At 43.4% G+C, this 105,666-nt stretch overlaps 3 protein-coding genes across 6 annotated transcripts; 2 read left to right on the top strand and 1 right to left on the bottom strand.

Moving 5' to 3' along the window:
* Window positions 1–1,574: 1,574 nt before the first annotated feature.
* ACSL4 (acyl-CoA synthetase long chain family member 4) lies at window positions 1,575–53,782 on the top strand. 4 transcript variants are annotated; one of them, XM_063141574.1, is made up of 16 exons: window positions 1,575–1,636; window positions 29,190–29,264; window positions 33,476–33,715; window positions 34,690–34,867; window positions 36,347–36,456; window positions 37,083–37,221; window positions 38,606–38,756; window positions 41,135–41,258; window positions 41,991–42,062; window positions 43,271–43,410; window positions 45,422–45,594; window positions 45,774–45,848; window positions 47,134–47,325; window positions 48,097–48,211; window positions 48,893–49,050; window positions 51,669–53,782. In XM_063141574.1, the coding sequence occupies exons 3-16, from the start codon at window positions 33,488–33,490 to the stop codon at window positions 51,824–51,826; spliced, it is 2,013 nt and encodes a 670-aa protein (XP_062997644.1). In that variant the 5' UTR covers window positions 1,575–1,636; window positions 29,190–29,264; window positions 33,476–33,487; the 3' UTR covers window positions 51,827–53,782. The 4 variants fall into 4 exon arrangements, with proteins under 4 accessions (XP_062997644.1, XP_062997643.1, XP_062997645.1 ...); XM_063141573.1 differs by lacking the exon at window positions 1,575–1,636 and adding an exon at window positions 7,762–7,947; XM_063141575.1 differs by lacking the exon at window positions 1,575–1,636 and adding an exon at window positions 24,554–24,568.
* A 6,128-nt stretch (window positions 53,783–59,910) lies between these two features.
* Window positions 59,911–60,294, top strand: KCNE5 (potassium voltage-gated channel subfamily E regulatory subunit 5). Its single transcript, XM_063142052.1, has one exon. The coding sequence runs from the start codon at window positions 59,911–59,913 to the stop codon at window positions 60,292–60,294; it is 384 nt and encodes a 127-aa protein (XP_062998122.1).
* A 7,529-nt stretch (window positions 60,295–67,823) lies between these two features.
* On the bottom strand, window positions 67,824–71,609 carry NXT2 (nuclear transport factor 2 like export factor 2). Its single transcript, XM_063141653.1, has 4 exons — window positions 71,494–71,609; window positions 70,219–70,305; window positions 69,127–69,271; window positions 67,824–68,408 (listed from the first exon to the last, which is right to left on the bottom strand). The coding sequence occupies exons 1-4, from the start codon at window positions 71,506–71,508 to the stop codon at window positions 68,230–68,232; spliced, it is 426 nt and encodes a 141-aa protein (XP_062997723.1). The 5' UTR covers window positions 71,509–71,609; the 3' UTR covers window positions 67,824–68,229.
* Between the last annotated feature and the right edge of the window lie 34,057 nt (window positions 71,610–105,666).

Consider the following 105,666-nt stretch of genomic DNA (forward strand, 5'->3'; position numbering starts at 1 on the left):
CTTACTTATCATAGTTCTGAGTTTATTAAAATCAGCTTTGCTAAAATGCAGAGTACGTGTATGGCTACACTCAACTTTTGTCTCCTTCATAATCAAGAATTCAAGTATGATGTGGTCACTTTCCCCCAGAGTTCCCGTAACTGCCACTTTATCCACTAAGTCATCCCTATTGGTCAATATCAAGTCAAGGATTGCCGATCCTCTAGTTCCTTCCTCCACTTTCTGTAGGAGAAAGTTATCACCCACACATGTCAGGAATTTCTTGGAAGGGCCACTTTTGGCAGTATTGGTCTCCCAACAGATATCAGGGTAATCCATATTAAGAAGGAAAGATGCAAAGTTTCCTGTTGATGCTGTGGTTAATAAACCATCCACAGCCCTAAAACAGCCCAAAGGTTGTGGATGGCTTGTTAATCACACCAATAACTCAACCTCACAGAGTTCAGACAACATGACAAGCCATGATGACTGCCCAACAGGGCTTGATTATTCAAAATAGCCGCCAGCAGATTATGAATAAATTATTGTTGTTGTTAATAACGGTGTTATAGAAATGTAAGCTCTTCTCTGGTAATAGCAGCGATATAGAAATTTAACAAATGAATTCATGATAATGGATTTGTTTTCAAATGAGAAGTGCTATATAAATATTGTGAATAAATTATCATAGTTTGAATAGCTGCAGTATAGAAACTTAAGAAATGAATTCATAATAATGGATTTGTTTTCAAATGAGAAGCGGTATATAAATATTGTGAATAAATTATCATAGTTTGAATAGCTGCAGTATAGAAACTTAAGAAATGAATTCATAATAATGGATTTGTTTCCAAATGAGAAACAGTATATAAATATTGTGAATAAATTATTATCATTGTTGGAATAGCTGCGGTATAGCAAGTTAATAAATGAATTCATAATAATGGATTAGTTTTCAAATGAGAAGCGGTATATAAATATTGTGAATATATTATTATTATTATTATTATTGTTAATAATATTAAAATAATATTATTGCTAATATTATGGCTAATAAGTACTGTTGTTAATATTATTGTTAATTAATTACTGTTACTTAATTAATTAATTACTGTTGTTAATATTATTGTTGATTTACCTTAATTGGGGGGGGGGTAGTTTTTATTTTATGGGCTTGGAGCAAGTAGTCCACACCTGTGAGATGTCGGGGCCCCCACCCCACCCCTACATAGGTGCCTGTGGCGACCACAGGTGCGTCCCTGGCAGGCCTGCCTCCCATTCGACCACGTCACCTCTGGCCACGGGGCCGCGTCTTCTCCGCCTCCTCCCTCACCTGCTCCGGCCGCCTCAGCATCGCCCTCCTCGTCGTCGCCCTCCACATCCACCACCGTCCCCCCCTCCGCTCTCCCCCCTCCGCTTACTACTCCGCGTCACGAACGCTCCTTCCTCCAAGGCTGCTTTTCACGTCAATCAGCAGCGCGCCCTGAGGATTGGCCGCGGCGCTTGGGCGCCCCTCCCCGTCGCTCGGCCCCTCAGCGGCGTCCCTCTCACTCCGCCTCCGGCTCAGCCATTTTAAACAGCGTGAGGCGGGCGCCGGAGCCGGCAAAGCAGCGCGTTCAGTTGCAGTCGTCTGGAGGAAGCGCTTCGTCCCCGTACGGTGAGCTTAGTCGGAGCCCTTTCATGAGAGGGGGAAGAGCCTCTTTTTTTTGGCGGGGGGAGCTCTAACCCTCCCCCCATCTTTGTGGGGGGAGAGCGGGGATAATAGGAAAGGGAAGCTGGACCCATTTCCCCGCATTGGGGGTGGGCACAGTCGCTGGGAAGGATAGATCCGCCTCCTCTCCCGGTGCACTTACCGAGCGTTTAGACGTAGGAAACTATAAGAAGAGCCACACAGGACCAGCTAGTCCAGCATCCTGTTCACACAGTGGCCAAACAGCCGTCGACCAGCAAAGCAGGACACCCCGCCCATGTTCCCCAGCAACACAGGCTCACTGCCTCGGATACTGGAAGTAGCACATAGCCACCAAGGCTAGTAGCCCTTGGTAGCCTTCTCCTCCGGGAATTTATCCAACCCCCTTTTAAAGCCGCCCAAATTGGTAGCCATCGCTACATCTGGTGGTAGTGAGTTCCATAGTTTAATTATGCATTGTGGGAGGAAGGACTTGCCTTTATTTGTACTGAATCTCCCATCAGTCAGGTTCTAGTATTTCGAGAGAGGGAGAAAAAATGCCTCCCTACCCACGTTCTCCACACCATGCATCATTTTGCACACTTCTTTTGTACACACCTTATCCTCCTTTTCCCCCCCACCAGGACTAGTAGCCCTTGATAGCCTTCTCCTCCGGGAATTTATCCAACCCCCTTTTAAAGCTGCCCAAATTGGTAGCCATTGCTACATCTGGTGGTAGTGAGTTCCATAGTTTAATTAACCCCTTTTATACACACCTTATCCTCCTTCCCCCCCCCCAAAGTATGGGTAAACTGATGTAAGCCCTGCTTAAAATAGACTCATTGAAATGAATTACGTTAGTCTTGACTCACTTAAGTCCCATTCATTACAATGGGGCTACTTTAAGTAGGGCTTATGTTGGATTTTACCCATCGTTTCCTCATTGTTTCCTATCTCCAAACACCTGGAAAATGGAATGTATGGGTAGAAAAGGGTGTCGCCTGCCACATTCTTGATTGACTTAACAATAGGTCTACTCTACGTATGGCTTATGTTGGTTTTTATCACATACTTCTCCTCATCCCTTCTTTCAAACTGTACCTATTGTGCACTTTCTTTCCTGTAGCAAGCCACCTGCGTTACCTGTGTACTTCGTACAGCCTTCTCCATCTCTTGTTATGAAAAAGCCTCCATCCCCATTTCCCCCCCCCCCATTTTTCCTCCTGATCTGGAAAATGAATTGATTAATCAGCTATAGGCTAATGATTAAGTATGCGAGAGCCCTCAAAGAAGTGTTGTATTGGTATTATATTTTATGCAAATTTCATAGATGTATTAAATTGGCTAGAACTCATGCACATAATTAATGTTTCTTTGATGGGGTGCACTTTCTCTGTGTGGAGAGAGAGAGTTGGGCTGCCCCCTCCTCCACCTACAGTGATTAAAGAAACGTTAATCACTAGGCTTTATCCAATCTGATGCCCTCCAGTTGGCTGGAGATGATGGCAGTTATAGTCCAACACATCTGAAAGGTGTCAGGTTGAAGAAAGCTGCCTTAGGGTGCAATCCTATGTATATTTAGACATTAAAAAGTTTTACAGTCCCCAGCATGCCCCAGCCAGCTGGGTGTTGTAGGACTTCTTTCAGTCTAAAAATGCAGGGGATTGCACCCTTACTCAGTTCTATGTCTGTATTTCGGCAGGTGCTCCATGAGATGGCAGCTGGTTTTATTTTATTAGCTTGGAGCAAGTCCAAATCTGTGAAATCCCACTCCCCAAACCCACTCCCCATAAAAGAGAGAGAGAGGGGTCCCCTGCCAGAAATCACTGTACTGCTGGCACTAAGGAGCCAAATGGGAGTATTTTAGGGGCATCTATGGATATGCCGGTTCCTAAGCCCCTTTGTTGTTTTGACATGCCCCCAACCTTGCCCTAGAGCTGGTTGGTTTAGTGGGGGAAAGAACAAGAAACAGTTAGAATAATAGAATAGTAGAGTTGGAAGGGGCCTACAAGGCCATCAAGCCCAACCCCCTGCTCATTGCCCCCACCTCACCTTCAAACCACAGAGTTTTGGATGTGGCAGTAATTCCCCTGTGGAATCTCCCACTCTCCGCTTCAGTGGGATAGCTCTGTAAATCTACAATTGCTTTTTCCTCATATGCAATCATTCACTCTCTCTCTTTTTTTAGATGATTCATTCTCTCTCATTAATACAATGTGGCAAGCATAATCTCGGAAGAAGCATTCTATTGTCCCTTGCACAGGATATAATGCTTCTTTTAAGATAACTTGTGTAAGGGTAGGTAGGTAATCTGTTGCAACAGAACTAACAGGCCTCAGGTATCGTAAAAGACTGCCAGATCAATTATGGCATAAAGCTTTCGTGAACTCTAGTTAGCCCACAAAAGCTTAGTTGAAAATATATATGTTGACATTTATGGTGCCACAAAATTCTCAGTTGTTCTTCTAAACTGCTATTTGCAGTACTTTTATTAAAAGTAATTTTGTTTAAAAAAAATGCCAGGAGCACCTCTTTAGTCATTCAGAACATTTTGTGCAGTACAATCTTGTGCATGTTCACACATAAGAATGTAAGAAAAGCAACGCTGAATCAGACTGAAGGCCTGTCTAGTCCAGCATTTTGTTTCCACATTTGCCAATCAGATACCTATGGGAAGCATGCAAGTGGGACATGAGTGCAACAGCATCCTCTCTCTTGTGTTTCCCAGGGTACACTGCTTCTAATACTAAAGGTAATACAGAGCCATCATGTAAACTACCCATTCATAATATTACTCTCCGTGAATTTGTCTAATCCACTTTTAAAGCCATCCGGGTTGGTGGCCATACATCTGAATTTCATAGAAAAATGTGCTGTGTGAAGAAGCCCTTTCATTTGTCCTGCATCTTTCACAAGTTAAGTTTATTGCATGACCCTGTTTTCTAGTATTGTGTGTGTGAGAGAAAAATGTCTCTGTATCCACATCCTCCACAGTACCCATAATTTTATACACTTCTTTCACATTCTCCCTTTCTCAGCATTTTTCTAAGCTAAAGATCACCAAATGTTGTGACCTTTCCTCAAAGGGCACTTGCTTTAGCCCCTTTGAGGTTCCTCCTTTCTGCACCTTTTCTAACTCTACAATATCCATTTAGAACTGTAGTGACAAAAACTGAACACAGTATTCCAAGTGTGGTCACACCATCGATTTGTATAGGGGCATTATGATATAGGCAGTTTTATTCTCAGTTCCTTTCCTAATGAACTCCTTTGCCAGCAGCTACATTCTCAGGCAACATTTTCATCATTCTATCCACCACAACTCCAAGATCCCTTCCTTGGTCAGTCACTGCCAGCTCAGACCCCATAAATGTATGTAACGATTTATTTATTTTGCCCCAAGCGACTTTATGCTTGCTTACATTGAACCACATTTCTTTTTAATGCCCATTTCCCCAGTTTGGAAGACATCCTTTGGGAACTCTTCGCAATCCCTTTTTGTTTTAACCATCTTCACTAGTTCGGTATCATTCTCAAACCTGGTCTCACTGCTCACCCCAAACTCCAGCTTATTTATTAACATTTTTAAAAGAACATATTTATTACAGATATTTCTTTTCATAGGTTTTAAAATGTATATGTTTTAAGTTTTGTAAGGCCACGTTGAGGCCCAGTATTGGGCAAAAGGTGGGATACAAATTATTATTACGGGACCTCTTGTTCACTCAGAAATAAATCCACTGTGCTCAATAGAGCGTAGTCCCATGTAAGTGTGTTTTGGATTGCAGCCTTAGTTAATGCAGCCAATTGATTGGTTAAACTGAGCAGTTCTCAAATATATATGAAGAGCTTGCATTCCTCAGATGTAGCAGGTAGGCAATGATGCCTTGCCAGAGAAAGGAGCCAAGTACACTGCACCTGAGGGATGGGCTTACCTGTTTTCTTTGTGTTGCATCTGGAAGGGTATGAGTGTCTGTTTGTGCATGTTTGAAGGGTTGTCATGGGTTTTTGTTTTCAACAGTGTATGTATTTCAATAAACAGTGTACAGTACTTAAGAGTCCAAGAGGTAGATATTGTTGTTCCTTTTGTATTTAATTAGCTTTTGTTGTTATATGTCCTATCACCTTAGGCTACATATTGAGTAAGGAGACTAACAGCACTGTCACTTGCACATCTACTATTCCCAGGTAAGTGTATATATGCTGCTATCGTATATATATTTACCCGGGACTAAGTTTCATTGAAAAGAGTAGAACTTGTTTCTATGTAGACAAGCTTTGGCTTTATTTAATAATAATAATAATAATAATAATAATAATAAAATAAAAATTATTTCTTACCCTCCTCTCCATTTGCATCGAGGTGGGCAGCAACAATAAGTATAAAAACATAAAATTCATTAAAAACATAGTACATATTATTAAAATATCCTAAAATTCCCTTGGGTAGGCCTGTGGAAGGTATTTTGTAAAATACCTTCCTGTATAATCCAATCTACGCATGTTTTACTATGGATTTGAAGAGGGAAATCTAATATGGGATATAGCCATAATTGAGCTAGTAAGGTCTAATTCTCCTCCATGTCCTGGTCAGCAAAATGGCTTCCAGCCCATTCAGTAACTTATGTGAGAAATTGTTTCATAATAGGTCTTTTCCATTGGGAAACTACATGTACAGGCTTTCATTTCTTGGAAATTGGCAATCATAATACATTGATCACTATAAAGGTGTACATTTATGGGCTTAGGAAAAAAAAGGTTGAGTAGCAATGTTAGGGAAGAGGGAGGTGCAGAAACAGGACTGGGACAGAATGAAAAGCAAAAACTAAAGATTTGAAAAACTGAATAAGAACAAAAATCAGAAGAGGAAGAGAGGAATGAGAAAGGCAGGACGAGACAACATGGGTATATGGTTCTGAAAGAATACTGCAAGAGTAGAAGCTAGTCGTGTGGGTTTGCATGTAACAGCAATTGGGTTGGGAGGGCTATGGAGGAGCAAGCAAGTGCACTGCTCCCTACTGGCTCACAACTTCTCCCTGCTTGCAGTGCCCTGTTCCTGGGTTGTTTGAGGTGGCGTCCAAACCCAGAACCCTGGATTGGTTGAAGGACAAACAACCCAGAGTTCTGGGTACAGAGCTTTCCTGGATTGGTTGAGAAACCAGATGCAAACTGGAAGCGGCAAATGGGAGACAGTTTGCTCCTGCATGGCCCTGACAACCCATGAGTTGTCATTAGGGGCGAACCGGGCCATTGAAAGGTAGCATAGAACTTGTAGTTGAGAAAAAAAGCATCCATAACCATAACTAATGAAGCTGTGATGGGGATTGCGTTCCACATGTTGAGGAAGTATATACCTGCCCATCTGGATTGGTGGCTCTGATTTCTAGATGTTGCAGGTTGTTTCAAGGTGTTCCAGATATCCTTCTTAGCAGTAGTGGGGTGAATATATGTGGGGGCATGTTAACCAGGAAGAGCTTTCCTGTCAGTGTGAAAGACATTTTCAGAACCATCACAAATACATTCTGTATGTAGTGTGAAGTGGAACTGTAGTACTGTGGGAAATGGATTTTGACTTGGAAAGCATTTGGCATTTTGCCTTCACTTGTGCCTCAGGTACTTGATGAAGGATGCAAAGCAGGTAGCATTAAATTTCCTCACCATTACTATGCCCTGCTTTAATTCTTAGTCTTCCTTATTTCTCTCCCTTCCCTCTTTTGTTTGTTAATTGTAGCAATGTATTGCACTACCAGGTGTTTAGACTTTGTTCTTTTTGAGGCAGGGAGACTATATCTGTTGTCTGTGATGTGCCTTAAATTGTCGTATTTGGGATTACAAGCCCCTCTCTATGATCTGGTTCTGGCCTTTGTCCAGCTGAAGTACCTCCCTCAGTGACTGAATGAGAAGTAAGTGCTTCTTTGTGATTCTTGCCCTGAATCAGTAGCATCTTTCTGGATTCAGGCCAGATGGCTCCCTCTGGAACTTGAGAGTTCAGCAGCACAATCTCCTCCTTCTCACGCCCCCTTCCTAGACGCAGCTTAGGAGGCTGGGCTCCGGATGTGGCCTGATGCTGATGCAACAAGCCGAGAAAAAAAAAGGGGGGGGGAGGGACCAGAAAAATGTGAATCACTGCTTAGCATCATCCAAGGCTGCGTATTTCATCTTCTCCATTATGATAAGAGTGGACCCTGGAGCAAAATGAGCAAGTGTTCTCTTTCTCTTGGGGTAATAGATCATCAGCTTTATTTTACGTTCTCTTGGAAACCGATTGGTGCATGTGGCTTTCCTTGATCTGATAAAAAGTAAGCTTTCTATTTAGTGTACAAATAAATAGATTTATTTATTTAATGTACAAATTTAGTGTACACAGTTTTTACAAGAACTGTGTCTTGCAAAAGTAGTTATTGATATGACAGCAGTTTTCCCAATTGTGTAGATACAGAGCAATTATCTCAGCACTGCCTGGCATTAAATTGTTGTCTGCTTTTTCTTTCTTTTCTTTTCTTGCTTCTTTTCTTTTGGTGTCTGTCTTTGCATTATTGAAGACCATTTTTAAATTATTTTTGTTAACCTGCCACTCTAGTTCTGTTTTGACACGTTGTGTTTTAACGAAGCATTCTCCAAAATGGGCACTTTAGTGTAAGGACAGGCAAATTGGCCATGTCCTACCATACAGGGTTGATTGCAGAAAATAGTTAGCTGACTTTGTTATTTATTAGTGTTATGTACATACTACCTTAATTTGATTTGTTTTAGGCAACAAATATAGGCAGTTCTGCTTTTTCACTTCCTGTCATTTCATATAAAATACTGGAAAGGGGTGGGAGGGGTTAGGGTTAGGAGAAATAGATAAGATTATTAACTCCAGTAAATTCCATTGATTTCATTGGCACTCATTACCAGGTAAATGGATATAGAATTGCAAATTAAAGGGCTTTTTTTCTTGGATTCCAGTAAGTGAATTGAATCTCCTACATTAAATTATCAAGTATTTGCCTCTGGTCAAAGTTTTTGTTTTGGATTAGAAGGGCAAATAAAACAAACTGTTGAGATAAACTTGATTTGGAAACTTGATTTTTCAGATATGCATACTTTGTATATGTATGTACTGGTAAACATAGCAAGTTTTGTATAATCTGTAGAACTTTTGCTTCCTTGCTGAAGTTAGCTAGTGGCCCTGTTCAGGAGACACCTTAAACCACAGCTTTAACCACTGTGAATAAGGCAAAAAGACTTACTTACTTGAAGCTGGGGTTTAAGGTGTCTTCTGAACAGGGCCTAATTTGGGTTATTGACTAGCTGATTTAGGCTGATTGAAAAATTGCTGAGTAAGGTTTGATGATAGCTGTGAAGCTCTTCATTCATGATTGATGGGAACACTTTGATATTAGAAGCTTACACAAAGGGGTATGTTATATTGATCTAAGAAAAATTGCTTAACTAAATGACTGTTTATCACAAAGGTGTGTCCTTAAAATAGCAATCCGGGTAAGATGCTTAATTATGCATGCCTACTCAGAAGGAAGTCCCACTGTGTAGGGTGTACTTCTATGGATGAGTATATAATGTAAATGTATCAGGATATAAATTCTGTTGAATATTTAAATAAAATATTAGTATTTGCTGGATAATGTCTAAATTAGTCTGTTGTTGTTGGGGGGAATACTCAGGATATAAACTTTACTTTTTTAAAGCCCTGCACTGAATAGCTGAAATATTTGTGTGACTTTCCACTGCATATGTAGTTGTTTGTTTAGTCTTGGGATTTTGTTTCTAGTTCGGCTTGCTTTTTATGGAAAAGAAATTTGAGTATAGGAGTCAGTTCCTACAAGGGTACTGGATTAACAATAGTTTCAACATGCTTTTGTATTTAAATGGCTGATTTGCTTCTGGCCTTTTTTTGCCTAACCATGACTGTTTTGTAACAGTACAGGCATTCTGCTTCCTAGAATCTGGGTGACTAAATAGTCCTTCTTCTGCTTTTCTAAAGGGCATGCTGATCCTACTAACATGAAACATGCAAATGCTCCTTGCTCACATTGTTCTCATTTTGTTTTGTAACCTAATCATTCATAGTTTTAGAGACTGAATGTATGAAAGGGCAGAGACTTTGTCAGACTTGTGCTCTGAGCATAACTATTTTAATTAAGGCTGTTAAAGAGCAGGTGGATATTCTGTTGAATGATTGCTCAAGGAAGCGTGGTTGCCTTTTGAGTTCCTGTGTGTAGTGTTTCTGGGAAAGCATTCACAGGTTGACCTGGTTTGCATATCATGGCAGCAATTTCTGAGTTACATAACTCAGAAATTACCAGGGATGGGCAGAGTACACGAGCAATTTCAATTAACAACCCAGGAATGCCCTGTTCTGGGTTGTTTCATGATGTCGAAACTGAGAAACTCTGGATTATTTATGCATTAAACAAACCAGAGCTACTCAAACAGTTGCTCATTGTTTGTTGTTGGGTTAACTTTGGGTTATTTAATCCCTAAATGACCCTGTGTTTCTGGGTTCAGATGTCACGGAACAACCCAGGCATTCCTGGCTTATTAATTGAAATTGGCAATGGCTCGCACACACCAACCCAGGAATTGCCACCATTTTTGTCCCATTAGTATTTGACCTGAAATATTTGATGGGGGAAATGAAAGCACTACTGGAGATAGGCTGCTGCAACACTACGCTGGGATGCTTATTTTGCTAGCCGATCCCTGCCAATATAGTAGCGGTGTATCTTTTCTCCTGGCATGATTGCTGTGCCCATGATGCAGCAGGCTGTATGAAGTTGAGTATCCTGCTTGACCAGTTTCAAAGGAATCCCTCTGTGTGCTTTATATCTTTGCTATCTCTTAAGAACTTTATATCTTTGCATTTATAACTGGTTTTGAATCTACAGAGAACATCTCATTGAGGTTATTTTCCTGTTATGTTGAATTACTGTTTGGCCTCGGGTTTTATGCAGTGGTTGTTCGTTGTTTGTTACTAATTTAATACATATCTTATTAGCAGTACCTTTAAGACTTCTCAAAATTTGGATGTTGATCAGGTGTTTCAGTAGTTGCATCAATTCCACCACATTATTAAGCTATGATAAAAACCAAAAAAACCAAAACATTGACTTTGGATGGAAGATAAAATTCTTGCAGAGTTCTGCTAAATATGATTTTAGATTTGCTTTCTACTCATTTCAAAAGGTGGTATGCTCTTTTAACTTTCAAGAGAATCATTTAGAACATCACCATGAAGGAACAAATGTTTTGTATCACTCAAAGTAACTGAACAGAACAATGAAACTTGGAGGCAACTGATTCAAAAGTAGAGCAGGTTTATTCAGTCCTATTATAGCCATACTTATGGGGCAGAAAAAGGACTGCAAATCCCCCTGCCTGCCCCAATACTTCGCTTATTTGGACACTACAATAAGAGAAGCAAAATGTAATTATGTGTGTAGATTTGTCCATCAAATACAACTAGAGGTTTTTGGTAACATGAACCCGCATAAAATAGGGGCATGTAAGAGGGATACCCCCAGACCTAGCAGGTGGCTAAGGGTCAGGACATTCAGTAAGCAAAAAAGTCTAATAACAAGGCACCAGAAGCAGCTACGGAGTGTCATTGATGGGAGTGGCAGGAAGGAACCAAGACCTTAGGATACGTATAAGATGGTTCTGGGCATGGCTGGACTGCAGGGCTGGAGAATAGAAGAAATGAGTGGGATGGCTAGCAAAGGATATTCTTACAAGACTTTCCTAAAGCAGGCTTAGATGGGCTTGGGGTGGACAGTGTGTAGCCTGTGGGCTGCATGCAACCCATGAAGTCCATTTGTGCAGCCTCCTATGTGTCTCTCCTGCTTCCAAAATCACTGCTAAGGAGATATAAAGTGGCTGCAAGCCTCTTCTCATTCCTCATCCCCCCCAAGGATAACCATGGTTATGCTCCTCTCCTTTTTTCAGAGTGCTTCCTTTCCTCCTTATCTCCCCCCACCCCGCCACCAAACCACCAAAATTGCTCTCTTACCTCCCCCCCCCCCACGTTCCCACAAAACTCCTCTTCTTTCCAGAATCTCCATCCTGTGAGAGATACTCTGTTCTTCACTCTCTATGCTGCAGGAGGTTTTTCTGTCCTGGGACTATAGAGGTGCCTGTTGCTGCTGTTATTGGATAAGTAAAATCATTAAGGGTCAGTAAGGGCGCTGGGGGGTGAGGATGGGGTTGACCAGTGGTCTGTGTGTGCATGCACACAGCACATGTGCACCCCCCCGGCCACCCTCACAACATCTCATGCAACTCTAAGGGCCATATAAGTTCCCCACCTCTGAGTTAAGGTGACGCAACTCCCTTGCGCTGGCAAAGTGCTGTCATTTAATGGGCAGTGTTCATTTTCTGTCCTCTAAGGACAGCGACACTTCAGTTTCTCTTAATGTGCTGTGTTGTCTTACACAGGTTGGCACAAAGATTGCAGGCACACTAAACTAGATGATGGTTAACTCTGAGAGAACCTAATAATGCTGGGTGTTGTTTTTAAAGGAACAAGTGTTTTCATCTTACAGATATACTTGACTCTTTCATCCCATTATTGCTGCTTACGTAGACTGAGAATTTGTTATTTAATTTGGTATTTAACAATCTAGGAGTCATGCTATTTCAATAAATATATTGATATGAAGGCTAGAGGTTTTAAAAGTTGTTTCTTCTCTATTGAATTAGGAGAGGATCATTTTATTAAATGTGCATAGCCTTTTAAATGTGTATAGACTTCTGTATAAGGCAGTAATACTAGCTAATCCAGAAGCCTAGTTTTGAAAGGGAAAAAAGCTTTGGAAACTATTCCTTGTTTCACTTGGTAGTTTGTATAACCTGCAGTGTGAATAGAGGGTAGTTTGCATAACTGAATAAATGCTTTTTTAAAAATGGTATGAATTGGGGACAATGGAAGAAACAACACAAATAATATCTATCCTGTTTCTAGTTCTTTTAAATGGATTTCTGCCAGTAAATGATACTCATATCTCAGTTTTTCAAGTCTGAATGTGTGGAGATATAAGATGCATATGCTTCTGTTGCTTGGCAAGCAGCTTCCGTTGGGATGGTGATGAAAACAATTATATAGATGCTTGAAGACAAGAATAAATTGTTTTATTTTATTATAGTAAGGTAACAGTATTGCAATTTAAAGGTAGCAGTACAGTAATTTAAAATAGAGAAGAGAAACCATTAAAAATCCAGCCCACCATCTTCAACCAAAGGGAGAATGGAATGGAACTAAATGTACTTCCTTTGGAGGGGAGTTCCACAGATATGGTGCCACCACTGTAGAGGCCCTATCTCTTGAGATTGCAAGACTGACATCACACTCTATTAAATTCATAGAATCATAGAATAGTAGAGTTAGAAGGGGCCTATAAGGCCATCTAGTGCAGAAACCCACCCTAAAGCATACCTAACAAATGGTTGTCCAGCTGCATCTTGAATGTCTCTAGTGTGGGAGAGCCCACAACCTCCCTAGGTAACTGATTCCATTGCCGTACTGCTCTAACAGTGAGGGAGTTTTTCCTGCTGTCCAGCCGGAATCTGGCTTCCTTTAATTGAGCCCATTATTCCATGTCCTGCACTCTGGGAGGATCGAGAAGAGATCCTGGCCCTCCTCTGTGTGACAACCTTTCAAGTCTTTGAAGAGTGCTATCATGTCTCCCCTCAATCTTCTCTTCTCCAGGCTAAACATGCCCAGTTCTTTCAGTCTCTCTTCATAGGGCTTTGTTTCCAGACCCCTGATCATCCTGGTTGCCGTACTCTGAACATGCTCCAGCTTGTCTGCATCCTTCTTGAATTGTGGAGCCCAGAACTGGACACAATACTCTAGATGAGGTCTAACAGAGAGGAACCAGTACCTCACGCGATTTGGAAGCTATGCTTCTATTAATGCAGCCCAAAATAGCATTTGCTCTTTTTTTTGCACGAAGAGGCCTCTGACTCATTCATATGAACCAGGCAGGTTTGTATGAATGTGTGCAACCTCTCAAGTATACTGTTCCAAAACTGTTTAAGGCTTTACAATTAATATCCAGGTCCACGACATCCCATTCGTGCCTTCCTAAAACAAACTGTCTTTACCATCCTTCTTAAATATGGCAGCGAATTGACAAGATTAACATTTCTGGGCTGCTTGTTCTAAAAGCCTTGTAACGTTATGGAGATAGGTGTGGTCCCTGTGGCCATCCATCATACTTCCAATGGTGGCAGTCCCCCTTACAGACACGTCTTGGATGATTCTAAATCAAAGGGATGGATATATGTGGAAAGGCTTTCTTTCAGATACGAAGGTCATGTAGGGTTTAAATTAAAGATTAATATCAGCACTTTGAATTCTGCCTGGAAACAAGCTGGCAACCGGTTTAGCTTCTTCAGGACTTGGGGGAAAGTCCCTTGGTAAAACAGTTGTTTCTTAGCAACCTAGTTGCTGCATTCAGATGATGTTAAAAGTCATGATGTCTGCCTGGTCAGAGTTAAACCCTAGCCCTCAAAAACTCGAGTGCTAACCCTCATGCCTTGTTTAAGCGTGATCGCTGCTGAGACCAGGCAGCGCTCCCCAAACTCTCAAGATCGCAAACGCTCCAAGTGCATTCTAGATGAGCAAATAAGATGCAGAGATAAAGACTGTACATCCATGTTTATGTTTTAAGCACAAAAATAAGCCTTATCAACTAACTTACCTAGGAAACCTACACAGCTTTGCCCTTTGTTTGCTTGTTAAAAGGCTTGATTCTACATCTGCTCACATCAGGGCAATTATTTCTTGCCTCCAGGCTAGGAGGGGAGTTGTTGTTTGCATTCCTACCCATGATGCTGAGCAGTCTCAGTGACACTTTCAGAAACCTGCCTAATAGATATAGAACCCAAAACAGCAGTGCCGCTCATGGCCAGAAAACAATATTGCTTTTGTTATAGCTTGGAAAAAATGAGACCAAGGGGAGACATGATAGAGGTGTACAAAATTATGCATGATATGGAGAATGTGGACAGGGAGACATTTTTCTCCCTCTCTCAAAATACTAGAACCCGGGATCATCCCATGAAGCTGATTGGTGGGAGATCCAGGACAAATAAAAGGAAGGGCTTCTTCACACAGCGCAGAGTTAAATTATGGAACTCACTACCACAAGATGTAGTGATGGCCACCAATTTGGATGGCTTTTAAAGGGGGTTGGATAAATTCCTGTAGGTGAAGGCTATCCATGGCTACTAGCCCTGATGGGTTATGTGCTGTCTCCAGTATTCGAGGCAGTAAGCCTGTGTGCACCAGTTGCTGGGGAACATGGGTGGGAGGGTGCTGTTGCACTGTGTCCTGCTTGTTCATCCCTGGCCAATGGCTGGTGCTGGACTAGATGGACCCTTGGTCTGATCCAGCCTCAGGGCACTTCTGATGTTCTTCTTATGTTCTTATATTTCAAATACTTTTGGAAAACAATGGTATTTACCATCTAAATGGAAAGACATTTGTGTGTATAGTTGCAAAAGTAATTCAGGTTTTGAGAGTAAATAAAAATATTTGGCCACTCCTGATAATTATATCTATTATGCTTTTAAGGATACTAATCCTTCCAAAGCAGTTTATAAGTAAAATCAAAATAATTAATAAAATCAGTCTAAAATGAAATTAAAACATAACAGGCCATCAGGTGCCTTTCCACAGGGCAGTTTGCAGCAGTTGGTCCTTGGTAAAGATGGAGGTACAGTCCAAGTAGACAGATTCTGAGATATTCTTAGCCTGCCTCCTTTGCTTATTGCATTTAACATGCATTCAAGTGGACACCCTTCAAAGTTAATGAAGTAGTGAGAGTTTAGTTACAGCCTTTCAAGAACTCATTTCTATTTTTAATAAAATTGGTGTTTTTATCTCTTAAGAAATGTTCTTGTATATCTTTCAAATATTTTAATAGCAGTTTTCTTTTTCAAAACAGGCAATTTATAACTTTTAATGCTGTCTTTGGGTGAAAAGAATAGTAATGCATTTAACAAAACTATCCAGGGAGCAATGGTAATTCCAGTTACAGCTAAACATTACTATGTGGCTGTTTTTCCAAAGGGTAGAACCTAGAAACATTGCTCTATGTTGGGAATTAGAATAGCAATTTGTTTGAGATACTGTTAAAAAGGAGGAACTGGGCTCCAAAAGAAGATTATTGATGCTACTGTAAGGTTTTGGTATATATTTTTTAATCTGTTTTTCTCCTGATAAATATTTATTTCTGCTTTCTTTCCAAATTGTGTATCTTTCAGAGATAACAGTGGGAGGATGTAGGGAAGAGAATTACAGCCCTGTCATGCTTTGATTATATTGAACTGTAAGGTGCTATGTGGGTGAATTATCCCTGGCTGAGCCATCGGCTAGAGTGCTGTTACAGTCATGGACTCCGTTGGGGTACCTTCACACTAGTAGCAGCTGTCCCAGTAGGGAAGGTAGTGTACAGGCAAGGTGTCCCTGGCTGATCCAAGGTGGCTTCATTGTGGGCCAGCATCTCCCAATGGGGGATACTGACACACAATGAAGCAGGGTCCTCAGCAACGCACCAGCCATCTTGCACGTCACTGAGGATTCCAATCACGTCAGGAGCTCTGCCCTCTGACATCGTTCAGCCTGTGGAGGGGTGGGGTGGTGTTCATATGACACACACACTACAATTAGTTTATCATGCCTGATATATTAGGTGGCGGCAACTATTTTTTATGTTGGGGGGAGGATATTTTAGGGTAGGTTTTGTTCCAGTAGTAAAGTTGGGGCAACCCAGAAGCCAGTGAAATTGTCTTATCTAGGTACTCTCTAAGGTGAGAGTTTAGTAAACTGAAGTAAGGACTCTCTGAATGACCCAAAGGTGTCTGTCTGTCTGTCTGTCTGTCTGTCTGTCTGTCTCTCTCTCTCTCTCTCTCTCTCTCTCACACACACACACACACACACACACACACACACACACACACACGTACGTCTTTACATTTTGGGGATAGCAGCCTGGTGGCAATTAGGACCAGAGAGGTGGAGGGGATGTCTTTGGCAAGAACATATTTACATGTAATTTCTAGTTTCTATTAACACTAATGCCACAACCTTTGCCATTATGTTTATTTTTGTGTCATTCCATGGGTTCAAATGCAGTTCTGTGTAAATGGAGATAGTCCTGGTATGTTTATGGCTTCTATACTTATGCTGATCTATAACCTAACAGTATTGTATTGATTACATAGTTGGGTTTCAAAATCCCAACATAGAGAAGATTTCCGTTTCTACTGTCTATCCTTTAAAGAGCATGAGAGGCTTATGGTAGCCCAGTGGTGACTTTAAGAAGAAACAAAAGACAGCTCACTCCTGTGTTCTAAAACCCATAGTTTTGAAACACCCTTCCATTTCAGAACAGTTTGCCATGTGCGTGCTGGGATTACTCCTAGAAAACAATAACCCGAAAGCCCTTTTTGGACTCACAGTACTAATTTTACAATTCTTTGGATCCTGGACACAATTTTTAAAACAAATGTGCATACTTTTCTAGAATTGGGTAAACAGTAATGTTTTTTTGTAGTGTGTTCTTTAGAAGCTTTGTTTAATCAAACTAATGTCAGTAAATTGCCAAGTATATTGTTAGTAGAAGATATTAAGCCTAAAATTAGTGAAAGTTCCTCACTTTGCTGTGGATCTTTTGCTGTGAAAAAGGAGTAATTATATTGAGTGGTGACCTGGTATCTTTCTGTTGATGGAAACTTTCTTTTAACAAATCCCACATAATGTGGTTACTTGGTCATCAGCCATTGTGTAGTGTACAGCTGTGTTTATATGTCCTTAGCAATTTGCTTGCTCACTTCCTTAGTCAGAAAGTTCATTATAGGACATGGCTGATGGTGTGCTTTTTCCTACAGGAAGTACATTAGAAGTAATGTGAATGCTGCTTTCTAATATTTTGTAACCTAAAATTGCTGTAAACTGTAGCATGCCTTTCTGCAAGAAATCTGCGTACTGTGGTATTTTATTTTTTTTTTTTTCCAATGCTAACAATTTTGCAACATTATCATTTCAAATAATATCGTTGATCTACGGCTATGTGTGTTGTCCCCCACGTGCACAACTTATCTTGTTGTGCTTGTGGGGGGACAGAAATAGTTATTTTAAAATATAGAAATGGTTACAAATGTTGTGGTTTGTTTTGAACACAAGTCCTTTAGCACTTTAGCTGACGAGACGATTTCAAGGAGGATGTACTACAGCCAGCCACAGGGTCACTGTTATCTAAGGCCTTAGCTAGACCTAAGGTTTATCCTGGGATTGTCTCGGGGTCATCCCTGTTCATGAAAATGACACACAGGATATTCCAGGAGCAGGCAGGGATGACCCCAGAATGATCCCAGGATAAACCTTAGGTCTAGCTAAGGCCTAAGTTACAGAACTAGAACTGGGGGAGGATATGGAAACAAAGAGTGTTGAAAAATATGTCTGTAAGGATAAAAGAAAATTATTATAAGATAATTTGGAGGTGGTACCTAACTCCAATAAAATTAAACTTAATAAATAAAGAGAACTCGATACTTTGTTGGAGAGGATGTCAGGAGAAAGGAACGTATATACATATGTGGTGGAATTGTGAACATGTACAAAAATTATGGAAAATGGTGTATAAAGAGATAAAGGAAATAACTGGAATGGATTTAGAAGAAACATCAAGTGTAGCATTGTTATCAATGTATGGAAATTTTAAATGTAACCAGACGGAAAAAGAATTAATAACGAACCTGTTAACAGCAACAAGGTTAATGATATCCAGAAATTGGAAGGTTCAAGGAAATTATGACGTAGAAGATTGGTATAGAGAAATGTGGGATATTGCTATAAATGATAGATAAACATGTTAATTTAGAAGGGGAATAATAAAAAACAATGATTTTGAAGAGATATGAAAATTGTTCCTAGAAGATGTATTGTCAAAAGGGAGAGGAAGAACACCTCCAGAAGACTTAATGCAATTTTGGAAAGTAAAATAAGATCCCAAGGGTGGGGGGCACTCATTAATATGAGTTAGTTTAAGAAGTAGAACGTATAGCTAAGAAATGAAAAGAAATGTTATTGTTATGTATGTATATGATTTATTATGTGTTAAATAATTTTTTTAAAAAAAATTTAAAAAGAAAAAAAAGAGTAGATTATAAAACTGGGTCTTGTTCTTAAGCAGCCCAGTAACATAAATGAGAATGTCATATACAGACCATACTTCATTTGTCTAGTACAAGAAATCTATTTTGTGCCAAGAACGTAGAAGATAAGGAAAGGATCAGAACATACTGCCCACCTAGAACATTTTAAGTGAGCTGGAAAAACTTTTTCTTTTGGTTTACACCTTATTAAAGCTGTTGCTGGGGGAGGGTTGAGTAAAAGTAATGGGAATTTAATTAAATTAGATTAAACCTAAGTATATAATTATTGGATGAACTGTGCTATGTCTTTGTATTCATCATCACGTCTATGACACAGCTCCAGCATTTACCACTGCAATCTAGTTAACAGATTCCTACATGCAATCATTGTGGAATTTATTAGTAATTGTTTGTAATTCCAGCTTTATAGAACCCCTAAAAGTAAAAAAGTGAGTATTCTTATCATGAACATAGCCAGGAGGGTTCTAACATGTTTTGACTAAAGTGATTATGCCACATTCTGTTCATATTAATTTATTCAACATTAAAATCTCATAACGGGGGTATGAAGCAGGGACTAGGCCAATTTACTCCAGCAGTTTTTGTATCCTAATTTTCACCTTAAATCGCACTTACAAAACAAATATGGCAGAATAGATTAAAACTTGCTGTTACTAATAGGGACTAGGGGTGTGCAGAGCGGGTTTTCACCACCCTAAAATTTGGAGCAGTGCTCCGACGAGGCAATTCCCCACCCCAATTTTCGGAGGGGGTCCATCTCTCTGCACCACCAGATTACTTTAAGGAAACCACTCTGTTTTCGGAGAACCGCACTATTATTGTCAATGGGAATTTTAAAAAATACATACCACTCTGCTATTTTAAAAGATAAAGAGATGAAAATTGGCACAATGATAGCTCTTAAGTAGTGTTTTAGGCATGCCAACGAGATCTCTTCATCCATTGATTTCGTAATGATTTTTTAAAAATTATTTCCCTCCTCAAACAAATTTCACCCGCATAAACACTCACACACCTCCCTGATTCTGCTTTAATCCACCCATGCACATTTATGGAGGGAGCTCTTAACTGACTATAGCTTACATATAGATTGTTCTGTTTGTGCAGTATATCAATGATCTGTATAAATTCACATCAAAATAACTTTTTTCTCAAAGAAGGTTCACTCCAAGTCTCCATGAGAGCTCTTGACTGCATTTGTACATGTCAGCAAGTGCTGAAGCTAAATATAAAGACTTCTTAATAAAAAAAGTACTGCATGCACTGTATTTAAGCTGTACAAATAATTGTTTTGGCTATTGGCATAATGAAAACTTTTAATTCCGTGTCCTGCACTCCTCCCAGAGTGCAGGACACGGAATAATGGACTCAAGTTAAAGGAAGCCAGATTCCAGCTGGACATCAGGAAAAACTTCCTGACTGTTAGAGCAGTGCGACAATGGAATCAGTTGCCTGGTGAGGTTGTGGCCTCTCCCACACTAGAGGCCTTCAAGAGGCAGCTGGACAACCATCTGTCAGGGATGCTTTAGGGTGGATTCCTGCATTGAGCAGGGGGTTGGACTCGATGGCCTTGTAGGCCCCTTCCAACTCTGCTATTCTATGATTCTATGATTCAATGAACAGAGACTACATGACTTGAATTGTTGTCCTTAGACTCTTCACCTGTGTGCACCAACTAGATGTGATGGCAGCTCACCCACGTTTTTCAAACACAGTTTGCTGCTGAACAGATATAAAGCAAGAGGCTGAGACTTCATGTGAAGAAGGGGTGGGAGGTGGCTGAATTCCCCCCATCGTTCCCATGTTCTCCTTCTCCCACCCTCTCTCCCCATCTGCTTTCCTCCCAGCTAGCTCAGAAATGTGAATTAAGCCCTTACTGAAAAGATGTCACTCGGGGCAAAGGAGTGCAGGAAGGAACTGCCCTTGCTTTATATGTGTTGGGCATTACCTGTTGTAACCTGTGCTAGAATACATGCTTTGTATGCAGAAGGTCCCAGGTTTAATCCCCGGCTTCTCCAGGTAGGGCTAGAAACAATCTTACCTGAAATCCTGGAGAGCTGCAGCAGAGAGTGTCAGCAATACTGGGCTAGGTAGACTGATGGTCTGACATAGTATGAGGCAGAAGCTTCCTATATTCCTAACCTGAGCATACTGCTGCCATATCTAGTAGTTTTCAGTTTAGGATTTCAGCCTTGCCATCCAAATTGGGAATAAGCCCTGATGATCTTGGTGTGGCTTACTTCTGAGTAAACATGCATAGAATCCGGCTACATTGTATATTTATAGTTTTTTGGTATTGTTTTTCCCCACTAGTATGTAAATATATCCGTTTAAATCCGTGTTATGAAGATAACTATCATTTGAAAATTACTAAATCAAACATGACAGCTTAGATTACCCACATCTAATGTGGGTTTTGCACATGAGACATTTTAAAGAACAGCAGTTTTCTTTCAGTCTCTGGAACTTCAACTAAATGTCATATCCTGGAGTATTTCATAGAATAATGAGCTCTATCATCTCTTGCTAGTTTTCAGCTTTTAGACCTTTTACTGGCCCTGTTCAGAAGACACCTTAAACCATGGCTTTAACCACAGTGAATAAGGCAGAAAGCCTTATTCACCATGGTTAAAGCTGTGGTTTAAGGTGTCTTCTGAACAGGGCCACTGTCAACCTGGAAACGTATTTCACTCATGTGAAATAAATAAAACCATGAATCTCAGTGTTTTTGATAAGGTAGTTCTTTGGAGGCTGAGTATATGCTGTTCTTCGTTCTGAAAGCTATCAATACATTGTCAGATATTGACAACAGTCAGTATTCTAGAACATTTCAATGTCTTGTAAATGCCTAACCTGTGAATTATTAGTGAATTCGACAAAGCCCATTATGCTTTTAACTTCAATTATTTCAAGGCACAAATGTATATATCTGGATTTAGTGTTCTATGTAGCCCATGACTGAATGGTCCAGAATAGTTCTTTTTTCTTTTAAGCATATTTCTGGTTCCCATGAAGAAATGTGCATTTTTAAATCTTTTTTTATTTATGACCAAATGGTGTCTGCTGAAGATTTTTCCATTATTCAAAAAAATTCAGTATATTGTAGATTACAGTTGTGAAAATAATACAATTATGAATATAGAATTGTTGATAAAGCGTTTGGGGATATTTGTCAATTGCCCATCACTCCCATTTAGGTAGAAGTGGGCAGCTTGTATCAATGAAGTAAGAAGCTACATTGAACTTATTTTCCTTTACATGGAAAATTAGTTCAAGTAAGAAGCTACATTGAACTTATTTTCCTTTACATAGAGAGGAATGTGTGATGACATTGGCTAGGGTGATCATTTGTCAATATTACAGTTTACACCTCTGTAAAAACTCTTTAAGATGTTGTTAGGCTTGACAGTATAGTTAACCAGTTACTTCTCAAAAATATATTCCTGTCTTGAAAATCTCTAACTCTTTTAACTTTGCTCTGTTTACTTACTGAGATTCTTCTGATCCTTGGAGAACTCATCAAAGGTGTATGGGGTTCCCCCCCCAATAATACTACGATGTATCGGTGTTGGTGTTGTTTTCAACAACTACAGTTGTGCAGGCAGCATTAATGCTATATAATTCTTGCCTAGATCTATTATCTACCTCACTATGTATGCAAGAACCAGTTGTGCTTACGTAAGATATCCTGAAATTGATCTAGTGTCTATGGGAGAGAAGAGAAGTGGAGGGTTTTCTTAAATATTTGACCCTCAGACATGAATAGGACTTTTTAAAGCATGTCAAATTATTTGAGGGTTTTCTTTATTTTTTTGTTGCTGTTCTAAGTGTCATGGATGTCTGTATGCATCACAGCTGGTTTGATCTCCATTCAGAGCTAGCACAGTGGATTGGTGATGTTATGTTGCAGGAGTTTGTATATCCAATACTCTGGATGGGTGTTACATGAGAGCATCACCATAGAGTACTTTCGGCTCTCTGATGATCAGTATCAGCAATGTAGGCCATGCAGAAGGCGGTGTGTGGCAACCTGCCTTACACTGTATCCTTTGATTGTACATATATATATATATATATATATATATATATATATATATATATTAAAAATGGCACGAGGGAAGACAGTGAAGCAGCCTTCATTAAACCCACTCACTTCTTGATGAGCAAGATTTTTTCAGGGAAATAAGATGCATTAAAGCAGCTAGATTAAGTTGCCTTTTGAGGGAGAGTCTGTTCTCTCATTCTGAATGGCACTAGCCCATGTTGCCATGGGAGCTAGTAGTCCTCCTTTCCTGCTTTTGCTCATGAATAATGCAAATGTGGGTCGTACATAGTGAATCCCCCCCTCCGAAATCTGCATGTGGTGTGCTCCCTCCCCTCTTGCTCACCTGAATTGGCCACCTCCATCCCCTTTCCCCTTCCTGCTAGTGGCAACAGCCTAAACTGCACTGCTGTGCCTGGGACCTGCGTTTGTGCCACACGTATTGGCTGAGCAGGGCTGTCCATCATCCTTTTGGCAGGGGGGGCTGCCCTGCCTGTTTGGCACAGAGAAATTAATCGAGATTTGAATTTTTGAAATGTTCAGCGTGTCTACACTGCTCATGCTTCAGTTTAAACCCAAAATGAGCAAAATCAGTCCGATAGATCTTGAGTAATAAGGCTTACACAACCATATTCTTATATAGATCTGCAAGAGAGGGCCAGGCTGCCACTTGCTGGCTGAAAAGGAAAGGCCCACTGCACATGGTCAGAGGCATTTTATTCTATTCTTGCTAGCTAATAGAAATATTTTCGGCTATTAAGGCTGGACATCAGGTGTTGTTCCGGCAGAAAGCAATTAATTTCTCTGTGCTGGAATAATACATTCTCTCCCTCCAGTTCCTTGTGCAACCACAAAGGAAAGAAGCAAGAGTGTTTTCATCATCTAATGTTCCCTGAATTGTGATGGTCAAAGATACAGTAAATAGACTACAAAGACATCTTCCTTTTGTGCAGCAAACTGTGGCTCAGGAACCTTATTTTCTTGAAAATATATATACTGATTTGCTGTTTTCATTTTATTTATAAAAACATTTTACACCACCTTTTGGCCCTAAGAAGGGTCCTCAAAGCAATAGCAGAGAGCACTAAAAGACAGAATAAAAACATCTAAAAATAGGACCATAGCTCACAAGATTAAAATATACTAAAAGCCTGCCAGAATAAAAAAATGTCTTAACTTCCCACCTAAAAGACAACAAACGAAGTTCAGTACACTAATATTTCTCAAATACTTTCCTGATCATACAAAGGACCAGGCCAGGGATCACCCATGCTACATGGCCCCCACCCAATTTAGGCATTTATGAGTGCTTAAAACCTCATGAAAACATTGTCTTAGTGTAGAAAAATCCTTAAGCAGAATGGGCATCCAGAATGCCCATTTTCTGTTAAGACTTAAGTAGTGCAGAGGTTAGCTCACTTTGACCTTCCAGAAACATCAGCAGCATCACCCTGACAACTCTGATGAATCATTTCCCCAGACGTGGTTGTCTTAACACTTTTTTTCTTGAATAAGTAGGCGTGCACTTTTTGCCTTATAAGTTCTCTAACTCGTATAGACTTGCAACACAATTTTGGAAAGCTTCTTTTGGTGAGTAGCTGGTGTTTGTTTGCATATGTTTAATGTGACTTGGTTAATCAGACATCTCTTTACAGTCATGCTTCAATGCCTTTTAAGTCTTCTGAACTTATTCTGTAATTATTTTTTAAAAATTGCTCCCAGATCTGGGTGAAAATACAATAACGTTTATAAATTCCAGATCTTTATCTTTTTAGCCTGTGTTTGGTAACTTTACAAATGTTTTGTATTTTATGTAACTGTTACTTGGAAAACGTTTCACAAACTTGTAAGCTTTAAACAAAAAAAAAAAACTTTTAATGATGTAATGTTCTGTAGTCAAAGTAACTGTCCGTTGGAAAACATTTCAAAATAAACTTGTACAACTTTGAACAAAACACCTTCTAATTACAAAGTGTATATTAAAACCTGATGGGCTAGTATTACTGCCTCTTGTATCATTACAATCAAGTGAATAAAGTACTCCTGTATGAATATTGTAATCTTTGGTACTTTTTCTTCTTTTATCTTAATTTTATCTTTGAGAAGAAGGGTGATTTTGGAAAATGTAATCTTGCCCTCTGCTTATTCCATGTGGGCCATTTAAAAATTAATGATACTGTAACATGAGGACTTTCCCATTGTCTTAGTGTTCATGACCTATTTTAGATTTTATTGCATACTAGATGCGTACTAGAAAAGAGTAGCAATGCATATCAAATTCTCTTTTTTCAAGTCTAACAGAACACCAAAGACTAATTGTGCTGTAAGGAAAAATACTTTTAGCAGCAGAGATGTCCGTGTAGTTTTAACCTATTAAGAAACTCATTAAGTTCTGTACTACTATTTTACATAGTTGTTCAAAAGCAGAAATATTGTTGGCCTTTTGAACACTGAATGAACTCTTATAGTCTAGACAGCTAGCTGGAATTCTGATGAATAAGTTCTTGAGTTGATAAAACAAACTGAATCAGATACAGAAAATCCAGTGGGAAAACTGAAATGGAATTATCGGGCAACAGACATCAGTAGTGGCTCTTTAGTTATTTACAAGTAGAGACCTGTGTACATTCATAGGTAATGCTGTCTTTGTGTCCATTTTCCTCATCAAACTCTCTCACTTTCCCCCATATTCATTCATTCTCTGTCTGTCTGTCCCCCCTCCCTCCCCATCTCTCTCTCTCACATACCATATATATAACAACTTACATTACTCTCAAACAATATTCTTATATACATACATTACTCTCACATACCACTCTCATGCAGGCAAAACATGCATGCGCAGTCTTAACAATGCCTCCATCCTTCTCTTCTGCAGACTTTCTCCTTGACAGCACATCTGTCCCAACCCCATGTACGCCAACAGATGTGTTTCCTTTTGAGCTGTCTGAGCAGCTGGAAAATTCATAAATACTTTGCAGAGCCAGCCCTACCATTAGGCAGAGTGAGGTAGCTGCCACAGTCAGCAGATTTCAGGTGTCATGAAAGGTGTTCTTGTAATTTTACTTCCAGGGTTGGAGAGAGGCATTTGTAGTATTTTTCTGCTTCATGGGCCAAAAGAACTTGCCTGGCTTTTGGTACTATGCATCTTGGCTTGGGTGGATATAGGATGAGGAGGAGCACCAATTGCTGCTCCACCTCAGGCAGCAAAAGGACTTGGGCCATCCCTGACATCACATAACATTTCAGCAGCTCAGCCAGTCACTGGCCAGGGGTCACTTGACCCAACTGAAGCCAAAGTTCTCACAGACAATCAGTAGCTACAAAGATCTTAAAAACGCAGGCTGCTGCATTCTGTCTTACAGCTTTGGTCATACTGGAACAAACGCTTGACTTGATAACCCCATTTGGCGTCTCTTGTAGTGAGTGCCCTAAAATTTTCCAGATCTGTCTTAAGCTTGGCAAATAGAGGTCTAGTTTTTACTTTTAGCAAATTCATTTGTAATAGGTAAATTGCACTATCCTCTCAATCCTAAAATGCACATAAAATTGCTCATTAATTTAGAATAACTAGTCTGTAGTCTATATCCAGACTTGCAGGATCTACTTTGAGGGTATTTTTTAATTAGAACGCCAAGATCCAGTGACTGGAGCCTAGTGCAAAAGGCATACACTTAGAATTAATTAATTCTGTGCCTTGGAATTTGTTGGTAACAGAACAGAACAGAGCTCACAGTTGTTTAAAACCTTAAATTGTTTGGGCCCAGGTTATTTGATGAACCTCCTTCACCTTCACCTATATCCGCCTGCCTGCACTCTAAGGTCAGCAACAGAGGCCCTTCTTACTTGCACTTAGGTTGATGAGTACAAGGGAGAGGGTCTTTGTGGTAGTGGGCCACTGGTATGAGCTTCCATGAAGGGTTTGCCAGGATCTTTTTGTTTAGATCTTTAGGAAAGCTTTTTCCTTTTTCTTCCTTTTTTGCATCTTCTAAGACCCGCTTTGCATGATCAACATGGCTTAAAAGAACCACAGTGGCTTGTTTAAGCTGTGGCGTGTGCTGGGCGTGTTTGCCTAATCACCGCCCAGGTGCAGACTGTTGTGTCATCTGAATCCGGCCAGCATGGCTTGCTTGAGTGGGACACAGCCATCAAATAACCCATGGGCTGTTGTTGGGTTATTTGACGGTTGTTTCCCCCTTGAACCAACCCATACCACCTACGTGGTCATTCGTTTTGTTTTTTGGAGAGCTGTACCATGCTCATCGCATTGCCTGCATATCGGTTGATTCAAATGCTGTGGAATGCTGTGGACGTCATATATCTTGACTTCAGCAAAGCTTTTGACAAAGTACCACATGACATTCTGATTAACAAACTAGATAAAAGTGGGTTAGATGGAACAACTATTAGGTGGATTCACAGTTGGCTACAGAATTGGACTCAGAGTACTTATCAATGGAACCTTCTCAAACTGGGGAGAGGCAACGAGTGGGGTACCGCAGGGCTTGGTCCTGGGCCCAGTGCTCTTCAACATTTTTATTAATGATTTGGACGAGGAGGTGCAGGGAATGCTGATCAAATTTGCAGATGACACAAAATTAGGTGGGATAGCTAATACCCTAGAAGACAGAAACAAACTTCAAAGTGATCTTGATAGGCTGGAGTGCTGAGCTGAAAACAACAGAATGAAATTTAATAGGGATAAATGCCAAGTTCTACATCTAGGAAATAGAAACCAAATGCACAGTTACAAGATGGGGGATACTTGGCTCAGCAATACTACAAATGAGAAGGATCTTGGAATTGTTGTAGATCGCAAGCTGAATATGAGCCAACAGTGCAATATGGCTGCAAGAAAGGCAAATGCTATTTTGGGCTGCATTAATAGAAGTATAGCTTCCAAATCGCATGAGGTACTGGTTCCTCTCTATTCGGCCCTGGTTAGGCCTCATCTAAAGTATTGCATCCAGTTCTGGGCTCCACAATTCAAGAAGGACACAGACAAGCTGGAGCGTGTTCAGAGGAGGGCAACCAGGATGATCAGGGGTCTGGAAACAAAGCCCTATGAAGAGAGACTGAAAGAACTGGGCATGTTTAGCCTGAAGAAGAGAAGATTGAGGGGAGACCTAATAGCACTCTTCAAAAACTTGAAAGGTTGTCACACAGAGGAGGGCCAGGATCTCTTCTCGATCATCCCAGAGTGCAGGACACGGAATAATGGGCTCAAGTTAAAGGAAGCCAGATTCCAGCTGGACATCAGGAAAAACTCCCTCACTGTTAGAGCAGTACGACAATGGAACCAGTTACCTAGGGAGGTTGTGGGCTCTCCCACACTAGAGGCCTTCAAGGGGCAGCTGGACAACCATCTGTCAGGGATGCTTTAGGGTGGATTCCTGCATTGAGCATGGGGTTGGACTCGATGGCCTTGTAGGCCCCTTCCAACTTTGCTGTTCTATGATTCTATGAAATAACTCTGCAAAGAATTGCTGTCTAGATGATTGCAGGGAACCAAAAATGTGACAGCATATTTTAACCTCCTTTCTTTGGCATAATTCAGTACCACAACCCTTGTTCTTGACTAATGGCATGCTTTGGAAGTCGCCTCCGGGGGAGCGCAATTCCAGTTTTGTATCGCCAGATATTTTCTTTACGCATCGTTACTGCTTTTCTTTTCACCATTTACTCTGTTTATATGTAGACAAGTAAATAGCTATAACTTCATATGCCGAAAGAAGTTTTCACTTGTAATTATGGTTTCAATGTGAAGTTGCACGAGCAATTCCCCCCCCCCTTTGCTCTTTCCTCTGTGCCCCTCAAAATGTGTCCACTCTACCTCCCTCTCCTCTGGTACAGTTTTCGGGAGCTGTGGGAAATTATTCTGCCAGTGGTTTCCTTTCTGCTGTTGAATGGCCAGGGTTGTATAACTTGAAAGAGAACTATTCGTCTGTGATGGCAGAATTTACAGGCTGACTAATTTTCGTAAAGGAAATGTATAGCCATTGAGCATTCCTCAGATTTTATAGTACTTCCATTGGTGTGCTTTCCATCCACTTATAACATCTGCACTGCACATATAGGTTTCATTGCAAACATCTGGGGCGGGGGAACACCTTGATTAAATATGTTGAAATTTTGGTACTTACAGATTTGGTCTCAATGTTGGGCAACGTGATCTTCTGTTCTATAAAAGCCTCTTGTGATATTTATTGCTTTGAATTATGTATAATTCTTTTGGCAGACAATCACTCCATGATGTGAAGTAGTTGCACAACAGTAAAAGTTACTTAATTCTGGTTCAAATCTCTTTAAACCTAGAGTCATACACGGTCTGCTCCCCATCTTACTGTCGATTGAATTACTTCTGAAGTTCTCATTTCTTTTGGAAATACTGTAAGTACTTGTGTTTAACTTACCAATACGTATTGTAAATTGCCGTCATCTCATTTTTATATGTGTTACATCAAAGCTTTTTCAGTATATAAAATGCTGTGTAGTTTATTTTAACATGTCTAAACTCCTAATTAGAACTATATCCTAAAAGGCAGCCTTTGTCCTTATAATGTAAATAGCAGTGTGGTTATGTATAGGGTTTGTATTAGCCTTTGCATTGTCTTGCCTACCAGTAGTTCAACTTTTATTTCTACATAGGCATTGACCTGGTTTGCGTGTAATGGGAGTAAATTGTGGGTTAATTAACCCACAATTTCTAGCACACTCCACACTCTTTTTGAATATTCAACCGCCAATTGGGCTGATCAGGGGTTGCGTGACGTCCAAACCTAGACTCAGTGATCTGGTTTGCATATAACGACAAGCCATCTGTTTAAAAACTGATGAATTGTTGTGCATGAGTGGGGAACTCTGTTCTTACTGTAGAACCCACAGTTGACTCCTTCGTAAGTGGTTGAGAGTGATGTCTCATTGTTGGGCTAAACTACTCCACAGTTAACGCATGGTTTGGTCCAGGTTCAGTCATCAATGCTAAACAACCTACGAATAAACCAGTTGTGTCCATAACAGCCCATTGGTTTTTAAACTGATGGGTTGTCAGTATGTGATAACAGACCCATTAGGCTAAGCGTGGTTTCAACAACTCATAGTTAACCTAAAATTAGTAGTTAGGTTAACTGTGGGTTGTTTAAACCACAATTAATCTATAGGCCTGGCTCACATGTAACAATAGCCAAGAGTACAGGTTGAATATGGATTGTTGCTGAATTGTGGGTTCTTGTTACGTACAAACTCTGCAATATGGTTTAACTATGGGTTGTTAATTGTGATCAATACAGAGTTTACAAGCCAGCAACAAACCATGGGTTCTCTTCCTGAGCGGTTTGTGGCTAGCAACCCATAGTTAAACCATACTGCAAAGTTCACAGGTAACGGGTTAAGTGACATCATAGCCACAGTTGGATATAACTTCATCTTTTTCCTTATTATTTTGAGTTTTTGAAATAGGCAGATAATCCTGACATTTGCAAACATTTATTAGATCAAGTGTAAGTGCTTAGAAGTGCACTTTCCTTGATGCCAGTAGTTTGGTTACCTTGAATATGCCCAAATGAATTTCTGTGTTTTATGAAATAGTGAGGAAAAATAATTAGTAGCTTTTCAGTTATCAAGGAGTTGCTTCATGTCCAGTTTTAAATTCTCTGGTTGTAGTTCACCTCCCAAGTTTCTTATTGAATGGTTATTTAAGTAACCCATGATGATGTCGTGTCTTACAAAGGAATAGATGCTATTCAATCTGAATCTAAGTGGCAGCATAGAGCCTGTAGCAAACTGCATATTAGTCTCGTTCTAGCCAGTTCTAATTATCTGAAATGTGTCCTGCATGCAATTGATCGCTGAGGAACTTTACGAGGAGATGATTGGGCCAGGAGAAATGGTGGGTGGGGTGAGGTGCCTAACCTGCCTGCTGCTTCTGCCCTCCACATCTCCATCTTCCATGGGGTTCCAAATGCATGGCTGTGCTTTGGAGCCCAGGTTTGAGCGAGTGGCGGAGAAGTGATGTGCAGCAGCAGCAGCAGCTGGGGACACCCCCTCCCATTTCCCCTGTCTAAATTTCCCCTTTCCAAAGCTGCTTTTTCCAGGGGTGGGTTAGGAAAGAAGAGGGTTCAGATCCGCATCTTTCTGAATCGCTGCGTTATTGCACGCTTTTAACTTCTAACTTTTTGTCTGACTTCAAGCACTACTTTTTCAGATCTGGTTTTATGTTATGTGGCATTAGATCTGTATAATTCACTTGAGCTTTAATTGTAGTATTAACATTCCTGTCCGTGTGTTTTGTCATTTATGTGCAACCCCCTTTTGCTGGAGTGTTAAATTAGCTGCGGGAAACATATCAAAATAGCATTTAAAGAAAAGACGAATACAAAACAGTGCCATTGACTTGCAAGAGCTAAGACTTAGATTTCTAGACTTTTCTCTTTTAACGGTCTCAAAGACTTGTCACAAGTCCTCTTGGGAGCCATTGAAGGATATTTCATTGGAGAGCCATGATGGTGTTAATTTATTTTGGAATGGGGAAAAATATATGAACATGCAGAACTAAATATATTAGGCATAAATTGCAGTTAGCCATGCTCTTCCATCAGAAGAAACCCAAAAGCTACAGTAGTGTAATACACCCACCCACCCCGTTTTTTAGGAACAATTAAAACATCACAAAACGTTTTAATTTAGAAATAGCTAAATTTGCTATTTCTAAAATGACTCAACAGAATGGTAGCACTGCCTTGTCAGATATTAATTTAACAGCCATCATGCTGCACTATATAATTAAATAATATTAATTAGATGCGTAATGCATACTACCAGTCTGTAGCTGTTGGTGTGCCTTAAAGGGAAATTAAATTCTCATTTGATCAAATAATGGGTGCTGCAAATTCTTAATTACTGGCAGGCACACTAGTCAGTCATTTAAAATCTATTTTTAAACCACAGCATGCTTCATCCTGAAGTATTAAAAATATGTCTGCATCACTTTTAATACTAAAGTGGGATGGTGTTTATTCCCAGTTTCTGATAGCTGCTGGGGCGTCCCCTGACCTGCAGTTCCTGTGACTTCTGCTCACATGAATCCATCCAGAATAATTCCTCCCTCAAACATAACGAAGAGGTCTCATTGAAATTTAAATTCTCCTTCCCCCATCTCTCTTCTTGCTCCTTCCTACCAGAATGTTTTGGCTCCAGTCCACTAAATAGTGCTTTGGTTCAATGTCACGATTTTAATTGGATCTTATGGGGGGGAGATTTGAGCAAGCTCCATTGAAATGTGGATGCGTGGTGTACAGTCAGTGCTCATTTTTTCCCTCTTTCCCCCATCCTTCTCCTAACACCGCATGAAAATTTGAGCCCTCTTTCCCATGTGTCAGTACTATATCCTAAGACAGACCCATTGACACTGATCTGATCAGTTCTGGAATTTAAAAAAACAAAGTCTCTAGTAAAGCATTTTCGGATTAGCCACGCTTAGATAAGTCTGAACTACCGAATTGTCATTTGAACAGAAGGACGTCCCTTCAACATAAGAAGCCATTGAGTGTACCTGTTGGGATGTTTTGCTAGCTAATAAAGTTCTGTGAGTTACTAGGCAAGCATTCCAGTATGCTTTATGGTAGGGGTGTTGAACCAAATGTGGCCCCCCAGGGGTCCAAATCCAGATAAACTTTGCTGATATATTGGGTATTTTTGCTCCACCCCTTAGTCCTACCCACCACTGAATTGCAAAACCCAAGCGTCCTCCAAAATCGAATTCGGCCGTCAAGCTGAAAGCAGTCTGATGCTCCCTCTGTAGGAGCTTCCATCAGATTGGTTGCTAGTCCAAGATAAAGTTAAAAGAGAGAACTTGGGAAGAATTTGCAATGTTTACTGCGTCAGTGCAGTGTTTTGCCCTGCCAAGGAATCTGAAGTAAGCATGTCCAGTAAACAATGAATTGATGTAGCTTCGGAAAGTCATAAACAGCACTGCTAAATCTTTCCTAGCTCTAGCACAAATATTTAAAGAAAAAGTTGTGATGCATGCTTCTATTGCTAAATTGGCTTAAAAGCATCATATATCAAGAGCAGAGTACGTCTGAAAATGCCTAAAATATTTGAATTGAGGCAATGAGAGACTCTAAATAAATATTTACTTCCATGTAAAATCATTTGTGGTGTGTACACATGTGTGAGACGAGTTCGTTCAGCCTCCAGTACCTAGCTACGTTTTGAAATGAAACCAATAAAGGACTGAAGCTAACAATCTAATTTTTCCCCCCCGCTCTCTGTTTACCTGTGATCTTCAGCCACCAATAATCTGCTGCTCCTGGCTTCCAAATGTTTCTAACATTTCAGTGATAACTCTAAAACTGAGCCACCTAAACCTTCGTCTTGCTTTGTGTGCTGCTGCTGCTTCCACTTTTGCCTTGAAAAAGCTAAGAAACTTGGAACCCCCAAAGGACAGGAGACAGATAATAGACTTTAAAAGGAAAAGAAAGCTATCCATTATGAATCTTAAGCTAAGTCTACGCATCATTCTCTTGCTCCCTGTGTACCTTTTGATTAATGTGTACAGTGTCCTTGTATTCATACCATGGTATTTTCTTACTAATGCGAAGAAGAAAAAAACGATGGCAAAACGCTTAAAAGCTAAGCCCGTCTTGGACAAACCCGGAAGCCCGTACCGATCCATTTCACATCTTGAGTCATTAGCCACGATAGACTTCCCAGGAGCAGACACTCTGGATAAATTGTTTGACCATGCGGTAGCAAAGTTTGGGAAAAAGGATTGTCTTGGAACAAGAGAGATCCTAAGTGAAGAGAATGAGATGCAGCCCCATGGAAAAGTATTTAAAAAGGTAACGACGTCTATTAATGTTTAAACATTATGAATAAAGGCATTTGGGGAGTATTGGAATTATGGCTCTTAAGTATTTGACTTCCAGTGAGCTAGGAGCAGTAATAAAAACTTGTTGCTATAAGATTTTTTTGGGGGGGAGCGCTCTTTATGTTTCTTTAACAGTGGCAATAATTAAATGGTAATTTCCACTGTTACTTTGTCATCCAAGGAAAGGAAGGAAAGGAACCTCTCGTGCAGGCACTGAGTCATTTCTGACTCTTGGAGGGACGCCAGCTTTCGCTTACGTTCTCTTGGCAGGCCTTATAGTGGGGTGGTTTGCCGTTGCCTTCCCCGGCCGTGATTACCTTTCCCCCAGCTAACTGGGTACTCATTTTACCGACCTCGGGAGGATGGAAGGCTGAGTCGACCCAAGCCGGCTGCCTGAAACCAGCTTCCGCTGGGATCGAACCCAGGCCGTGGGGAGAGTTTCAGCTGCAGAAACTGCTGCTTTTCCACTCTGCGCCACACGAGGCTCTTTTGTCATCCAAACTTAGGAAAAAAGTTAGAACTTATAATCAGAAGTTGCTTTAGGTGTTTGAAATCACTGCTTTTCTCTGAAGAAATGCTCTTTATATGTTAGTTGTCTCTCTGTAGCAGTTCTGTTATGTATATTAGAAATGGGCTGTTATAAAATGGATAGATTTTAAACTGCCCCAGAGGAAATCTTATTTTAATTGAACAAGCTGTGTCTATTAGTAGGGTAGGGAAACCAGTATTTGAAAAGGCTCTATATCAGAGAGGTTTCTTAGACTGCAAATACAATTGGATAATTATAAGTTTCTTGTATTTCCTTTGGACTATCATTCTATTGGTTTTCTTAACGATGGTTACAATGTTCAGATTTTTGGTACTCTTGTTTTGGCTGTACTCCCTTGATGTATATTGATAAAATCATTCAGCAGTATACCAAACGTGTGCTTAATCTTTGACCAGCTTATCCTAGGAAACTATCGATGGCTGAACTATGAAGAAACTAATCAGAAATTGAACCACTTTGGGAGTGGACTAGTTGCACTTGGGCTAAAGCCGAAGACCACGGTTGCTATATTTTGTGAAACTCGAGCCGAATGGATGGTTGCAGCACAAACCTGTTTCCGATACAACTTCCCTCGTGAGTATTGATGTTGTATTTTAACATAGATAAGCAAATTTGTAGAAAAATTAGGCTATGATCCCGGACGTGTTGTGCCTTCACTGCGATGTTGTCACCAAGCTATAAGAACACGTGTGCAACTTCTAAGAATTGGTGCCTGAGATTGCTTATCTGTGACAGTTTTGTGTAAAGCTCAAATGTATACGAGATGAGAAAAGTACAACAATCCAAATTAATGTGAATAATATGGATTGGTCCCCTGGTAGGAGCGCACCAAACCCATCCGCCTCCATGAGTGTACGGGCCACCTGGTAAGGGGGGGGGGACTTTTATCCCACTTCCCTCAACCACAGAGTTGAGGAAACTATATTATGTATACACTCCTCTGCCTTAAGGGAAGAAGTTCCATCTCTCTCCCTTTGGGATTGGCCCAGTTGAGTTAACCCCTTCAGCCATCTCAAGTTCTCTAAAGCTTCAACTTCCCGTTTATCCTTTGAGTAATCTCTAATCCAGATGCCACTGGAGCGTAGCCTTCCCCTCCTCCACTCCCTCTCGATTGACTCCCTTCACGATTACACCATAGTATCTGGACTCTATAGCTGTTGGGGTTAGTTGGGTGCATGCCTTCCCAAGGTTCTTCAGTCAAGAAGGTCAGATGGGGGAAATGGCGGGACTATTCAGTCAGGTGCGCTGCGGGTAGCCGTTTCCCTAGTGGGACTTGTAGCCCTGGGTCTTCTGAGGCAAGCTTAACTGGGTCCTTGCTCCTATAACTTCTGTGTGCCCTGGGGCCTGCTCTGTATGTGCCTGCCACTCACAGGAGGTGGGGAGGACTTGAGTGGGCTTCAGAAGTCTCAGAAGGCTTCTGGGCTCCACCTTACTGCCTCCTCCAGTTTCTCCTTAACTGGCCCATTCTCCTGTCCTTCCCACCTGGCCTCTTTCCCTGCTCAGTCTTGACTTTCCATCTCCCTCCACATCCTCCAGGATCTCCTCCACCCCCTGCCCTTCTGAGAGCCTGCTTTTCTTGACCCGCCTGCTCTCCAATCTCCACCAAGTCCTCACAGCTGTTGCTTGACTTCCTTGTCAAACTGGCTGGTGAGCCGGGCGGGAATGCTCCATGACGACTTTAGAGCTGTGTGCCAAAGCTGCTCCATCCAGGTGACACCATTAATGGGATGGAGGTGGGCAGCACTGGTGAGCTCCAGTGTCTTCTCACAAACAGTCACTGGTCCTATATTTGAGCTTTTCAGAGACATATCCAGCCTACTATATAATCACGGTTCGCACTGTTAGCATTGTCTCTGCAGAATGTGTGAAGCCTAAAACGATCATGGAAGACCTATATTTATTTATTTATTACATTTTTTATTTCATTTATTACATTTATTATACGCTTTTGCTTATAGCCCAGTGCAAAATTGTTGATGAAATCCTATGCAAATTCAAAGGATTTGGATTAGATTTTATTCCTTAAGCTATTTTCTCCTCTCTATTAAACAGTTGTTACGTTATATGCAACCCTTGGAGAAGAAGCAGTAACCTATGGACTGAATGAATCTGCAGCATCCTATCTAATCACTAGCACAGACCTTTTGGAAAGCAAACTTAAGGTAAGTCCTGTCCTGATGCCTTCATTTAGTAAGCATGATAGTTCAGAACATCATGGCTGGGTGGCTTTTAGACCGTGGGATACACCAAGATGGCCCAATTCTCTAGTGATGTCGTGTATGAGGAACCACTCCCAACAGTGGACTGAAATTTTTGAGATTGTGGAAATTTTCGGCTATGTGCATTTTGTAATGGGACTACAGAGGATGGTCGTGACTGAGAAATCAGTGATAAGTTACTTTACTGAAATTAAAATAAGTTACCTTATTAAAATTATTTGAAAATCTTGGAAAATTGACCCAAACAGGTAGCATCTTCTACAACAGCTATCCAGCTTGGATAGTCAAAGAACAACAACAAAAAAGCACTTTTGTCAGCAGCTCTACCTTTTATGGAACTCCCTTTTCCCTCAAGGGTTGCCACAGCCTTAGCATAAACCCATACATAAGACCTTTCCTTTTCGGGTGGGTGTTGGATGGCCAGGGGTAGGGGGAATATATTCTTAAAATACTGTTTCCCAGCTTGAGCCTTCATGATGGGGAGAGATGTATCCAAAGTAATGGGCTGTATGTTGAGAACTTGAGCTCTGGTGTCTGTGGTCAACCCTCAACTGCTTCTTGTTCTTCAGAATGTACTGTCAGAAATTCCCTGCCTCCGACATATCATTTACGTGGATAAGAAAACTATCAATAAGTCAGACTATCCTAAAGGACTGGAGATCCATAGCATGCAAGCTGTAGAAGAACTGGGAGCCAAACCAGAAAACTGTAAGTTAACTGTTTAATTTTCCATATAGTAAACAGGATTGTACAGATATATATTAAACCAGCTCAGTGCTTCATACTTCTGTGGTAAAAATATAAGCTTCTCTTTCAGTGTAGCAGAACACTTGGTTGGTTGTTCTGACTCCAGTTGGCCGAGCTGCTCAGGTTTTTGATGCAGCTCCTGGTAAGAGCCTTGTGTGGCGCAGAGTGGTAAGCAGCAGTTACTGCAGCCGAAAATCTCCCCACGGCCTGAGTTCGATCCCAGCGGAAGCTGGTTCTCAGGCAGCCGGCTCAGGTCGACTCAGCCTTCCATCCTTCCGAGGTCGGTAAAATGAGTACCCAGGTAGCTGACTGCAACTGGGGAAGGCAATGGCAAACCACCCCGCTACAAAGTCTGCCAAGAAAACGTCAGCGAAAGCAGGCATCCCTCTAGGAGTCAGCAATGCCTCAAGTGCTTGCACGAGAGGTTCCTTTCCTTTCCTTTCCTGGTGGTAAAGGAGCTCTCGCCCAGTTTAAATCTTGCCTCATAACTTAGGGGGATGCTAGGGGTGGCGACTGCCGACAGAAAGCTCTGGCGTGGGCTGGTCCATGAAGTCACGAAGAGTCGGAAGCGACTGAACGAATAAACAATAGCATTTATATAGGAATTGGAAGCTTTAATGAAGGAGGGAAAGAAGAAACAGTGGAAGAGCATTGTCCTCCAGCTAACTTGCTGTTGAGAGAGAACTCTCTGTCACCACTAGCCAGAACCACGCTTGAGGCACTGTTCAGTAGGCGCATGCGTGATTGTTGTGGCACCAGTAGGGCATGGTTCCTACTTCTGAGAATTGCCTGAGCCGAAGTGCTCTTATAGGATTCACCTTCGCTCACTTCCTTGGGCTTTGATCCTTCTGATTCAGCATTGACATGGCACATGAATATGTTCGTTTGTTTTTTTAAAAAAACTAACTTCTGTTTTCACAACTTTCTGCTCAATGGGAATTATATTTGCTTGGGAAACAGGTCTTCTATTGCTAGAAGATTCTTTAAGAGAAATTTTAAGGCTTGCCCCTTGGTGTGTATTAGTTTAAGCAAAGAAGCAAAACCATTAGAACTTTCCTTTCCCCCCTCCAATCCTTTCTGTCCCTAAAGAATAATAATTCTACCCCCCCCCCATTATCACATTCACTGAAATAGTTGGGCTGAGCAGAGGAATAGAGATGATTAGGGTATTCCTGCCTTTGTTTGTCAGATGGAAAGACTGCAAACAATCTCACTCATTTGCATTTTTGTTTTATTTTTTTGTGTGGACAAGATCGACTCTGAATATAAAATATTTTTAAACTATTTTATTTCATTTCCCGTTGGGTCCTGATCTGCAAATTTCTGCCTCCACATCTTTTTCTAGCAAACACTCCTCCGTCTCGACCCACTCCCACAGACATGGCCTTAGTAATGTATACTAGTGGCTCCACTGGAAGGCCTAAAGGAGTTATGATGATGCATAAAAACTTGATAGCTGGAATGACAGGACAGTGCGAGCGGATACCTGGATTGGGGTAAGAATTTCCTGTTTGTCAGCGATGCATGTTAAAGCTTTTTAAAAGCAAACAAACAATATTTGCCTTTCTGTAGTGGTTTGTGGTGCAATCCTGCTCTGTCCCAATGGTGGGCAAGGAACAGGGATTCCTTCTTTGCTGGGCACCCAGCAATGTGCCAACCTACAGCATGGCAACCAGAGGACCTCCACCCATTGGCAGATCTTGTAGTCCCTGCCTGGAAAATGCACATCATACCTGCCAAGGCTGCTTAAAGCCTGACAAAAAGGGGCTGGAGGCTGGGAAGGAGAACAGGGATAAGGAGACGGTAGTCCTTCCTCTAACACACCACTCTGCAATGGCAACAATTCATATGGCGATGGAGGCTCTAGCTGTTTACTGCTGTTGTGGAATGGCAAGCAAAGGAGAGGGGGCAGAAAGGTGGAGGCTGGCCCAGCCTAGACACTTTCCCCTGTCCTCATCACTAGCCATTCCTTCCTCACGTACACAACTCACACATCTTGTTCTCTGCCGGGAACAGGATTGTGTTCTGTGGCTGTATAATGAACCTATTCAAATAATTTGAGATGTATACTGCAATCCTATATACATTTACCCTGATTTGATTTGATTTTGATTTATTACATTTATATACCGCCCCATAGCTGAAGCGCTCTGGGCGGTTTACAAAAGTTAAAAACTGTGAACATTAACCATCGAAAACATAAACAGTATAAAAACAACGGTATCTATTTAAAAACAACAGTTCTGGGGGTCTGTTAAAAAACAAACAAACTTAGCGTTGTTAAATGCTGTTAAATGCCTGGGAAAAGAGAAAAGTCTTGACCTGGCGCTGAAAAGATAACAATGTTGGTGCCAGGCGAGCCTCATCGGGGAGATCATTCCATAATTGGGGAGCCACCACTGAAAAGGCCCTCTCCCTTGTTGCCATCCTCGGAGCTTCCCTCGGAGTAGGCACTCCGAGGAGGACCTTAGATGTTGAGCGCAGTGTACGGGTAGGTTCATGTCGGGAGAGGCGTTCCATCAGGTATTGTGGTCCCAAGGCGTGTAGACTGTCATGCATGGGATTGCACTGTTAAAGTCTTTATGCTTAACATGAACTAAAAAGGGCTACACAGAATAGTGTTCAAGGCAAGAGATAAATGGGTCTGTCTCAAGAGAAGTTTGCAAAATTCATTTGCCTTCCTTAGAAAATGTTCTTTATTGGACTGTTTACTTGCTTCTCAACTAAATTTCAGCTTTGTACCATGCACAGGCTGATTCTAGGGTTTTACTACAGTAGCACTAGTGAGAACAGTGGTTAACTCTGCTGCTGTTTCTGCTGCTGCTAAAGTCTCTTCCTATGTTTTGGCAAGTGAGGTAGAGATCAGCAAATCCACTTGCCAAGAGGTGGGGAAAGACCTTCTGAAAACTCCGTCGTAATCTGCCAATTACACAGTCTCTGTGGATTTTGTAATGGCCATTGAGGGTGTTATACCTGGGCCCCATCAAAACTGCGCAAGATGTGTGATGGAAAGGCCAGGCAAAAGAACATCGCTGCTCTTCTGCCAGACCTTGGAATATTATTATTATTATTATTATTATTATTATTTATCATACTTATACCTTGCTCCTCAGCCAACAAAGGCTCTTGAGCGGCTTACAATTAGCTAGCAAAAAAGACAGTCCCTGCCCTCAGGCTTACAGTCTAATAAAGACATGACACACAAGGAAAAGGAGTTCAGGAGGGAAGACAGAAAAGAGAAAGAGAGAGAGAGAGAGAGAGATTAAGTGGACCGGCAACAGGGCTGATGGGATTGTCCTGTTCCCGAAGGAGGGGAGTCCAACTGGGGCAGGCCCCAATGTTTCCTCGGCCTGCTCCTGTCCCCTTGCTCTTTCTTCTCCCCCACAGGGCCAAGATGACCGTTTGCCTTGTGGGGGTGGGGGAAGAGTCCAACAGGAGCAGGAGTACAACCTGGGGCTGACATGGATGCACCAGTTCGAAGGGGGGCGGGGTGGGTGTTCTCCCTTTTTTGACCCACTGGAAAGCTGTTGAGGAAGAAGTGGGGAAACAAAACCAAGATTGAAATGGAAATGGAATTCCTATTAGCTTGAAGTCCGTAAGCTGGAGAGAATATTTTGCTTAGAAAATAATTGACCACAACTGCTCTAGTGAGTTTAAGCAAGCAGGTACAGGATTCTTTCCATTACACCCATGATTTTAAAGTGTTTATTTATTGAAGTTATCAGCCTGATTGTTTGTCGGGGAACATGGATCCACGTTGCCCTCCGTCGTGAGAAAAAGCTTTAGAAAACAAACCGTTCCACTTACTTGTTTAGAACGATGTACCAAGCTATCCTGCTTGCTTTATTTGAAATACACAATATTTGCTTCTTAGACCCAAGGACACATACATTGGCTACTTGCCCCTGGCTCATGTCTTGGAACTGACAGCAGAGATTTCCTGTATTACATATGGCTGCAGGATTGGCTACTCTTCTCCACTCACGTTATCTGACCAGGTAAAAGGACACATTGAGCTGACTTGTTTTTCGTTGGCCAAGGTAGAAGTGCTCTTATATTCCAGGGAGCTGACCTCAAAGACTGGACTGTGTGTTAAGCTGATGAGCAACTCCAGGCTCACCACGCTTGAAATGAGCTCAGCCCAAGAGTAACTTGTGCACAAAAGTATAATCAAGACACTGAAGCGTTTCTCTTTGGGTCTGACTTTTGCCAGATTTCTGGATGACATGATTCCCCCCATAGTCAGCTTTAGGGTTTGCTTTATTAAAAAAAGTATAGCAGGCAAGTTGATCTAGAAGCACAGTAATATGCTGAAATGCAATAAACGTCATGATTTGTCTTTCTCATTAACTGAAATGCTTTCAACTTGCAAAGTGTCATAGTGCTAAGTAAATTTCGCAGCTCCTGTCTCCGGAGAAAAGATCTGTATTTAAAGTAAGATTCTTGGATATATTCTCTGACTTATATCGTATTACATTTTTTATACATAGTTTATGGGGCCACAATGTCGGACTCCTGTAAACTGAGGTATAGGCGGGAACCACGTGCACATGCGCAGTAGCACTGGGGGGTGGTTCCCGCCTAAAATGTTATATTTAGTTATCTGAGGTTCTGGTTCAGGTCTCCACGCGGGCGCAGAGCCCGTATGTGTGAATGCATAGATGACCACTCGAAGAACTACAGTTACAGGTAAGCAACCTGCATTTCTCACCACTTTTTTTCCCTTGCAGTCAAGTAAAATTAAAAAGGGAAGCAAAGGAGACTGTTCTGTTCTGAAACCCACACTGATGGCAGCTGTGCCTGTGAGTATGAGTAGGGGTACTTTGATGCAAAGTAGGGGCACTGTGTCTTCCACGTAATTTACTCCAGCCTCAAATTATTATTATTATTATTATTATTATTATTATTATTATTATTATTATTTCTATAGCACCCCATAGCTGAACCTCTGAGAAGGAAAATGAATCTTTCTGAATGATGACTCTTTTCTTCGGACATTTATTTATTTATTTATTGCGTTTCTATACCGCCCAATAGCCGAAGCTCTCTGGGCGGTTCACAAAAGATTCATTAAAAGATTCAGCATCTTATTTTCCTAAATTAGAGGCCTAGAATGGCACTCTTAGATCTCAGTGATACATCTCTAGAAATAGGTCTCCTTTCATCGGTACTTGAGAATGAGTAACCACAGTTTTTATTGTTCACATCTTTAGTGCAATCAGTTGAAAAACTGCATAGCTGAACTGCTGTTCCATGCAGGGTATTAGTAAGCCTATCTGCCCCACCCCACTATTTACTGTTTTACTATGTACAGCACCATGTACATTGATGGTGCTATATAAATAAATAAATAATAATAATAATAATAATTTTAACCAGTAATTAAACATAATGGAAACTGCTTCAGCCACATCCGACTTGCAAGAAAATCTCCGGAGTATTATTTGGGAAACAGAACGGCGATCTTAAGAATGTATTTCATATAATAGCAGTTTCATGACTATTCTGTACTTCTGACCCATAAAATTAGTAGGCATTAACCTTATCTTTTGAAAATAAAATATATGCTGGCACACTGGGGAAAGAGATCTCGAAGCTTTTTGCCTTCAAATAGTAAATACAACTTGGCTGAAGAAACTGCTATAACTATTTTTTTAAATGATTCAGAACCGTTTTGTTACTCGAAAATCTACTGACTGAAATAGTGTTTCTCAGAGGGGAGGAGGAGGTCGGAGGGGGGAAAGCTCAATTTTTCCATTGCGCATTTCCGCTTGGTGTCTACACAGAATAGCCCCCAGCTGAGATTGACCCCAAATAGATTAACTGGATTGCACATTAAGTGTTACACAACTAAGGAAAAGCCAAGCTGTTTAAAATGAATGAGGTTCCCATTCCCACCACCGCTGAGACTGTGTGAACTGTGCTAGTATAAACCAGATCAGGAATATATTAATGTAGCTCAAAACGCGTAACCTTTTTTTAAAAAAAACAAACACCCTCTTTTTTGTAGGAAATCATGGATCGAATTTATAAGAATGTTATGAGTAAAGTTCAAGAGATGAACTACATCCAGAAAACATTGTTCAAAATAGGTTATGACTATAAATTGGAACAAATCAAAATGGGATATGATGCACCCCTGTGTAACTTGTAAGTATACTTTATATGTGTGCCACTCTGTTTACGTAGGTGTGATCATTAAGGTAATTGGGGGAGGTCTTGCTTGCGGGTACCACGGCCTGCAGATTGGCATTTTGCAGCAACCAGGAAGTGGGCCTAGTCCACGGTGGAGCCCGATTTATGGAGTGGCCTCCCCCTTGATATTCCAGAGGTGCCAACTGTAGCATGCTTTAAGCGCCAACTAAAGACCCATTTCTTTACCCAGGCCTTCCCTGAGTGAGTGTGCTGTCCAGTTTGTTTGTAATCAGGAGGTGTAGTGGCTTTAATTAATTTTAATGCTTTTATTAATGTTTTATCAATGATTATGCATTTTAATGTATATCATAATTTATTTCTTTATTTATTACATTTATATACCGCCCCATAGCTGAAGCTCTCTTTTTACAAAAGTTAAAAACAGTAAACATTAAAAAAGTATACAAAATTTAAAAACCATCAGAAACATAAAAACAACAGTATGAAAACAACAGTATCCATTTAAAAACCAACAGTTCTGGGGTCCGTTAGAAAACAAACTTAGCGTTGTTAAATGCTGTTAAATGCCCGGGAGAAGAGAAAAGTCTTGACCTGGCGCCTGAAAGATAACAGTGTTGGTGCCAGGCGAGCCTCATCAGGGAGATCATTCCACAGTCGGGGGGCCACCGCCGAAAAGGCCATTTATTGTTGCCATTTATTTTAATGTATTTTAATGTTTTCAGTTTTTATTATTTTAATGTATTTTAATGTTTTCAGTTTTCTTGAAAACAACTTTAGACACACTATTATACATGAAAAGCGGTATATAAACCTATTAAGTAAATAAATAAATTCATAAAGATAACTGTTGCATAAAAGTAATAACATAGGGAACAAAATATTGATGCGACTTATCCAAGTAAATGTATTGCGGTTTTTTTGTTCTGACCAATCAGTACAGCAAAAATCCTAAAAATGACCTACTGCTGTACATCTTTTTTAATGGTGATTATGCAGGGATTAATGAATTGCACATTAGGATACTGCTATGAGGTCATTTAAGTTAGGAAACCTAACTTTACAAATTGAGGTGTATCTTAAGGTTTACCAGAAACAACTTCTTTTAGTGCTAGAACTCAACTAAACCATAGGGTGAAAGTAAAATATTTTATGGCAATGTAGCATAGAGGCTAGAGTGTTGAACTGGGACTCAGGAGATCTGGGTTCTAGTCCCCACTCGGCCATGGAAGCTCACTGGGTGACTTTGGGCCAATCATAGACTCTCAGCCCAACCTACAGGGTTGTTGTTGTGAGGATAAAATGGAGAGGAGGAGGATTACGTACACTGCCTTGGGTTCCTTGAGGGGAAAACGATGGTATAAATGCAATAAATTGATGATGATGATGATAGAAATGCCATAGTATTTATTCCTAACTTCCATTGAGCTTTAAATTAATGCATCCAAATCCAAGTGTCTGCATTCAGATTTCAACTTGACAGTCTCTTGCTGGTCTGAAGCATCACCTTTAACCAATGTAAATAGGCTTCCAAATACTTTCTTAAAAAACCAAGGTAGTCAGCCAACCCTGTGACAATAGCTTTATAACCCAAAGGAGGGTGTGTGCATCAGGATGAGGATACGGGGGGCAATGACCACTGGTAGTTATTGCCCCCCCATATGGCCAGTTCCACCGATCCCAGTCCACGCACGGCCAGCCCCAGTAGTTGTGGTATGCAAGCAGCCCCTACTGCTTATGGTGGCCATGTAGCATTTCCAGAGGCAAGCCCTGAAGTGAGTGGAAACACCCGTTTCTGGAAGGAGCAAATCACGTCGGGGCTCGTCCCCGGAAGTACTACATCACCACCGCAAACCGTAGGGGCCGCTTGCAGACCAGGATCGGGAGAGCTGGCTGCACGCTCAAGGCCACCGTTAGACCCTGTCCTGGAATTTTACACACTGGCCATTTTATTGATCCACTGAACACATAGTTCTATGATATTAATGCCAGTTTCTTTTTCTTTAAGGCTGTTGTTTAAGAAAGTGAAAGCACTGCTAGGAGGGAACATACGTATGATGCTTTCCGGAGGAGCGCCCCTTTCCTCCCAGACACAAAGATTCATGAATATCTGTTTCTGCTGTCCTGTTGGCCAAGGTTATGGGCTAACAGAAACCTGTGGAGCCGGGACAATTACAGAAGGTAAAAGGGCTTGGGGCGCCATCATCTCCGTGTCCTGGAGGCCTGTGTGGTTTTCCACTGAACAGCCGACCTTTGAATTAACTGCCACCAGCAGTTCTATCGTGCCTCTGAAGTTCAACTTCTTTTTTTTTAAGTGAAAACCTTTCAGCTATTAATCTTTCTTGACATTTTCTCTCTAGTCTCCGACTACAGTACTGGCAGAGTTGGAGCTCCTCTGATCTGCTGTGAGATTAAACTGAGAGACTGGCAAGAAGGTGAGAAAAACATTGTATTTCTAATAAATTTACAGCAATAGTTCCCACGTCTGAATTACTGGCACAATGCACTTACAGCCCCGAAACACCTGCCCCACAAGACTGTTTGAGAAATACCTCCTTTCCTAGATTTTCCAACTGAAGAAACTGGACCTCAGGTTTGTGCACGACTGCTGGTCCTTCCTCTTTCTTCCCTCTAGGGAAAAGTAATCATCCACCTGGGAGGACCCCACCCCAATTATTTGAATGTAGGATTGCCCAGTACAGGTGCTCTTCTTTCCCCATGCATGGTGAGGTGGGAGGAGGAGTAATCTCCAGGCAGGCCCTTGAATTATTATTAATAATATTTATTTATATAGCACCAACAATGTACTTGGTGCTGTACAGTATGTACAAATAAAACAGCAGCAGTATCCTGCTCAAAGGCTTACAATCTAAAATTGTAGATTGTAATAAATTTATCAAGACTGCAAGGCTAGCAAACCTTCCAAGTTCATGTAGTTATAGGCTCACTGCTGTAGATATGTGTAACTTTTATCAGTCAAACTCCCACTCCAGTCATTTGCATACTTGGATCTCCCAGTATGTTCAGTAAGGCCTACTTCCTAGGAAGTGTATAGAAATTTGCTGTGTTAGGCTGCAAGCTTATGCCCACTTTCTTGGGAGTAAACCCCATTAAACCCAGTGGGATTTATTTGTGAGTAACCATGAGTTACATTTGTCCTTCACATGCCTATCCATGTCCCTGGCTCAAATAGCTTGATATTAAAAAATATTGTGCACATTGGGTTCATAGAATCATAGAATCACAGAATAGCAGAGTTGGAAGGGGCCTACAAGGCCATTGAGTCCAACCCCCTGCTCAATGCAGGAATCCACCCTAAAGCATCCCTGACAGCTGCTTGTCCAGCCACCTCTTGAAGGCCTCTAGTGTGGGAGAGCCCACAACCTCCCTAGGTAACTGATTCCATTGTCATACTGCTCTAACAGTCAGGAAGTTTTTTCTGATGTCCAGCTGGAATCTGGCTTCCTTTAACTTGAGCCCGTTATTTCATGTCCTGCTCTCTGGGAGGATCAAGAAGGGTTGTCCTAATATAGGGTGGTATTTTTAACCCCGTCAATTTTGTCGCTTGATATATTTAATTAACGATGATTGCTTCTTAGGTTGAGTGTTAATTTTTACATTGCTTTCATTATTTCCTTTGATTTATTTCTTAATGATTCTTGTAAGGTGGGAGCTATAACTATATTCACCCCTTGTTTTATTCACCGATTACTTTCTCAGGAGGCTACACGACTAGAGACCAGCCAAACCCTCGGGGAGAGATTATAATTGGTGGACCTAATGTGTCTTTGGGATACTTCAGGAATGAAGAGAAGACGGCAGAAGATTTCATTGTTGATGAAACTGGTCAGCGATGGTTTTGTACTGGAGACATTGGAGAGTTTCATACTGATGGCTGTCTACAAATCATAGGTGGGTTACTGGTTTTTGTTTTTGCTGACTGGGGCCAGGTCTACACCAAGCAGGATGTTGCACTATGAAAGCAGTATATTTTATTTATTTATTTATTTATTACATTTCTATACCGCCCAATAGCCGAAGCTCTCTGGGCGGTTCACAAAAGGCAGGAGCCACACTAGTGCTTTATAGCGGTATTGCAGTGCACTGTTGGGGCCCATTAACTCAGACCACGTACCGCTTTCATACCACTATATCCTGCTTGGTGTGGCTCCTGCCTCATATACCGCTTTCATACCGCTTTCATAGTGCAATATCCTTCTTGGTGTAGACCTGGCCTGGTTTGCAATTTAATAATGTGCATCTATAAGTTAATATGTATCTCCTTCTGTTACGAATATTCCGGGAGTGTGCTGAATTGTGGCCTTAAGATGCTTTGCAAAAAAGAAATCAATTATCAAACGTTTTTTGGAATCTTGCCTTAAAATTTTATTACCGCATCTTTAGTTTGATTTCATATATATAGCAGATTCTCAGTTACAAAGGCAAAACAGACGCTTCCTCAAGGATTGGCTTTGGTTCCTTTCCCCCCTTGCCTTTTTTTAAGACTTTAAATGGTGATCCCCAATTTAATTGAAATAAGTTCTTTAAAAGTCTAGTATGTATTGAGCCTTCCTCCTGCATACACATGGAAATTCTGCTTGGATATGAGCTCTATTGATCACAGCATGCGTAGCATCAGATTCTCTGTGCTCTCTAAATGGTTTTGCCCAATTGTTCCTCCAGATCGTAAAAAAGATTTGGTGAAGTTGCAGGCAGGAGAATACGTGTCGCTTGGCAAAGTGGAGTCAGCCCTGAAAAACTGTCCTCTTATCGACAACATCTGTGCTTATGCCAACAGGTAAGTTTGCATCTATTAGCCCAATTTTTCTTATGAGGCTTTTAAAAATCAGCTTACTTTGAACAAGGGAAGCGGTGTTTTATATTCCTAAAATCTAGAAGAACCTCATTCTCCACTATCCACTTTCTTGAATGACTAAAATTGCAGAAGTAGAATAGACAGGAGCCCTTCTCCAACACGGGTAAAGATGATGCAAAACTCCCCCCCACCCCCAGCTCTGGTTTCAATGCCCAGCAAGTAGGCAGAAAGAGACAGCTCTTGTTAACTCTCTCAAAGTAATTTCTGTAGTTATTACAAAACGGTAGCATCTGTATGTCCCCAATATATTACAAGTACAAAAGCAACTTTTCTTGTTCTTCTCTTCATCTTTAGCCTCTGTATAGAAACAGGGTAATCTATAATGTGTGTGTGTGTGTGTGTGTATTTTTCTATATGTAGTAGGAAAACATGGGGTGGTTATTTATTTATTTTTGCATTCGTATTGACATGAAGCTGGAATTATGTGCGTTAGAGAAATTACCTTCACCCCTTCTTTCTGAACAGAGTATGAAGCAAATGTCATGATACTTCAAAAATGATTTAAATCCAGTCTCTGTAAATCTCTACAGGGCTTCTGTCTAAAGCATTTTGTACCAATTACGATCTAGAACTTGAACGGTTTTCTCTTGCATTCTATTCTAGCGACCAGTCTTATGTCATCAGTTTTGTGGTTCCCAATCAGAAGAAACTCACCACCCTTGCTGAACAGAAGGGCGTGGCTGGCATCTGGGTGGACATCTGTAACAATCCTATCATGGAATCTGAAGTCCTGAAAGAGATTAAGACAATGGCTAACAAAAGTAAGCAAGCAGAGCTGCTTCTGTGTACGACGGTACATGCCCAAGTGAAATGTGCAACATTATCATAGAATCATAGAATAGCAGAGTTGGAAGGGGCCTACAAGGCCATCGAGTCCAACCCCCTGCTCAATGCAGGAATCCACCCTAAAGCATGGTTGTCCAGCTGCCTCTTGAAGGCCTCTGGTGTGGGAGAGCCCACAACTTCCCTAGGTAACTGATTCCATTGTTGTACTGCTCTAACAGTCAGGAAATTTTTCCTGATGTCCAGCTGGAATCTGGCTTCCTTTAACTTGAGCCCGTTATTCCGTGTCCTGCACTCTGGGAGGATCGAGAAGAGATCCTGGCCCTCCTCTGTGGGACAACCTTTTAAGTATTTGAAGAGTGCTCTCATGTCTCCCCTCAGTCTTCTCTTCTCCAGGCTAAACCTGCCCAGTTCTTTCAGTCTCTCCTCATAGGGCTTTGTTTCCAGACCCCTGATCATCCTGGTTGCCCTCCTCTGAACACGCTCCAGCTTGTCTGCGTCCTTCTTGATGTTGGAGTATATCCTCATCCACCCACCTGCCAGTAGAAGTCATCCAGGATTCCATAAGCTTTTAAGGCACTGGGTTGGGCTGCAGAGTTGGGCTGTGTTTCCTCTGCCCCATGGAGGAATATTCCCCCCCCCCCCGTCCCTGAAAGGAATCCCCACTGAATCTGAATCCTTTTGCTTGTGGGGGAGGGCTGGCACATGAAGCCAGGGACTCATCCAGCATCGAGAAGAGCAGTTGCCCACTGTCATCCTTCATCCCACAGTTCTGCACCCCTGTGTTAAGCATGTTAGCTCTTCTCCCCCACCCCCGGTAGTTTTTCTTTTTCTGTGAGCAAGGGAGCACTGGGTTCACCTTTCAGGATAAGGTTTCCTCCAAAGCAGTTTAAAAACCCATTAAATAATAAATAATATTCGAAGGAGTCATGAAAAAGTTCTTGCCAACCTCCAGAATTGCCCTTATGGTTACTTCCAACACAATGGGTGACAGGTATAGTGGGACTCTGCTATCTGAAACGCTGCCTTCCAGGGATCCATTTCCTCCTTCCTCTTTCTGTTTTAAAGGCTGAGAAGTTCCAGTGGAATAAAACGTGCGAGGCAGGAGTCCAGCTGTCCAGGACTGCCTGGCTCTCCAGCCCCCAAATTCCATTCCAACTTGGATTGGATTTCTTTCTTGCGTAGAGTACAGACTGTGTGTGCAGTTGTCCTCCTGCCACAGAGTGCATTGCCGCACTTCCTGTTACTTGAACCCTGCTGGTGTTGGTTTAACAAATAACTAATAAACCACGCCAGATGCTTTCTGCCTCCTGTGCCCTGCTCATGTCCGGTAACTCCCACTAGCGCAGAGACAATTCCAATTTTAGGAATTCACGAAAAGCCAAAGCCCAAAGAGTAAATGCAAGAATCTGACCTGGATTTTCTCCCTGGAGAGGCTGTGCCCTGGTTCAAGAGGGATGTTTTCCTCTGGGGAGAGGCGGGGGTGATGTCCAGTCAACCGGGCTAGATGTTTGTAGAGAAGACGGAACTCAGCTTGGGGTCGGCGAAGCTGTCCAAAGAAGAGAACTGCTACTGCTTGGACAAGTAACTTCAAATGGGAAATGAGACAGCCCTTTGATAATGTAGCGAACCATAATTCGTTACTCTCCTGCCATCTACTGGCTATTCTTTGTGGTACACTGCCTCTTGAATTTAGCAAAATTCGTGTGGCACTTGCCAGTTAAAGTAAACAATTTAACAAAATACTATAAATAGCAAAAACTTTATAAAATACCCATAAAAGCAATACCAGATAGTAAAGCAACACTGGTCAAGAGGGCAGGAGAGGAACGAATTATGATTTGCTATATTATCAAAGGGCTGTCTATTTCCCATTTGTATCTGGTCAAGAAGCGGGCAGGGCTCCTGCAGCTTTAACTATGAGGAAGAGGGAATTTTCACCAGGTGCTGCATGCCTATGAATGACACCTGCTGAAATTCGCTTCGCTATACAACTGTTAATGAGCCAAGAGCCCGGTCCTCCTTTCCATAGGGTCACCCTACCCTGGTACCTGCTGCAGTGCACTGGCTTTCCATGGCAGGTGTTCAGGAGTTTCCTGACATGCACACCTGTGTGGTAAGGGTCCCCTGGAAGCTGAATTGAAAAACAGGGCTCTGATTTCACTGGTTTGGTCTGGGCTGCAAGAAGTATAAATCTACTGTGTTGCCTGGCCTCAGGCTTATGGTTTAAAATACATGACATAAAAGGGATTGGGAGAGAGGAGGAAAGAAGCGAAACTCGGGCACCTGTTCTTAGTTTCTAAGTTCTTCTAGATGTTCTTTCTGGCAGCTGAACCAGTTCACGGCAGCTGTTCCTTCTCTGGACGATGTATGAAATTAGGTTGGTCTCCCCCTTGTCATGATATTCTTCTTGGGAGCCAGGATGGGTGCAGCCTCCCAGCGGCCCTTGTTTCTCTGGCCAATGGCTGAGTCCAGGGAACTGTCGATTGGAGCCGCGTGCGCCTTTTGGCAGGAAGTGATGCAGTTGGCTGTTAACGTATTGTGCCCATTTCCTAAACTCCCCCTTTTTCTTTTCTCTCTGAAATTGCTCCTGCAGTGAAACTGGAGAGATTTGAAGTACCAGTCAAAGTGCGTTTAAGCCCAGAGCCCTGGACTCCAGAGACTGGCCTAGTCACAGATGCTTTCAAATTGAAAAGGAAAGAGCTGAAGAACCATTACCTCACTGACATTGAGCGAATGTATGGAGGCAAATAACCTCCAAACCACCTTGAGTCAGAAGCTGTTCCGGGTTCTTTCTAAGACTGAGTGATGAATTCCCCAAAGGTTGGCTGTAAAGAGGAACAGAGAGGTGGTGTTTTATGAAACTGGTGAACACTCCACTTGAAAGAAGGAGCAGCTGTGCTGACTTCCTCTGTTACACTTCCAAGATGCTGTCAAAGTGACTGACCACTGCCATTGTTTCATTGATCACTCCCAGCTCTGAACGGCTGTGTTCATATGAAACTCCTTCCCTTGATAAACCATTGTTTCTACCTTGATATTCTTGCTCCTCTTAAGGATTTAGATGATCTTTGAGGCTAAAATGGAGGAAAAAACGAGTCCGATTTTGACGCATGCACTGTATATGGAATGAGTAGATGAAAGCAAGCTTGTACCTTCCAAAATGCTGCTCAGAAATCTGCAATCTCAGGTCCTTTGCTAGATAAAAGTAGCATCTTTTAACTTTACTGTCATTAGCAGTGCTAAGAGACAAAGGCAGGAAACTCCTCTCTTGAAATGGTTCTTCCACATAGCCAAAACTTGACAGTTCCAAGTGTAGTCCAATGCACACAACTCTTATGGAATCAGTTTCACACCCTGTAGAGTCATCGAAGTTTAGCGATCAGTGAAATCTTAATGCCCGTGTTTAGAACAACAGTGCTGCCCCCAAGTTCTGTATTCCGTTGCTCATTAACTGGATACTCGTCAGCCATAGTTCGGGGTTGCTAGTGGACATTTTGGCTGTGTGGAAATACTTGGGGAAAGAGAGACAACTGTGGTACTTTTTTAAAAAGAGTATTAAGGATCCAGTCCCAATTTTCTCCTTTTTACTCTACGCTGAAGAACTGTAAATGCAGCTTTAAAAACCAGTATTTCTCTCCAGTATCTTCTGCCTTTCACTGAGCACAGGTCGCATCATTCTCATGATTTAATTGTTCACAAGTAGCTGGGTTTAATGTGGGAGGGGCAAGAAGATTTTTAAAAATGAGATCTTCTGCATGCCAATACTGAGAGCATTTCCACTGCCTAAGAGGATAGCTAGAAGAACTGAAAGGTTTGTAATCAGCATTCAGATGCATCCCATCTGGTCCTTAAGACTTGCACCCTGACACTGCCACAATGAGTTGTTCCCTATTCTGTCCCCAAAAGGTTTAAAATCCTCTTTCAAACGGTGACAAGTTAGTGACCTTTGCCATCTCTAACACTACTCTGGCTTGTAATGGTAATGCTGAGAACAAAACGTTTTCAGGTAATTTATTTACACTATCTGACTTACTTTGAAATTGGTGAGTCTAGACATGGGATGGCTAAAGTCGTTTGTAAACCGTCTCTGTCTTCACAGCCTTGTACTTCCCAAGTGTGACATTTTGGGATCTCTGTGCCATTTCCTCCAAGCACATCCAAACCAGGAATTAAATCCTTTTCGTTACACGTTTTGTGATTCATTTTGCAAGGGCATTTCTATTTATCTTGTAATACATCCCACAAAACGACGTCACTGAGAATTCCTTATTTGTGAGTGATGAATTTGGTCTTTGCAAGGTTTTGTTTAATGAGCTTGTCTGAAGGGGAAATTATTGTATTTATATCTTTTGTCTTTTTCTGTTTGTGAAAATATTGATTAAAAAACTGGAATTTCTTGGTGTGCTGAGGAGAGACAGTAACGGCAGTGACTCTCCCGTGGTTTGTGTTTTTGTGTGCTGCAGTCAACAGAGTGTCTTTTATTTTAGTTCATGCTCTGGGCTTGAGTATCTCTAATAGCAGTTCTCACTTGAACCAGAAATACTGTAAGATGTGGCAATTCTTGATGCTGTTCTACTTTGCACTTTTTCTTAATCCTTTTATATGTGTTGCTTCCATTTTTGTACAGACGTGGCCCTCAATTGCAATGTATTATACTTTGACTTGGCTCTGAAGTATTTATAAAATAGATTTCTTTTATTCATAATATTTAAATATGTATATTATGGTCAAAAGAAAGAATGATCTGGTGTGGTTTCTAAGGAATGAAGTGATTTTTATATGAAATGTTTCAGTGCACAACAGTTTTAAATATAACTTGGGCAAGCTTTTCCTTCTATGAAGTGTATGTGTGGGTCTGCCAACTTTCAAAGTGACAACAAATCACCGATTCCAGTTAACGTTATATCTATGAGCCATTTTTCTGACCAGACCTGGCTGCCCTTAGAGACCAATTCTAATTTTTAAGTCACGAGAGAGGTTTTAGATTGCTTCTCCTGCCAAATCCTGCCCACTGACCTTGGAGAGATCCGAACCCATTACATACAATCTGGCTGTTGGGACCAGGAGCACGTGTCTTGGTAGTTCATATTCAAACACATACACTTGTTTACATATGCAGGAAATGCTTCCCCTATCAATTAGTGGATTTTATTTTCCCTAATGAGCTCATGGTTGAGGCCTGTTACATTCAATATGTGATAAAATTGCTCACTTACTTAGACACAGATTTGCTGTTTTGACTTCATCCAAGGCGGCAAAAACTGTGAAACAATGTGTGCATGGAGTAAAATAGCTGTGGGTGTGCTTTAAATGGGATAACAGCTTGTGGAGTTAGTCTAGAATGCATTGAGTATGTTTCTGGCCTTCATAGCCCCTTTGCTCTGGTGTTCATGTGGGCTTTCTGGACTAGCCTCATTTTCAGTGTATTTTCTAAAACTTTCCAACGTGGAATACACTTAACTGGTGCAGAACGTCACAGTGTTCAAGAGATTTTGTTCTTCTATAGCCTACAGAATCATTGTGGTTATAGGTTTTCAGGATTTCCCCCTTATGTTTGCCTAAACCAGGGGTGCGAACCTGTCATCTGCCAGGTTTTGTTGGATTTTTCCCATTAGCCCAGCCAAGATGTCCAAGGAGTTGTAGTCCATCAATATCTGGAGGTCCACAGGTTCCCTACTTCTGCTCTAAATATATAAAGTTCCTGTGACACATCACTTTGCTATTCCATTAAAGACTGCAAGTTACACAGCCCCTGCTACTTAAGATTATGATAGGAAAACCATTTGTGTATTGGTTTCATAGAATAGAGTTGGAAGGGGTGTATAAGGCCATCGAGTCCAACCCCCTGCTCAATGTGGGAATCCATCCTAAAGCATCCCTGACAGATGCTTGTCCAGCTGCCTCTTGAATACCTCTAGTGTAGGAGAGCCCACAACCTCCCTAGGTAACTGGTTCCATTGTCATACTGCTCTAACAGTCAGGAAGTTTTTCCTGATGTCTAAACGGAATCTGGCTTCCTGTCACTTGAGCCCATTATTCCATGTCCTGCACTCTGGGAGGATCGAGAAGAGATCCTGGCCCTCCTCTGTGTGACAACCTTTTAAGCATTTGAAGAGTGCTACCATGTCTCCCCTCAATCTCCTCTTCTCCAGGCTAAACATGCCCAGTTGTTTCAGTCTCTCTTCATGGGGCTTTGTTTCCAGACCCCTGATCATCCTCATTGCTAGCCTCCATAATCTGGACCCTGGCATCCCAGCTTATTTTCCTAACAGGAACAAATGGGACTATCTGCTACATTCTTCCGGCATGTTTACTTTCACAAGGGTTGGCACTGTTAGGCCCCTGCCAAGGTCCACACCCCAGTAGGCTTCCCTTCGCCAATTGGTAGAGCCTTCTGGCTCTTCCCTCTCTCTCTGTTGCTCGCTTGAAGTAAGCAGAAGGAGCACGCCCTCTCTTTGGGAGGGTGTGCCGATTGGGCCTACAGAGAGAAGCAAGCAAATGGGCAGTGGCCACAGCAAGAAGGCGGAGGGTGCCCCAAAGCAGGCTGCAGGGATTTGTGGCACCCCTAAATGGAGGCAGGAGGAGGCTCAGTGGGCCTGCCTATGCTATTGTGTCCAGGCTGGATACTGCCTTCCCATGGCAGCCCTTCCAGCCCCCTGAAAAATGCTACCCAAGAGTTGGAAGACTGCTGAATGGGGTGAGCTGTGGTGTAGGGCGGAGGGGGGGAACCCCCCAGAATTGGGTGGAGGGAACTTCCATGAGCAGAGTGCTTCCTCTTAAGAACATCAGAAGAGCCCTGCTGGATCAGACCAAGGGTCCATCTAGTCCAACATCCTGTTCACCAGAGGCCAACCACCTTGTTGACCAGGAACCTACGAGCAGGATTTAAGTGCAACAACACCCTCCCACCCATGTTCTCCAGCAACTGTTTTTAACTTTTGTAAACCGCCCAGAGAGCTTCGGCTATGGGTCGGTATATAAATGTAACAAATAAATATAAATAAGTGGTATACATAGGTTTACTGCCTTGGATACTGGAAATAACTCATCACTATCAGAACTAGCAGCCATTGATAGCCTTCTCCAGGAATTGGTCCCATCTCCTATTAAGCCATCCAAATTGGTGGCCATCAAGATGTCTTGTGGTAGCGCATTCCATAGTTGAACTACTTCCTTTTACCTGTCCTGAATCTCCCAACAAATGAGCTTCATCAAATAATCACAGCTTCTAGTATTATGGGAGTGGGAGAAAAAATGTCTCCCTATCCACATTCTCCACACCATGCATGATTTTGTACATGTCTATCCTGTCTCCTTACTCCGCCCTTTTCTAAGCTAAACCATCTCGGCTGTTGCAACCTTCCCTCGTAGGGGAGTTGCTCCAGGCCCTGGATTGTTTTAGTTGCTCTTTTCTGCAGCTGCAGAAGGCAGAACCTACATCCAACACACATGTCTATTATGCTGGACTCTGTAAGTGTGAGTTTTGGCAGACGTGTACATTTTCCAGCCCTGGACCCCCGTGACAACCTGCCCTACACATTCTACACCCATTTTTGTCACATACAGTTCTTCGTGATCTCAGTGCATCACACATATGGGCTCTGCGCCTGCGTGGAGTTCATTCTGTAAATTTCCAGTTGATCTGAACAGAGCCTGATGGTTTGAACAGCCGCACACTTTACAAAGTCACACTTGGAGGATTTGTGTGTGTGTGTGTGTGAAACATTTTACTAATTGCATTAAAACTAGCACTAAAGGTCTCATGGAGGAAGGAGCAATGGTGTAGTGGCAAAGGTGTTGGACTAGGAGTCAGGAGATCCGGGTTCCAGTCCCCACTCAGCCATGGAAACCCACTGGGTGACTTTGGGCCAGTCACAGACTCTCAGCCCAACCTACCTCACAGGGTTGTAGTGAGGATAAAATGGAGAGGAGGATTATGTACGCCATCTTGGGTTCCTTGGAGGAAAAAAGGTGGGATATAAATGTAGTAAAGAAATATAAATAATAAATAATTAGTCACATGATTAAGGTGTAAGCTCAAGGGCAGAAATGCTGAGCTAGGGCAAAGTCTCACTTCTGTCTTAAACCAGGTGGACTTAGACAAGCTGCTATCTCTCACCTCAGTTCTACAACATGGAAATAATAATAGCATTAATATTTGCAGAAAAGAAATTGGGAGCAGAAAAGGCTTTGGGAAGGGGAGAAGTTGGTGCAAATGACAACTTCTGTCAGGAATGTAGCATTGAGAAAACAGTTAATTGCTCCTTCTCCAGCCATGTACTGCAGTCCCAATCCTGATTGTAGAGATGGACAGATTTTGTGGAATCTGTTCCGACTGTGTTTCACAGATTGTCAGGCACCTTTCATTCTGCTTTCCACTCGTTGGTGGAATTGGGTTCCCTCCCCCTTCAATTTTCCAAATTTGTGCAAATTCGCAGTTTGATAATGCACAAATCCCCTAAAACGTTTACTTCTGGGGAGGAGAGCAATGACAAATCTTGATAAAATAGTTAAGAGCAGAGACACCACACTGACAACAAAGGTCCGCATAGTTAAAGCAATGGTATTCCCCGTAGTAACCTATGGCTGCGAGAGCTGGACCATAAGGAAAGCTGAGCGAAGGAAGATAGATGCTTTTGAACTGTGGTGTTGGAGGAAAATTCTGAGAGTGCCTTGGCCTGCAAGAAGATCAAACCAGTCCATACTCCAGGAAATAAAGCCAGACTGCTCACTTGAGGGAATGGTATTAAAGGCAAAACTGAAGTACTTTGGCCACATAATGAGAAGACAAGACACCCTGGAGAAGAGGCTGATGCTAGGGAAAGCGGAAGGCAAAAGGAAGAGGGGCCGACCAAGGGCAAGATGGATGGATGATATTCTGGAGGTGACAGACTTGACCTTGGGGGAGCTGGGGGTGGCAACGGCTGACAGAAAGCTGTGGCGTAGGCTGGTCCATGAAGTCACGAAGAGTCGGAAGCGAATGAACGAATAAACAACAACAAAACAAATTTGCAGTTTGATAATGCACAAATCCCCTAAAATGTGTATCTTTATGCTTTTGCCTATGGGAGAAATGCACATTTTTATGAGGGTTTCTTTAATTATTATTTTATGTATTTTTCTACGACTAAATTTGTATAAAATTATGGAAGGTTTAAAAAAACAGTCTGCAAGTCCTACATCTCTGCTTGATTCTCTTCGCTGCAGCTACTATTTTCAAAGGGAGGAAAACAGGCACCTTAAATGCAGCCATCTGCTTAATGTCTCCTCTGTGTAGTTCTTTGGATTACTCAGTCATGGTCTGAGCCTTTTTTGGTCATCCTGTCTTGCTCTGTATAAATGGAGAAACTCTAAACTGTCTAATGGATCTAGGCGATTTGCCTTTCCCAGATACTTGCAATATGTTTCAACCTTCAAATCTCCCTTCCTACCAGTGTATACACAGAGGAGGGACTGAAGGAATGTAAAATCCATGTCAAGATTTCTCCTGAAGGCTATTTAATGCCTTCAGACACTTTGATGGCTCTTCTTTTAGGCATAACTGGGCCTATATTATCTGTTTATCTACACCTGAATGGATGCACGGCAAAGTAGATCTATCTCCTCTGATTTAACTGGTATCTATAAAATGGGAAGGAGGGTTACATGCAACCCATACTTACCTGGAAGTAAGCCCTACCAGATCAATAGGGCTTACTCACAAGTTAGTGTCTTTAGGAGTGTAGCCCTACTGTGCTGAGGTGCAGGCATTAATAAGAATTGGAAACTACTTTACACAGTTAAGAGACCCAATATTTAATGGGATCACTGGTAATTCATCATGAGTAACCTGTGTTATAAGTCAGCGATACCCAGATGGTGACTGACACAACTCCCAGAAGCCCCAGGCAGCATGGGCAATGGACTTGGGGATAGTGGGCATTGCAGTCATGCTCTAGTCATGGGAAGAAAACTAGTTCATTCATAAGATCAAGCAAAAGGTACATTCACAAGCAGAAAGAGTTATAAAGACACGGAAAAAGTTATAAAGACAAGGGGGGGATCTACACTACTGCTTTTAAAGTGCTTTAAAGCACTTTGAAAACGTTTTGAAACCTGTATATGCAGTGTGTCCTGGGCCCCAACAGTTGTCAAAACTGTTATAAAGCTCTTTAAAGCGCTTTAAAGCAGTAGTGTAGATCCCCCCACGGAAAGAGGAAGGAAAGGAAAAGGAATTAAGATGATGATGATGATTAAAAAAAATATTTCTTACCCATCTCTATTTTGATCGAGGCAGGGAACAACAGTTAAATATAAAATACATAAAACTGCATTGAAACATCATACACATTGTTAAAACATCCTAAAAGAAAGAAAAAGACGAAAGAAAGAATAAAAAGAGAAAGGAAAGGAAGACAAAAAAGAAAGGAATGAAGAGAAAAAGAGAGAAAAGGGGGTGGGGGAGAGAGAAACCGAGAGAAAAGAAGGGGGAGGGAAGGAGAGAGAGAGGCACAGTCGCCCCCTCCCCCTCCGAGCTCTCCGGCATGCCACGGGGTGGGGGAGGCTGCGGCTGCCTTTGTCCCTGCCAAGCCGGGCAGGAGACAGATGGAGAAGAAAGGGTGAGGCTCGGGGGGGGGGATGTGCTGGACGGGGCAGCCCTGCAGGGGGGAGGAGGAGGGACGGAAGGGCTGCGCGTGCCTTGGAGGGAGGGAGGGAAGGGAGAGAGGGAGGGGCGGGAAGGCCCCAGGGGGTCGACTCCGCCGGGGCTGCTGGACGGCGCAGAGCGCGCGCGGCGGCCCGAGGGAGCGAGAGGCGCGCGCGGCCGTGCTTGGCGCCCCGGCAGCCCCGCGGAGCCCATGAACTGCAGCGAGAGCCGGCGGCTCCAGCGCCTGCTGAGCCGGCTGTGGCAGGAGCTGCGCGGCGGCGGCGGCGGCGGGGCGGTCCCGGTCCCGGTCCCCAACTCCAGCCGCCCCGACGGCGGCGCGCCCTCCCCGGCGTCCCCGTGGGGCGGCGCGGACGACGCCTACCTGTACATCCTGCTGATCATGATCTTCTACGGCTGCTTGGCCGGGGGCCTGATCCTGGCCTACACGCGCTCCAGGAAGCTGGAGTCCAAGCACGACCCCTACCACCTCTACATCGAGCGCGACTGGACGGCGGCGGGGGCGGCGGGGGCGGCGGCCCGGGAGCCCAGCCTGGACGAGGCGAGGAGCAGCGGAGACAGCGAGGAGCATCCCTGAGGACCGCGCGGAGGGGGCGCGCCGGAGCTCGGAGGCGCGCCGCGCCCTGCGCGCCATCCTGGGCCTCGCCTCGCCGCGCTCTCGGCAAAAAGGCGCCGCGCCCCATCGGCTTCTGAGCCCAGCCCGGGCAGATTTCTCCGAGACGCGTGTCGCTTATCGGGAGCCAAAGGAATCGCCCCGTGTGCCCCCCCCCCAAGTTTCGGGGTTCAGCCACAGCTCTGGATGTTGGGGTCGGAGTGGGAAGAAAGGGAGCAGGATTTTTGTTTTATTTTTGAAATGCGCGGTCCGCATTGGAATCGACTTAAGCTGGGGGGTGGAGAGGAGAGAGAGAGAGAGAGAGAGAAGTTCTGTAGATTTGTTTAAGCTGAGCCGGGCTGTGGGTTCGAATCCGACTCTCATTTCGGGGTGTGTGTGTGTGTGTGGGGGGGAAACAGGCCCCTTGAATGGCAGCCAAATGGACAGGTTGTTTGGGAAGCTGGCAACACCAAAAACCGCTTCCTTCAGCCCAATGGAGTCTCCGGGGGGAGGGGAGGCATTTAATTTATGTTTCTGTGGCCTGTTCCTCACTCTGACCATGCCAATTTTCTTTCGATTTGCTGATACGTTTCAATAGATTCCCCATCCCTGGGGAAAGGTGCCAAGATAGGTTTTCGAAAGGATGACCTTTGGCGATGAGCGGAGAAAGCAAAGCCTTCTCCTGGTTCCAAGTGGCCTCTGGCGGCTGCCCGGGCCACAAATTGTCAGAGGAGGTGGAGGAGGGGGACCGTGGCCGCAGCTGCCAGAGACAAAGGGGGAGTGGGCCACGTGGAAGCCAGGCGGCCTGAAAACCAAGGCAAGCCCCCCACCCCTCATGGACTTTGGCTTTGCAGCTGCGCAAGGTTGAGAGAGGCGTTTCGGATGGGGGCCGTTTTCTCCTTTTACAAAATCAAAAGGCACGTAACTCAGGGACTCAGGGACTCGTAACAGTTCAGGCGGAACCCAAGGAGGGTTCTGCCCTGATAACCACTCGCTTAAGCGCATCTAAAGTGCCTTGCAGGATCACGCCACCGTCCATGTCATCCTGTGTTGCGGCAACTGGCAAGCAGTGCACTAGCAATCCCCAACCTGGTGCCCTTGGAACGAGTTGGACTATAATTCCAAGCATATGCCGTCCAGAGGATGCTGGGAGTTGCAGACCGACGTGTGTAAGGCACCAGGTTGGGGGAGGCTGCACTAGATGGTTTGACAGCTGACCCTTGTCCCCGTGCCGTCGAAAGAAGAGGACACACAGTAACCTAACATTTACTTAGATATTCAGATATACCTATAAGTGTCATGTATTTATAACGTTGCACGGAGGCAAATTTTGAAAACGTGGTTCTAATTGGAATTGAAATGCAACACATTTCATGACACCGCGGAGGACTGGTACCTGCTCAGTCTGCAATCAAGACGCTAACTGTTCATGGGCAATGCTTCTTTATCGTTGGACTGCACAGCCGTTCGAAACAGAAGACGCCTGTATTGCTAAACAAACCACAGAGGGAAAGCCCATTGTATAAGCAGCAGCAGCAATCAGGTAGCCAGGTTGTAAACAAGCCAGGATTTCCCCAGAACCCTGGCTTATTGTTACGTGCAAATGGAGTTGTTTGTGCCCAGCATTTGGTCCTCAGGGATACACGGCCCCTGCATCTGAAGGTTCCATTGAACTCTCATGGCAAAGAGCTGTTGATAGACTCATCCTCTTAAACCCATTTGTGAAAGCCTAAATGATTTTATTTATTCGTTCTTGCATTTATATCCCGCCTTTTTTCCTCTTACGGAACCCATGTCAGTGTACATAATCCTCCTCCTCTCCATTTTATCCTCACAACAACCACCCTGTGAAGTAGGCTGGGCTGAGAGTCTGTGACTGGCCCAAAGTCTCCCAGTGGGTTTCCATGGCTGAGTGGGGACTAGAACCCGGATCTCCCAACTCCCAGTCCAACACTTTAGCCACTACGCCACACTTCAATGATGAAGTTTCTATGGCTGCTTCTCCTCTCCAGATGTGTTGGACTACAAACTCCCACTGATGCCAGCCAGCATGACCATGTTGGCTGAGGTTGATGGGTTTTGTAGTCCAACATGTCTGGAGAGTGCCAGGTTGGGGGAGGCTACCCTGTGAGCCACCGGATAGGAGCTATACTTGACTCCTACCCCGTAACCTCACCCCAAAGAAAAAGCACCCAGCTGCCTTCTTCCTCACGGTTGATCTGTCCTCTAAAAATTCCTCCACAACAGAACTTGATTCTGAAACCCCGATCTTGCAGCATCAAGCCACCTCTTGACAGTGATGAAAATATTTTAGAGGGAAAGTTGTATTTGCAGTCTGGTTCTGAGAAAAAGAAGTGATGGCTGTGATAGCCTCAACTGAAAATTCATGTGAAGATAGGGGGAAGGAAACTTTGAAAAGTGTAGAGCCGTCTCTACACCAAACTTATATAAGGTTGTGCAGAACACATGTCTTGACAGCGCTTAAGACCCTGTTGGCATCTAGTCCATTTCTCAGCACAAGTCAAAGGACTGATTCTTGCCGTCTGGATATCTGAGGAATCTCACCTCTCACATCAATTTGCCTGTTGACCCTAAGATCATCCTCAAATGAAGCAAGAGGCTGCATGGAAATAGGACATTTTTAGCTCTGGTGCCTCAGTTGTGGAACTCTGTGGTCCTCTTCAGACGACATGCTATGCCATGGTCAGACTGCTAAGCCTTTTGCAAGAAATGGTTCGTGAGCGTGTTTAAACGGGTTATGTAGCCACCATGGTTGGGATTGGTTCGCAGGATATGCTAAGTCATGGTTTGCATGCCACACTAAGTGATAATGTTTAGCTCAAAATGCTTAACCACTGTGGCTTAGCCTGGTCTGCATCTCAGGAGGCTTTTGGTGCCTGCAGTAATATCTTTAAAGTAGCAGTTTTTTAATCCCTCCCCCAATATCCTAAGCTAGGCTTTCCCAACTTAGAGCCTGCCAGATCTTTTGGACTACAACTCTCATCAGCCCCAGCTAGTATAGCCAATGGTCAGGAATGCTCGGAGTTGTAGTCTAAAACATCTGGAAAGGAACAAGTTGGAGATGGTTGTTGTAATCCCTTCGTGTATTTTCCCCCATTGCTCTTGTTTGCTTTTACTTCTGCCTGTTCCTGTTTATCGTGTTTTATAAACCATAAAATAATTTATAAGCAATTCTGGCTTAGCATTTTGTGGAAACACAACCATTCTCTTCATGTAGAAAAACACACATGAAAACCCACGGTACACAAAAAGTGATGTAAGGATACAGATTGTATTAACTGTTCCTGGTTGGCTCTTTAATGACATCTGGGTAGCTAAATCTCCAGCTGAGATATAGTACACAAGTATCAGCAAGAAGCCCTTTATAACTGGGCTAAAGGTAGAAAGCTTTAAATATGGAATCACAAAATCTCAAACTACTAATGTTGGAGTAAGAAAGGGAAAGGAAAGGAACCTCTCCTGCAAGCACTTGAGTCAATACTGACTCCTAGAGGGACGCCTGCTTTCACTGACGTTTCCTTGGCAGACTTTGTAGTGGGGTGGTTTGCCATTGCCTTCCCCAGTCATGGCTACTTTTCCCCCAGCTAGCTGGGTACTCATTTTACTGACCTCGGAAGGATGGAAGGCTGAGTTGACCTGAGCCGGCTGCCTGAGAACCAGCTTCCGCAGGGATCGAACTCAGGCCGTGGGGAGAGTTTTGGCTGCAGTAACTGCCGCTTACCACTCTGCGCCACACAAGTAGCAAAAGCATAATTCTCAAAAAATTGATGTGATCATTTATGGAAAATTATTATTATTATTATTATTATTATTATTATTATTATTATTATTATTATTATTATTATTTGTATCCCGCCTTTTGCCCAATACTGAGCCTCAAGGCAGCCTTACAAAGTTCAAAACATACATTGTAAAACCTAGGAAAAGATAAATAAACATAAACGTTTAAAATACACGACAAAATTATAAGTCATTAACATAGCTGGAGGACCAGATCATTCTCCAAAGGCCTGCTGGAGCAAACAAGTTTTAGCCTGCTTCCGAAAGCCCATCAAGGAGGGAGCCAGACAAAGCAGAGTAAGATTCCTTTCTAATCCAGGAATGCTATATTTTAAAATCTACTCTTCATCCTTATAGATACCAGGATACAAAGGGCATGAATATCAAATCATCATAATACCAAAATAAAAACAAAACAATTGGGGTGGTGGTGGGGAAATGTCTGACACTGAAAATGCTTGTGCAAATATTTTAACGAGGCACTGGAAAAATTGTAGAGGATATTGCACAGCCATTAAATAAAAGTCTCTGTTGCTTTCCAACTTCCTTGGAGAAGAGCCACAACAGCAGATCTTAAAGGACAGTTTTTTTACCTTTAGACTTTGTTGTAGATTCGCTTATCATTTCAGTGGGCTTAGGACATAAGAACATTGGAACAGCCCTGCTAGATCAGACCAAGGGTCCATCTAGTCCAGCATTCTGTTCAGCTGCCCACAGTTCACCCTACCCAGTGCCTGTTTACACTTCCCTGTGCCTGTTTGCATTCTCTTTCCCTCCTTATTGTTTACTACAACTTTATTAGATTGTAAGCCTATGCGGCAGGGTCTTGCTATTTACTGTGTAATCTGTACAGCACCATGTACATCGATGGTGCTATATAAATAAATAAATAAATAAATAAATAAATAAATAAATATAATAATAATAATAATAATAATAATAATAATAATAATAATAATCCCACAAGCAGGGCATGAGTGCAACAGCACCCTCCCACCCATGTTCCCCAGCAACTGGGGTACTTAGGAATTTTGCTTGATACTGGAGGTGGCATACAGCCATCAGAACTAGTAGCCATTGATAGCCTTCTCCAGGAATTTATCTCTCTTTTAAAGCCATCCAAGCTGGTGGCCATCACATTTTTGTGTAGTGAATTCCATAGTTTTATCTCTGCGTTGTGTGAAGAAGTACTACTTTTTATCTGTCCAGAATCTCTCACCAATCAGCTTCATGGGATGACCCAAGTTCCAGTATTATGAGGGAGAAAAATGTTTCCCTATCTACTTTCTCCATACTATGCATAATTCTGTATATCTCTATCAAGTCTCCCCATCATATTTGTGTTGCTACAGCAATTAATCAACTTCCTAGTACATTTGAGAGGTAGACTTCTTGTACCTCTAGTTTTATTGTGGTACTTTTCACCCTTTTTCACCTGCATTTTGAGTCACCAACCAGCTGAAGATGTGCGCCCCACCATAAATGGCGTAATGCACTCAGGAGGGAGCACTTCCTCAGTGGAGGCTGCCCAGTATTGCATTTACCTACAGAAATAAGTGTAAAGAATTCAGCTGACATGCTGAAAAGCAAAGCATGTATATGGTCTCACCCTCTTCCCATAATAAGGGGGTTCACATGGGACTTTGTATGGATGTGCTTGATGGTGCTTGTACCAGGAAATGAAAGCATGCAGGACTGGGTTGTGAGGTCATGCCAGTTTGCCCTGCCCTCCTGTCAAATATGTGTGTATAATCCAAAAAACCCACCAACTGCTACGCCCCTATCTGGACAGGGATAACCTAGCTTCAGTTGTCCATACTCTGGTAACTTCCAAATTAGATTACTGCAATGCCCTCTACATGGGGCAGCCTTTGAAGACGGTCCGGAAGCTGCAGCTTGTGCAAAATGCGGCGGCCAGATTGATAGCTGGAACAGGGAGGTTTGAGCATATATAACACCAATTCTGGCCCGCTTGCATTGGCTGCCTATATGTTTCCGAGCCCAATTCAAGGTGCTGGTCTTAACCTATAAAGCCCTTCATGGCTTGGGACCGCAATACCTGAAGGAACGCCTCTCCCGACGTGAACCTACCCGTACACTGCGCTCAACATCTAAGGTCCTCCTCCGAGTGCTTACTCCGAGGGAAGCTCGGAGGATGGCAACAAGGGAGAGGGCCTTCTCAGTGGTGGCCCCCCGACTGTGGAATGATCTTCCCGATGAGGCTCGCCTGGCGCCAACGTTGTTATCTTTTCGGCGCCAGGTCAAGACTTTTCTCTTCTCCCAGGCATTTTAACAGCATTTAACAACGTTAAGTTTGTTTTTAATGGACCCTAGAATTGTTGTTTTTAAATGGATACTGTTGTTTTTATACTGTTTTTATGTTTTTTTAATTTTTGTATACTTTTAATGTTTACTATTTTTAATTGTTGTAAACCGCCCAGAGAGCTTCGGCTGTGGGGCGGTATATAAATGTAATAAATAAATAAATAAATAAAATAAACTGCACATTCAACAGCTATGTGAAAGGGCCTTCACCCACAAACCATCATGTGGAGAAGCCCTATATGCCTATGTTGATGCATACACGTGGGGCCCATTCACACAGCCCCCAGAGGGGATTTGGCTTACTGGTGTGATCCAGACATCCCCTCACACATGTTTGCAAACTCCCCTGGTGTGTGATCATTAATTGTGCTGCATAAGCATGGTGGGAGCATGGGCTGAGAACTCCCTAACCTTTCTTTCCCCCGCAACTGTAAAATTCCCTCTTGCTGCTTCAAGGGTGAACGCCCAAGAGATCAGAAGAGTGAAAGATTTCTGTCTGAATAACTGCACCCGAAGACCTTTGGCCAGACTGAACATGGCTGCTTCCTGGGTCATTTTCCTTCCTGCAGTGTTTCTTAATATGGGAGGAAAACACCAAACTAGAACGTTAAAAAAATTCTATACAAGTCCCGTACGCACGAGTGGTTTTGGATATGGCAATGATGTTGAATGGGGAGAAAAAGAGCACAGGTTTGAGGCAGTTCCTGCTTCTGTGCGTCTCTGCATCATGTGCAAAAAAGAGATAAACGTGTTCTTTTCAGATCTTACAGAGATGCACAAAGCCAGGAAAGGCATGACACCTGCACCCTTTGCTGCTCGGCACTACTGTCACATCTGAAGCTGCTCAAGAATGTTCTGGCATTTCAGTGTTGGTAAGTGAAATCATGAAATACCCTATTTCTTCGATTCTAGGACACACTTTTCCCCCCATATAAACATCTCTAAAAATGGGGTGCGTCTTAGAATCGTGGGTGTGTCTTAGGTTTTTTTTTTCTGTTGGTGGTACTGAAATTAGTGTGCGTCTCACAATCGATGGCGTCTTACAATCGAAGAAATACGGTAAAGCGAATCAAGTCACAATTGACTAGTGGAGGATTTGACTTGCAGGATTTCAGAAGTCAAGGCCATTTCCCCAAGCCCTTTTCACTTTTATGCAACAAAAGCTGTCCGAACTTATTTCACTACGGAATCTGTCAAGCAATGATTGCCAAGAAATGTAAGTAGAAACCACAAAATGCTGCTTCCAGGACAGCCAGGGAGCAAAGACAACAGCTAATCCTTCGTCTTCCCCACGGATGCTCATCTAAAAAGTTACTTTACTTGTTTTCAGTAAGACCATCAAATTCCAGAACACACTTTAGAAATTAGCCAAGAATTATATGCACATCTTTGTCTATCTGTTACAGTCACTTTAATTTCTCATCGAACAACAAAAAAAAAGCCTTGTGACAGATGGGTCTTGTACAAAAACATTTGAGGGTGTGAATGTTTAACTTGTACCGAAAACGGAAAGCAGATAAAGACATTTACTGGACTGGTTCCACTGCTACCTAAATTAGCCATCAATACCAATAAACCAAGGAAGTATTTTCCTTCTGATGCAGCCCAATAAGTTCTTGAAGGCACAGAAGTTCTTCGGTTAAAAACAGGATGGATTTTACCAGGAAGTCACTGCTCCTGACAACAGCTGTAGTCCAAAGAAGTGATGAGAGAAAGGCAATTTCCCAAGATCCAGAGCCATCCCGAACCCCAAGCATCTTGTCCAGAGGGAAATAATCCACCTGTACCTGCCCACTAACTAGGCCAGTCTTGGAAGCGGAAACAATCGCTCATGATCTTCCACACTGTATTATTGTTTGTAGTTTGTGCTGTTAGCAAGAAGTTCTGATTGAAGTACTGTTGCTTGTTCCCGTCAAATTTGACAGTCCCGCATGTTACAACAAGAACAGTGGTTTGGTTTTGAGTAGCTTGCTCTTCAGAGAGAAAACAAAAGATGTAAATACATACTAAGTTCCACAACACTCTACAGAATGCTAACAAGTTGGTGCAATTCATTTTTAAACAGCTGGATAAATGAAACAGCGTGAACTTTTTTAAAAAGTTATTCCCCTGATAAGAAATGTAGACGTGGAGCCCTATTCAACTAGTATTACCAGAATGAGGTGTAGATAGCACTAGTTTCTGAAAAGATCTTTAGAAACATCGCCACATAAACAGATGGTTTAATTATAGGGTGGCATAGAAATATAATGGGCCTGTTCACACAACACTTCGGCGAAACTGTCATTCTCTGGGGTTAGCACTAACCACAAGCCGCGCTGTCGCACACAACACTTTAAGCCACGGTTTGAGTTGCTAACCCTGCTGCAGTCTGACTGTGGTTAGTGAGTGAGCTGGGCTTAGTAAAACGCATCACACAAGACACCTAAAACCCTGGTGCTTAGCCAGAAGCCTTAGCCAGCAGGGTTTAACGTGTCTTCTGAACAGGCCCAATAAACAGGGGGGGTGGGAACTAATTATTTCCTAGCTGCACAAGCCCAAAGGAAAGGTGGCAGCTGTAGCTTTGAAGCTAGGATATTAGAACTTCCCACAATCTGAAAACATTAAACAATACAATTGTATCCATCTTTGGATTCAAGCCATCTTCCTTGATTTGTGAATTGCACTGTTTACTTGATAAAAATATCTTACCATGAACAGGCTGGCAATCAAAGGTGGTAACTTGAAACTCACTAGAGGGCAACATTTCAAAGAATTTAGTAAGTGCTTCTTGCCCAGATACTGCATTCCCATTCCAAACTAGTGCTGCATCATCCGTGTACAGTCTGGTCAATACCTAAGAAATAACAGAAAACATGGCATAAAATCAAAGGAACAACTGTGCTTCCAGTCAGCAGCTCCACCTGTGAAACTTTGCCTTCGCACGATATTCAACTTTTCTGCTTTCCAGCTCTTATTTTGACAAAGAGAGTGGGGTGGGGAAGGAATAAAAAAGTGAAGCCCATTTAAAATAGCAAAATCAGAGTGGCGTCCAAAACATCAAAAATGCTTGAATTTCTATGTCGTTCTCTCTTTAGATACCTCTTATTTATTTATTAGTTTACTATTACATTTTCTCTTCTGCTGGCACCGACACACACAAACAAAAATGGAAATATTTAAACTATTTATTTATTTACAATATTTATATACCGCTCCCTACCCATTGAAAATTTTGGAGCGGTGTACAAGTTAAAATGAAAATAAAAACAGAATAAAACACTTAAAACAGATCTTAAAAGAAGCAAATACAGTGACTCTTGGCTGGACATTAAGGAAAGACTTCCTGGAATAATGACGTTTTCAGGAGGCGCTGAAAGGAGTACAAAGTTGGCGCCTGCCTGACTTCCAGAGGCAGGGAATTCCATGGGAGTGGGGCCACCACACTGAAGGCTCTTCCCCTGGTGGACTCCAATCGGAGGATGGCTCTATGTGGGACTACCAGGAGCAGACCCTCATATGACCTCAGTGATCGGGCAGGTTGGTAGGGGAGAAGGCGCTCTCTCAGGTATTTAGGCTGCAATTTTCCTAGGAATCATCCCTATTAGCACGCATAGGATTAAGCTCTTAAGACAAAAGTGGCAGGAGTCTGAGTGGGTGTGTCCACTGCAATATGGAACGTCCTAAACACTATCAGCACAGAAAGAAAGAAAAAGTTATGAGCTCAGGTATGTGCTTTGAGAAAAGCAGCAAATAATGTTTTAGACACATACTAAGCACAACAACTACTGGGAACTTACATACCCGCCTCCTTTTATCCATAGTTTCATAGTAAATATTTGCAAATTCTTCAGCAGCTCTACAAGCTTGATCCACATAGGTTTTGAAGTCCTAAACAAAAAACACACAGCTAAGTGAAATGATCATCAATGGACATCAGCAGTATATTGAGAAAGTGGGGTTTATAGAAGAGAACCCCATTTCGTCAAGCCCTAACAGTGAGAACTTTTGTGGCACCCAGGAGACAGTTTGGTCAGATAGGTGGACAACTGGATTTGGTCTGGAAAATGTGGATTCAAATCTAATCCACAGCTGCAAATTCACCACATGGTCTGGGCAAGCTCCAGTCTTTCCACCCCAACCCTCTTTCCAGGAAGAGTCTTCCCCTACGTCCAATTTTATCCTTACAATGACTGACCAGGCAGGTTAGGCAGAAAGAGTGCCTGGCCAAAGGGTTCCCAACGAGCTTCACAGCTGAACAGGGATCTGAACCCACATCTCCCCAGCCATAATACAACCTGGTGCCAATTTGACCAATTCCCATTAGCCCCAACCAGCATAGCCAAGAGTCAGGGAGTTGTAGTCATAACCATCTGGAAGGCATCAGGTTGCCTGCCTCTGCACTGAAACAACAAACAGGCCACAAATTTAAAAGAGTGGATTAAAAACTAACAGCAATAAAAGCCATCACAATTTATTAGTTAAAAGCTTGGGGAAATAAAAGGGTCTCCTCCTGGCACTAAAAAGGCAGCAAAACAGGCACCAGGCAAGCCTCCCCGGGCAGGGAATTTTGTAAGTGGGGGTGCCACCACTGAGAAGACCTGCCCCCCACCTGCCTTTCAATGTCAGGGGCGTTTGGAGGTGGGCATAAGGCTGGGGAGGGGGCTCTTCTCCAGCTTGATTTCAACTCCCATGATACCCCAGCCAGCGTGGCCAATGGCCAGGAATGCTGGGGCCTGTAGCCGAAAACATCTGGAGGGCACCAGGTTGGGGAAGGCCGTTCTAACTGCCAAATGCTTTGGATTACGACTTTCATGGTCCTGTTGCTGGGGATGATGGCAGTTGTAGTCCCACGCAGCTAGAGGGCGCCGGGTTGGGGAAGGCTGCTCCCACCCAACTTGGTGAGCGCCAGATGCCTTGGACTACGACTCCCACAGTCCCCGTGCTGAGGATGATGGGAGTGGTAGGCCAGGGTATCTGGTGGGCGCCAGTTTGGGGGAGGGCGCTCTAACCGATCTACCACGTTGTCGCCAACGTCTTGCTTCCCTCCGCCCCCCCGCTCTCGCTCCTCTCCCTCACCACAGAGGCGGCCATGCAGGCGACGTCTCCCGGGGTCCCACCTCGCCGACGGAAGAAAAGAGGCTCCTCAAACAGGCTGCGAAAAGGAAGGCGAGAGATGCACACCCGAGGCGGGAGGCCGGCCGGAAACGGAAACGCTCACGCGAAAGTCCAGTTCCGAATTTCTTCCCCCCTCGGTCCGTCTCCCAATTCCTTCCGGTGGGCGGCCCACAGCCTCGCCACGACAGTTCCGACGCGAACTCTAGGCGCGGTTGCCTAGAGACAGAGGAGCAGGGTGTAAAAAAAAAAAAGGAGGGGTTACAGTTAACAACAGACTTTTGCAAGGCCTAATGGGCACATGATGACCCTAAAGCGGAGCTCTTCTGCCTGAACTAACGTCCCATGTAAAAAAAAAAAAAAAAAGGGGGGGGGGAGGAGTTCTGCCATAGAGACTCAGGCCTAGAGCGACCCCGCTCTGAGAGCCCTTGGCAGAGAATCATGGCCAATGGCGGAAGTCGCTGTCGGCCGGAAGTTCGGGCTGTGGGTTGCCATGGTGAGGGGGAGGCGGCAGGTGGTTTACCTGTCGTGGGTTCCGCAGGGGCGAACGTCCTGCCTCGCTCATCCACTAGAATTCCTTGAAAGTGTTTAACAAACATGTGGACAGGGGAGATCCGGTGGACATTGTTTATTTGGAATTCCAAAAGGCTTCTGATGAAGACCCCCACCAAAGACTCCTGAGCAAACTTAGTAGTCATGGAATGTAGGGTGACCCCATGAAAAGGAGGACAGGGCTCCTGTATCTTTAACAGCTGCATAGGAAAGTTCAAGCTGCAGGAGCCCTGCCCTCTTTTAAATCTGGTCACTCTAGTATAGCTCCTGCAGCTTTAACTGTGGTGATGAAGAGGGAATTTCACCAGGTTCTCCATATATACAAATGACACCTGCTGAAATTCCCTTTTCTATGCAACTGTTAAAGATATTTATTTATTTATTGCATTTCTATACTGCCCAATAGCCGAAGCTCTCTGGGAGGTTTACAAAATTAAGACAATAAAACAACAGTATAAAACTATAATATAAAATACAATATAAAAGCACAACCAAGATAAAAACAGCAGCAATGCAAAAATACAAATTTAAAACAAGTTCAAATTAATTTATAGACTGTTAAAATATAGAATAAAAAGATCTTCACCTGGTGTCTAAAAGAATATAATGTAGGTGCCAAGCGAACCTCCTTAGGGAGCTCATTCCACAGCTGGGGTGCCACAGCAGAGAAGGCCCTCCTCCTGGTAGCCACCTGCCTCACTTCCTTTGGCAGGGGCTCGCGGAGAAGGACCCCTGAGGATGACCTTAGGGTCCAGGCAGGTACATATGGGAGAAGGCGTTCCTTCAGATAACCTGGCCCCAAGCCGTTTAGATACAGGAGCCCTGTCCTTTTCATATGGTCACTCTATGGAATGAGAGGAGAGGTCCTCTTATGGATCAGTAACTGGTTATTAAAGAACCGAAAGCAGAGAGTAGGAATAAATGGACAATTTTCCCAATGGAGGGAAGTAAATAGTGCAGTCCCACAGGGGTCGGTTTTGGGACCAATTATTTTCAACTTAATAATAATAATAATAATAATAATAATAATAATAATAATAATAATAAAATTATTTATTTCATACCCGCCTCTCCCTCTGGATTGAGGCGGGGAATAACATCAAATACAACTTGTTCATAAATGATCTGGAATTAGGAGCGAGCAGTGAAATGGCCAAGTTTGGCGATGACACCAAATTATTTAAGGTTGTTAAAACACAAAGGGATTGTGAAGAGCTCCAAAGGGATCTCTCTAAGCTGGGAGAGTGGGCGCCCAAATGGCAGATGTGGTTCAACGGAAACAAGTGTAAGGTGATGCACATTGGGGCGAAAAAACCCAACTTCAAGTATAACCTAATGGGATCTGAGCTGGCAGTGACCGAACAAGAAAGATGTTGGGGTTGTGGTGGACAGATCAATGAAAATGTCCACCCAGTGTGCGGCCGCTGTAAAGAAGGCAAACTCCATGTTAGGCATTATAAGAAAAGGAATTGAGAATAAAACAGCCAGCATCATACTGCCCTTATACATATCTATGGTGCGACCACACTTAGAATACTGTGTACAGTTCTGGTCACCACACCTAAAAAAAGATATGATAGAGCTAGAAAAAGTGCAGAAATGGGCAACTAAAATGATTAAGGGGCTGGAACATCTCCTTTATGAAGGAAGGTTACAACAGCTTGGATTGCTTAGCTTGGAAAAAAGGAGGCTAAGGGGAGACACGATAGAGGTGTACAAAATTATGCATGGAGTGGAGAATGAGGATAGGGAGACACTTTTCTCTCTGTCTCAAAATACTAGAAGCTGATTGGCGGGAGATTCAGGAGAAATAAAAGAAAGGACTTCTTCACATGGTGCATAGTTAAACTATGGAATTCACTACCATAAGATGTAACGATGGCCATCAATTTCAATGGATTTTAAAGGGAGCTGGATAAATTCCTGGAGAGGAAGGCTATAAAGGGCTACTAGCCCTGATGGTTATGTGCTACCTTCAATATCTGAGGCAGTAAGCCTGCATGCACTAGTTGCTGGGGAACGTGGGTGGGAGGGTGCTGTTGCACCATGTCCTGCTTCGTTGGTCCCTGGTTGGCAGCTGCTTGGCCACTGTGTGAACAGAGTGCTGGACTTGATAGACCCTCGATCTGATCCAGCATCAGGGCTCTTCTTATGTCTCCCCCTCCCTTTCAGTGCCATAAATAAAGATTAAACTTTAGAGGGGCAGTTTTGTGCAATGGTTAGAGCAGCCTCCCCCAACTTGGGGCCCTAGCAAATGTGTTGGACTTCAGCTCCCATCATTGCAGGGTTGATGGGTTTTGTAGTCAATCGTGTCTGGCAGTGCCAGGTGTGTATGTGTGCGTGGGGGAAGGCTCTCTAACCATTACACAAAACTTCCCATCTAACTTACCTTGCAGGGTTGTTGTGGGGATAAAATGAAGGGAGAAGCAACTATGTACATTGCCTTCAGCTTCTTGGAAGAAAGGGGGAATTTAAATGTTCACCTCACACACACAAAACACATGTTTTGAAGTTGAGATGCTTGCCTAGAAATGTATAAAATCAACCTACCACCACCAGCACCACCAAATACTTGATTACAGACCTGCACAGGGAGAGTGATCCAGGCTACCTGACCAAAATACTCTAAGCAATATAGAACCACATTGTATTTATCGATTGTATAATGTTCACCTCATGCATACGGAAATTGTGTTTTAAAGACATACCTGCCCAGAAACCTTCCTCTGGATGGTTGTAAAATTGGGTCAGCACTCTGCACATGCGCAAAGACACATTATTGTATTGCTTAACTGTCATTTATTGGATTTGTAGTCCTTTCCATCTCAAACAAGGCCAGCCAAACAATGCAGCATGAAGAAGTGACTTGCATTAAGCAGTACTGCATAGGAAGGGTGGAGATAGATAAAGACAGGAATTGGTGTCTGAATCATACTGTAATACTTTTTTAATGTGTTGGCTCTAGGCAGGAGTGAGACAGAATATTTGAGCTCCATTTAAGGCATAGAAGACGTTATTTGGGCTCTGCTTCAGGCAGCAAAATGTCCTGGGCTGGCACTGAGCCCAAGCGACTCGGAGAGAGGTAATACCTATCTTTGCCAGGTTTTGAAGTTGCCCTGTAGCTGTCCCTTAAAAAGGAGGCTAATTAGCCAGTAATTAGGTTTAACTTCATACCATGGAACAACTTCACCTACTTATTAATTAAAATATAAAATATATAAAATAAAGTATACCCTGCCTTTCTGTTCAGACAAAGTTCTCAAGGCAGTGTACAAGCTTTCCCCATCAGAATGCTACAGTAATGAATTTGCCACTGGCAGCATTTCCCCGTTCGCTTAGGACATTCTTGTCCTGCTCTTCCTTCAAAGATCTACGGGCAGCTAGGCCCCACGGTTCTTCCCTCACTCTATGTGTGGAGGAAAGGGGTGTGCGGATTATGGCAGGCAATTACATTCTCTCCTCTTTTATTTTATTTATATTTTACTGTTTAAAGTAACCTTCCTTAAACCAGCATGCTCCAGTTGCGTTGGACTACAACACACATCATCCCCAGCTGGCTGGCAGGAGATGGGAGCTGTTGTCCAACATATCTGGAGGCTGCCTGTTTGGGAAAGTCTGATGTAAACAGTAAAAAAATGGCAACCGTTTGTCTTATCAACAATAACTCGCTTGTATTTTATTGTTGTTTTATTGTTGTCGTTTCAACATTGTTGCTACTCATCCTGGGATGTTTATGAAGAGAGAGCGAGAGAGAGATAAGTAGAATGATACAATTACATACAATGAAATAATGCCAGATCTGTTCACATGACATAGGGTGTTTCCAGATGGACAGTTCCTAGCGCTACCAATCAAAAGGCATTCTCTGCAGCTATTTGGTCTTTCTCTCTGTAACAGATGTTTTTGTGGTGAGACGAAAGCCGGAAAAAGCACGGGTAAACACACGGGAGGGTTATAAATTGGTGATAACTACATCTGGACTCCCCATAACATTCTGTGTTGTTTGAGGCAGGGTGATTGCACAATAAAAGCCTTGCCTGGAAGCCCCCATTGAAAATAATTAGGGGTTCTGTAAAGTGCTTACTTAAAATAATAATATTTACTCTCTATAGTTGGGATAACTAATTTGCTTTAGACAAGCTCTTTATTTTCTCCTTACATTTACTCGGGGAAAGGATGGCCATTTTTGCTTCACCAAAAAAGGACATGGATTTGCATAAAATGTACTTGGGCTAATTCATATATGTATGCAAATTTAGAAATAATTATTATAATTTAAATAAAGTGCAATACATCTCATTTACTGTGTGGACAAGGTGACCTGGCAACTTTCTTTCTTTCTTTCTTTCTTTCTTTCTTTCTTTAGACTGCTTTTTAAAAATAACGACATAAGCATAAGACAACAATATAAGGCCAAACTACAAGTGAAGTTAATAAGAAGAACACAAGGATTTGGGACAGCTGGCTCATGCTATATCACTCACCTGAAAGCTAAGTCCGCGTTTGTTCTTGCAAAATTTCCAGAGCCAAAAGAGTGAAATTCCACCTGCAGATATGGAAAATTCCTCCTACTCTACTGTCTCAGTGCTAAGTGGCATTGCAATACCTTACGAGAGGAATCTATTCTTCCAAACATCCCTTTTGTTGGCAAACATTAACTGGGGCTTGAATCCCTCTCTCTCTCTTTTTTAATTAAAAGTTTTTTTATCCCCATTTCCTCATTCGGTCTTCCACCTTTTTCCCTGTAGAGGGCACAACAGCTAGCTAGAAGCTGAGCTATGAACGGTAGGAAATTGTATGTTTTAGCTTCAGCAGAAACCTATCTTGTGGAGATTGTAGCTCTGATGAAACTGAAGTTAACGGAATATGATTTGTTGAGATGCCAAACTGGCAAATAAAAATAAACGGGAAGAGAAATCACCACGGGGGCTTGGATGACCTGATCCAAAGACCCATTTCCAAGAGAAGCTGTTTTCTACTTCATCATTAACGCCAACTATTCAACTACCCTGTGTTGCTGTGCCTTTAATTGTAGTTTTAATCCCTAGCAATGTGCAAGCGAACTTTTTACAGGATGAAGATGATAATCACCACCACCAATGTACATGGGATGTTAGAGGCGACAGATGAAAACCCAGTCACACAGGTCACCAGCTCGCTGCTGCGAACCTAATCAAACCAGAGCAATCGGGGCTTTTTGAAAAGTTGACAACCCATAGGGTGGCCATGTGTCCTACTTAACAGAGGATAATCCACTGTTTGAAGTCATCCTTTATTTGAAGGGCGGTCCTGTCCGAGGGGCTGCCTATACGGCAGTGGGTTGCTGCCACTATAAGCAGAAGTACGGGGTTTCCAGCAGCCGGGCCCACCCCCTGCCCAGGTAGACCATGACCAATCAGGTCACCATCCACCCAGCCATGCTGTGACTCAGGAGCCAGGATAGATGGTGGATGCACCGCACTTGCCTCACTCCGGAGAAAAAATTTGGGGCAAGTCCCCATCTTCTTTTCTTCACAGCTTCGCTGGAAAGCCTGCAATGTCTGTGAGGCAGCTGCTGCGTTGTATAATCGATGCAGTGGCTCTGCACGCCCACCCTGGGGCTTTCCATGCTCATAGACAGCCCCTAAGTCAGGGTTAAAGATAAAGGACCCTAAGAAAGGAAAGGACAGAGGACTGAGAAAGGACACAGATTAACTGAGATGTATTACATTAAATCTGCATATATATTAATACAAGTCAATTTTATGGAAATCTATATCCTCATTTTTGGTGATGTGTTTCTTGGTTGTTGTTGTTGTTGTTTAGGGTGACCATATGACCGGATTTGCCCGGGTTTTTGGTGACAAATCCGGGAGGGAGAGGGGAAGTCCGGATTTTTCCAATCTTCCCCAGCCAAAGAGCAGCTCTAATGGGAATTAACAAAAATGCTTATAACTCCATCATTTTTAAAGATAAGGTCATGAAACTTGGTATGATAGTAGCTCTTAGGAAGGGCTTTAGTCATACCAAATTTGAAACAGATCCGTTCATTCATTGATTTTTTAGGAATTTTTTAATAATTGAGGTTTTAAAATTATTATTTTTAAAATCGTCATTTTTAAAGATAAAGAGATGAAACTTTGTACCATGATAGGGTTTAGGTAGAGCTTTAGTCATAACAAATTTGAAACAGATCTGTTCATCCATTGATTTTTTAGGGATTTTTTAATAATTGAGGTTTTAAAATTATTATTTTTAAAATCGTCATTTTTAAAGATAAAGAGATGAAACTTTGCACCATGATAGGTTTTAGGTAGAGCTTTAGCCATACCAAATTTGAAACAGATCCATTCATCCATTATTTTTTAGGATTTTTTTTTAAATTGAGGTTTTAAAATTATTTTGTAGAACAGATTTGTCTTAAATGTGTGCTGAAAAATCAGACATGTGACCAAGGCTATGTTCAGGTGGGCATGCCCCCTTGGTGCTAGACACACCCCCTTGGGGGCCGACCATGTTGTCCTCCTTTTTGGTTTCCAAAATATGGTCACCCTATTGTTGTTGTTATTGTTGTTGTTGTTTTTGGTGATGCATAATTGGCCACACTAATTAGTTATTAGAGGGCTTTGCAAAATACAGGAGTTAGTGGAGCCAGTAGGACTTCCAGTAGTGAAGCCAGAAGTTGCTCTGTTGCTAGGTAAATGACCCCACAAAGTCTTGGAAATAGCTGGAAATTGTTCTGGAAGGTGGGAGCCATGATGGGGGAAAGGAATTTGTCTTTCTCTTCCCTCCCAATTGGAATTATGTAATCCAGACTTCTGTGTGTGAGGAGAGAATGCAGATTGCATGAAGACATAGAGATCTGAGTTTGGATCTGGGGTCATCTTAGCATGCTAGCAGTCTCCCTAGAAATTGGATGAGGGCACAGTGGGGTTTTGATTGTCTGTCGGAGTGTTTAAGACAACGTATCCTCAAGCTGGTGACCTCCAGATGGTTTGGGACTACAGCATGGACCATGGTCAGGGATCAGGGCCGGCCCTCCCATGAGGCAGGGTGAAACCATCGTCTCTGGCGGTAGGGTGGGAGGAGTGACGAATTGTGCCACTTCCCCCTGCCCCCACCAGAAGGGCTCACCACTGCTCCCCCCAGCAATTGTTTCAGGGAGCCCCGCCAGCGATTCTCCTGCTGCGGCTTTTGCCACAGCCGTCCACTGGAGTGCCCCATTGGCCAAGGAAGATGCCGTCACAGCCTTTCAGGCCTGTATGCTTGACTCTGAAGAGGTCCTTCCTCAGAGAAAGGCATTATGGGAAGGGTGTCCCAGGAGATCGGCCTGGTCAGCTCTCTGAAGTGCTGCAACAGCTGCTTCCTCCAGCCGTGCAGCTCGCAACAGTAAAGGCAAGGGGAAAGTGGGGGTGCAACGCATGGTGGCGCGTGTGCTCTCTCACTTCAAAATATCTAGAATGCGCCAGCTTGGAGAAAGCTGGTTTAGTCTGTGCCTCCACCTATGCTTACACAGCTTGGGACCACAATACCTGATGGAACGCCTCTCCCAACATGAACCTACCCGTACACTGCGCTCAACATCTAAGGTCCTCCTCCGGGTGCCTACTCTGAGGGAAGCTCAGAGAACAGCAACCAGGAAGAGGGCCTTTTCAGTGGTGGCCCCTCAATTATGGAATGATCTCCCCAAGGAGGCTCTCCTGGCACCTCAATTGTTATCTTTTTGGTGCCAGGTCAAGACTTTTCTCCCAGGCATTTAACAGCATACGCTGAGATTTTTTAAATAACCTCAGAAGAGTTATTTTAAACGGATATTTTAAATTTCCCAAAGTGCCAATCCGCCTCCAGTGGCCGCCTTCCAAAGGAAATCAAACCTGGGGAAGACGTGGAATTTCTCTCCACTTGCAATAATGGGGTGCATGGAACCAAGTTTTAACACAGCTTTCCCCAACCAGGTGCCCTCAGATATGTTGGACTGCCAATCCCATCATCCGCAGCAAGGTTGGGGAAACCTGCTTTAGCACACGGCAAAGCCACGCCGAGTTTGGTGACGCTGGGGGAGAAACCCTCTCTCCCCTTCGGCTCATCATTTGCTCAGACTGAAAAACCGGTGCAGGAATAGATCTCAAAACGTCCTTTCCCCTCGCTTCTATATTACGCTCTTCCTTGTACAGAAAAATAAGCGTTAGGAAAAACAGGGTGTGCGTTTTTGACCAAAATAATCATAATCCTCGTACTGGCCGATGGCCTGCGACAATGGGAGCCATCTCCCTGCACAAAGGAATCATAGAATCTCGTGCTGGAAGACACATATTAGATCATAGCCAGTAGGGCAGGGTTGTTCCCGACATCAGATTAATAGTACCATCCACCAGCAAGTGTTGCAAGCAAACAGATGATCCTTTCTCTCGCTCAGCAATGCAGTAGAAAGTGAGAATGTTGTTCTTTTACCAAGAAAATATTGTCCCCCATTTTGTTTTATCAACAGAATGCTGTTCTTTTAAAAAAGTAAAATTGTACAGATTCCAACTCCAGTGTCATTCCTGAGTTCTACTTTTCCTCCCATGTTTGTGTTTGGTTCCCCTGCAAGGCTGCAAGAAGCAGACAGGACATCCTAGGGAGTTATCTTCTTAAAGGGATAATGCAAAATCGATCATATCTAGCCCTCAGACCCCACCTCTGCCTCATACATAGGTTCTTGCGGGAGTGACGTTACTTTCAGCCTGACCACCATGCCTTCTGGGAAATGAGTGTTTTGCTGCCAGGCATGCTCACCACAGCAGCTATTTCGTGAGACTACCCGTGACACTCTCAAAAGTCCAAATGTGCCCACTGACCTAAACAGTTTGGGGACCCCTGTTAATGGGGGTGGATGCATCTTGAAGTATGCCAGTGGAAAAGCACACAATGGTAAACCACAATTCCGGAGGACAGATTAGGACACATTTATTAATTATTTATTATTGTATTTATATCCCGCTTTTTTTCCTGCAAGGAACCCAAAGCGGCGTACATAATCCTCTTTCTCCTCCACTCCACTTTATCCTCACAACAATGGTTGTGTTAGGCTGAGAGTCTGTGACTGGCCCAAAGTCACCCAGTGGGTTTCCATGGGCAAGTGGGGACTAGAACCCGGATCTCCTGACTCCCATTCTGACACTCTAGCCACTACACCACACTGGCTCTCCACGTAAGAAGAGTCATGGTGACTTCTGTTCACACAGGGAAACCTTCAAGTAGGACACATACGAACAATTGTGCCATTCTGCCCATGTTCCCCAGCAACTGGGTGTACAGAGGCACTGCCTCTGATCCTGGAGGTAGTATATAGCCATCAGGACTAGTAGGCATCGATAGCCATGGAAAGGAAAACGAAAGGAACCTCTCGTGCAAGCACTTGAGTCATTGCTGACTCCTAGACGGATGCCTGCTTTCGCTGACGTTTTCTTGGCAGACTTTGTAGCGGGGTGGTTTGCCGATGCCTTCCCCAGTCGCGGTTCCCTTTCCCCCAGCTAGCTGGGTACTCATTTTACCGACCTCGGAAGGATGGAAGGCTGAGTTGACCTGAGCCGGCTGCCTGAGAACCAGCTTCTGCTGGGTTCGAACTCAGGCCGTGGGGAGCGTTTCAGCTGCAGTAACCACTGTTTACCACTCTGCGCCACATGAGGCCTCGGTAGCCGTATCCTCCATGAATTTGACTAATTCTTTTTCAAAGCCGCCACTATGTCTTGTGGAAACGAATTCCGTAGTCTAACAATGTGCCGTGTGAAGGAGTCCTTCCTTTTATTTGTCCTGAATCTCCCACCATCCAGCTTCACAGGACGACCCCTTTGGGTTCTAGTATTTCGAGAGAGGAAGATAAATGTCTCCAGATCCACGTTCTCCACACCATCTACTGCATGAACGCACAGCACTGAAGCCCATTTGCTCCTGGTCTTCCCCCCACCGGGAGCAGCGAACCGGGAATAGAAAGCGTACTTAGCGTGTCGTCGGAACTGGGGCTCAAGAAGAACCTTGAGTTGCAACTCTGGCTTGTAAAGGAGCCCTGGTTTGGGCGACATGCGAAGCTTTCAATACCTGGTTCATTTAGCCACTCTGGCTGGTAGGAGGAGTCAAGGAGGAGCAAACGGGCCACGTGCAAAATTCTCCGGAATCCTGGCACTGTTACGTGCGAAGCCAGCCAGAGTCTCATTGTTTCAGCGGCAGTATCCCGCTGGAATTCAAACCAAATGAGTACCGGGAAGCCTGCTCTTGCAGCATCTACCTGTTTACACGCAGCAGGATATCGCATTGTAGCCCAGAGTGTGCATAAATGCTCCAGGGATTCTGACCTTTGCACTGCTCCACCTCAGATTCCTGTCATTCCAGAGGCACAGGAATGCAACAACAGTAGATCAACAGCTTCTACTGCAGAAGGAAAACAAGGCAGAAGAGATGTATCAGCATGGCAGAGGACCCAGTGAATGATACTCCAACGACAGTTGAGACAAGTGGGAACTGCAACAAATTGTTGAAGTATATCCTCACCTCCTTGTAGGAGTGCTCCTGTTCAGGGTCCCTGCCAGGCAGCAATGTCTTCCTCCGAGATATTATAAGATGTAAAGAGCTGAAGCTGGGCACTCCACTCCCCAAACCCTGTCCTTGGTTTTCCATTTCTTTCTTACTGACACTCAACACTCTTCAGAGCACCCACTCAAGGTGGCAGGGCCTCCTAGCGGGAGTGGAAGGGGTCAGGGAAACAGCAAAATTTGCTATGCCTTCCACTGCACCACCTGATGCGGACATCTCACCCTGCTTCATAGGAGGGCCGCCCCAGGTGTGGGAGAAGGGTTAACTGCCCTGCTGTCCTGCCCACTTCTTCTCTGCTGTAGATCCTCCCCCACTACCATTGTTTTCCAGTGGCGTGCACAGCCCAGCCAACGCAGGTTTTGTATTTGCCCTGAGATCCAACTGAAAACAAGCCAATTTAAAACTCACACGTGAAACAAGGAATTTACTCTGCATGGCTCCCTTCCTTGCTAACCCCCCCTTGCAGAAGGGCTCCTAAGTATATAGTTGTACTGCCAACAAGCTGTGAACAACCAGCTCACTGTCTGATCAGATATGACGGGACCACGGTGCCCCAGGGGTTGCAAGGTCTTCCGTTCGCAGCATGGCATCTTATATTTAAGAGACATTCAGCGACACATTTTGTTATTTGCTGAGGCTTTGTGCAAAACACAGTGACATTTGGGTGACTTTATCTCTGCTTTTAACACACTTGCGTTTAGCACTGCCAAGCCAGATAAGGCGTTCAGAGAATAAAAACATATTAGCATAACGCAAATGGTTTCTGGTAACGTTTCCCAAGTTCAGATCAGTTCCTCTTTCAGGATGGGTAACAGGGATGTATAAGAATTTTGCTCCAGCTTGTTAAACGTCAGAACTTGGGCCGTTTGCAACCCCCAAAATGAGCTCATTCTTCGGGCGATGCTGGCGCACCCCCTCACTTGCAATTGCGTTCAAAAACTGAATTTGATAGGAAAATGGACATGTTGAAAATGCTTTAGTAAACAGAGGGAAAGTATACATTTTGGTGCACGCCTCCGTGGGAGACACTCCAGGACGCAGCTTGATGTGTTGTCCAAACCTGAGCAGAAGGCTTGTTGCAGGTGGTAACAACCTTCAAATAACCCAACAAGAGCCCATGGGTTAAAAAGTATCCTGGATCGCTGCCATGATGGGAAATTGTTATAATTTTGTACCTGCTATGAGCAATTGGCTGTAGCAATCATGTACAGCAAAAAGGAAGTGGGCTAATATTTAGGTCCATGTAGACAGAAAAAAACTCCTCCACAGGCAACGGATTTGCAACTCTTCAACTGAATGAAAATATACTTGTTGGCACCTATTTGAGATTCCTACAACAAAGTACTAATGTTGTACCTCGGAAAACCAGTGCGTGCCGTTGGCTTTATTGTACAACTTAACATACTCCAGTAATCTTCTTAATAGGGGGCTGGTGTAACTTTATTGTAGCTTAATTAGATTCTTGCCATAAACACCCAAAACGGTTTCAGGGACATAAAATGCAATCTGCTCCATTCCTACTCGTTACACAAATTACGGCACATTGTTTGAAAAGCAGTCAAATTTTATTGGCAAAAACAATGCACCTATTTTTATCTATTAAGCTGCTTGTTAAATTATACGGAAAGTCAAGCACATAATCTTGTTCTTCCTTTTCCTTAGTCTGGTAGTTTACCAGTTTATAATCTGGGCACTTCTGCTTCCCCTTTATGACCTCTGCTGAGGAAGGAAATTACTGGTATTATTTATGCCAAGTGATGGTTCATTTTGCATTCATTGTCTTGCCTTTCTAGACATGACCTAGGCTAAAACTATAAACCACACCCTTGAAACAAGATTAGCCGTGCAGTATGTGCATTCCTGCATTGAGCTGGGGGTTGGACTCGATGGCCTTATAGGTCCCTTCCAACTCTACTATTCTATGATTAGCAGAATAGTACTAAGTAGAATAGAGCCAGGCTCTACTGGCTACAGTTGATGGGAGCTATAATCGAACAACATCAGGACCACTTCTGTTTTAAAGGCCCTTGAAGTGGCACGTCTATGGATAAACGTACAGATTTCATTCTCCAAAGAAATGGATGAAGTGATTATTTTGAGAACTGGCCACAAGTTATGGTACTGAAAGTTGAAACTTTCTGCTTTTTCTACGTATGTAAATATGGCGGCGTGTATCGTAAATTATTAGATTTTGCAAATGGAATGAAATTAAAAATGGATTTGTTTTGAAAAGCAAGAGGGAACACACCCTTTAACTTCCCCTTTGCTTAGGCTATACTCAGCAACCTTTCTATGTGCATTCGGGCAGTTGCTACAGCTAATTTGAAGAATCACATCTAGAAACGCTACAAGAATCTCAAAGAGCAGGTCTCACTCAGTGTGGCATTGTTTGCGTCCAGAGCGGTGCACCTGGGCCTCACAACTGCTGAAACATGTTCCATCTGTAGCAACAGCTGTTTGCTCAATGGCATTCACACACAAACAATTGCTTGCTCAATTTGTAGTCAAGCAGTCAGTACTTGGGTGGGGAATATTGGAAAATGTCATGTTTCACTTGGATCTGGAAGGCACTTTGCTTTGCCTGCCGAATGTCTGAATTTGATCCTTGCCTCGAGGGGTGCAGGAATGCGTTCGGAAAACAATGGCTGCCACTGATTTCGCAGACGTGATTCTTTGCTACTCACGGCAGAGCTAGATGCTGTTAGGAACACTTTTAGGGTGGCCAGGTGCCCTCTTTTACAGTGGACAGGCCTCTATTTGAAGAACTGCCAGGGGATCATCCTCTTTTTGGATTACGTCCTCTGTTTGACTGGCTGTCCAGTCCATTTCCACTTTAAAGATTAAAAAATTCACACAAGAAATGTTGTCCATCACCAGTTAACACCTGGACAGCAGGCAGGTACACAGGCCACCTGGTTATAATCTTCCACAAGATGATGAGGTATACTGTATTTCTATTTAAATAATAAGTATTTCTAAATTTGCATCTATGCATATAAATTAGCAAATGGAAAGCACATGCCAATCACGGCCCTCTTTTTTAGTGATACATTTCCTCTTTTGGGGTAATTCGTAAGTGGCTATCCTTGTGTTAAGAACATAAGAATATCAGAGGAGCCCCGCTGGAGCAGGCCAAGGGTCCATCTAGTCCAGCATTCTGTTCACACAGTGGCCAGGCAGCTGCCCACAGGGAACCCACCAACAGGACATGGGTGCAACAGCAGCAGCAGCACCCCCCCCCCCCACCAATCGGGGGTCGCCATCTGCCTGGCCACATCTCTGCCGTGAATCCAGAGTGAGGATAGATGGTGGACGAACCACACTCCGGAGACCAAAGTCAGAGTAAGCCCCAGCTTTTTCGCTTCATTAACTTCGCATCACCTATATACAATTGACATACATATATAACTGATGCAGCGCCACTGTGCAGTCACCCTGGGGCTTTCAGTGCATATAGACATTCCCCAAATATCCATTCTTGAATGGTGCCTACATATATACCAGTCTTTCAAATGTTACTAGTTTTAGGTTTCAATCCATTGCATTATAGGTGGTGAGCTTTTATCTTTATTATTATTAGTAGTAGTAGCAGTATTAGTATTAGTATTAGTATTAGTATCCCGCCTTTTGCCCAATGCTGGGCCTCAAGGTGGCCTTACAAAGTTTAAAATATACATGGGGGGGGGGGACGACAAAACCATAAACATTTAAAATACACAACAAAATTATAAGACATTAACATAGATGGAGGGCCAGATTATTCTCCAAAGGCCTGCTGGAACAAACAAGTTTTAGCCTGCTTCCGAAAGCCCATCAAGGAGGGAGCCAGCCTAGCTTCCCCAGGAAGAGAGTTCCAAAGCACTGGGGCAGCCACCGAGAAGGCCCTCTTCCATGTTCCCACCAAGCGTGCCTGTGAAGAAGGTGGCACTGAAAGAAGGGCTTCTCCAGAAGGTCTCAAAGCACGGGCAGGCTCATAAGGGAGAATACAGTCTTTCAGATAACCTGGAACCGAGCCGTATCTTTTATCTTTCCAATATTTTGGTGTTGGTCTTTGGGTAAAATCCAACTAAAGTCCTACATAGAGTAGACTCATTGAAATGAACTTAAGTCCCATTCATTACTAGTGTTAACTTAAGTCCTGTTCCTTACTAGTGTTAGGTCTTCAATCCATTGCATTATAGGTGGTGAGCTTTTATCTTTCCAATATTTTGGTGTTGGTCTTTGGGTAGAATCCAACTAAAGTCCTACATAGAGCAGACTCATTGGAATGAACTTAAGTCCCATTAATTTCAATGGGTCTACTTTAAGCAGGACTTTAATTGGATTCTACTCTTTGAAATGGGATGTAGGGTTTCCTTGCCAGTTTGGTCCTAGTGAGTGAGTTATGTGCAGAAGAGCTACTGCACCAATGTTTTCATTAAGCCAGCTTCTGCTGGAGAAAGTGTGCCTGCTTTTGAACTTCATGCAGATATAAGGAACACAATGATTTGGGCAAATAGTCAAATTTTAGCCTATCATTCCCAAAGCTGCAGTCTATGGCAACAAAAACCACCCAAGTGTCTAATGGCATCTTTAAAAAAAAGAAAGAAAAACCAACGAACAGATTAATGTGGTGTAAGTTTTTGTGGCACAAAGCTCACTTTGTCAGATGCACAGAGAAGAGAACTCTTCATGTGTCGGACAAAGTGAGATCTCGTCTGTGAGAGCTTCTGTCACAATAAATCTGTTACACCATAACTTCGTTTTTCCTGAAACAACAGTAGTGTAATACCTTCTGTTGGGGCTGATGAAAAAACTCACCAAGTACAACTATCTGGCACCGCTTTTATACACTTCGAGAAAACTACTGATAGCCATCAAAAGTGCCGTTCAAATCATAATTCAAAAGCTTCACCTACTTCCAAAGGCCTGCGTAAAGAGGTGAATCTCAATTTGCTGATGAAAAAGGATGCAACCAAGGTGCTAGATGCACTTCAGAGGGGAGGGAATTCCACAACCTTGGGCCCACCACAAAGAAGGCCCTTTCACCCGTGGAAGTGAAGATCCCTGTACAACATCTTCCTGCTTGCCTAGGATAAACGTTAGTTTCCGAGTTTATTTACTTATTACATTTCTATACTGCCTGATAGTTGAAGTTATCTGGGTGGTTCACAGCCATTAAAACCACAAAGTACGTAATAAGTTACAATGTTTTTTTAAATCGATTTCTTATTGTGAATTTTAACAAAATAAAATAAAAATAAAAAATGAAATGAAAAATGGACCTATGCAACTACATATTTCAAGACCCTCAGTTTGAAATATCACAATGTTCAGAATGGGAAAAGAAGAAGAAGGGAAAGTAGGATAAATTGCACATAAACATTCATGAAGGCAGACCCAATGTCTGAGTAGTAGTCCATTCGTAAACAGCGCCTGCACACCACTCTTTCAAATATAAAATGCAAAAGTTGAAAACGACAGTGTAAAAGTACAAACCAGAATAAAACCTAGCAGCGGTCATTTTTAAAGATAAAGAGATGAAACTTTGTACCATGATAGCTTTTAGGTAGAGCTTTAGCCATACCAAATTTGAAACAGATCTGGGGCCAGTAGCAAACCCTGTTAACAACAACAGCAGCTTGCAATGAGTGAAGATACAGTCAGAAAAGATATTTGAGCGAAGGGGAGAATGTAACACACAGAGTATAGCAAAACCTTCAAAGTACAGCAAAACCTACAAAAGTAGGAGTGAGTGAAGCTAATTTCAGATACATTGAATCTCTCACTTGTTCTTTATTTCAGTGATTTTAACATTAAGATGTTATGTAGAACGGATTTATTATTATTATTATTATTATTATTATTATTATTATTATTATTATTTATTTATATAGCACCATCAATGTACATGGTGCTGTACAGATAACACAGTAAATAGCAAGACCCTGCCGCATAGGCTTACAATCTAATAAGTTGTAGTAAACAATAAAGAGGGAAGGAGAATTCAAACAGGCACAGGGAAGTGTAAACAGGCACCGGGTAGGGAGAAGCTAACAGTATAGAGTCAGAACAAACTCAATATTTGAAGGCTATAGGGAAAAGAAAAGTTTTTAGCTGAGTTTTAAAAGCAGTGATTTGTCTTAAATGTGTGCTGTAAAATCAGACATGTGACCAAGGCTATGTTCGGGTGGGCACGCCCCCTTGGTACTGGACACGCCCCCTTGGGGGTGACCATGTTGTCCTCCTTTTTGGTTTCCAAAATGTGGTCACCCTATCCAGGATGCTTTAGGGTGGATTCCTGCATTGAGCAGGGGGTTGGACTCGATGGCCTTGTAGGCCCCTTCCAACTCTGCTGTTCTATGATTCTATGATTCTATGTTCTACTTTCTGCACACGCCTGTACTAAGGTACGGCTCCAGGCAATTTTTGTCCCTTGTTCATGGGATGCTGAAACAGTTCCAGCTCCCACCAACAGGTGGCACATGAGTGACACTTGTGGATTGACGTGGACACATCCCCTCCGGGTGACAACGTAAAGTGTTGCCACACGCCTGTAATGATTTCTCTCTAAGGTCAGTTCCAGGCTGAACATTCTTAGACTACCCAACAGTATACGGTCTGGGACTGAGGTCAAGCATCTATCTAACACTTAGTCATCACGTGTCTGAGTAAAGTCTAAAGGCCAACACTGGGTGCGTTGTATTTGCTTTCCACCCCGCAGTAGGACTTTGGTTTCAACTCGTAAAAGGGAGGAGGGGGAGCAGAAGTTACAGGAAACGTAACTTAGTGGGAGCATGTCTTTAATAAGCTTTGAACTGGTCACAAAGCAGCTGTTTCTGGGTTGGGAATGTGGTCTTCTGCACATTTTTGAAATCAAATAATAATATTAATAATAAGGTTAGTGGCGATGAAACCAATGAGTCTGCAATTCCTTAGCTACAGAGAAAGATCAGGAATAAACAATACATTTTTCCATGTGATCGTCTGACCTGGGATTGTTTTATTAAAAAAACGAAAACCAAGAAGGGGATCCTGCAATGAAATGTTGCAGCGTGGAATGCTCAAGTTTGCCTGCCAGCCAGCCAGCTAGACATGCGCTTTCAGGATATGCCATTCTATTCCCCTGCCCCTCGCTGCTGCGCTGTTTTCCAGTTTTCTCCGCAAGTCAAGTATATCATTAGTACCATGTTTCTCTGATTCTAAGACACACTTCCCCCCCCCATATAAACATCTCTAAAAACGGGGTGCGTCTTACAATCGTGGGTGTGATTATTATTCTTAGAATCAAAGCTTTTTTTCTGTTGGTGGTACTGAAATTAGTGTGCGTCTTACAATCGATGGCGTCTTACAATCGAAGAAATACGGTAGTATTAGTAGTAGTATTTGCATTTGTATACCGCCCCATAGCCGAAGCTCTCTGGGTAGTTCCTAAAATATTAAGATACTTAAAAACAATATACAAGAATTAAAAACACACAAAAAACATACAATATACACATACATTTAAAACCACATTTAAAACCACTATAACAACTTTAAAAACTATGAGTATAAAAAAACAAACCCAGGAGTTGTTGCCTGAGTTGTTGCTGGAGTACAGGAAGCCCCTTGACAAAGTGGGGACCCAAGACTACAATACTGGGTCTTCTAGAGTTCGTCGAGGGTCCTGGATGTGGCATGGAGCAATGTGGTATCATGGTTGGAATGTCAGGCTGGGGTTTGGGAGACCCGGGTTCAAATTCCACACTCAACAACGCTCACTGGGTGACTTAGAGCCAGCAACAGGCTCTCAGCCGAACCTACCTCACAGGGTTGTTGTGAGGCTAAAATGGGGAGGTGGACGACCAGGTGTGATGCCTTGAGTTCTTGCAAAAGGAGGGAAAGGCAGGATATAAATATAGCAACCACCACTACCATCACCACCACAGCAATATATTCATTTCCACACACTCCATTGGTTCTGATATCCTATTTCCCCCCACCCTCTTCATCCTCAGGAGAACTATTGAAGGATTTCTCTTGTCCAGTAGTCTTCAATCAGTGAGTCGTGACCCAAAAGTGGGTCTCAAGTTCAGTCCAGATGGGTCGCGGCAAAGCTGTGGCCGCCCTGTTCGGCAATTGTGAAATTGTGAAAGTGGGTCCCATGTTGCAGGCTGGGAGTCCGTGGTGGTCCTCGGGTCTGGACCAGTTGAAGCCTGCTGCTCTAGACCCAGGGGAGGGTAAATCTTTGGTCCCAGAACCAGATTACTCCACCACCACCTTGACTAAGATGTCAGGCCAGATGGCATCAGGGGCAGGCCTCACACCCAAAGCAGATCTGCTCCCAAGCTAGTTTTCCTTTGTGCAGAGAGAATCATAGACCTCCATGCCTCTCTCTACGTGTGGAGGAAGGCACTCTGTCGGGGCTTGCAGGAGCCACACCTGCAAGCCCTGGGCAAGTTGGGTTCCTTCTTCCGGCACGTCCCACGTCCTGACTGAGGCGTGAGCAGCAGGGGAAGTAGTGCAGGAGAGTCCCCAGCTGATGCCTGGTCTCTGTTTGGAGACAACACAGTGATTCCCCTTTGTGCTGCTCACCCTCAGGGGCCTGAGACCACGGAGGAGGCTCAACCCTCCACGGGCCAGATTGAATTAGGCCCATGGGCCAGAGGTTTCCCTCCCCTACGCAAGAGCATCTGACATTAGAATGGGAAATCCCCGATATATTTTCCTCCAGAGAAGACACGTCAACAGATGCCCATGGGACTTTGTTGCCTAATCCGAATGGTGTTTCCATTGTGATGGAATGTTTTTCCCATGGAATTGATGTAAAAATCTAGAATGTTCATTTCCTATGACACGCAGACACATCCAGACACCCACCCACACCCCCTCTAGGACATACCACCAGAAGCCCACCTGGGGACACCTAGAAAAGGCGAATGGGCACAACAAGGCAGGGAAGGAGAGTGGCCAGATGCCCCCAGTAAAGAACTCCATTTACTGCTGTGCAAGTGACACCTAGGGCTTTGCTAGACCTACCGGGTGTTCCGTGTTTGAGGAGCGGTGAAAGCGGATTTTCCCGTTCAGCCATGACACCTCATGATCCACACCTTCTTTAGATTTGTGGCGGAAGTTTGTGCCGGTTGTGCTGCTGCCGCCTCGAGCACGGTTGCGCAGCCACACCGGCCTGATTTCCGTGGGGGGTTTTTCCGCTCGCTGCACGGTTTGCGCATGTCCGAAAGACCGCAAATAGCGTAGATCGCTTGCGCAGCCGTCAGCGATGCCGCCGCTGCCGCGGCACCGGCAGCGGCGGCAGTGCCAGCTAAAGTGCTGCTGCTGCTGCTGCTGCTGCATACCAGCCCCCTCAGGCTGGGCAGAGGGGAGCCAGTTGGCATTGGTGGATGGCTCACAGGGGGCGCGGCCAGCGAGTGCCGGTGTTGAGGGTCAACATTGATGCGCTCACTTCCTGATGGGGGTCGTGGCAGGTGTAATGTGACCCGCGGTCAGTCGTCTGCATGGGCACTCTGTGCCTACATCTCCCATCATGCCTCTGAAGTGTCGGTGGCGATGACCACCTCTGTGCCCTCCCCCCCATCCCACGGAGCCAACCCACATCTGGGCGTAGGCATGGCAGCAGCCCTCGCTTGTTGCCCTCTTCCAGCCGCGTACCCACACCAACAGGCACACAGCCCTTCATGCCTGGAGCGTCCCCCTCAGTCCCCGCTCGCCTTTACATCTTCGGCGCAGCGTACAGCACCGCCATTATGCGGCCACTGTGGCTGCCCACCCAAGGAGTCACCAACTTCCCATGACTGTGGGATGCCCGCCTTTCCGAAAAGTGACCCACGCAGAGGTTGAAGTAGAAAAAACAGGCGCACATCCCCCACCCATCCCCCACCCACCCCCAGCAGCACACCAGCCACTTTTCCGTTCCTCCGTTCCTGCGCAAACTGCCACTGTGGGAATAAAAAAAGAAGCCGCTCAGCTGCGCTGCCCCAGCTGGCGGACTGGGCACCAATGGTGGAGGCGGCTTGACCGAAGCCGCTGGCCACTCCCCTTAGCACGCCTTTTCCTGACCAGTGTGGACCGCAGTGACCTCACATCCTCCCACACTCAACTCCGAATTAGCACGGGCCGGCAGGAAAAGGCGCACCAGAACTCACTTTTTAAAAGACGGGATAAGGATGCTTCACCGCAGGATAACGACGGATCCTGTGAACGTCATCTGGAAGTGTCGACACGACTGCGGAAGGTAACGCGCACTACAGCCTCATCTAGTAACGCCCCTAGACACTTTCCCAGCCCCCTAGCCTTCTCAGCCCCAAAGGACACCGACTTGAGTTAATCCCATCAAATCCACTCACCGGCTACCTGCCCACACCTCACCATATAGGGGAAAGGTTAAGTGCAGGTATGCAGGGCAAAGGTCATCTGAGAGCAAGTATTTCACACTAATGGCAGCAGCCAGACGTCCCCCCCCCCCCACAGCTCCAGTGCCACCTAACTTCAAGTAAAACATTGCTTAAGTGCACTTTAACACCATAGGTCAGTTTCAAAATGACACTGACCAGTTAAACTCAGCCAAGTCCTTAGGACTGCCCCCCTAGCCACATCACCAACAGGGGAGGGGTTACAGGCACAAAGCACATGGCAATTTCAGCTGCAATTCCCCTTTCTGACCACTGCATGGAAGTATATAAGCTATTGTCCTGCCCCAGCCCAGTGTGACTCTGAATTAGCAGCTTGAGTGCCAAGCATCACCTTATTCTCCAGAATAAACATTTAGAGCCCAACACCTTGTCTGTGATCTTTCGTGAGTGTCTCGATAATTGGACTTGGGCACACTCGGATTTGGCATAATTTATGCAACAGAATCAATTAACAGAATCAATTAACAATTCTCCCGGAGAAGGAGAAATAGTTGCCACCTCATTATACATCCCTTTCTGACCTTTCATAGAAGGCATCTGGTACTCACAAGCAGTAAGCCTGTGTGCACCAGTTGCTGGGGAACATGGGTGGGAGGGTGCTGTTGCACCATGTCCTGCTTGTTCATCCCTGGCCGACGGCTGGTTGGCCGCTGTGTGAACAGAGTGCTGGACTAGATGGACCCTTGGTCTGATCCAGCATCAGGGCTCTTCTTATGTTCTTATGTTGCAGGGTGACCACATCTTTCCCAGAGAGCTCTAGCTATGGGGGTGGTATATAAGTGTAATAAATAAATAAATAAATAAATAAATAAATAAATAAATAAATAAATAAATGCATTCAGTTCCATAGACCTAGTCTCTAATGTTAGTCATTATTACCTGCGTATGTGAGAGAGACATACTATTATTTATTTATTTATTTACAATATTCATAAACAGCTCCCTAGACAAAGATTTTGGAGCAGTAAAAGAATAGGATAAGAGAATAGAAATGTCATTAAAATTTACATTTTAAGAAGCAAGGTTCAGATAAAACCTTCAGATAAAATTATTTACTTAGTTTAGAACATTTCTGCCCTGCTGGGGGGGGACGGAGTACAAAATGCCCCCCAAGGCATCTTCTAGACCAGCTTTCTCCACTCTGACAGCTTCTGGATGCTTTGGATTCCAACTCCCATCAGCCCAAGCAAGCATAGCCAATAGTCAGGCATGCTGGGAGCTGTAGTCCAAAACATCTGGTGGGCACCGGATTGGGTCTAGATGAGTCTGTTCTAGACTAAAAACATAAATACACTATTTGTTTGTTTGTTTGTTTACCTTGCCATAACCAACTGCTGCACATGATTTAAAAATACACGTTTATTTCACACATTTAAGCTCCTAGAACTTTTTCTTCCTTTCTTCCCTTCTTCGCCGCCTGCCAGAGACCGTCTGTGGTGGAGTCAAAACCGGCTTTCGTGTTGGTTCCTCCTCCTCCTTGCGCATGAAGAACCCATCAATCAAGGAGGAAGTTGTTACTCTTCAGGACTTTGACTTCCGCACAGCAGCCAAATGGAACCCGGCCGCCTTTGATGGTTTAGGGAAGTCCTTTGGCATTGAACAACTTCTTTATGCTCCCAGAAAAGGAAACTCATTAACGATTCATGGAGCTGAATGGGACGCTGACACTTCCTGTAACACAAGACAATGCGCTCAATGAGACATTGTCTTCTCAAAGATGACAGTATGTATTTGCCAAAGCATGGTGTGTTTCCACACAGACACACACATTTCCCCCACCCCCTTATGCCAGGCGTCACCAGAGGCCAGATTAAATTCTTACCCGGATTGGATTAAACAGAAACACTTGTGCTAATAACATTATCACAAATGCAAAGGTATTGCCACCGACCCTAACACGCCTACAGGATGTGATATAGGACAACTGACGCGGAAGAAAGTCAATAAATTTTGACTGACAGCACAATCTTATGCAGGTTTTACTTCAGAGGTACCGCCCGCTGGGGCTTACTTTTCAGTGCATGGACTTGTTCGTTTATTGCTTTGTGCTGGTTCAGACCTGCAAACGGCTCTTTTAAGCAGTTCTTGATGACTTTGGGCTGATTGGTACATATGAACTCATCCGGTCTTTTGCAACCTGGTGCTCTCCATTCGCTATGCAGGCTGGGAAATTCTAGAAGTTGTAGTGTGGCACATCCAGGGTCACAAGGAGAATTTTCTGCTTAAATTGCAGCTTTATCACTCCAGCGTTATACTGCAAATTGCGTGCAAAGGACTCGGAAGTTTTCCAACTTATAATCTGCCTTTATTGTGAAGTACTCTGAAGTTTTCCAGTTTATAATCTGCTTTGACTGTGAAGTACTCCCATGCATCCTGCTTTAATTGTGCTATAAAGGGAAAAGAATCGAAGTATTTTGCTAGTAGTTTTCGAGCGAATCATTTGTTGTTTTCTGAGCGGCCACTGGGGGCGCAGGAGCAGGATATGATACGTTTAAAGAAAATTCAAACAAATGCTTACATCTGCATAAGCTTTAAAGATAAAGACATCAAAATTGGCACAGTAATAGATATTAAGGAGAGCTTTAAGCAGACTAAATTTGTATCGGATTGGGTCATCCATTGATTTTTTATGATTTTTTACATTTCCCCCCTTAAACCCTTTGCAAAGGAGCTTAGGAGTGCTGCTGCCCGGGGTGTGATTTCACAACAACAACACCAGCTTAGCGCTGTAGGGGATAATTCGAGGGAAACAGGTACGTGGGATGAAGCTTTAAGTTCCTAACAGTTGTTGGAGAGACTGATTTTTTGAGGATAAAATTGGTTTTGCTTTTGTCTTCTCCTGTTACTACAAGGCAACCATGTACAGCAACTGTGGGGCTGCCTTTATGGTGGCAAGATGGTGCTAATCCACTGCCAAACTCATGGTAGAGTTTGACATTTTCCCACTGACATTTGCCTCCTTGACCCATAAGATTAAATTGGGCCTGGAATTGTCTCACGTCCAGGACCAACGTGAGCAGATGGTGAGGTGGAATAAAGGCCCCCTTCCCCGCTGAGGGCATTCTGCCCAAGGGTCCTCAAAACCCTGTACCCGGCATTGGTGTGAGATGTGTCTGCCCCACCTATTCCAGGTTAAGGGAGTCCACTGGGTGGATGTGGGGAGAGGCGGGGGGTGACTTACCGACAGCTCCCCAAACTCTGGAGCCAGGACTTTTCATGGTGAACTTACTTGGGACCAACTTTGGCCAAGTAGAACGACCCAAAGAAACGAGTGTCCAAAACTACTGGAATGAAATCAAGTCCGGTTTAGCTTCTTCTTTTTAGCTGTTTAATATCTAAAATAAAATTGGATTAGAATAGATTACATTCCAGATCTATGGTGTGGTCTAACTTTCGCCCTCTTTTCTCCCCTCTTTTTTCAGGAACTCACACCAGTCTTTCAAAAATACATTGCTGTTATTTACACAGAGTCATTCCTGACTGACCAAAGAGGACCCTAGACTTTACACAGGAAATTGTTAAAATTCCTCATTTTCTCAAAGCAAATCTGTTGGAGCTCTTTTTCCCCTCTAGCCCCTTTCCAGTTAGATTTTCAAGCATCTAAAACATGTGATTGCAAAATGCTCAGTAAAGTTCAGGAAAACGTAAAACTTGTAGCAACGTACATACATGCATCGATGACGTCATGAGGACCACACAAAATATGATCAGAGAGAGAGAGCGAAATGTGACGTATCTCTTAAAGGAGTTTTGTTTACTGTAACTGCAGAAGGTTCCCAAATTTAACAAGCATCAGAGAGACTGAATGTCTTCTTCTTCTTCTTCTTCTTCTTCTTCTTCTTCTTCTTCTTCTTCTTCTCCTCCTCCTCCTCCTCCTCCTCCTCCTCCTCCTTCTTCCTCCTCCTCTTCCTCTTCCTCCTCTTCCTCCTCCTCCTCTTCCTCTTGTGCCTTCTCCTAGCAGAAGTTAGCTATCATTGCAGCTGTTTTTGTTTGTCACGCTGCTGGTCTAAATAATTCTGCAGAAGTACCGCTATACCATTCCCTCAAAATATTTAGCCATTATGCTCGTCTTTTTCCCACTGTTCTTTTTCCTTCAATTTTCCCTTGTACAGTAAGTTGGAGAATGGTGCATTTTTCTCCTCGAATAATATGACCAAGATATTGCAATTTTCTTCTTTTGATGGTATTTATTAATTTTGTTGGTTGTTTACCCTACGCAGTAGGTCGTCATTTGTTATTCGGTCAGTCCATGGTATCTTCAACATACATCGATGTATATCTACATTTCAAAAGGTTCGATTGTGTTCATATTGTTGTTCTTACGTGTCCTAGCCTCCACTCCATGAAATAATATTGAAAACACATCGCATCTTACCATCTGAGTCCTTAGTGTAAGATTAAAATCCCTGATACATAGCAGTTGTTTCATTTTGACAAACGCTGTTCTTGCCATCTTGATTCTTGCGTTTATCTCTCATGGTTATTCATTACCTTCATTGAGCCAAGTTCCTAAGTATTTATATTTTGTGACACACTTGATTGGCACATTGATTATTGCAACATTAGGCACAGTAGAAAACCTTTCACTTATTACCATATATTTCATTTTCTTGATATTCATTTGTGTCCCCTATCTCCTATTTTCTGCCTGTAAAAACAGCCCTGGCCTTGGCGGTTTGTCTCCCAGCACATGGACCAGTATTTTATTCATCTGTGAGTAGAAAAGCAGCTTGTAGGGAGTAATTTTAATCAGGCAAAAAAGCCCAAGTCAAAAGGATTAATGCTCCCTACCACCAACCCCTGTTCAAGTTTGGAGCTAAAGCAGGTGGGGGAAACTGCATGCATTTCTTTCATCATTCCTGGGCCTCCTCCTCTTATCATACTCACCTGTCTCCAGCATCAGAGGCTATTTCTACCATTCCCTCTATTTCTGTTCAGGTGTGAGCGCCATTGCTTATGGAGCCAAAATGGCTCCACAAGAGAGAATAATCCACAGAGTGCAGGACATGGAATAACGGGCTCAAGTGACAGGAAGCCAGATTCCGGCAGGACATCAGAAAAAACTTCCTGACTGTTAGAGCAGTATGACAATGGAACCAGTTACCTAGGGAGGTTGTGGGCTCTCTCTCCCACCCTAGAGGCCTTCAAGAGGCAGCTGGACAAGCATCTGTCAGGGATGCTTTAGGGTGGATTCCTGCTCTGAGCAGGGGGTTGGACTCGATGGCCTTGTAGGCCCCTTCCAACTCTGCTATGCTATGATTCTATGACTCAGAGGAACACAAGCTTTGCAAAAGTGCAAAAAATCTTTAGGAAAAGAAAAACAATCCTAAGAAGAATAAGACTTCCTCTGCCCCAACACCCCAATGAGGACTAGGTATGGCCAGTGGAATGCTGGCTGTTTTTTGATGGAGGAGGCAGGGAATGGAATGGAATAGGATGGAGGACGCCATGGGTGAGTGACTTGGAATGAGGCACACGGCACAGTTGATTATTATTATTGCAGGTCTCTCTCTCGTATTCCCCAGCAACTGGTGTTATTTATTTATTTATTGCATTTTTATCCCGCCCAATAGCCGAAGCTCCCCGGGTGGCTCACAAAAATTAAAAACATTCAAAGTATAAAACAAACAGTATGAAAACATGATATAAAATACAATATAGAAGCACAACCAGGATCACATCAGCAGCAGTGCAGAAATACACATTTATAAAGAGGCGCACCGCTTCTGATATTGAACCATCAGGACAAGTAGCCGTTTTTCGATTCCCGTTTTAAAGCCAAGTTGATGGCCATCACGACCTGCAGGAGTAACAAATCCCGTAGTTTATGCGCTGTATGATGAAGTCCTTCCTTTTCTCCGTCCTGAACCTTCCATCGTTCAGCTTGATGGGCTGAACCTCACTGGGTTTCAGCATTATGATTGAGGAGGAAAAACTTCTTCCTCTCCTCTTTGTCTACTACATCATGCATAATTTTGTACACCTCTATCATGTCCCCCTGTAACTCACATTTTTCCTAAGTTGAAGCTTGCCAGATGTTGTAACCTTTGTGCATAGGGCAAGACCTTGCTGCTCAGAGGGCAGAAGCGCGGCAAAACATACGTAGGCAGCCAAGAAAGCCTACGTCTTGTGGGGCTGCTTCGAACGTCTAAGCCACAAATATCCCTTAACATCGGCGGCTTTGTTTTGACAGAACTTTTTCCAGGAGTCGTCGCCACGAAGTAGTACATTGGGAAAGACTTGTCATAAATGTATAAACATGGAAATCCACCAGATTTGTATGCTGAGGGTGTGTGTGTCCACATTCCTTTTCCCCAATGAAAAATGCAGAAGAACGGCGTGCATCCCCACGGGGCCTGGTGGTGGTAGCACTGCGAGCAGCTCCCCTGTGAGGTGGGATGGGTTACAAGACCCTTCGCTTTCCCCGTTCTCTCTTTTTGAGGTCTCCATGCCCTCAAGCCGAGTAGGAATGGTAAGAGGATATAGGGCGGGCCAAACTAGACGTGATGTGGGCCATGGTGGAGTGCGAACTTTTGAAGTGATAGTGCTCATCACGCATCATGCCATGGGGGAGAATCCCAAAATGGCAAGTGTTGACACATGTTGACAGACCAATTCTAGCCATTCTCATCTCCACCAGGAGTAGGACTTTCTTAGCCCTAACATGGGGAGGCACTGGGTGAGAAGCTGTAAATGTGCCCTACCTGTGCTCAGTAATCCCAATCCAGATTGGGTCCCCATGTGCTTAAACTGAAGAAAGAACAACCATGAGAATCAGCTATGCACTACAGAATTAACGTAGCAAGTAGTTTACCCTTCGGTTGTCTGATGGACAAGTTTTCTGCACCTTGATTTATTTACTTACCATATTTCTTCGATTCTAAGACGCCATCGATTGTAAGATACACACTAATTTCAGTACCACCAACAGAAAAAAAAGCTTTGATTCTAAGAAATAATAAACGCACCCGCGATTCTAAGACGCACCCCGTTTTTAGAGATGTTTATATGGGGGGGGGGTAAGCGCTTCTTAGAATCGAAGAAATACGGTACTACATTTATGTACCGCCCCATAGCTGAAACTCTCTGGGCGTTTTACAAAGGTTTAAAACAATGAACATTAAAAACAAATAAACAAAAATTTAAAACCATCAAAAGCATAAAAACAACAATATCCATTTTAAACAACGATTCTGGGGTCAGTTAAAAACTCCGCATATGTTGTTAACTGTCTGGGAGAAGAGAAAGGTCTTGACCTGGCGCCGAAAAGAGAACAATGTTGGCGCCAGGCGAGCCTCGTCGGGGAGATCATTCCATAATTGGGGAGCCACCACTGAAAAGGCCCTCTCCCTTGTTTGGAATTACTTTGGCCTGAACTAGCAGGGCTGGCTCAAGACATTTTGCTGCCTGAGGCAAAGGACAAAATGGCACCTCCTCGCATGGCATGTTTAGACACAGACAGACCAGCTGGCAGTTGACTACTGCTTCAACACGGGCAGTGGGCCGGTGTCTTCCACTGCACCTGAAGGCAGCAGGCTAACTTAGGCGGTGCAGGAATGGCCGCATGGCACACCCAGCATTCTCCTCCCAACCTCTTGCTGCTGTTCCCCACCCTACAGCATTTTCCACCTGAGGCCGGCCTCGATGCTGGCTGGGATGGACAAGAGTTGAAGGGCCTTGCTAGACCTACCTTAGAATCCGTGTGGGAGGAGGGGCCAAGCTGCGCTAAAAGTATCGCAGCCTGTAGGCCCCATCCACACGTGAGACGTGACGGGGCTGAGGGAAGCCCCATCGTGTCCACCATTTTTATTCACGTTAAAGTGGCCGCATGTGCAGGAGCGCACCAATGGCCAAGGTAAGGTTTTTTTTAAAAAAATAGGGACCCCTGCCCCCCCTGCCCCCGATTCCCCCCACGACTTCCCCTGCCCCCGATTCCCCCCCATGACTTCCCTTGACCTCCGATCCCCCCCTGTCCCCACCTGCTGTGTCCTGCTGCCGCCACTGTCTCCAGCCGCCCTGTCCCGCTGCCGCCACTGTCCCCAGCCGGCTTTTCCTGTTGTCGCCATGTCCGGCCTGCCACAGGAAAAGCCAGCTGGGGACAGTGGCGGCAGCGGGACAGGGCGGCTGGGGACATCGGCGGTGGCGGCGACAGCAGAGGACACAGCAGGTGAGGACAAGGGGGGTGGCGAGACATGCACGTGGGGACAGGGAGGGGTCGGAGGCCAGGGGAGGTCGTGGGGGGGAATCGGGGGAAGTGGGGCCGGAGCGCTGCAGCCCATCCGCCGCTTTTCCTGGCTACTCACGTGTAAGTGCAGTAGCTGGGAAAAGCAGCGGAACGGTCCACACGCCCGCGGTCCCGGCCTCAGCCCGACCTGAGGCCGGGACCACGGGAAGAACCGTGCTACAAGCAGTTCCTGTTAGCGCGGTGCCAGGGCGGCTCGAGTCCTGGCTGAGGCCGGGATCCCCTGTGCGCTAACCCCTGGTCTAGCAACGGCCGAAGTCAAAAACAGCAGTAGCGCACCAGGTTAGAGGAATCTACAAGGAAGTATGCTGGATCGGACTGAGGACCCATCTGGTCTGGCAGCTACTTCCGAGAAGCCCGTGCTCTCCTCAGCCTGGAGTGGCCGCTTGCCATATGCAAATCCAATGCAAATCTGCGTCTTCTTTTCTCCTCCCTTTTTGGCGATACATTTTTGGGCGATGTGAAAGTAGCCACTACCTACTAAACGCGGTGGAGTGAGCTTCCAAGTAAACGTGCATAGGATCACGCTGCCCAATACTGAGCTGTGAATATAACGTTTTGCTTAGTGCTAGGAAGCCCCACACATGTTTTGGGGACCTTCTACTCCAGGATGGAGCAGGTAACCACAAGCCAGAAGGGTGAAATCTTTCTAGGTGTGATATACCGGTCTTGCATGTGACTGACCTACAACCTAATGGAATTGTACAGAGAAATCCTGTCGCTACATAAATTTAGCAGGGTGTAAAAGGGCACGGCTGTGTCAACTGATTCATTTCTCTGTTGCTGGCCGTGGGTGGAAGGGGGGGAGAACTTTGCTGCTTTAACGTGCTGTACTTTAAATGTCACAGTGAGCAGGACTTTGATAAATCAGGTTTGACAACTGTGAGTCAATGATAACAAAGCAAGATGCCTTAACACGAGTAAACAGTGGATCAGAGCAGTAGGCACAAGCAGTTGTTCAAGATTATGCTTCATGGGTGGGCTGACGTTAGAAGACTGGGGGGGGGGGTTTACAAATCAGATGTGGCATCAAAAGTTCCTGTCTGATCGTGACTGCAGATTGAAGGACCGCCTGCACCCATGTGAACCCACCTGGGCCTTAAGATTGGCGTCAGAGTCCCTGCTAATTGTTTTAAGACCAATTAGATAAGTAGGTGCTAAATACAGGGTCTTTTCTGTTGTGGCCACATCTTTGTGGAACTCCCTCCCAAGAGACACATGTCTGGCCCCACCAGAACTGCTTTTTAAGCAGGGTTGGAAACCCACTGAGTCCACGCTACTTTCCATTAAGATGCCATGCTGAACGGTTTGACATGGCTTTAATTGCTAATGTTTGTAAATTGTTGGTTTCATATCACTCCTTCTAGTGGTTTGAATTCATCTTTTTTTAGGAGTCTCTGGAATATTTTAACTGCTCTTTTAAGATGACAATATCTTATTCGAACTATATATTTTTAAAATCATTTTTACATGAGCTGCATTGACAGAGCTTGGGCCTAAAAGGTGGTTGTGAAAAAAATCAACAGCTTCTAAGCTTAATCTGTTTTATTATATGAATATGTATGTATTTAGTTTTTCAGGAACTGGATATGCAGGTAAGAAAGGGTTAACTGTGGGTAGCAGGAGGGGGCTTGCGTGCGATTGGCTGGTTTGGTTCTACCTGGGTGAGTGAGTGATGTCAGAGGAGGCTTGTTCTGTTTTTACCACTCAGTTTTGAGAATTTGGAGTTTGACAAAGCACCGTCTTAGTTTTGAGGGAGGAGTCAGAGGAGTAGTGAGGCACGCTTAGGCTAATTACTCATCACCTACATAAATAACAACATCTATAGCACTGAAACAACATCTTGTAAATAGTAGACTTTGATTTTGTGTTTCTGAGCTAAATCCATGTGCCAGCCCAGCTTGGTTTATGCTACTGCATGGCCGGCACCCATTTCCCCAAACTAGAAGTTATAGTAAGTGATAAATTTGACACACTTAGCATTAATTGTGGAGGGGTAAAAGATTAGCTAAGTCATCATATACAGCTAGTCTGGCAGTGACGTCCCACTATTATTATCTTATTATTGGACTTATTATCCTAGGCATGAAGGTATAGTAGGGGGAAGCCTGGGTAAAGGAGGGCCCGATGTCACAGTGGGACATCCCACCGTATTTAAATATTTTAAACGAACGAACAAATAAATAAATAGTTGGTACATGATAGCACGCTTCAAATACTTGAAAGTTTGTCACACAGAAGAGGGCCAGGATCTCTTCTCAATCATCCCAGGACACGGAATAATGGGCTCAAGTTACAGGGAGCCAGATTCTGAATGGACAGCCGGACAAACTTCCTGACTGTTAGAGCAGTACGACAATGGAACCAATGACCTAGGGAGGTCATGGGCTCTCCCACACTAGAGGCATTCAAGAGGCAGCTGGACAACCATCTGTCAGGGATGCTTTAGGGTGGATTCCTGCATTGAGCGGGAGGTTGGACTTGATGGCCTTATAGGCCCCTTCCAACTCTACTATTCTATGATTCTAGGGTCCCATGTAGATCTATTGTTCCTTGACCTCTTTCTCAAAAATGCTGTCACTTGCTTGACAGTCAGACAGCAAGTAGGCAATGGCATCTGCTCCATCTCCTTGTAACCGCCACCATGGTCTGGGCCAGAGTGAGAGGCAGGTGAACAAGCAGGTTGCAATGATGGAGAAGAGGAGTGAGTCCTGGGTGCCCTGCTGGGCTGCGGGCCCTTGGCACCAGCCCTCCCTCTCCTAGCCATGAGTTCCTAACCTGGACTATTGACCAGCCAGTTACCTAACAAGTGAATAAATCAGCAGCCTGGTCAAAACACCAGGTATGTGTTTTAAGAGTTAACCAAATCATCTTAAATTCTTTTGTAAACACCTCCTAAGAGGTGTTCATGTGGACACTGGGTTTGGAAGATTAAATCATGTGACTGATTTGGCAAACATGGAAGGAATCCAACCTCTACTAGCCGTACAGAACTGCAGAGAACACTGCAAGCAGATGATTCTGCTGTGATCTCACACCACGCAGAGTTGAAAGCTTTCGGCTTTGCGTGTGTAATTTCTGTTGACTTGAAAGCTCCCTAGGCAATTTCTAATTTTCATTTAAGACTTCCCTTTCCTCGTTGAAAGCTGAATGATTTCCTTCTGTGGTTTTTATCAATGGACCAGAAGGACTGATAAGACTGCTTCCTTCCTCTGCTAGATACTCTTGGACTCCTGCCATCCATGTTGAAAAGTAATATATTTGCCTTCCTGTCTTGAGCTGAAGCTCTGTGTAGTGGGAGGCAATTTAAGTGGCTACACACACACACGTAAAAGCACTAGAAAATGTTGAACGCATGCAAATGGATTGGCGTTGGAGCCATTCAGGAAATCCCTGTTGCATCTTTTAGAAATCTCTTATGGTATTTGAGGAGACTAAATAAGGCATTTGGGTCATCCCTATTTCCGCCTCCTTTCTCTTTTTCTCATGCATGGGGGTTTCTGTGGATATAGCAGATGATGTTCTGCTGTCCAGCAAGGATGGGAGAGACCCGCCCCATCTATTCCTGTATCTGTCATATGGCCCTTGCTGAATCTCAGGTTCCAATGGGCAGGAAAGGTCCAGTGTAGCTTCATCGACAGAAGCATGTATGCAGGCAGGAATAGAGAAGGACTGGAGGAAGCATAATCGCTTTGCTTTTTTTCTAAGCTTGGTACAAACTTGTACTGTGGGCTCATTTTTCTTGCCACAAGCCTGTATCTGTTTTGAAAATGGAGGATTGGCTGGTGTCCTTTAGCTTCTTTACTTCAGCTCCTTATGTTTCCGACTGCCTGGTTTGTTTTTATAAGCCTGGTTCAGACAACACGCTAAACCATGCTGCTTAACCACAAAATGGTTAATGGAATGCATTAAGGTCCATGCATTCCGTTAACCATTTTGTGATTAAGCAACATGGTTTAGCGTGTTGTCTGAACCAGGCCATCTGGGCGTATGGCATATGCAAATGGAAAATGCCTTTCCTCAATGGCCCAGGTGGGTGGGAATGATGGGAGTTGTAGTCTAACACATCTGAAGGGCATCAGGTTGTGGAATGTGGATTTAGATGAGAAGTGACCCAATACTAGATAGGATTTCTTTCTATTTGCATGGTTAACCGAACTGTTATGATTCATACTTCCCAGCTTAATACATAGATTATAATACAATAATAATTTGGTTTTCGCATTTCTCCGAAGTTTGCAATACAGTTCCCTGTTTAAAAAAAAAGTACAAAAAATGCAAAATCAAAAGTGTGTGTGAGGGTAAAATGCATGCAAACATGCATGTTTTTAGAATAAAATGCATAGAAAGTGCATACTGAATTGCCACACTCGAGACAGAAGCTTTAGATCTTAGAGGCTTCTG

Source organism: Elgaria multicarinata, chromosome 15 (assembly GCF_023053635.1).
Source record: "Elgaria multicarinata webbii isolate HBS135686 ecotype San Diego chromosome 15, rElgMul1.1.pri, whole genome shotgun sequence".
In the NCBI taxonomy this organism is placed as follows: domain Eukaryota; kingdom Metazoa; phylum Chordata; class Lepidosauria; order Squamata; family Anguidae; genus Elgaria; species Elgaria multicarinata.

Bases quoted from the DNA above. Each gene is read 5' to 3' on its own strand.
- NXT2 (XM_063141653.1), bottom strand. The intron at 69,272-70,218 runs GTATGTAAGTTC...GTTATTTCTTAG, and splicing joins CTATGGATAAAAGGAGGCGG to GTATTGACCAGACTGTACAC. The intron at 68,409-69,126 runs GTAAGATATTTT...TTCTCTCTGAAG, and splicing joins TGATTGCCAGCCTGTTCATG to AGCAAGCTACTCAAAACCAA.
- KCNE5 (XM_063142052.1), top strand. From the start codon at position 59,911: ATGAACTGCAGCGAGAGCCGGCGGCTCCAGCGCCTGCTGAGCCGGCTG.
- ACSL4 (XM_063141572.1), top strand. From the start codon at position 33,365: ATGAATCTTAAGCTAAGTCTACGCATCATTCTCTTGCTCCCTGTGTAC. The intron at 33,716-34,689 runs GTAACGACGTCT...ATCTTTGACCAG, and splicing joins ATGGAAAAGTATTTAAAAAG to CTTATCCTAGGAAACTATCG. The intron at 43,411-45,421 runs GTAAGTATACTT...TTTTTCTTTAAG, and splicing joins GATGCACCCCTGTGTAACTT to GCTGTTGTTTAAGAAAGTGA.